Below are 144,179 nucleotides of genomic sequence, written 5' to 3'. Positions count from 1 at the left end.
AAAAATATGGATGGAATTTGACTCTCTATAAGTTAACACTCGAGTTTTTGGGAAACGGGTCGTATACTCGGGTCCTGAAAAGTCGACGCGTTATAGTTGATATCAGAGCATTGTTTGGACAAACCAGGCATTGGGAAATGAACTTATACAAGCCTTAAATGTTTCAAGTTAGGATGTTTGAAATTAGAAATTTGAACTTAGGTGAATTTCCCTTGGGCTTAGAAGAATGATTGTGGATGTAGACACCCGAACTTAGGTTCCCTTAGAGTTTATTAGAACAACTATGTGAACTTATGAGAAATCCCCTTGTAGCTAGGAGAAATTGAGAACATAGAAACTTGTGGTTCTAAGCTCCCTGTAGAATTGGTTGGATAGTCGTAGGACCTAGAAATGAACTTAGGTTCCCTTGAAATTTTCAAGTTAGCCGATCGAACTTAGAAACTATTAGAATAGTCATCTGAACTTATGAAAAGTTCCCTTAAATTTATTTTTTTTGAAAACATAGATACTTCAAAATGTTAGGCTCCCTTGGAAATGATTTGGATAATTGAAGGACTTAGATTCCCTTGAAATTGTTGCAGTAACATTCAAACTTATATGAGATTCCCTTGAGTCAGGGAAGGTGGAGAACCTAGAAATAAACTTAGGGCCCTCATAAATGATCAAGATAGTCATTTGAATTGATGAGGAATCCCTTATAAGTAAGAGATATTGAGAATATAGAGACCCAAAACCTTAGGTCCCTAAGATAATTATTTGGATAACTATAAAACGTAGAAACGATCTTAGATTCCCTTGAAAATATAGACACTCAAGGTTTTAGGTTCCTTAGAGAGTTGTTTGGATAATCTTAGAAATTACGAACTGAACTTAATCCCATGAACATTTTAGGTTTAGTCAGTTGGACTTAGAAACACAAAAAAAACTTTGGACTTAGAAGTTAAATACGTGTACCAAAAACTCATTATAATGTACACGAGGCTACATAAGAATATTCATTGAACTTGACTCTCAATGAGTACCCCTTAGAAACCTATAATTTGAACTTTCCCAGGAATTTCTTAGTTAGAAATAATATCGTTGTAAGGTTCAACAAATGAAATAGACTTAGAATTGTAGGAATTTCCCCTTAACCCCACCCTATTCTATAGTAGATTAAACATAAGCACTCCCTAATCATAAGAAATTGTAATTGGAAATGTAATTTAAATTCTCTAAATACATCTCTTTACTTGGAAATAATATTTCCTACAAATTCTAGCACATGAAATTAATTAGAGATAAAGTCATGGAGTTTTGGGGTAGACTTTCAACCCTAAGTTGCACACATTAGGGTTAGATTCCTAGGGTTAATTTTGAACTAGGCTAAAAACCCTAGGAATCATCAACGGTTACCTCTAGAATTTGATCTGACCGTTGGATCAGTGTGAATAAAAAAATATGACTTAAATTATGAAGTGGGGCCCACCTGAGCTATGGATCTACTTCATCCTAGGCTAGGGACCTAACTTGAAATGCGGAACCTATTGGTCAGGGTGGATCAGACTTGGGAATCCATCAGAATGACGGACTAGTAGGAATCACTCGGTGTAGCTCACTTATAAATTTACAATAATGTAATCCTTCTTATTAAAGCCCTATAGGTGGCTAATCAAGTAAATGAATGGCGTTGATCAAGATGCAAACATAATAAATGACTTAGAAAATTATAATAATAATAATTAAATATGTAATAGTATAAAGTCATGGGATGTATAGTCCTAATAACCTACAAAGTGGGACCCACAACATGATAAAAGAAAACATGCATATGTTGAGTAAAAAAAATAATAATAAAATGATATAAAATAATAAATAGTTTACAATAAAGTAATAATAATGAAAGAATTAATATTAATATTAACATCTAATTGGTAATCTACTATGAAAATCTCAAAAATGACCCATTAGGATCTTTTAACCATTAATGTTCAATCTCGGGATGATCCGACCATTAGATCAACGAAAAGCCACCGTTAGAGCTAGGAATTAACTCGTATAGCCCACTTGGACCTTGGATCTGCTCCATCTTTGGTAAAAGGCTATGACAGGGCCCACCAAATGGAATGGACGGAGTGGATTTATTATAAACATCATGGTGGACCCTACTTAATGGGGTGCGTGTGCATAGCTGGTGCACACCCGCTGTGCACCAGACGTGTCAGGCCGGTTAGCACAGGCTGTCCCGTGTTCCTCCAAAAAAAGGGAGCATTTCTTTCTCTCTCTTGTTTTCGCCAGCCAACGGACGGGCGTCCGTTTGGGACGTCCTTGGCCCACCATGATCACCCAGCTGGGAGATCCAAACCGTCCATCTTGTTGGATGGGAGGTGAAGACCAAAACCACAGCCGTTCCACCTGATGTTACACACGGGTGTGCACAGGAGAACTAACATAAACAATCCCAAAAACATAAAGTTTCCAAAAATGGAAACTGCTCTCACGCCAATAGGGCGATCCGTGTGCTTTCATCTTTCTCCATCCTGACCGTTCATCCTAGGATAATCCTACCCCACGTTTATAGCAAATGCATTAGGGTTTCCATAGAAAAAGAAAAACGGCCGCAAGCTTCTTCTCCCTAACCCATCAATGAAACTCCATTAGAGCTTCAACTTGATGCATCCCCTAGCTCTATCCCATCAAATCAGACCATCAAATGCATTCAGATCTGAGAAAAATGCCCCACACTGAGATCTGCCATTAATGGCTGGTCTTCTTCCTTAAAGAAATCGAACCTAACTACGGTCATTTGTTAATTGTTTTTGGGTACGCCTGGGATGAAAGGAAGGGAGGAGAAGTATGAGAAAGGAATGGAGGAGGAGAAAGAAGAAGAAAGAAAAGGAGATGGGGTGGTGTGGTTGTTGCACCGCACCACAATGACTAGCTCAAACTGAGCCAAGTTGGGACGCACCAGCTCGCTAAGCTGATCTAGCACCAGAAAGTTGCTGGTCGGGTAGAGTCAAGAAGAAGGGAGAAAGGAAGTAGAGAGGAATATAAATGGTAAAGGAAGAAGAGAAGAGGGAGAGTGAGTGCGAGCATGGATTGCACCACGACTCGCTGCTGAGTTAGGAAGTGGCCTCAAAAATGAGTTGGGCCGTGTTGGGCTTGGGTTCAGGTCGGCTGAAGTTTCAGCATGTCAGACCCTCATCCTGGTATCCATTCTATTCCCTTAGGTCCCGTGGTCCTACCAGTCGAATTCAGGTGACACGTGACCTTTATATTTCATTTGCGATGCCCCTTAAGTTCAGTCATATAGACCTGAACTGTTTTGACCGGAGACCTATGTCATTGCAACCGCATCATCGCCACGGTTCCAACTCCGCTTCTCGTGTGTTCATCCGAGTTCTAGATCATGAGATATGGGGCATGCACCATGATGGACCATCTAGTATGATTGTGGGGCCCACCTAGGGTGATGTGCATGTTCCCTAAGGTGACCCACTCTATTGCATGTTTTCCCACTACCTACACCCTACAAGCTACCCTAGCTTACACCATCTACACCTAGCCTACCTAGAGCCTAGCAACTCATGATGAGTTTTCTTCCCAAAACCCATCATTTGCTTCTCTAAACAAGAAAATCCATCATTGCTTTTTTCTTCTCAAAACCTTACATGCAATCATAACTCCTTTACAACAACTTCTCTCTCTCCTTTCTCTTTCATTTTTTCTTCTTTCTTTCCTTGCTAGCTTTGGATGTCCAGCCCATCTTCCCTCCATTTCAGCCCCTTTTCTTCCATATTTCCCCTCCATCTCACCATTACAATCCCATCTTGGCCATAAATTCATGACTCTTGAAGCTTGAGGTACATGGTGATGGCAAAAGCTTGGAGATCCAAGAGGAGGGTGAGCATCTAGGATAGTTTCTTTGGTTTTTCCTTCTTAGATCTTTCTCTTGCTTCATGTGGAGAGTGTAGGACCTAAAAGTGCCCTGGTTTGTCAATTAGCATGTGTGTTAACTCAGCAAGACAAAGGAGCCCCATAGAAAGATTGTTCAAGCGTCTGCCTCAACAGGATGTGTTCCCAAACTCGCCAAAGGTAAACCTTAGCCTCACATCCCATATCCCAAAACACCAGGTATATAAAACTCTTAAAAATGGATAGAACATCTTAGGGTTTTAGGTGAGAAAACTAATTTGTAAAATCAGGAAAATCTTTAAGTTTTCTACCTTTGTCGATTTATCGACATGTGGTTCGATGAAATCGAACCCTGTTATCGATGTCCTTAAATCTATATTGATATTATCGAAAGGAGGACTTCTGATGTCCAGCAACTATAAAGAACTCTGGGCTAAATTATCGATGACTCGATGGACTGGTAGATATCATCAAATTTTGAATCTCGAGTCCATCGAGACGTCTCAATAAAATCGACATCTAGTCAGTTGTGTCCAATATACTGCTAAGATAAATCATGTGATTCTTGATATATTAAAGGGAGCCTCGATATCCTCGGAATTCAAATCTCGATGATATCGATAGCCCTTCGATGATATCAGATAGGGACACTAAACTACACAACAAGTTTTAGGTAAAATACTTTTCGTAATGAGGATCACTCGATAAAATTGATATTCAAATATCGATTATATCGATAAGTGGTTGATGTCATCGAAATAGGACATAAACTGTCCAGCAAGCCTATAGGAAAATTCCTTAATTATCGATGAATCGACACCGTCATCGATACCATTAATATTCAAATTCCGATGATATCGAAGGATCCTCGATCATATCATTTACCAGATTAGTTTCAAAGGCATTAACTCTCTCATTTTCATCTGTCAAGGAATCGAACCTCATTTTAATGAAATCAGAGTTTGAAATCCGATGACATCGAAGCATGTTCGATCTCCTCAACCAGTTGGTAAAAAGGTTCAAAAGCGTTTGACAGTTTTAGTTCATATCATCTAGCGGCCAGTTGATGCTATCGAGAGTATACGCTCGATGATATCGAACTCTGTAAAAAATAAGACTATTTTATATCCGTTGGAACTTTTTGCCTATTTATTGAGGCTTGCCTTTGATTTTTTTGAGAGAAAATAGAGAGTGCTTTTGAGTGTTTAAACCCATATCATATACCCTAAGCCTTTTCTCTCATGGAAGTTCATCCTCTAATCCACCCTCATCATTGATATTCAATAGAGTGGATTCGGGAATGAACTTCCGCATTCAAGGATCCTACAGCTACCATTAAAATGGTAAATCATTAAGCTGGGATACCTTGAATGCATAGACGACTGGAATCACTCTGTCTCCTTTATAGGAAAACATTTAATAGAGTAGGATTCCACTATAACCTTGACCCAACTCGTTGCCTTACATTGGAGCATTATCTGGGTTGTAGTTCAAGGAAGCTGAAGATTCTTCGTCATCAAAGGAGGAGATGTTCATCAACGTGCTTAATGGGGCTCATCTACTTATCTGTAAGTCATTAGATTTTAGAGAACCCTTGTGATCATTCCTTTTGTAGGATTAGGTCTAAGTTGCTTCTCACCCCTTTCAAGTCCTCATAGGAGGCCTTCGACGAGAGTATATATGGGGGTACTCTGTGTTGACCCTTGCTCTGTGGAGAGCATAAACTGTTAGGTCCTTGACCTGTGTGATCTAAAACCTGGGTGCTGTGTTGACCCTTGCTCATGGGAGCATAAACTGGTAGGTTCCTTGTGAGGATCCTTGGCCTGTGTGGCCTAAAAGTTGGGTGTTGTGTGTTGACGCATACTCATGGGAGTATAAATTGGTAGGTTCCTTGTGAGGATCCTTGGCCTGTGTGGCCTAAAAGTTGGGTGCTGTGTGTTGACCCTTGCTCCTGTGTGGGGCATAAACTTGTGTCGTATAGACACATTAGAGTCAGCCTAGTGTAGGTTGTATTGGTTTGAGGTGAACTTGATTTGAAACCTCCGTTAGTGAGATCCGGTACATTCAAGGGTTGAGTTCATCCGCTGGAAGTGGAGTAGACAAGTAGTCGAACCACTATAAAAACAAATGTGTTTGAGATTACTATTTACTTTACTGCTTATGTGATTTCTCTGAATGTTCTCATATCCCATGCATACATGATTATTTGGAACTAAGTAGAATCACATCTCACACATAGTCACATCCATCATAAACTATATTGTGCATCTTGTTTATCTTTTGAATAAGTTTTGTTATTGGATCCTCTAATTGGCTTGAAAGCCATTAGAGTTATTTTGAAGAAATTCTGATACTTGCATATTTATTCAAGATAGGGTTGATAGGTTTAAAATGTTCATAAAATATTAAAAAAGTCCTATTCACCCCCCTCTAGGACATCTTGGCATAATCTTAATTCAACTAAAGCGGTCATTATCGCAATTTCAATTGGTATCAGAGACAGGTTTCTCTTAAAGGCTTCATTGCCTAGAGAGTGATCTTGACTGAAGTTGGTAACATGGCCCAAGGAGAGGGCTCATCGGTAACTAGACCTCCTGTAGTTGATGGATCAAATTATGCATACTGGAAGGCTAGAATGCATGACTTTCTGAGATCTTTGGATCATAATGTTTGGGATATTGTTGAAAGAGGATATGTGCCACTAACCGAATAAATAGTACTTGAAAATGGCACAACTATCACCAAACCGAAATCTAAAGAAATGTGGACAACATTTGATAAAGAAAAACAAACCTCTTAAGCTAAAGCAATGAATGTTATTTACTGTGCTGTGTCCCAAGAAGTCTTCAATCAAATCAGTATGTGTGGAACAACTAAAGAAGCATGGGATTTGTTGGAAACAACCCACGAGAGAACCAACATAGTGAAAAGATCCAAACTACAACTTCTAACATCACAGTTTGAAAGTCTTAGAATGGAAGAGCATGAGACCTTCATGGAGTTTTTCACAAAACTAAATATCATTTGTAACTCCATGGGTGGATTAGGAGAAAAAGTTTTAGTCCCAAAAATCTGTAGGAAAATACTGAGATCATTACCAGAATGATTCAATTCCAAAGTCACAACTATTGAAGAATGTAGAAACATGGATGAGATGAAAGTAGGAGAACTTGTAGGTTCCCTACAAACATTTGAACTACACTTCAAGCAAACTCCTAAACCCAAAAATACTGTCCTAAAAACTTCAAAGAATTCTTTAAATGAGGAAGATGAAAGTGAAAGGGAGATTGTTGGCTCAATGATTAAGAAAATTCTTTCATAAAAATCGTGGCCATCCATTTAAAGGAAGACAGTTGGAGAACAAACATTTTATAGATAAATTTGGTAAAAAGTCCAAAAAACCCCAATGTTATACATGTTGAAAGTTTGGACATCTATCCACTAAATGTCCAAATAGGAAAACCAAAGGAAAGGCAATGACAGCCACATGGGATGTTACTGAAGAGTCAAATTCTGAATGTAGTGACTTAGAGAGTGATGGAGACGGAAAATCTCTAAAAATTCTTATAGTATCTACAACCCCCATCATTCCCATAGAAACTGAGAAAATTGAAGAACCTCGAGCCACTAAATCATTTCCATCTGATGATGAGGAAACCGAGAAAGAAGAAGAAGAAAAGAAACTACAGGATGCTTATAATCAACTTTATATACATAACATCAATATCCTTAAAAGACTTGGGATAAATGAAAATAAAAATAAATTGCTGCAAAAAGATGTAGACAAAACATTGGAAATGAATATGCACTTGATAAATGATTTATAGCAATACCACTCTGAAAATGATAAGTTGGAAAGGATCAATTGGTCTCTAAAATCTGAATCATCAAAACTTACTAAACAGATTGATCTATTGGAAGAATAAATTGATCATCTAAAGAATGAAAATCACACACTTAGGGTTGATGCAGAACAATCCAGGAAGTTAGTTGAACTAAGTTACAAACTCTCCTAGAGTAGTTAAAAATTAGAAAAACTCTTAGGGATGTGAAGACTTGGAAAAGACAAGAGTGGTTTAGGATATGACAAGTTCAAAACAAAATCCAGAACTGTAGCACCAATGAAAAAAATAGCTGCATCAAGAAGCAAAACAAAAACAACTCTTGTCTGTCATTCATGTGGAGATTCTGGCCATTATAAATTTGAATGCATATCTCCTAGGGGGACTCAACTCAATTCTGATCAAAATCATACTAGTAAATACAGACCAACCATAAGAACAATGGAAAATCTCAGGAGTCCACCTAGGAATATGGGTAGAAGTAATACACATCCATCACCACCTAAAATGAAGGAGTTATTAAATCAAATGGTTGAATTAAATCAAAAAACTAATAAATTGGTGAAACATGGAAACATGATTCATTTACCCAACTTGATGAATGAAGCAAAAACTACCATAGTAAGAAATCCTGTCACAAAATAGGTAGTGAAAGAGAAGAATAATTGCCTTGTTGCTCACTCAAATCATATAATAGGCAATGATGCTAAGTGGTACCTAGATAGCGGGTGCTCCAGACATGTCACAGGTGACAAATCTCTCCTCACAAATTTTCAAATCATGATGATGGGATAGTCACCTACGGAGATGGAAGCACTGCTAAGGTAATAGGATGTGGAACCATAAAAGGAATGGAACTGCTCAAAAATGAGAATGCCTTTTGCATAAAAGGATTGGCTCATAATATTTTAAGCATCTCTCAAATATGTGACAACAAACATGTGGTTTCCTTTGACAAACAAAAGTGCAAGATTCTGGATTTATCAGGAAAATCAATTATGGAAGGTCTTCACATTAGTGATCATTGTTACGTCATCAATGGCGTTGGTAAGGTTGATCCATATGCTTAGCAACAATTGAGCTTGAAAAGCATATCTAGGTCATGCATCTAGATCTAAATGGCTGTTGAAATGATGCAATTTTGATAATTCTCATGATATATTTGAGGTCTCTAAACCTCAATTTTTTTGTGTATATAAACATTATGATGTTTATAATTTTGGATGATACAACTTTTGTACAAATTTTGATATGTATACTGAAGCTGACATGAAAATATTTAAAGATATGCATATATGGAAGATTATCGAAGACTGGAGATAACTTCTCCCATCTTTCTTCCTGATAAGTGAATCGTTGAATCGAACGAATAGTCGATATCATTGGCACATAATCAATCCCATCGACGACCTCTCGAGAATCTGAAACATCGGGTTTATTGGTCTGCCCTCGAACTCATCATTGATAACATTGATTAGGGTATCTAGATATCATCGAAACCATGTTCGATGATATCGAAGTTTACCGCTCAATAAAAGATGGGCAAGCGGGAAAAAGGGTTTTCACTTGTCTTCCTTCTCCATCTCATTTTGGCGTTTCGTCTTCTAGAGCATTTTTCCTTCTCTTGGTTAGTTGTCTATATCTAGAATCTGAGTCTCCTTTCATTCAAAGCAGCAATGCCTAAAGACAAGGGTCTGGTTCTACAAAGTACTTCAACTGAGCACAAGAAAGGTAAGGAAAATGCAACTACCCCATCTTCATTTTCAGACATAGAAATCGTGGCAGAACGAGTTATTCATAGTAAGTGTGTTGAACCCTTTGGGATCATCAATCTCTTGGAACTGATTGGGTGGGGCAATATCGTGAATTTTGGAGGAAAATTTTAGTATGATCTTGTACATCAGTTTCTGAACTTAATCTAGAACGTTGAGAGTAATCCCCCACTCATTTCAGTCGCTGTCGTGAATAGGACTGAGCACATCACTCCCGGACTGATAAGTCATTTGGTAGGAGTAGAAGTCACTGGGATACCTGTAACTGAACGAAATATGAACGGTCTTGGAGTATGGGGAGAAGTTACTCAAGTATTATGTAACGGTGCTACAATACCTAGAAATACGAAGAATGTTTTTCATGTTAAGCACCTTAATCCCCTTTATAAAATACTTCACAGCATCTTTAGCACAAATGTCTACCCCTGTGAAGTTTCTAGCAACAAGCTTTCTCCATACATTCTCAATATCCTGTATGATGTTCATTAGGGTGTTCAAGTATGTCTATCCACTCTTCTTCTACAACAGTTAATTCATGTGACTACAGAAGAATACATCACTACTCTTCCGTTCCCGTGTCTTATGTCCAAGCTTTCCCGACAGATTGGGTTGCCTCCTGCAAATGACTCCTCGCACCCTTGTGCCTGGTTCATCTATGAAGACATTTGTAAATTGAATATCATTGACAATGTGTTTTGTGGATGTCCAACCAATTAAACCTCAGGGAAGCGAAATCCTGTGCATAGCCCTGACTTCGTCAATATCATTAAGGCTTTGATAGAACAAGACATTGCGCAGCATCTTCTAGATGGACAATCTCACATGATGAAATGACTTAACAATTGTGAAGCCTGTATTTTAGAAATTAAGCACATGATGATGGCTTTGCAACGTACTACAAAACAAATTTTGGGTTCCCTACCTGAGCACTAAGCACACCCAAGCCTTCATAATCTGTAGTGCTTCCTTCTCTTCATTACATGGCTAGATTATCCATGGAGTGCTTAGGGCATAAATATCTTTTTGGATGGCCTAAGTATGTGTGTGTGTGTGTGTGTGTGATAAATTACTGACTTGGATAAATAAGTATTTTGTGATTGAAACATTTTGGGGCTACTCATCCACTGAAAAAGGAAAATACCTTGTTTTGATGTGCTCATGATTAGGCCTGAATTCTGGTGTGATTGTTTTGAATTGGATGATGAAATACTGTTAAGCTTCGGTAGTTTTTATTCTGGTTATTTTTTTGGCTGGTTGATGATTCATATATATAATTGCTGCCATATCTCTCTGCTATCAATTATGTGCCTAAGTCTGTGGAATACTGGTTTACATTATGGTTGCTTACTTCTACATATTCCTTATCACTTGCGCATTGGTTTTGTGATTTATGTCTATAATGCTATTGTCTGTTAAAATCACAACTCTCCCTAGACCAGGTCTACATAAGTGTTTTCTATAAGAGACATCATTATCTGTCTTACATCTCTCTCTTATTGATTATGCATTTTATTGCGAAATACTATCCTGGTCATTGATTCTCCCATATGCTTCCACTTCAGTTAACATCTATTATTATCTTGCCCTTTGCCAATGACTGACAAAAAGGGGGAGAACAAATCACACCCCAGAGGCAAATTGTGTATATCTGTTTGTCAATAGTGGTACAGGTGTGTGTGTGTGTGTGTGTGTGTGTGAACTCACTAGCTTTGTAAAATTGTGTAAAGTGCATGTACACACAATTTAGGGTGTTGGTCTAGAAGTTGTTCTAGGGTGTTTTGTCACGTAATTGACAAAGGGGGAGATTGAAAGTGCCCTGGTTTGTCAATTAGCGTGTGTGTTGAGTCAGTATGATAAAGAAGCCCCATAAGAAGATTGTTCAAGCGTCTACCTCAATAGGATGTGTGCCCAAACTCACTAAAGGTAAACCTTAGCCTCACATCTCATGTCTCAAAACACCAGGTATATTAAACCCTTAAAAATGGATAGAACATCTTAGGGTTTTAGGTGAGAAAACTAATTTGCAAAATCAGAAAAATCTTTAAGTTTTTTGCCTTTGTCGATTTATCGACATGTGGTTCGATGAAATCGAACCCTATTATCGATGTCCTCGACTCTATATCGATATTATCGAAAGGAGGACTTCTGACGTCTAGCAAATACAAAGAACTCTAGGCTAAATTATCGATGACTTGATGGACTGGTCGATATCATCAAATTTTGAATCTCAAGTCCATTAAGACGTCTCGATAAAATCGACATCCAGTCAGTTGTGTCCAATATATTGCTAAGGTAAATCATGTGATTCTCGATATATCGAAGGGAGCCTCGATATCCTCGGAATTCAAATCTCGATGATATCAATAGCCCTTCGATGATATCGGATTGAGACATTAAACTACCCAACAAGTTTTTAGGTAAAATACTTTTCATATTGAGGATCACTCGATAAAATTAATATTCAAATATCGATCATATCAATAAGTGGTCGATGTCATTGAAATAGGATAAACTATCCATCAAGCTTATAGGAAAATTCCTTGAAATTATCGATGAATCGACACTGACATCGATACCATCGATATTCAAATTTTGATGATAGCAAAGGATCCTCGATCATATCATATACCTGATAAGTTTCAAAGGCATCAGTTCTCTCATTTTCACATGTCGAGGAATCGAACCTCGTTTCGATGAAATCGGAGTTTGAAATTCGATGACATTGAAGCATGTTCGATCTCCTCGACCAGTTGGCAAAAAGGTTCAAAAGCATTTGACAGTTTGAGTTCGTATCATCGAGCGGCCAGTCGATGCTATCGAGAGTATACGCTCGATGATATCGAACCCGGCTTGATGATATCGAACTCTGTCAAAAATATGACTGTTTTATATCCATTGGAACTTTTTGCCTATTTATTGAGAGCTTGCCTTTGGGTTTTTTTTGGAGAAAATAGAGAGTGCTTTTGAGTGTTTAAACCCAGATCATATACCCTAAGCCTTTTCTCTCATAAAAGTTCATCCTCTAATCCACCCTCATCATTGATATTCAATGAGTGGATTGGGGAATGAACTTCCACATTCAAGGATCCTACAGCTATCATTTTAATGGTAAATCATTAAGCTGGGATACCTTGAATGCTTAGATGATTGGAATCACTCTGTCTCCTTTATAGGAAAACATTTAATAGAGTAGGATTTCATCATAACCTTGACCCAACCCGTTGCCTTACATTGGAACATCATCTCAGTTGCGGTTCAAGGAAGATGAAGATTCTTCGTTATAAAAGGAGGATATCTTCATCGACGTGCTTAATGGAACTCATTTACTTATCTGTAAGTCATTAGAGTCCAGAGAACCCTTGTGATCACTCCTTTTATAGGATTGGGTCTAAGGTATTTCTCACCCCTTTTAAGTCCTCATAGGAGGCCTTCGACGGGAGTGTACATGAGGGTGCTTTGTGTTGACCGTTGTTCTGTGGAGAACATAAACTGTTAGGTCCTTGTGTAGGTCCTTGACCTGTGTGTTCTAAAACGTGGGTGCTGTGTGTTGACCCTTGCTCATGGGAGCATAAACTGGTAGGTTCCTTGTGAGGATCCTTGGCCTGAGTGGCTTAAAAGTTGGGTGTTATGTGTTGACCCTTGCTCATGGGAGCATAAACTGGTAGGTTTCTTGTGAGGATCCTTAGCTTGTGTGGCATAAAAGTTGGGTGCTGTGTGTTGACCCTTGCTCCTATGTGGGGCATAAACTTGTGTCGTGTAGACACGTTAGAGTCAGCCTAGTGTAGGTTGTACTGGTTTGAGGTGAACTTGACTTGAAACCTCCGTTAGTGAGATCTGGTACACTCAAGGGTTGAGTGCGTCCGCCGGAAGTGGAGTAGACAAGTAGTCGAACCACTATAAAAACAACTGTGTTTGAGATTGCCATTTACTTTACTGCTTATGTGATTTCTCTGAATATTCTCATATCCCATGCATACATGATTATTTGGAACTAAGTAGAATCACATCTCACACACAGTCACATTCATTATAAACTATATTGTGCATCTTGTTTATCTTTTGAATAAGTTTTGTAATTGGATCCTCTAATTGGCTTAGAAGCCATTAGAGTTATTTTAAAAAAATTCTGATACTTGCATATTTATTCAAGATAGGGTTGATAGGTTTAAAATGTTCATAAAATATTAAAAAAGTCCTATTCACCCCCTTCTAGGACATCTTGGTATATTCCTACTTCAACTAAAGTGGTCATTATTGCAATTTCAAGACCCATTAATCAATGATGAAGGTCATACACAACTCCTTGGGTGTGGCCATTGGCCCACCATTTTTGCATGCATGATGTCTTGATGGATCCATCCTCCATGGACTCCATCTTTATGATTCTCCTCTTGATCTATAGTCTTCGGGTCATCTAGACCTTAGAGCCCTGATGGGGATGGCATCCCCACCCTAGATGTGGTTTTGTAGGGCCCATCTATGCATGGGACCCATGATCATCTTGCATGTACATATTGTTTCCTTATTTGTGGAGGGATCATAGTGGCGAAGCTCTCTCTATGGCCGGATTATGTCCCTTCTCCATCTTTTCTTTCCTTTCCTTGTAGTGGATCTGTTGCATGTGTGACCCACTTAATGTGCCATGCAACCAGGCCCGCAAGTGGCTGGGACGTCCAGGCCCAAGTGGTTGAACGTCCAAGCCTAAACTTGTTGCCCCATGTTGTTGGCTGTTTTGGACAGCCTTTGGGGCTTTATTTTATGGTTGATCTTAGAAAGGGCTTGGGTCTGAGAGTTGTACGACCCATCTGGGTGGACCCCACCTTGAGGAATCGATGATTTATTTCCCTTTTAGTTATCTTTTGGGCTAGTTGCTGGAATTTCTATTATGTTGCTGGAATGTTTGGCATGTAGGCCCTATTTGTGAAAACTTTCTCTCTGATTTCTTAGGCATTTCTTGGAGGTGTGGACCCCACTTGATGTATGTTAAATCCCACCTCAATCCATCCTTGTTTGTGCACCCAAAAGAGTCAGCCTATAGGGGTGGACGGTCCAATTTTCTGGACCATCCAACCATGCTATATGAAGGGAAAACACTTTTATCAACTTGATTTTTTTTTGAGTGGTGGGCCACTTTTGTGGACCCTACCTTGCTATACTTTTAAGGGTAATTATTGGCCACCTATTTTTCCCCTTTTAGGCAGGCCTGGGCCCACTCTGATGGATGTACATTGGTGTGGACAACAACATTTTTATGCAGCAGATTTTTATTCCAACCTTGTTGTCCATGTTTTGATTGCATGATTGCTTGAGTTTATGGCCTCCCATTTGGCCTATTTTGTGGCCCATCATGTAGGGACCCATCTCAGGTGTGTGTGGGCCACCTTTTTCACCCAATTTTGGGGTGTTTTGCAGCTGGACTGGCAGCCCACAGCTGGACGTTCTAACTGGGCCACCCCATTTGGCCCACCTTGATGTAGTATTTTATCCATCTGTTCCTCCATGTGTGTGGCCCACTTGGATGTGGCCCACACCCTAGTGGGACGTCCACAAGTGGGGCCCACCTTGGTGTTTATTAGGGGCAACCGTCCAGGCCCCCATGGGATCGCCCAACCTTGGGACGCCTAGCCTTATTGGGTTGCTGCTAGACTTGCTATCCAGCAGTTGGCCCACTTGATATATTTGTTGTATTCTTTTCCTTTATTTGGTGTGTTATGCCCCAAACTTGGAAACTTGGCTCACAAAATTACCGATCACCGAATCTGGCGCCGATAGCCTTCATAGTACCCCATTCTTGGCTCCCAGCACCCATACACCATGTTCTGATCCTGGGATTCTACAATGAGGATTTCTAACATAATTTTGATTCGTAATGAGCATAACCATAAGCATAACCCATGAACAATAACCACAAGAACCCCATCACAAAATTCACTATGATAAAAAATTTAAGTACAATGCGCATGAAGGGAAATACAAGATAATAATAATAACAGAAACTCCTGAAGCCCGACTACACGCTCCTACAGCGGCGAAGCTATAGCTGCGACCTGGCATTACTTGCTCGCATCAATCATGTAAAAGCTTGTAGAAAGCATAGAGGGTGGTGTAAGTGTATGCGTAATGTGAACGTGCTCAGAGTGCAATGTCAGAGTAATGCAGAATCAAGCCAATGGATACATGAATGCAATCAGCCGTACCAAGGCTATGCGGTGTAAGATATAGATGTTATCAGACATATTAAGACCATGAGATGCGAGATGTAACTCAAGCATGCCAATCCTCATCCAAATCCACATATCAATGCAGCTCATCACTAGAGCATCAAATATCATACAATTCTCATTTTGGATAATTACCGGGGTTTAGTACACTCCAAATGACACTGCCCCTTTCCTAGGCACTCAGTCCAAGTGAGCATTAGAAACTTCATTATTCGCTTGGCCAATAGTCTGCTAATACCTATCTGGTACATCGATAGTGGACCCATTCATGAGCTGGTCAAACTTAGCCTAGCAATGCCCCTTACGCTCAGACAAGTAAGGCCACACCCTTTTCCAACCGCCCACGACACAATGGGAGATGTAACATCCTAGTATTTGGCCCTCGTGCGCTCATGTATCCACTTGGTCTTGATGTTGGAGTTATCTTCTGATACATCAGGTTTAGAGATTTTCACCTAGGGACATCTATGGCATCTCGATGCTAGAAATAGTATTTTTGGTATCCAATCTGGCCACCCATGATGTGTCTGTGGAGGCCACAACCCTGATGTCATTAGGGCGCACAGTAATCACAATCACACAAATGCAAATGTGCATGAGTCACACAATCCAATCATACATCAATCCTGCACATACCGTGTGCTCATGTGGGGTAACTCTACCTATCAGGAAGTCCCATAAACCACCAGCACTACAGCATATGCAATGGCCAATCACATCTCATAACAAACATATAGATGATGCGTATGGGCATGTATCATAATACTATACTGTCACAAACTCATAATTGGCAACGGTAGTCGATATTGGTAATCGGCACCGATAATCGGCATTGATAATCAACCTCGACGTAAGGCGGGTCCATAAATGTATGGCCGAAGATGGACTAATTAAAATCAATGGGGCCCAAGCATTTGGGTTAACCCATGAGAGAATGATGAGGAAGGGCCTAACAAGGCCTAAGCGAAGCTCACAATGTGGGCGTTCAACCATCATTGCCCATCAATGTGGTCATTTAACCAACATTGCTCCCAAGGAATGACGCTCATAGGGTTAATCAGATAGGGGCCCACAGCCTAGCACAAGGGCCTAATATACATCATCATGGGCCTCAATTACATCAAACGGGCCGAATCAACCAAATGGGCTGAATCAAGTGGGCCGATACAGATGGGCCGAATCAAATGGGCCGGTTCAATAGGCCAAATCAAATGGGCCGAATCAAAGGGGTCGATTCAAATGGACCGAATCAATGGGGAATCAAATGGGCCAAGTCGAATGGGCCGATTGAATGGGCCGAGTCGAATGGGCCGATCAAATGGACCGACTCGAATGGGCCGAGTTGAATGAGCCAAGTTGAATGGGCCGAGTTGAATGGGCCAAGTTGAATGGGCCGATTAAATGGGCCGAGTCAAGTGAGTAGTTCATCCATAGTTAGAGATCATTATAGAGCATAAAAAAATGAATCATATCCAAGGATCATCTGGACCATACCACAAATGGCAGTGGTGATAATGATTCCCACAGTTAAAAATTTAGAGGGCCGACTATAGCATTTATTTCCCATCCAGACTGTTCATAAGGTCAAAAGGACCTGAACAAGGGAGGGAAAAACCAATATTATATTGTTCAAAACTTCTGTAACCTAAATGGGGTTTTAATGGTGGGTGTTCAATCCACTGTTTTCTGTAGTGTGGTCCACAAGATGCCAGATCTGTCTTATTTTCAGTCTCAAGCCTTGAGACAAGCTTGCCAGATAAATGGATGGTTTGGCTGGGTCACATACAACAGGGGTGGGGTCCACGTACGTGGCCCACCAGAGATGTGAATCAACTTCATTTTTAGTCTCAAGCCATTGACAAGCTCACCGAATGAATGGACAGTGATGATGGTTCCCATGCGTTCAACAGACGAATGGTCTGGATATCAGACCTGCACCATGATCAGGGCCCACATGACACCATCCAAATGGACATTGCGGATATGAAATATACATCAAGGTAGGGCTCCACACGTGATAGCTGGACCCACTGTCCCTGCCTTTAGACGGTGGGGATACAACCCATACATCACGGTGTATCCACACCCACGTCTAGACCGTTGGATGGTTTGGATCAAAGATATGGACAGAGTGGGTATACAATACATACACCAGGATGGGTCCCACATAGGTGGGCCATCCCACTTCCCTCTCTCTATATAAAATATATTATATTATATAATATTAATAGCTATATATATATATATATTTGCACACTAGTCATCCAGCGTCCTGGACGAATGGCTGGATAAAGGACCAGGGCATCAGGGGCCCACCATCCTTAACGTATGGACGGTGAGGGTAGATCACATGCATCATGGTGGTGCCACGTGGGTGGGCCACCATGATTTCGATCAAGGTAATATTCATGTTTTCCCTCCATCCAGAACCAGTGTCTGGATGGTCTGGATGACCTAAACATCACGTGGGCCCCACATTTTCATCGAGTTGATATTTGAGTTTTCTCTTCAACTGGGCCTTTCCAAACAGATAGGCCAGTGGGCCTGCCACTGGATAGGCCAGCAAGGTGGGCCGATATATGGATGGCATGGATATAATACATACTTCATGGTGGGCCACACACACATACCAAGTGGGTCACACACCTCATCGTCATCGTTACCATATAAGGGAAGAGAGAGAGAAAGAGAGAGAGAGCGAGAGAGAGAAACGATGATGGAGGGACCTCGCCACTATGGGCCCCTCATGATTACAACACATACATCATAATGGGTCCCACCTATAAGTGGGCCCTCAAATGCAAATCGACGGTAGATCACGCACCTATCGACCTCCTTCCTTCTCCTTGGACTTGTATGCTCCGTGCCTTCAATTTTGATGGAGGTTGATGAAGAATGAATGGTTGAGATGGGAGATGAGAGGGTGGAAAAGTGGGCCACACTTGTTTTTGGGAGAGAGAGCTTGGACATTAAAAGCTCTCATGGGAGTTGGGAGATTGCTTAAAGAATGAGAGAGAGAGAGAGAGAGGAATGATGGATTGATATGGGATGGGTGGAATGGGTGTTGTAAGGAAGGGGATGGAGAGGCATGGGTTTGTTTGAAATTTTGGTAAAAGAGGGATGGGTAGGGAGAGAGAGAGTTGACTTGTGGAAAAGAGGGAGTGGGTGTTTGTACTTGGGATAGGGTGAGGTGGCATGAGGTATGGGTGGTGTACTTGATTTGATGTGACGGGTCGTAGGGATTCTCTTAGAATTCACAACGCGTGGCGTTTCTTCGGAATGAACGTGGGCCCACATCTCTTGGCCCGGTTATCGGATCGGTGCGCGAGTTGCAGCTTTAGAACTACGGTGATGGCGTGGTCACTAGGGTACAAGTTTTGAGTCAAGCTGACTTCAGTATGCAGGAGTTGGCTTAGGATCGCGCACAAATGTCGGATATAGGTCGAGGGTTACCGAAATTTGATTAGGAGGATCGCGGAAGCCTACGGAATGGTATGGACTATGATATGGGCCTTACAAGTGGGGCCCACTGTGACATGTTTGGGTCACCAGGGAGCAAGTATTTTATGTAAATTAATTAATTGTTGGACTCCAACAGGCCCAAGATGTGAGTGGGCTGGAATTCCAACAAGGGGCCCAAAGTTGCTGCCCATAGTTGTTTGATTTAGGGCTGTATGGCCCACCAGATTTGAGGGTGTTTTGTACACACTTCTTGCCTTATTCCTAAGGTATTTTTGAGCTTAATTAGTGCCTTTTGAGGCCCACCTTTGGGTGGATTATGAGGGCCATAGTAGGCCAGATTTTTTGGGCCTTCCAGCAGGCCCATAGCATTAGACATACACCCTTGGCCCAATATTTTTGCTAGGCTTATTGTTCCTTGTGTGGGCTTTATGGGCTGATGTTGTGTGTGTAGTTGAGCCCTTGATGCCCCTCTATTGTAACCAGTTTTAGGTTGATGTTATGAGGCTCACTTTGACTCTTATTAGATATGCCTTGGCCATTATTTTGGGCATATGGGCTGCCCATTTGTTATTATGATGCATGGGCTGAGGGCCATTGTCTTTGAGCCTGAATTTTTCCTTTTTAGGCCCATGTGGTTGGAGTTTGTATTGGCCCCATCTTCTATGCCTTTGGGGACTTATGAACATGTGGATGGATGTTGGGCTTTAGGCCTTGTAGCTTATAGTTGGTGGTTAGATGTCATGGGGAAATGGTGGTTGAAAGTCCCCATTTGGACCCCTTTAGGCCCTTTAATATCTAAGGGTAGTTGAATGCCCACCTTAGTCCTTTGCTAGGCCCGTTTCTATATTACTTAGGATGTAGCCTTGTATGCTTAGTCTCGTAGGCTACTCCAGGTAAATGGGCCCCCACTAGAGAGTGTACCTTCTCATTTCACCTCATTGGCACATTTATTCATCTTCATGGCCCACTCCCATACGCATCATATGCATGCTTGGTTAAGGTATGATTGGCCATGGTTGTGCCTTTGTGTAAGACATGTTGGTATCTCCCCGAGGGATGGAGTTTACCCTCTTGAGCACGGTGGATGCTTGGAATTGATGTATGGCTGATTGTGTGATTCATGCATCTAGCATTACATAGCATGTGAATATTCGCCCTTACTTCATCAGGGTCGTAGCCTCCACAAAGATATTATGGATGGTCGTGTGTGGACACTGGAAATGATTCTTGAGCATTTGGGGCGCATAAAATATCCCTGGGTGAAAGTCCCTAAACTTCCATGGTACCGAAGAGACGCCTCAACGCTGAGATAGAGTGGAAAACATGAGCACACGAGGGTCTTATACTGTTAGGTCGCGACTACCACTATTGCGAGGTCGGTTGAGATGGAGTTTGGCCTTACCTGCCTGAGTGAGGGAGCATAGCTAGGCTGAGTTTGACCAGCTCATGAAATGGGTCCACTACCATCAAGCCTCGCTGGTGATTGGCTATCCACAGGTGGGTATTGAGGTCTCCTACGCTCGTTTAACTATGCGGGTCTTGTAGAGCGGTAATCGTCCAGCAGTGTACTTGACCCCGGTGGATTCCTTATGACGGAACTGTACTTAATATGTAGATTGGATATGAGGACTGGCATTACTTCGCATTTGCATTTGTATCGCTGTATAAACCTTATATTACATCACCTTGATATGATGCCCAATACTTAGCCTCGGTATCAAGGTGATGCAATATAAGGCTTATATTGAATCTTACTATAGATCAGGAACTATGTATTGCATCACCTTGATATGATGCCCGGTACCTTAGGTAGTGTATAGAACTTGGATTTAATTGTACAAGTTCCTGATTTATGGTAGGATTCAATTTTAAGGGAACGAGCATTCCCCAGTGATGCTAGTAGGCGATGCGAACTATGAGGTGATGATTTCTTCCCCTTAAGCTTTCCATTTCCCCATTAGGTTAAGTACAGTTTAATTTTAATTTCAGTTGATAATTACTTTGTAATCACATGTGTAAATTGTTGGAATGCTAGATTACATGCTTAATATTTATCCTGCACATCTTCTTATGTTTGTGGATTACTTGTGGATTGTTTCTGGAATTTAAAGTAGTACATCAGTGGAAAACTCTCACTTATAAATGTATACCCATAGTTGGGATGTAACTCGATTGAATGTGATTGTAATGGACCTGTGACTTAGTGGTCATTGAATGGGGGCTTGAATTGAATATTGATGTGGGCCTGCCATCCAGGGGTTGCTGTGTCTAAGTAGTTTTTAGGGATGGTCTTTTATCACATATTTTTGATATTTGCCCTATATAGCTTAGTTTTGATATTTGCCCTATGTGGATTTGTTTTTGTATTTGCCCTATATGGGTTCGATGTTTTATTGTGTGTAACCATGTGATGGTAAGCCCCATATACTGTAATATGATTGGCCACTAGTCAATGGGTTTCCATTAAACATCCTAAGATGGTAGTCTCATGAGCCGGGGATGGTGGTATGAGACCTATGCCCAAGCTGTCGGCCTACACTAGTGACGAGCCCCCGTAGTGACCTTGAACTTATTTAAATTGGCTGATTGTAACTGGACTAATAATGGTTTGGCTAATCATGCATACATGGCACAGACCAGCGTTTATCGCTATCGTACGTGATGTACGTATTCTGTCCGACTGGATGATCATTCCCAGGTCGATGATTGCATGGGTGATGAGCCCACTGTTCGCATGGATGAGCATCCCCGGGGCGATAATTGCATCACGCATCCATGCATCTAATAGGACTTATATCATGTATTATTTTATATGCTTTGTTTTATAACTTTACTTACCTAATGCGGCGGTGTGTAATCTTGAGGGGAATTCACATTGAGTTGGCCACTCATCCATTAAATATATAACCGTACAGGTAGCACAGGTGGCCCGGACAAGATTCATGTTCATATTGATGAGGAGCAAGCTATGGTTGGTAAGGGTGCATGACTATCTTTGTTAAGGGTTGCTACAAGATTTCACAACTCAAGATTGCTGTGAATTTACTTTGTTTCACATGTTATATTATTTTATTTCGTAACTGTAAGAATGAGGACATTGGTTTGTATAAGTCATTACGGGCAGCTTCCTGTATATTTGAATGATAATGAAATTTTCCTTGACTTTGTTTATCCATACTACGCTGGCTGCTAACTCTAAATGAAAGAAAAAAAAATATGGATGGAATTCGGCTCTCTATAAGTTAACACTCGAGTTTTTGGGAAACGGGTCGTATACTTGGGTCCTGAAAAGTCGAAGCATTACAGTTGGTATTAGAGCATAGTTTGGACAAACCAGGCTGTGGGAAATGAACTTAAATAAGCCATAAATGTCTCAAGTTAGGATGTTTGAAATTAGAAATTTGAGCTTAGGTGAATTTCCCTTAGGCTTAGAAGAATGATTGTAGATGTAGAAACCTGAACTTAGGTTCCCTTAGATATTATTAGAACAACTATGTGAACTTATGAGAAATCCCCTTATAGCTAGGTGAAATTGAGAACATAGAAATTTAAGTTTCTAAGCTCCTGTAAAATCGTTTGGATAGTCATAGGACCTAGAAATGAACTTAGGTTCCTTTGAAATTTTTAAGTTAGTCGATCGAACTTAGAAACTATTAGAATAGTCATATGAACTTATGAAAAGTTCCCTTCAAAAATTTTTATTTTTAAGAACATAGATACTTCAAAATGTTAGGCTCCCTTGGAAATTATTTGGATAATTGAAGGACTTAGATTCCCTTGAAATTGTTGCAGTAACATTCAAACTTATATGAGATTCCCTTGAGTCGGGGAAGGTGGAGAACCTAGAAATAAACTTAGGGCCCTCATAAGTGATCAAGATAGTCATTTGAATTGATGAGGAATCCCTTACAAGTAAGAGATATTGAGAATATAGAGACCCAAAACCTTAGGTCCCTTAGATAATTATCTGGATAACTATAAAACTTAGAAACAATCTTAGATTCCCTTGAAAATATAGACACTCAAGGTTTTAGGTTCCTTAGAGAGTTGTTTGGATAATCTTAGAAATTACGAACTGAACTTAAGTCCCTTGAACATTTTAGGTTTAGTCAGTTGGACTTAGAAACAAAAAAAAAAAAAAAAATTTGGACATAGAAGTTAAATACGTGTACCAAATACTCATTATAATGTACAGGAGGCTACATAAGAATATTCATTAAACCTGACTCTCAATGAGTACCCCTTAGAAAAATATAATTTGAACTTTCCCAGGAATTTCTTAGTTAGAAATAAGATCGTTGTAAGGTTCAACAAATGAAACGGACTTAGAATTGTAGGAATTTCCCCTTAACCCCACCCTATTCTACATTAGATTAAACATAAGCACTCCCTAATCATAAGAAATCGTAATTGGAAATGTAATTTAAATTCTCTAAATACATCTCTTTACTTGGAAATAATATTTCCTATAAATTCTAGTACATGAAATTAAATAGAGATAAAGTCATGGAGTTTCGGGGTAGACTTTTAACCCTAAGTTGCACACATTAGGGTTAGATTTGAAATCTTGGGTAAATTTAGTAAATTTCAAATTCGGGCTTCTTGTCGAAATCCTAGCCTTAAAATTTCCAAGAAGTGTGTTAAATAACTAGAGTGCATAGTGAAAGCGTAGTAGGCCACATAGACTCATATGTTATGAAAATAGATGATCACATGGTACTTTCCAGAAGAATAGAACAATTGGGATCACGGACTGATGGAAACATGATTACTCGAAGTGCACGCAATTTGGCTCAAGTTTTAGGTCCTAGAAAATCCAACAATCTCATGGCCCTGATCAAGCAAAGGATCGAGATTTAAAAGAATTATGAATTGATACCAAAATCCTCTGTTCTGTAGGCAGATGATCGATGTATCGAGCCCGAACCTACTACGACCATCTATTCGTGCTATTTGGAACACAAAAAGTGGGAAATTATCTTGTACTTTAGACAACAGGGGACTAGTGTTAGAAGTAAAAGAAAATGAAGAAAAAGATAAGATATTATTAATAGCAGTCGCCTAAGTGAACTTGTAATCTTAGAAAGTGTGATAGGACATTTGATGAAGATAAACATTTAAATAAATCCTTAGCATTGGTTAGTAGAAATTAGATTGCTAGACAAGAAACTTAAGGGTTGTGGTAGATCTGTATATAACTTGTTGGGTTCTCACACTTAGGCACACACATTGGCCGATTTGTTAAAATAGAGGGGAGGAAGTTTAGAAAATTTACCTATAGCTTGTTTAAATCTAAGTTGTGATAGTGCACTTAGACAGATGCGCGATATAGGGTACCCCATTAGGATGGTGTAGACAATTAAAATGTAAGCTATTAAAAATCTCTAGGGCGAAATTTTCTTTAAGGGGGGTAGGTTGTAATAACCCCACTTTTACAGTTAGTCATATACATCTGTACGAACATGCCACCTTTAAGGGAAAATGGTGAATACTTAGGAGCATTATAAATTAGATTGTCATCATTCATATCCATGGTAGAAGTACTAAATTTTGGGGACAAAATTCTCTTTAAGGGGGGTAGATTGTAATGCCCCGTACTTTCCAATACTCGGGGTGTTACTGTGTAATCTAACCTAATTGAATGTTACCCTTGAAAAGGCAGAGCTAAAAGTCCTGGGGAAGGGGGGGGGGTGAATAGGACTATGCCAAATTAAAAATTAAATGCAGAAATAAACAAATGTAAATAAAGATAACACTTAACAATCCCACAAAGTAGAAATAAATAACAACCCCAAATGTAGAAGTATCGAGAGGTTGATACAGATGTTGTTTTAGGGACGACCTTACACCAAAAACCAATGGCTTATGGTAGGACAACCTGATTTTTAGAATGGTCTGTGTATCAAAAACTCAAACCGATATAGAGGAATAAAGAATAAAAATAGTAAAGAAAATAACTAAGCTATTACAGCATTCCCACACTTGCATAAAAGAGATTACAACATTCTCTACAAATGCTTAAATAGAAATTACAACATTCACACAATGCCACAATCAACCATCCACCATAAGACCAGAAATTATAGTGGTTCACTTGTGTGTACACCAACTGTTTAGAAAAACTGCCACACAACTACTCCACTCCCAATATCCTCACACAGTGGATATTGGCGTTCACTATGAAATAGGTTTTTAAAGGTTTACCTAAAACTTTCACAATTGCGTCTTTCAAGTGGGCTTACACAATTCAAAAACCCCACACTCTGAGTTTTTTGGATCACCTCAAACAAACAAAAAAAGGAGATTTTTCCTAGCACAACCTCAAAAACTAAAAATAGATTTAAAGAAATGTAAAATACTTATCTGGATATTATCCTTTGATGCAGCCCAGTAGAACCAATTCGGAGTAGAAGTTCAACATAGATGTTCAATATCCACACTCACTTATGAAAAGGTTCTAAGTTCTAAATAATTTTTAGATTAAATCACTTTGGGCTAGCTAGATTTGATTTTGATTCCAAGAAAGGGGAAAACTTAAATCCCTTCTTCAAATAAGATTGGAATTTAGAATCTCAAAATCAAATGCAAAAAGCTAAATTAAAGAGAATATTAAATGAGCACTAAATAACTTAAGAATATCACAAACTTATCTTTTAGAGCAGTGTCTTGATTTTGCTTGAATGTGTTATTAAACTCTGAAAATCATGCTCTATTTATAAGTACAGAAATTATACACTCGACTGACCCAGAGGTCAGCTCGACTGGTCGAAGGACCAACAAACTTTTGAAATTTTAAGCACGATAAGATAAGGCCATTCCACGACTAGTCGAAAGGCCTACACGACCGGTCAAGTGGCCTTCACAACCGGTCGAGCCCTACTCACAACTGGTCATGTGGAACTAAAAATGGTTGCTAGACTTTGAGTCGAGCCTACTCAACTGGTCAAGCACTGTTCACTCAACCGGTCCAACAAAAATTTAAAAAATTAGTAACAAACCTTAGACAGGTGGAGGAAATTCTTGGATTAGTCGAGCCAATACTAGGACTAGTCGAACATAGGCTAAGACTAGTCGAGAAACAGTCTATAAAACTATATAATGACCTAATTTAAATATGTAATCAATATGACCTAGCATATGGTCAATCTAAGGTCAATCATACCTTATAAGTGATATTTGAACATTGAGTTATCATTCTCTTCGGTTGATATTTGGTCTTGAAGTACATGAAGCTTAACATCTTGACTTACTTTAAATCTTGAACTTGAAGTACTTTGAAGCTTGAACTTGAAGTACTTTTGACTTGTATTTCACCTTGAGCTTTGAGTTCTAAAGTAAAGCACTTTGTCTTGACATAGAAAGCTTGATCTATCACTTGATGTTGTACATGAACTTTGTGTAAGAAACTCTTGTTCTTATACATGTGTTGCTTGAATCTTGAATTAAAATATCTTGAACTTGTACATGAATTGCATGATCTTGAATATGAAGATGAGCTACACAAGATACAGATTCCAAGAGGTTTTAGCACTACAAAATTTGACAATCATAGGAGCTAGAAAACATAGCACTTACAACCCTAAACTAGGCTAAAAACCCTAGGAATCATTAACGGTTACCTCTAGAATTTGATCTGACTGTTGGATCAATGTGAATCAACAAATATGACTTAAATTAAGAAGTGGGGCCCACTTGAGCTATGGATCTACTTCATCCTAGGCTAGGGACCCCACTGGAAATGTGGAACCTATTGGTCAGGGTGGATCAGACTTGGGAATCCATCAGAATGACGGACTAGTAGGAATCACTAATCGATTATGGAATCACTTGGTATAGTTCACTTATAAATTTACAATAATATAATCCTTCTTATCAAAGCCCTATAGGCGGTTGATCAAGTAAATGAATGGCGTTGATCAAGATGCAAACACAATAAACAACTTAGAAAATTATAATAATAATAATTAAATATGTAATAATATAAAGTCATGGGATGTATATTCCTAATAACTTACAAAGTGGGACTCACAACATGATAGAAGAAAACATGCATATGTGGAGTAAAAAGAATAATAAAAAAATGAAATAAAATAATAAATAGTTTATGATAAAGTAATAATAATGAAAGATTTAGTATTAATATTAGTATCTAATTGGTAATCTACTATGAAAATCTTTAAAACGACCCATTAGGATCTTTTAACCGTTGACGTTCAATCTAGGGATGATCCGACGATTAAATCAATAAAAAGCCACTATTAGAGCTAGGAATCAACCGTATGGCCCACCTGGACCTTTGATCTGCCCCATCTTTGGTAAAAGGCTATGACAGGGCCCATTAAGTGGAATAGACAGTGGATTTATCACACATCATGGTGGACCCCACTTAATGGGGTGCGTGTGCACAGCTGGTACACACCCGCTATGCACTAAACGTGTCAGGCCACTCAGCATGGGCTGACCCGTGTTCCTCCAAAAAAAGGTAGAGTTTTTTTCTCTCTCTCTCTCTCTCTCTTGTTTTCACCAGCTGATGGATGAGCATCTGTTTGGGACATCCATGGCCCACTATGATCACCCAACTGGGAGATCCGAACTGTCCATCTTGTTGGGTGGGAGGTGAAGACCAAAACCATAGCCGTTCCACCTGATGTTACACACGGGTGTGCACATGAGAACTGATGCAAATAGTCCCCAAAACATAAAGTTTCTAAAAATGGAAACTGCTCTCACACTAGCAGGACGATCTATATGCTTCCATCTTTCTCCATCCTGAACGTCCATCCTAGGATAATACTAGCTCCACATTCTTAGCAAATGCATTAGGGTTTCCATAGAAAAAGAAAAATGGCCGCAAGCTTCTTCCCCCCAACCCATCAATGAAACTCCATTAGAGCTTCAACTTAAAGCATCCCCTAGCTCTATCCCACTAAATCAGACCGTCCAATGTATTCAGATCTGAGAAAAATGCCTCGCACTGAGATCCGCCATTAATGGCCGGTCTTCTTCCCTGATGAAACCGAACCCAACTGTCATCATTTGCTGGTTGTTTTTGGGTACGCCTGAGATGAAAGGAAGGGAGGAGAAGTATGAGAAAGGAATGGAGGAGAAGAAAGAAGAAGAAAGAAAAGGAGATGGGGTGGTGCAGCTGTTGCACCGCACCACCATGACCAGCTCGAACCGAGCCAAGTTGGGACGCACCAGCTCGCTAAGCTGATCTAGCACCAGTAAGTTGCTGGTCAGGTATAGGCAGGAAGAAGGGAGAAAGGAAATAGAGAGGAATAGGAATGGAAAAGGAAGAAGAGAAGAGGGAGAGTGAGTGTGAGCGTGGACTGCACCACGACTCGCTGTTGAGTCAGGGAGTGGCCCCAAAAATGAGCTGGGCCGAGTTAGGCTTACGTTCAGGTCAGCTGAAGTTCCAGCAGATGGGAGAGAATAGAAGAAGTAGGAGAGAGAGAGAGAGAGAGAGAGAGAGCTTTTGAGTGAGTCGAATCGGGGTTGAGTTGACTCGGTTGAGTCGTTAGTGATGTTGTGGGTCATTTCGGTCTAGCAACCTTGCTGGAGAGGGCAGGGGGAAAGAAAGCAAAAGGAATAGAAGAGAAGAGAAGGTGAAGCCGAGTCAACTCGGTTTCAAACCAAGTTAACAAGGTGAGTAAGCTTTCTCTCCTAAAACAAATGGTTTGATTTAGTATTATCGTTCGTGTTCCTATAAACATTCAATAATTAAAGGTAATTAGCCATTAGCAGGTTATTTATGATAATATTAGTTATTATAATCAAAACGACAACTGTTAGATATTAGATATTAGTGTTTATTTATTATTCCTAAATATTATCATTAATAATAGATCACACTACTTAGTACCATCAAAATGGTCATTACTATCGTAATAATTAATATTATTTACATTGTTAATGTTAATGGAAAATTTGTGATTAACATTTTGATCAATCGTTCATCAATTAGTGCTAGAACCCTATAACCTAAACCTAGAATTGAACTCTAAGATGAAACCTAAAACTAGATTAGTGGATACACTCTAAATCTAAGTAACCTAAACCACAGGTTATGATCCTAACTGTAGATAGTACATAAAAACTTGAACCTAACCTTTCAAGTTGATTCACTCTTTCATCGGGTTGAGTTCTATTGTTGATGGGTTTACTCTCCATGATATTATGATAGGTTCCTTTTACGGCGGTTATTACTATTATGAGTCACTATTAGTATTATTGTGGGTTGCTATTAGATAATGTAATTTAATATTAGCCATTGTAATATTCCTAAAATTAATGACTAATTCATTTTATAAATTTTATTTATTTATTTATTATTCCCTGTGATAATACCATTAATGACCACACAAATTAGAGTTTAAATTTTCATAATCAAAATCCTAAAAATCTAAACCTAGAACTAAACCTTAGTATGATAACCCTAAAATTTACACTAAAACTCTAAGATGAATAAATCAAACCGTGGGCTATGATCTTAAACCCTAGGTAGTGTGTAGAACTTGAATCTAATTGTACAAGTTCCTGATTTATAATATGATTCGATTTTAAGGGAACGCGCATTCCCTGGCAATGCTGGTAGGCGAAGCGAACTATGAGGTGATGATTTCTTCCCCTTGAGCTTTCCATTTCCCCATTTGCTTGAGTGATAGTTTTATTTTAATTTTAGTTGATAATTACTTTGTAATCACGTGTAAATTGTTGGAATGCTAGATTACATGCTTAATATTTATCCTGCATATCTTCTTATGTTTGTGGATTACTTGTGGATTGTTTCTGGAATTTAAACTGGTACATCAGTGGGTAACCCCTACTTATAAATGTACACCCATACTTGGGATGTAACTCAATTGAATGTGATTGTAATGGACCTGCGACTTAGTGGTTATTGAATGGGGGCTTGAATTGAATATTGATGTGGGCCTACCATCCAGGGGTTGCTATGTCTAAGTGATTTTTAAGGATTGTCTTTTATCGCATATTTTTGTTTGCCCTATATGGCGTAGTTTTGATATTCACCCTATATGGCTTTGTTTCTGTATTAGCCCTATATGGGTTCAATGTTTTATTTTGTGTAACCATGTGATGGTAAGCCCCATATACTATAATATGATTGGCCACTAGTCGATAGGTTTCCATTAAACATCCTAAGATGGTAGTCTCATGAGCCGAGGATGGTGGTATGAGACCTATGCTCGAGCTGTCGGCCTACGTTGGTGACGAGCCCCTGTAATGACCTTGAGTTTATTTAAATTGGCTGATTGTAACTGGGCTAATAATGGTTTGGCTAACATGCATGCATGACACAGACCAGCGTTTATCGCTATCGTACGTGATGTATGTATTTTGTCCGACTAGATGATCATTCTCAGGTCGATGATTGTATGGGTGATGAGCCCACTGTCCGCACAGATGAGCATCCCCGGGATGATGATTGCATTCACACATCCATGCATCTAATAAGACCTATATCATGTATTTTTTTATATGCTTTGTTTTATAACTATGCTTACCTAATGCGGTGGTGTGTAATCTTGAGGGGAATTCATAATGAGTTGGACCCTCATCCATCAAATATATAACTGTACAGGTAGCATAGGTGGCCTGGACGAGATTCATGTTCATATTAATGAGGAGCAGGCTATGGTTGGTAAGGGTGCATGACTGTATTTGTTAAGGGTTGCTACAGGATTTCACAACTCAAGATTGTTGTGAATTTACTTTATTTCATATGTAATATTATTTTATTTCGTAAATGCAAGAATGAGGTCATTGGTTTGTATAAGTCATTATGGGCAGCTTCCTATATATTTGAATGATAATGAAATTTTCCTTGTCGTTTGATTGTCCATACTACACTAGCTGCTAACTCTGAATGAAAGAAAAAAATATGGATGGAATTCGGCTCTCTATAAGTTAACACTTGAGTTTTTAGGAAACGGAAATCCAAAAAAGGTATGATAATCGGTTGTGAGATTCAAGGGGGCATGCATTAATGGTCAAACGCCTTTCAGACTTTAGACGAATCGAGGATTGATAGCTGTCACTTAAGCTGTTGTGTGTTCACTCGGGCCAATCTTGCACTGCCACGTGAATGGGCACAACAACCGAGCGTTGCCTCCGAATAAATGTGTTGTCAGGGGGATTTTATAAATACTGTCATCTCCCTTCATTCGTTCGTTCATCAATTTTGTAAAGCCTAAGCTCTGCCGACCTGCATCTAGCCTCCACTTTAGTATGAGAGTTCTCTCCTTCTTCGGTATCTGCCAGTTCAAGGTCCTCATGCTGAAGCTTTTTCCAGTATACTTAGAGTCTATCTCTTACTTTCTTTCCCTCCATTTTTTATGTATTTCTATGGGGATTTCAAGGCTACCACTGTCTCCGGTGCTTTTCATGAGGAGTCAGTGGTTAGTGGGCAGTAGCTCAGATTCTTGGTCTACACCATGTTCGAGGTCCCGGCCCCAGGAACCCACCCTTCTCTTAGGGAAGAACCACCATCAGAGGTGGAGACATGAACAGGGAAGGCCGTCTCGCGACAAGCACGGCCAACCTCCTCATCCTTTAGGGATATTTCCCATACGGCCAACATTTTTATATTTAGGCTGAGGATGACCGAACTACTAGTGCTTAGGTAAGAATATGCAATTCTTAACTCGGTGCGGCTTCAGCTTCCTCGGGCTGGAGAGCTCCCTAGCCAACCTCTCTTAGGGGAGGTTTCCATATGCTCGATATTTTTTCCTTGCGGACTTCGCTTGCCTTTTCATCTCGTGGTGAGAGAAATGCTCACCGGCTTAGGGTCGCCTTAGGGCAGTTGAACCCAAATATGTGGTGAGTTTTCTTTGGTTGATGCATTCTCTGGAAGTAGGTCAGCAACTCCGAGCTTACTGTGGATAAGCTCTTCTTCTTGTACCAGGCCAAGAGCAGCCTTGGATCTCGAGGCTAATATTATTTTTCTTCCTGGCTGGGCAAGGGTGTAACGCCCAAAAAATCGGCACCTGAGTACATAAACTTCGATCCTGGGTTTTTGGGTGTTAACTTAATACAATACACATGTGTCCTCATTCAAATTCATATTCATTTCACACACAAATAATCAAAGTAACACATTTTAATTTAGCGGAACCAAAGCGAGCTAAATAGAGAAAAATCTGAAAATATATGGTTAACACCCAAAAGTTACAATTCCAAAAGTGGTGACCACCCTTGTGAGGATTATATGAACCATAATAATTGTAATAGGAATAGAAGAACTATCAAGTGGGAAGAAGCTAGAAATCTACTGGGCCCAAGCACATCACTGATTGGTCATATTCTTGAGTTATCTGCATATGTTAAATAGGAGGTGTCAAACACCAACATAGTGAAGAAATATCTCCGAGGTTGCTACTTGGGACATTTTAGTGATTAACAGGTTCACAGTAAATACATATTCGTACATGTAATAAACTCAAGTATGTTACCTTTAATACACAGCTACTAAGCAAGTTACACATGTTACCAATCCAACCAAGTGCAAGTAATGATAGCATATCAAACAAATAGTTTCTTAATATAGTTTGTAAGTATATTAATGGTATGATAAAATGATGCATTCTCCTTACATTCCAATATTCCCTCACAAGTGACTTCAATGGCTATTTCACAAATGTCCACGCTTACTCACAAGTGACTCAAATACCAAATTGCAATCTAACCTAAGGTATGCATGATTAGCCTAGTAATTATTAGTACCAGTTCATATAGTAGGTTGGCGAAGCTAGGATACTGCCATTATATCACAAGTCATTATCCGGATCACGTGACTCGTTGTAGCATGCGGTGGCTCCTCGTCAGTGTCCCTTGATCCAAATTAAGGCATCAACACGGTATAGGTCATCACCCAACACCGAGTATGAACAATCAATTCAAATGTGTGGGCTTGTCACTCAAAACTAAATTAATACAAAGGAAAGGGCTCGTCACCTAATTCTATTCATGCCCGATCGTTCGAATGATACTCTAGCATGAAACCACACCTTCCAAACTAAATTAATACAAAGGGAATGGCTTATGGAAATTTTACTTAAAAAATCAAGGGTTTTCGATCAGCCGAACCATGTTGGATTAGCCCAAGATCAGCACAGGTCAAGCTTCTAGCAACAAAAGTCCTTATTTCTCCTAGAACTTTGGTCAGCCTGACCCTGCCGCTGGACAGCCAAACCCAGCTTAGGTCAGCCCGAGGTCAACCCAAGTTAAGTTTACAACAATGTACATTTTTTGATTTTCGGATTCTTAGGACAGCAGAAGTTTGGCTCGGGCCAACCAAAATCAAATCCCATGAAATCTAATAGCCGTTGGAATAATATCGAGGAACTCTGGCCAGCCAAAGGGATTCTTAGCATCCTTCATGCAAAAAACCAAAGCACATGGGCATAAGAAGAAAACAAGGTTGTCAAAAGGGAGCAATTCTTTCACCTGCACATTGGATTCATGTGTATGCTTTGAAACTCTATAGCCTGGCAAGGTTCTAGACATCCTCTATGCAGGGTATCGACATCATCGGAAAGGTAAATTTAAAAGCTTCAAAAGGTCAAGAATACATACTTGTGGTAGTCGATTACTTCACTAAGTGGGTAGAAGCATCATCTTACACTACCATAGTAGCGTCTCAAGTAATCAAGTTTATGAAGAGCAACATTAACAGCTGATATGGAGTCTCACATACCATCATCACCGACAATGGCTCATCCTTTGTCAACAAAAAGATGGACAACTTCCTTGGAAAATTCAAGATTCAGCACCAAGGGCCGACCTCCTACCACCCCCATATGAACGGTGGAGTGGAAGCCGCCAACAAGACACTTATTAGGATACTCGAGAAGATGGTCAAGACATACAAAGAATGGTCTGAGATGCACCCATATGCACTCTGGGCCTATCAGACATCTGTACGGCCTGCTACAAGCGCAACTCCTTTCGAACTTACATATAGAATGGAAACAGTTCTACTAGTGGAAGTAGAAATACCATCTCTTCAAGTACTACTGAAAAGTAAAGTCAAGGAATGGGAATGGCTCAAAGCCAGATATGATCAGTTGCACCTTGCAGACAAGAAGTGCATGCGTGCACTAAGTCATTCCCAAAGCTATTAGAAGAGGATTGCTAGGGCCTACAAGAAGAGAGTCTGAAAGAGAAGTTTCAAGATGGAAGGCATGGTTGTGAAATGCATTGTACCTCCACATCTTCTAGATCCCTGAGGAAAGTTCAAACCCACATGGGAAGGATTACTAATCATTAGAAGAGTTCTTTCGAAAGGCACCCTTCGACTCACCAACCTAGGGGGATGATCTTTCGGAGCCCATCAACACTGATAATGTGTAAGCTTATCTAACCATGTCAAGATTTATAATAGCAAAGCTGAAGTCAACTAACCAAATCTGATCATCCTAAGAATCACTCCCTCCCATTCCCAAATAAGTGCCTCAATAGGAAGGGTTAAAGAACAAAAGAAAAGAGAAAGAAAAAAAGAAGAAGAAACGAGGACGAAATAAGAGCATGTGGTTCAAGATAGCAAAATAGAAAAAGAAATGAAGGGAAAATAAGAGCACATAGTCTAAGAAAGGTTTTTTAAGAAAAGGAAAATAGAGAAAATAGAACAAGAACAAAATTTGACCCAAGAAGTACATCCCTACTCACATTCCCTCAGGATGATCTTAGCTCGAATCAACATCTTTACCATCATGACTCAAGACAAGGAAGGAAGAACTACCAATCGGCCGACAAGGAAGGAAGTCCAATCTCTCCATCACTGTATAAATCAAAGAAAAAGAAAAAAGCATGCCTAAGCAAAATGGGTGAAGTGAAAATCTGAAAGAGCGCTTCGAGTAAAAATAGTGGGCACGTAGGGGACTTGGTGAAAACCTAAAAGTGTGTCAAGGGTAAAAACAACAAAGCTATCAAGGGGACAGGTGTAACACCCTAAAAATCGGGGGTCAAGCAGAACTCAGCTCCTGAGTTCCAACGCATCAGTTACGTAACATAGATAATGATGATTAAATGTTGTCCATATTAGTGTAATAAACATGAATGGGATTACACTAAATCAACATATCATACTCCAGAGACAATTAGATTATGCAAGCGGAAGACTGTGATAAATATATAAAGCATATAAGCGGTTGTAAGTCTCCAGAGTATGAACATGTTACTAGGTTAAATAATTACATGTATAGTTCTAAAATTTATAAAATGAAACAATGTAATGGCATCTAATACGTATCCCTATAACCTCGTCGACGTAACTCTAGGTCTACATAGACCCGCTAGAGAGTTGCATGTAGGAGAACTCCTCATCATCATAAAAGTCAGGCTCCACCTTGTAAGCATTGCCATCACCTGTAGCTACAACAGAGTTTGGTTGGTATTTTAAAACACCATCCCATAGTGGGAGTGAGTAATCAACTTAGTGGAGCTATAAGGCAAAGGTTAACATGTTATCAATTCGGTCAAGCAGTAATGATAAGCAATATAACAATCATATCCTAAGTACTCTTGTTAATGCAAGAATGGTATGCGATAATGATGCATGCCCTCGCCTGCACTACCTCGGCGACATCATCTCACGATTGTGCATGTACCACTCTGGACACGTGCGCTTCCTCACCAAAGCACATGCAATGCGGTGCATGATCGTGTTAGTCAATATTTAATTAGGCTTGTTCATACAACAGATTTGGGAAGCTAAGGTACCTCTCTTTATATCATTTACCTAAACAATGATCCATCTAGGGTCGTCAATCCTAGTTAATCACATACGATAGGCAAGTTATAGGGTAACATCACCCCTGATTGAAAAGCAGTGGATAGGCAAGTTCAGGTTGCTACAGAGAGGCTCATCACCTCAGCGTAGGCCTAGGTTATACTCGAGGTTACTACGGAAAGACTTGTCCCCTTAGCGTAGGCCGAGACCTCGAATATAGTGTCCTATACCACCATATTCGGCTCACGAGTTTGAGTTGCTCAATGGACACTATGGGAAGGCTCGTCACCCCAACGTAGGCTGACAACTCGACCACGGTGTCCCATACCACCATACCCAGCTCACGACTCTTAACGGATCGTGGTACCAAGGTTAAATGAGCTTTTCGCTAGTAAGTGGTATCTTAGATTCAAGCAGTAACGTCTATACATGGTGAACATACATTAGGCTAATCGAGTTACTTGACAAGCTTGAATGGTATGAGCACACGCTAAATTAATCAACATGGAGCACATACGCACCCCTCGTGGCCTAACCACTATCGATAATCACCGTACGACTCGAATTCATCGAACGTATCCATTGTGGCGAAACTAGTTCGGCCACTGATTGTAAGCCATTACCGACTGTCTGGACTACGTATTAGTCCCAATCATACTCAAATATAATAGGCATTCATATGTGATAGTCAAACAGCATTTGACAACCAATTCAAATATAAATCTCATTTGAGCATTTCAACAAACACAGTGTACATATTATCATACATAGGCATTTCACCCATAAAGCACGTAGTAACAAGATAGGTTACATGAAGGAAGCTGTAACCATAGGTATGGTAATCGAGAATCCTATCTCAACACCCTTATTAAATACATTTCAACAAGCAACTTCTAATTCAGACATTTTATCAAACACTTAAACTACACATATCAACATACATGTAATAAATTTGTTATAACATATATTATGACAAATCCTTTCACAAGGGAGTTACCACACATACAATAATCTTGTATTCTTAATCAATAATCATGTTAAGCACAAATCATAATTCCATTTTCATTCAGACATTTCAACAAACACATGGAATGCATTATATTCAACATAGTTCATATATATATGTGTAATACTCAGAGAACATCACATCTAAGTACATGTGACAGCAATTAAGTTAGTCATAAATCATTGACTGACATTGAAAGCCTTGAAAACCATAACCTAAATGTTTATAGTCTGCACCTTTCATCGATACGCCGATTACGAACTCGGTTCGTATACTACGCCTTTGTCTACGGCACAACGACTACCTAAATCATGAAATAGGTTAGTTATTTCACCATTTTCCTTATTCGGATTCTTAAAACAGATTAAGGTTAGGATTTCTTACCCAAAAATGGATTCATATTTGATGGTGTAGTGATATAGGAGAGATGATTCAGCATGTGGAGTGGTGGGAACGAATCCCAGCAACTATCTCTCACTCTCTCTCTTCTCCTCACTCTTTCCTCCTCTTTTCTTTCTTCTCTTCCTAGAGTTTAGGAAATTCGTATGGAATGAGAGAGGGGTGTGTTAAGGCCCTTATATAGGCCTAGAACTGGTGCAAATGGCCCCAGGGCCATGGTATACTTAGGTTATAGCCAAAGGGTGGCTGTTTCGGGCCAACGGGGCTCATTTGGAGATCCATTTCCTGCATACGGTCCGGAGAAAGTTTCTTGACAATGGATCTATGCCAGCTTAAAGTTTCGGTCCAATCGAATTTGTAGATCGACCATGGAGGACCAGTTTCAGTTCAACGGCCACCGTCACTTGATCAGGGCTACAAGTACACTGACATGTGTTAGAAAATTTTCCTGATCTAAGGGTGTAGTTGGGTCAGAATCTGACGGTTTAAAACCTTAAATTTGGCTAGCAAGTGAACAGCTCAATTCACTTAAGTTTAAGTTTATTTTCTAAAGATATTAGCGTTTCTCACACACTTCGCTCCATGCTCAAGTTGTACATTTCTGGATACTATTTGGACCTGATTCCTGAGATAGTTGTTAAGCCCAGTAAGGCGGTCATAATCATATAGTTTCACAATAATCAGACTTTTGACGCGCAATCCAAGTCTAATACGGAGTTTCAGTGTGCTCATGAGAGCAACTGGGTTTTGAGATTTCTCCTAGATTTTTAGGTAATGTAGAGTTAGCGATTTTACTAAGTTTAGGTCTTGTAGTTCACATAGAAAGCAGTTTAAGCTAATCTACTAATCAATTCAGTTTAGTACTTAATTAATTTTCATCTAATTTCTAAAGGATTTGGTCCTTAGTGATTTCTGCCCGAGGTGATACTCGGGTCTTTGTATGGATTTTTTTGAGATGTTACAATCTACTCCCCTTAAAGAAAAATTTCATCCTTGAAATTAGTACATTTTCGTACTCCTCGAGAATCTTAGGGTAGTTCTTATGGACCTCAGCTTCTGTTTCCTAAGTAGCCTCTTCCTCAGTGTGATGTTCCACACTACCTTCACAAGCGAAATAACTTTACTGCGCAACACCTGTTCCTTCCTGTCTACGATACGCGTCAGTCATAGTACATAAGTAGCATCTTCACTCAACTGTACCTGCTCCCATTTGATAATGTGGGAAGGGTCAGGAACGTATTTCTTTAGCATTGATACATGAAATACTCTGTGCATGCCTGCGAGTGGTGTGGGCTAAGCAAGGTGGTATGCTTCCACCCCCACTCGGTCTAGTATTTGGAATGGGCCAATGAATCTCGGCATGAGTTTTCCTTTCTTTCCAAACTGGAGGATTCCTTTCATTGGGGGAACCTTCAGAAACACATGGTCCCCAACCTCAAACTCTAGCGGTCGCCGTCTCGTATCGGCATAACTCTTCTGTCTACTCTATGCTGTCAGAAGTCGACGCCTGATAATGTCGATCTTCTTTGAGGTTACCTGTACTAACTCCGGGCCAATCAAACTCTTCTCGCCAACCTCTACCTAGCAATGCGGTGCTTGACATGGGCGCCTATACAAGGCCTCGTAGGGAGCCATGCTAATACTCAATTGAAAACTGTTGTTATAAGCAAACTCAGCATAGGGAAGACAGTCATCCCAACTATCTTTGAAATCGAGCACACATGCCCACAGCATGTCTTCCAATACCTGATTTACCCATTCCGTCTGCCCGTTAGTATGTGGGTGGAACACGGTATTGAACTTCAGTTTCACACCCATTGCTTCCTGGATGCGAGTCCATAAGATAGACGTGAATTACGTGTCTTGATCCGACACGATCTCGATAGGCACTCTATGTAGACGTACTATCTCCTTGATGTACAACCTGGCTTAATCATCTGCTGAGTTGGAGAGTCTAATCGGGAGGAAATGAGCCAACTTCATCAATCAGTCCACAATCATCCAAATGGAGTCATGTCCCTTCCTCGTCTTTGGTAACCCCGAGATGAAATCCATGAAGATGAAGTCCCATTTCCATTCAGCTATAAGCATGGGCTGAAGTAAACCAGGAGGTCGGCGATGTTGGGCCTTGACCTGCTGGCATGTGAGACAACGGGATACATAGTCTGCAATGTGGGCCTTCATGTTGTCCCACCAGTACGAACGCTTCATATCTTGATGCATCTTCATACTACCCGGGTGCATCGCCATCTTCGAATTGTGAGTAGCTTCGAGAACTTCCCTTCTCAGGTCATGAAGATTTTGGACGCATAGGCAGTTACTATAACATAAACCCCCATCTGTACTAACTCTCTATTCCAAGTCTTCATCGTCACTAACTCGCTTTCTCAACTCTGCCAACCCTTCATCTTCCTTCTGATCCATAATGATTCGGTCATCAATAAGTGGCTGCATACGAATATGTGCGATGCTCTTAAACGGCTCCTCTACCGTGATCTTCTGCTCAAAATCTCACACAAATTCAACCATGTTCCATGCATCTATCATCAGCAGAGCTGCAAATGTTATTTTCTTCTTGCGGCTCAACGCGTCTACCACAAGGTTGGCCTTGCCAGGATGGTAGGAAACCTCAAACTTGAAGTCTTTCAAGGTTTCCATTCATCGTCGCTGCCTCATATTCAAGTCTCTTTGCATGAATATGTACCTGAGGCTCTTGTGGTCACAAAAGAGCTCGAATTCCTCTCCATAGAGGTAATCTCTCCAAAGCTTTAATGCAAAGATGATGACCGCTAACTCTAGGTCATGCGTAGGGTAGTTTTCCTCGTGCTTCCTCAACTGTCACGAGACATAAGAAATCATTGTCCTTCTGCATCAGAACACAATCCAAACCAACACGAGAGGCGTTGGTGTATATTGTATATTTAACCCCCTGCTCTAGCAATACTAGCACGGGTGCGGATGTCAACTTGTCCTTCAGTTCCTGAAGGCTACCTCTGCCTTCTCATTCCACGCAAACTTGAGATCCTTCGAAGTGAGCTAAGACAACGGTCTATCTATCTTGGAAAAGTCTCTAATGAAACGATGATAGTAACCTACCAGACCAAGGAAACTCCTTACTTCAGTAACCAAACCAGGCTGCTCCCAGTCCTGACCTGCGGTCATCTTAACAAGATCCACAGCTATTCCTTACTTAGACACCACATGTCCCAAGACTTGACCTCTTCTTTCTAGAAGTCACACTTCTTGTATCGAGCAAACAACTTGTAAGACCTGTATCCTAGTCCGTATTGTTCCATCAAATTCGCGATCCTTCTTGATGAATTCCAGCAACTTGTGACCTATAATCGACGTTTGCACGCGACCCTAAGACATATCCTGTAGGTTTGAGTTGGCTTAATTCAAGACTTGTACCATTGCGACCGCACCGTCGCCGCGGTTCTGACGCCGCATCTTGCATACTGATCCGATACCCTGGCAGGGAGATGTGGGCCCGCGTTCAGTTTGAGAAAAAATACTGCGTGTTTGCAATGCCAAGAGAATCTCTACAAAATGTCCCATCAATCAATCACTCAAATTAATCAATCAATCACCTCATGTCAAGTACAAGTGCAACTCATGCTTTCTTTCTCCACAAGTCAACCAAGCCCCAAAGTCAACCAATCTCTCACCTCACCCATCACTCACCTCACATCCATCACCCATCACTCTCTCTCCTTACAACCCTCTCTCTCTCTCTCATTTCTCAAAACACCAATTCCAAGTAAAGTGGTGGATGTCCATGGCTTTCCCAAGTGAGAGAAAAGTGTGATGTATGTGGCCCACTTCCTCTTCTAAGATCTTTCATCTTAGCCATTCATTCCTCATCATCGTCCATCAAAGAGAAGCACAAGGAGATCGGCATTCCAATGGACCAAGAAGATCAAATGGTGGTTGATTTATAGGCTAGATTTTCATGTTTTGATGATGGGCCAAGTGAGGCCTACTGATTGATGGTATGGATCTCACTTTGGACTTTAGATGTGGCCGATGGCCCATCTTGATTCTCATGATCATTCCATGATGGGGCCATTCTCCATGGACCCCATTATGATGTTTATTTTTCTTACCTGGATAGGGTCATCTAGACCTTTTATTTCAGTGGAGAAAGGATATCCACCGTTGATTTTGATCGGTGGGCCCATATGTAATGGGACCCACTTAATTTACGTTGTAAATCATGGAAGGGAGGGCCCATAGTGCCGGGGTCTCTCCATCATTCGATCTCTCTCTTTCTCTCTCTCTTTTCCCTTGTTGTTGGCCCCTTGATGTATGCATTTTATCCAAGTCATCCACCTTCGTGGGACCCACTGGATGGACGTGTAGGATCTACACTGTTCAAACCAGGTGGGTCCTTCCTTAGGGAGATGGGAAAACACAAATATCAGATTTATCTAAGTGGGCCACATCCCTATAGGGATGTTGAACGTTTGCAAATGAAGTGTGAATGGACAGTGCCATGTACTCATAGCAAAGCAGTTTGGTTTTTTTTTAAAGACTTTTGGGTGGGCCACTCATACAGGCCCACCTTGACGTATGGAGCTAATCCACACCATCCATCCCATTCCCTAGATATTTTAGTCGTTGAGCCAAAAAATGAGGTTAATCCGACTCTCAGGCTGGCCATGGCATAGAAAATAATGGTTTTCACCATTAAAATTCACTTTGACCTTTCTAAACACCAAAATATATTGAATATTGGGCTTGATGGGTCTGTCTTGGGCCATGAACAGCAACGGTTGGGTTGAATTTTACCAATGTGGGCCCCACATGCAAAAAATCGCGAGAAAACATGTTTTTAAAAAATATATATATTAGCAGGCAGTGCCTGCTGCTGTTGACGCAATAGCAGAACGCTGTTATGTTTTGGCGGACGGATAGTAGGGACCTACGGTCCCAATCGTGGGCCCCACCATGATGTGTGTTTATCATCCACACCATGCATGTGGTAGGCCCCTTAGGGCAGTGGGCCCCATCTAAAAATCAGCCCTATTTGGAGCTCAGGTGGCCCACAAGGCAGGAAATAGTGGGATTGAACGTTTGTCATTACACCCCTTTTGGGTGTCCTAAAAGTTTTGGATCAGCTTGAAATTTGTTTTTCCTTTCCATCCAGGTCTGTGTGACCTTACCAATGGGTTGGATTGCAGATAAACATTATGGTGGGCCCCACGTGGAACCCACAATGATGTATGTGTTTTATTCGCACCGGTGGAACCCACCATGATTTATGTGTTTTATTCACACCGTCTACACCTGGACGGTGGGACCCACTATGTTGCATGTGTTGCATCCAAACCGTCCAACCATTTGGCAAGCTTGTCTTAACAAGCTTGAGACTAAAAATAAGTCATATCTAAAGTTCAAGTGGACCCCACTATTTAAAGTAATGGACACCACTGTTCAAAATTTCTAAGGGCCATAGTAGTTTCCTATTAAGCTGATATTTATTTCCACTTCATCTATCACTATGTTAATTTATGAACAGGTTGGATGGAAACCATATGTTATGGTGGGCCTTAGGAACTTTAATGGTGGAAATCATTATCACCACTTATCTTTGGGTATGGCCCATTTGATATGCACGGGGCCCAATTGGTGTGGCTCATTTGATATACATATGGCCCATACGATGTGGCCCACTTGTCATATTTATGACCCATTGTTGAGGCCCACCTTGATGTGTATGAGGCCGTTGTAGAGGCCCACCTTGATATGAATATAAGGCCCATCATATGAGGTCCATTGTGATGTATTTAAGGCCCATGAGTTATAACCCATCGCAATGTACATAAGGCCCATTGGTGGAGCCCATTGATGCAGCCCACTTGATGAATATAAGGCCCATGTGATGCGGCCCATTTGATGTATCTAAGGCCCATGGGTTGAGGCCCATTGGGATGTACTTAAGGTCCATTGCAATGTGTGATTCCACCATGGTTTGTGTAATGATATTTATGGTGGGCCACGCCTTGGGAGCAATGTTGGTTTGACGTCCACATTATAAGAATAATGTTAGTTAAATGTCCACATTATAACTCTCCCTAGGGCCCATTGATAGGCCCATACTTGTTGTGTGTAAGCCATCTAGGCCCATCTTCATTGTAAGGACAGTTCATCACTTTATAACATGCTTAGTATAACTCCATGATTCATGCCCATACACATCATATGTATGCTTAATATGAGGAATGTTTGATCATAGCATAAGCCATTGGGTTGAGACATTTACGGGACTCCTTATAAGACGGAGTGCCCCACATGATCGCGCGGTACGCGCAGGATTGCTACATGACTGATGGTGTGACTCATGCATTTCGCATTGTGTGTCGTGATCACTGCACGCCCTAGCGACATCAGGGCCGTGGCCTCCACAAGCACATTGTGGATGGTCATATCGGATACCAAAAATATTGGCTCTAACATTATGAGCACTTAGGATGTCCTTGGGTGAAAATCTCAGAACCTTTTTAGTACGAAGAGATTCTCCAATGTCTAGACTGAGTGGATATATGAGCGCCCGAGTGCCAAATACCAGTAGGCTGCATCTCCCACTGTGTCGTGGTAGGTTGGAAGGGGGTGTCGCCTTATCCGCTTGAGTGAGGGGACTATAAGATAAGCTGAGTTTAACCAGCTTGCAAATGAGTCCGCTATCGACGAGCCGAGTAGGTATTGACAGACTACTGGTCAAGCGGATAGTGTGGTCTCTTCCACTTGCTTGGCTGTGCAACTAGGGAGGAGGCATTTAATGTGAAGTGTATTAGACCCTGGTGATATCCAAAGAGGAATTGTATTGATATGTGTACTTGTTGAGGACTGGTATGCTTGCTTTGCATCTCGCATATGACATTTGGCTACATAGGCCTCACATCGCATGGCCTTGGTATGGCCGATAGCATTCATGCCTTACATCATATAGCTTTGGTACAGCTGATAGCATTCATGGACTTACTGTATATTTTCACATTTCTCTATATTGTACACTTGGTGCTTGCCTTGCGCACACACTTATACCACCCTCTAAGCTTTTGTAAGCTTATGCACGACCATTGCGTGCAGGTGGCATTGGACCGCAGCAGCGCTGAGGCAAGAGCGCACATCAGATTATTTTGGAGTTTTTGATCACCCTGTATTTCCCTTTCCGCATTGTACTTAAAGTTTTTGATATAGTGGATATGTGGTGATGTTGTTTTGTGACTTGGTTATGCTTGTGGTTATGCTCCATTTCAAAAAAAAAATCGTACTGAAAATCCTCCTTGTAGGATCCCAGGATCGGAATCTGGCATGTGAGTGCCGAGGTCCGAGAATGGGGCACTACAGAGGCTGTCGATACCGGATTGGCGATCAGAAATTTTGTGAGTCCATTTTTCGAGTTCGGGGCGTGACACAACTAGTTCTTCCTTAGCGTATTAAAGACTGCTCGTAGGTGTTCCTCGTGATCCTTCCAATTCTTGGAGTATATCAGGATGTCATCTATAAATACGATGACGAATCATTACAAATATAGTTGAAACACCCGGTTCATTAGGTCCATGAACACAGCCAATGTGTTTGTGACTCCAAACGACATCACAAGGAACTCGTAGTGCCCAAAGCTGGTTCTGAACGTTGTCTTTTGCATAACTTCATTCATGATGTACAACTGGTGATACCTTGACTGTAAGTCGATCTTCAAAAAATACTGTGACCCTTTCAACTAATCGAACAGATCATCTATCCTGGGCAAAGGATACTTGTTCTTCACTGTCACTTGGTTCAACCTCTGATAATCAATACACAATCGCAGTGATTCATCCTTCTTCTTCACGAACAACACGGGTGCTCCCCAAGGAGATACACTCGGTCAAATAAAGCCTGCATCCAACAGATCATCGATCTGTCTTCTCAGTTTTTCCATCTCACATGGAGGCATGCGATATGTCGCTAGACATATATGTGTCGCGTCTGGCACTAAGTCGATGGTAAAGTCGATCTCGCGCTGAGGAGGTAGTCCAGATATCATCCTGAACACATCCGTGAAATCTTAGACTACAGGTGTGCTCCCAAGTGTCAGACCATTAACATGCTCTAGCAAGGTAGCATAACAACTAACTCGGTAGCACCAATTAACCTGAACTGGAAAAGTAAAGGTCGTGCCTTCAGGTCCCTGGGTTGTCACCACCCTAGTATCGCAATCGATCTCTACCTTCATTCCAGTGAGCCAATCCATACCAAGAATGACGTCATAATAACATAATGGGGCGACCATCAGGTCAACGAATACTGTTCTACTCCCTAAGTCCATTGAGCAATCTCTACAAGTCATGGTGGAGTCTGAGAAGGTCCATGTGGTGGTAAGGAGCCTCACCCTAACCATAGGAGTAGTTACCAACCCTAGTCGCTTGACTGCTGCAGATGATATGATCAAAATAGTGGACCTAGTGTACACTAATAGAAAGACTGGTGTACCTTGGATATGTGCCATGACTTTGAAAGCTAGTGGTGCTGCAATTGCTGACTCAGACGCTTCAGCTGCAAGCGCATGTACTCGCGCCTGTTAAGAACGGTTCGGCCGCGGTGCCATAGGCCGTTAAGGTAGCCTAAATCGAGGTGCAAGTGGTGATGATCATAGAAGTGGAGCTGAGATGGCTCGAGGTAACTGACAATTGATCTTCTGAGGAGGCGCGAAGCTGTTGTCCCTCATCTCAGTGAAGCAGTAGGTGTTAGTGTGGCCCGACCTCTTGCAGTAGGTGCACTACAAGTCTGCTTGCCTCAACTGAGTCGGTGGAGCCGTAAGTCTGGGAGGCGAATATGCCATGGCCTCTTACTGAGGAACGGCCTACTCAAAAAATCTGATCGAGGCCTCAGACCCATGGGAACACGTGAACGGGATAGTCTGTCCCTAATCCTTCTCAGCTCGCAGAGACATGTTCACTAGCTCAACATAGTTGGAAATGCTAGCGCAATACATCTTTGTGCGGATATCAGGCTGCATACCATCTGAGAAATTCTGCATCTTCATCGGCTCGTCTGCTAGTATCAAGGGAGCGTATCTGTCTAGCTTCATGAATCTATTTTCATACTCGGCCACAATCATTCCTCCCTGACGGAGGCGACGGAATTCACCCTCCTCGTTATGGTAGGTGAGGGGAGAAATACTTTCCATGAAAGCAGGTCTCAAAAGCATCCCACGTCCACACATACCCCTCGAGAACGGTATGAAGGATGTTGTCCCACCAGAGACTGGCTTCCTTCTCAAACATATACATGACCAACTCAACCTGCTCTGCCTCAGTACAGTGCACGGCTTCAGCATCTTAGAGATGGGGTTAAGACAATATTTGGCCTCCTTGGGTCTGTGTGTACCCGCAAAAGTGGGAGGTCGGAAGCACTGGAATCACTCGAATAAGATGCTACTATTTAGGTTTCCATCAGGGTACATAGGTGGTACAGTTGGAACCACATTCATGTTCTGGGCAAGGGCCCTAGTGATGGTGGTCCAAATCTGCTGCTGCTACATAAGGAGCATCATCTGCTCTAACCTATCAGAAGGAGAAGCCTGATGCATGTGGGGCGTCGACAAGGATGCACGGTTCTGTTCCGGAACCGGTGGTGCCCTAGGTGTTGGCCCATTTGTGGGGCCAGTGGTTAGTAGAGAAACAAGCATAGTCTCATGATTCGGGCCCAAACTGGGTTCGTGTGGTAATCACTTAAGGGAGGTGACAAATCAATCGATTCGCCAAGTGTAAGACGTGCCATACTCCGAGTGGCCTTAGGTGGCATTCCCTATATACAACATAGGGTGTAACGTGTGTGAGATCCATCATAACAACACTCAATTTCTCAAGCATTCTACACATTTCATAACAAAAGGAGCTGCATGCATTTCATTTAACCAAAATTGTCACAATACATGAGATGTAGTTTTACATGAATCATGATAGAAGATGCATATGAGCTAATCTAAATAAAGTTTTTAAACACTAAAACATACCAACCACTCTACCATACTACTAAGCCTATCAAGGCTATAACATAGAAAGTAAGAAAAATAAGTAAAGAAAGGACCCAATGATGACTACAACATAGGACTAGTCATTCGAATCTAGTGATGGTGGGGGAGTGCCCTTATCCTACATACTGCACAGGAGAGCCTTCAAGGTGCAAGACACCTTCTTAAATCTCTGCTTCATGTAGGCCTAACTATCTTCAAGCTTGGCTCGGGTCTCTCTGACCTCCTGTCTCAGGGTGACTTGGCCCTCCTCAATCTGAGATAAGCAGCGTTCTAAAGCAGCTCGATCATGGTGGCGCTCATGTGTAGCAGGAGGAGAGCCCCCATCAGAGTCTTGGGCCTCCTCTTCTTCCTCTTCCTACTCTCCCTCTTCCTCACTTCCTTCCTCTATTTTATTTTCATCCTCTTCTTCATCACTTTCTTCCTCATCACCACTCCCATCCAGTCGGGCTTGACGTTGTCAAGGGCCAAATCCCATGTTGTTGAGCGTAGCTTCATTAATGTAGTGGATCGGCACAAGCTCTGTGTCAAGTTGGTAGCCAAATTCACGAGCTAGCTTGCATATAAGTCGGCCGAACGGGAGTGAAATGTCAGTCCTAGGAGAGCGTGCAGTCTGAACTATCGATAGTAGGACAAATGTAGGTAGGCACAACATGTCTCCCTACCCAGCTCTGTATAGGAAGTCCCACATCAAATGCGTGCATTCGGAGTGATTGCTCCACCTAGGATACACATTGTGTGTGAATATGTGGTGGAGTAGGCGGAAGTCATGAGTCATCCTGGTCACTGGGCCGCAGTTGCCTCGATTCCAGTGGATCAGGCGGCCGTAAAAAATTCATGTATGGCAATCTCTTTCACTCACACTCCTAAGATTCTTCTCGCTAGCATGAATCTCTCCACGCTTCATCCCCATAATCCGAGCTATCTCACCAACATCAATTGTGGCTTCTAGCCTTCCCATAGGAATAGTGAATTGTAGAGGCTCCAGCGATGAGTCCCGTATGTGGGCGTAGAAAGCTCGGATAGTGCTGTTACACGCACGTGACTTGCCTTCAAATATAAGCCCCCATCCAGCGTCCAATAGGAGGTCCATTGCCGGATATAACCCAAATAGCTTTTCGTCCACATGTGCTTCATAGAGAACTCTATGACCCCGGAACCTACCATGTGCCATGTCCGGCTGTAGGGCCCTTTCGAGCGGAATTTGAGGATTGAGATCCCACTTCATCCTCAACTCTCGTATGGTGCTTGTACTTGCTTCAACGCCCGATTTCTGCTTTCATGGACGGGTACGGCAGCTAGGCCTAGCTTCATTGTGGAAGCCCTCTTCTTTCCCATGAGGGCAAGAAGCATGGAGAGAGAGAAGATAACAGCCACGAGCTTGAAAAGAGCCATGAGAGTGAAACAAGATGGAGGGATAGGATGGATTGGTGGACTTTGAGATTTTTAAGACATAGAGGAGGGTTTGTGTGTTCAAATGGGAGGAAATGAGGGAGATAGGAGATGGGTTTGCAAGGAGTGGTGGGAGGTGGGTATGTAGTGATGAAGAAGAAGATTTGAGGATGGTAGGGAGATTTGAGAGAGAAAAAATCAAATTTTTGAGAGCTTGGAGGGGTTTGGAAACTTGAAAAAGGAAGAATGAAGCAAAAGGGAACCTATAGAGTGGTCCCAAGTGACCGTGCAAGCCCCATATGCGTGTACATCATCGGCCCGACGTAGCCCACCACGACCCGAGCGGCCCGCTGAACCTGGACCACGAGGCCTTGCGGTAGGCGTGATTCCATCATGGTAAGGACAATGGTGTCCCCCCCGAGTGCCAGAAATGTGCAGGTGTGACTTTGGTTCCCCCCGATTTGCGGCGTTTGGGCTCCCGAGTCCATTTGAGATGTTTTCGGCATCCATCTCGCACATATTCACGTGTTCTAGTCATTTAAGTGTGGAATAGGTTGAATTATCATCTAAACCCATCGATTGACGGTCTAAAAAAGAACTGGGATCATCTCTCATGATCACAGATGCATACGAGTCCTGTTTCAATAGTTAGTTTTGCCTATTGGCAAAACTTGGGCTCCTACGTTCGTTTCTACATTTTTATTACTTCCTCCTAAGTTAAAGTACGTCAGTGTGCATTATGTTACCATAACCTAGGTCCAGTTTAATCCAAATCATGATTTGAAACCAACTTGTAACACCCTGAAAATCGGGGGTCGAGCAGAAGCTTAGCTCCCGAGTTCCAACGCATCACTTATGCAACATAGATAATGATGATTAAATGTTGTCTGTATTAGTCAATAAACATGAATGGAATTACAATAAATCAGCATATCATACTCCAGAGACAATTAGATTACCCAAGTGGAAGACTGTGATAAATGTATAAAACATATAAGTGGTTGTAAGTCCCCAGAGTATGAACATGTCACTAGGTTAAATAATTATATGTATGTTCCAAAATTTACAAAATGATACAATGTAATGGCATCTAATCCATACCCTGTAACCCCGTTGACGCAACTCCAGGTCTACATAGACTCGCCATAGAGTTGCATGTAGGAGAACTCCTTCTCGTCATCATAAAAGTCAGGCTCTGCCTCGTAAGCATCGCCATCACCTGTAGCTATAACGGAGTCTAGTTGGTGTTTTAAAACACCGTCACAGAGTGGGAGTGAGTGATCAACTCAGTGGAGCTATAAGGCAAAGGTTAACGTATTATTAATTCAGTCAAGTAGTAATGATAAAATAATACAGCAATCATATCCTAAGTACTCTTGTTAATACAAGAATGGTATGCGATAATGATGCATGCCCTCGCCCGCACTCCCTTAGCGACATCATCTCACGATTGTGCATGCACCACTCCAGACACGTGCGCTTCCTTGCCAAAGCACATGCAATGCGGTGCATGATTGTGTTAGCCAATATTTAATTAGGCTTATTCATACGGCATATTCAGAAAGCTAAGGTACCTCCCTTTATATTATTTACCCAAACAATGATCCATCTAGGGTCATCAATCCTAGTTAATTACATACGATAGGCAAGTTATAGGGCAACATCACCCCTGATTGAAAAGCAGTGGATAAGCAAGTTCAGGTCGCTATCGAAAGTCACGTCGCCTCAGCGTGGGCCTAGTTTAAACTTGAGGTTACTACGGAAAGGCTTGTCACCTTAGCGTAGGCCGACAGCTCAAATATAGTGTCCCATACCATCGTATTAGGCTCACAAGTTTGGGTTACTCAATGGCCACTACGGGGAGGCTCGTCACCCCAGCGTAGGCCGATAGCTCGACCACGGTGTCCCATACCGCTATGCCTGGCTCATGAGTCTTAGCGGATCGTGGTACCAAGGTTAAATGGGCTTTTCGCTGGTAAGTGGTACATTAGATTCAAGTAGTAGCATCCATACATGGTGAACATACATTAGGCCATTCGGGTTACTTGACAAGCTCGACTGGTACAAGCGCACGCTAAATTAATCGACATAGAGCGCATATGCACCCCTTGTGGCCTAACCACTATCAATAATCATTGTATGACTCAGATTCATCGAACGTATTTGTTATGGCGAAATTAGTTCGGCCACTGATCGTAAGCCGTTACCGATTGCTTGGACTACATATTAGTCCCAATCATACTCAAATACAATAGGCATTCATATGTGATAGTCAAACAGCATGTGACAACCAATTCAAATATAAATCTCATTTGAGCATTTTAACAAACACATAGTGTACATATTATCATACATAGGCATTTCACCCATAAAGCATGTAGTAGCGAGATAGGTTTCATGAAGGAAACTGTAACCATAGACACGGTAGTCGAGAATCTTATATCAACTCCCTTATTAAATATATTTCAACAAGCAACTTCTAATTCAGACATTTTATCAAACACTTAGACTACACATATCAGCATACATGTAATAAATTTGTTATAACATATATTATGACAAATCCTTTCACAAGGGAGTTACCACACATACAATAATCATGTATTCTTAATCAATAATCATGTTAAGCATAAATCATAATTTCATTTTCATTTAGACATTTCAACAAACACATGGAATGCATTATATTCAACATAGTTCATATATATGTGTAATACACGAAGAACATCGCATTTAAGTACATGTGACATTAATCAAGTCAGTCATAAATCATTAACTAACATTGAAAGCCTTAAAAACCATAACCTAAAACTTTATAGTGCGCACCTTTCATCAATATGCCGATTACGAACTCGGTTCGTCCACTACGCCTTTGCCTACGGCACAACGGTTACCTAAATCATGAAATAAGTTAGCTATTTCACCATTTTCCTTATTTAGATTCTTAAAATAGATTAAGGTTAGGATTTCTTACCCAAAAATGGATTCGGATTCGATGGTGTAGCGACACGGGAGAGATGATTCAGCACGTGGAGTGGTTGGAATGAATCCCAACAACTATCTCTCTCTCTCTCTCTCTCTCTCTCTCTCCCCCTCTCTCTTCTCCTCACTCTTTCCTTCGCTTTTCTCTCTTCTCTCTCCTAGGGTTTAGGAAATTCGTATGGAATGAGAGAAATGTGTGTTAAGGCCCTTACATAGGCCCAGAACTGGTGCAAATGGCCCCAGAGCCATGGTATGCTTAGGTTATAGCCAAAGGGTGGCTATTTCGGGCCAACGGAGCTCATTTGGAAGTCCATTTCTTACGTATAGTTCGGAGAAAGTTCCCTGACAATGGATCTATGCCAGTTTAAAGTTTCGGTCTAATCGAATTTGTAGATCAACCGTGGAGGACCAGTTTCAGTTCAACGGCCACCATCACTCGATCAGGGCCACAAGTATACTGACATGTGTTGAAAAATTTCCCTGATCCAAGGTTGTAGTTGGGTCAGAATCTGATGGTTTGAAACCTTAAAATTGTCCTGCAACTGAACAGCCCAATTCACTTAAGTTTGAGTTTATTTTCTAAAGATATTAGCGTTTCTCACACACTTCGCTCCATACACAAGTTGTGCGTTTCTGGATACTATTTAGACCTAATCCCTGAGATGGTTGTCAAGCCCAGTAAGGCGGTCATAATCATATATTTTCGTAATAATCGGACTTTTGACGTGCGGTCCAGGTCTGATACGGAGTTTCAGTGTGCTCTCGAGTGCAACTAGGTTTTAATATTTCTCTTAGGTTTTTAGGTAATGTAGAGTTAGCGATTCTACTAAATTTGGGTCTTGCAGTTCGCATAAAAAGAAGTTCAAGCTAATCTACTAATCAATTCAGTTTAGTACTTAATTAATTTTCGTCTAATTTCTAAAGGTTTCGGTCCTTCGTGATTTTTGTCCGAGGTGATACTCGAGTCTTTGTACGAATTTTTTCGAGACGTTACAATCTACCCCCCTTAAAGAAAAATTTCATCCTCGAAATTAGTACCTTTTTGTACTCCTCGAGAATCTGAGGGTAGTTCTTATGGACCTCAGCTTCTGTTTCCCAAGTAGCCTCTTCCTCAGTGTGATGTGTCCACAGTACCTTCACAAACGAAATAACTTTACTGCACAACACATGTTCCTTCCTGTCTAGGATACGTGTCAGTCATAGTACTAGGATACGCGTCAGTCATAGTACATGAGTAGCATCTTCACTCAACTGTACCTGCTCCCATTTGATAATGTGGGAAGGGTCAGGAACGTATTTCTTCAGCATCGATACATGAAATACTTTGTGCATGCCTGCGAGTGGCGTAGGCTAAGCAAGGCGGTACGCTTCAACCCCCACTCGGTCTAGTATTTGGAATGGGCCAATGAATCTCGGCATGAGTTTTCCTTTCTTTCCAAACTGGAGGATTCCTTTCCTTGGGGAAACCTTCAGAAACACATGGTCCCTAACCTCAAACTCTAGCGGTCGCCGTCTCGTATCGGCGTAACTCTTCTGTCTACTCTATGCCGCCAGAAGTTGACGCCTGATAATGTCGATCTTCTCTGAGGTCGCTTGCACTAACTCCAAGCCAATTAAACTCTTCTCGCCAACCTTTGCCCAGTAATGCGGTCTCGACATGGGCGCCCATACAAGGCCTTGTAGGGAGCCATGCCAATACTCGCTTGAAAACTATTGCTATAAACGAACTCAGCATAGGGAAGACAATCATCCCAATTATCTTTGAAATCGAGCGCACATGCCCTCAACATGTCTTCCAATACCTGATTTACCCGTTCCATCTGCCCGTCAGTCTGTGTGTGGAACGCGGTACTGAACTTCAGTTTCACACCTATTGCTTCCTGGATGTGAGTCTAGAAGATAAACATGAATCACATGCTTGATTCGACACGATCTCCATAGGCACTCCATGTAGACGTACTATCTCCTTGATGTACAGCCTAGCCAAATTGTCTACTGACTTCGAGACACTAATCGGGAGGAAATGAGCTGACTTCATCAATCGGTCCACAATCACCCAAATGGAGTCATGTCTCCTCCTCGTATTCGGTAACCCCAAGATGAAATCCATAGAGATGAAGTCCCATTTCCATTTAGCTAGAGTTTGAGGTTGGGGACTGGATCCTTTTCAGAAAGCTTAAAATACCAGCATCGATCGCAACTGTCAACTCATGATCCGATGGACTAGATTCTTTCCAATAAAAACCAACATCAATCGTGACCCGATGGACTAGACCCTTTTCAAAAAACCTAAATACCAACATCAATCGCGACCATCGATTCACGATCCGATAGACTGGATTCTTTTAAAAAAACCAGCATCAATCGCAACCGTCGATTCGTGATCCGATGGATTGGATTCTTTCAATAAAAACAGGCATTAATCGCGAGCATTAGCTCGCAATCTAATGGACATGATCCTATTTCAAAAATACAAAAAACATCTCCCCAGAGAGACAAACCCATGGGACGACAGATCTTATCAATCATAGATCATAATCATGACTACAAACCCACGAAATGACTGACTCGATTGGTCGTAAGTCGAAATATTGACCGTCATCCATGGACAAATATGCATCATTCATAAAAGCTAGAGTTGATCACAACAACCTTCCAGATTAGCCTAAAAACAATCAAGTCTGATTACCATGTGAGACAATAGAACCGATCAGCTATCAGATTCTTAATCTCAACCACTAATCAGACTTGCATCAAATGAACCATCCCCAACAGATCTCAATCCCAATTGCGACAACAAAACAATTTCCATAATCTTTAAAATCCATAATCCCTAGCATGCGTACTACACATTGCATATTTTCAATAAAAATTAGCTTACTTGAAGTCCCATAGGCATCATCGGTGGGGATAACCAATAACTAGACAAATTTCAAAATCATCATGTAATAAAAAAACCCTACGGAGTATCACTCCCTAAAGTGGGGCAACTATTAAAAATACAAAATATTTACATAATGAGGCGCCAAACTTTTGAGGCACTAATAGATCTTCCATATCTTTGGGTGGGAGTTAGTGAAAAATTAAATAAGATCTGATATCTCGCAGTTTCCCTAGAGATTATCGAATCCATATGCATAGTAAAATATGATCGAATTGAACTCCGGTGTCGGCTCCATTGTATCAAATGCCAATGTTCTTAAAATACGATAGGCCAAAACTAGTCAGAAGAAAGAATCCAAACTGTGAAAAAGACAAATGGTAACCTAAGTGTCAAAACCAGAATATTGCATAGAAAGTACTCACCCGCACATCCCTAGGCATGGATGCTTGCAGAATTTGATCGAGTCCAAGTCGGCATAGTGAGTATCCCGTAAGGCTGCAAAATGCGTAGGGCATCTAACCACTTTGATGATTAAATAAAACAAGTACTCTTAGGGTGATTAGGGAAGCAACAAACAATCTAATATTAGATCAGTATCTTCGTAAGGCCGCAGAAAGTGCATGGGCTCTATTGTACCTTTTCGATGTTAGTAGCAATTAGGAGTGAAAGGGTTGTGACTGGTGGCCCACGTAAGGACAGTTATAACATTTTCCTCAAACCCTCGTGATATATGTGAGTTATCTATTTCTAGGAAATCGGTTGATACAGACACAAAGGAAGGCAACAAATCCATATCGTAATTCGTGACTGACTGATAAAGGCGGGGTGTCCACTCACTTTGGAATTTAGTTGCGCACATCTACCAAAGAGGGGCATCTGTAGACACCCCACCTAAGGTGATAAGCTGATAGAATTTCAATGGATGGATGAACAACCATACCCCAATCTTAAACCTTAACCCTAGAAGCCTAAACCCAAGGAAACCTAGTCCTAAACCTTAAACTCACCCCATCCAACCAAGTCAACCCAGTCAACCCATTCAGCCTAACCCTAAACCTTAGGAACCCAAAATCCCTAGAGACTTAAGTCAACTTGGCGAGTTAACTCACCCGATTAACTCACTGAGTCAATTCATTCGGTCAGCCTACCCAAGCCCACAACCTAGTCAACTCACCTATTTAAGCCCAGAACCAAGCTTAGACTCAACCCCAAAACCAAGCCCAATCGGAGAGATGATCGAAACTATGAAGCACCAACCTTCACAGTAGAGCCTCCACACACTTAGAGGATACTGTCTGCAAAAGCAAGGAGTCCAAGTGGGGATCGACGGTGACCAGATTACCGTCGGCCACTTGACACTTCCCCTCTTTCGGGCAACATTCCTCAAGCATGTTAGTTGCTCCTTTTTTGAATCTTAAGTATGCAATTGAGGTGTGTTTACTACAATGCCCATCTCCTTACCCAAAATTACCAATTTACCAACTCATCTAACCCATGAGATGATGCCATGTGGCAATCTTCAATCTTAGCCAGTCAGACACATTTTAACCCAAGGATCACCAGGAATTATCAGAAAACCGGGTTAGGAGACTATAAATAACCCCCTCCCCTTCTCATTTCAAGCATAAGAAAGAAGCATCCACTCCCATTTCAAATCCTTTCTCATTTCAGAAAGAGGGCCTTTGCCACTTAGCCATTCCTCCACCAAAGAGAGTGAGAGAGAGAGAGAGAGCCCATCCCTAATCTAACCTATCCTAGCTAGAGTCCAAGTCTCTTAAGCCATCCAAGCTCAAATATGAGCCACTCAACCTAGCTTTGCCACACCACTGTTCAACGTACCATTCAAACTTCTATTAGTTTCATCAAACAAGTGCATTAGCATCATGCAACATTCATTCCTTTCTCACCCCCCTGCTCCTCATATACATTAGCACCATAGTGCATCTCATTGTTTTCACGCATCTGACTGGTGGGCGTATGCTCTGTGACTTATCGATATAATCAAATCTTGCCCATTAGAAACCTTAGCTAGTTAATCGACGTTTTAACATATACATTGCATTCTATCATTTTTACCATATTTGACTGGCGGGCGTATGCTTTGAGACCTGCTGAAATAATTGTAGTATGTCCACCAGAAACCTTAGTCAGTTGGCCATTGTTTTACCATATGCATCCATACATCATAAAGCATCCTTTGCACCCTGCACTTAATCATTTCAAACATATGCTCTGCAGCTTGCTCATATAGTCAGATCCTGCCCACCAGAAATTCAGATTGATTAAACACCTCTATTATAACACTGCATTACACCTTCTACATCATATTACATTTACAGCATGCGAGAACTACTAGTATTCTTAAGAAAGTATTTAGATCTTATGGCGTAAAGACTGTACATCTGTACAGGCAAAGTGGGTGCCTAACACCTTCCCTCTCTGTAACCATGGCTCCTTACTCGAAATCTCTGGAACGTTAACTCACGAGTCGTCTTAAGGTTAAGGATCTTCTGGTCCTCAATCTAAGGTGTTTATACAGGCTCTAACCAACTGTGGACTTGTAATAATTGGTTAGTGGCGACTCTGGTCAAATATCACATCTTTTACCCCATTACAAAAGCCCCCGAGCGATGAAACTAGTGGAAAGGAGAGAGTAGATCTCCCGTAGCCCTAGGGAATCGCACTCTCCTCCAGCGTCCACAAGGAACCACCTTAGCATGTTTATTTTATCCAACCCATTCATTGGGTATGCTTCACTAGGATGAAGGGACTCCAAAAAAATAGCCTCACCTAGTGTTTACACCCATTTTCGATGCCCTAATGTGGTCCAATGGAAAATTGACACTTGTGACACTACATGTTTGACACACAGAAGACCTACTCACACGTAAAGAGATCTTCGGTTGATTTTCCTTTGGCATTACGCATCTCGTTATTAATGCGATGGCACAAACCCTTACGCGTGCCTTTAGGGGGATAAATCATTGCATACCATAGGTCACGATCAACGTGCCCATTTATGAGGCAACATACTTTGCATGTCTATAAAAAACTTCTCGAGAGAAAGGATCTAATCACAAATCTGGCGATGAGGCCAATCTCTTGTAGTCCTTCCAAAATGAGAGATTGTAAGGCCCGTATCCTAGCCCGTACCATTCCATAAGCTTCCGCGGTCCTCCAGGTCGAATTTCTACAATCCGCGATTTGTTATCGGCATTTGCATGTAACCCTGAGTCGTATCCCGTATTCCAAAATCAGCTCAACCTAAGACTTGTACCTTAGCGACCGTGCCGTCGTCACTGTTCCGATGCCGCGTCTCGCGTGCCAAGGCGATACTTAGGCCAGGAGATGTGGGCCCACGTTTAGTTCGAGAAAATGCCGCACGTTTGTAATCCCAAGAGAATCTCTATAACATGTCCCATCAATCGAGTGCACATTAATCACCTAATGTCAAGTACAACCACCCTTCCCCTAAAGTCAACTCTCTCTCTTACAACCCATACATGTCAAGTATACCCATCACCGATCACTCACTCACCCATCCCTCTCTCATTTCTTCATTTTCAAGCAAACCCCATGAAAATCCAACGTCCAAGGGAGAGGAGAAAGCTAGGTGTGGCCCACCTCCCTACCACCCAATCCCACCATCCAAAGATCATCTCCACCATTGAAATGCATCCCCCGGAGCTCTAGGATACGTTGATGGAAGAAGAAGTCCATGATCAAAGGTGGGTGATCCATCGTTGATTTTCTATTAGAAGGCCCATTTGTGATGGGACCCATTTGTTTGATGTATGTATTGTAATCATGGAGGGCCCATAGTGGCGGGGTCCCTCCATCACCATCCGATCTTCCTCTCTCTCTCTCTGTGTGATGGATTATGGCCCACCTTAATGCATGATATTATCCATGCCATTGATCATCCGGACGGTGGAAATCCCACCATGATGTATGTACTTTGTATCCACACCGTCCGTGGGATATGAACGGTGGGGCCTACCGCATGTGTGGCAGTCCACACCATCCAATGGACTGGCGTGGACCCCACACATGATGAATGTATTCCAGTCTATCCATTTGCCTTTTACCTGGACCGTCCATACACAAACCCCACTTGATAATGCCAGTGCCCAGGCCGTCCAGCTTGCCGGATGTTGGACGTTAGGTTTATATATATATAATATAGTATTTTATGGTGGGCCCCACGTGGGACCCACCTCTATGTATACAGATTGGCTGGAGTACCTTCTCACCAGCTATATAGTTGTTGACGTTAGCGAGTTTCCATGGACCCACCTCGTTGTATATCCACACCATCCATTTGGACGGTGTGCTGTGGACCGCACCATGCTAAGCAACCACACCGTCCATCTGACATGTGTTGGGTGGGTCACCATGATGTGATGGTTTGATCCACACCGTCCAGGCTACTGGATGGTGGGACCCCCACCTTGATGTATGTTTTGGATCCACACCCCACGTGTGGGACCACTATGATATATGTTTCATATCCACGTGGTCCATCTGTGAAGGACCCACATTGGTATATGTATTCTATATCCACACCCTCCATCTGCCAGGATGGTGGGTCCCACTACTGATTGACGTTAGTAAGTTACGTAGGCCATCTGGTGTATGGGTTATATCCCAACCGTCCATCTATTTTGACAGTGGTTGTGGCCCACCTTGATATACGTATTCTATAGCCACACCGCTGTCCGTTTGAATGTATATTCTACATCTGCACCGTCCGTCTGAACGGTACTATGTGGCACACGCCATGCTGTATGTGTTTCAACTGCACCGTTCGTCCATTTTCTAGACGTGGCCCCCACCTTGGTATACGTATTATATTCGCACCATCCATCAGTGTGGACTCCATTGTGATGTATTTGTTTCATCCACACCGTACAGATGATCTAGACGGTGTTAGACATGTTTGGACGGTGTCGTGGGCTCCACCGCGATGTATGTTGTACCCAAACTGCCCGTCTGGTGGGGCCCATTTACTGTGTATGTGGGGCCCACCTGTTATGCATATTTGTCCCATGTGATAGGGCCCACCTGTTTTGTATTTACGGCCCATCCGTTAAGGCCCACCTTGATATAATTGTAGCCCATATATGAGGCCCATTGATGCGGCCCACTTGTGATATATGAGGCCCATTGGTGCGGCCCATTGATGCAGCGCACTATATGAGGCCCATTGGTGCGGCCCACTTGTGATATATGAGGGCCATTAGTGAGGCCCATTGATGCGGCCCACTTAATGTATATGAGGCCCATTGGTGCGACCCAATGATACGTCCCACTTGATTTATATGAGGCCCGTTACGCTATGTATATATGACCCTTGCGCGAGACCATGGGCCCACTACATGTTTGGCCCTATGAAGGCCATTCCTTGGGAGTAATGCTAGTTAAATGTCTACATTGATGGGCAATGATGGTTAAATGTCCACATTGTGACCTTCCCTTAGGCCTTGTTAGGCCCATTCTCATTGAAGTCGATTCTGATTGTCGAAGCCGATTGTTGATGCCGATTCCGATTTCGATTGTTGAGGCCGATTCCGATTTTGATTCCCATTATCGAGGCCAATTCCGATTGTCGAGGCTGATGTTGAGGCGGATTCCGATTGTCGAGGCCGATTCCGATTCCAATTGTCGAGGCCGGTTTCGATTTCGATTGTCGAGCCCGATGGTTGAGGCCAGTTCTGATTCCGATTGTTAAGGCTAATTATCGAGGCCGATTCCGATTGTCGAGGCCGATTCCGATTGTAAAGGCCAATTCTGATTCTGATTGTCGAGGCCGATTCTGATTCCGATTCCAATTGTCGAGGCTGATTCTGATTCCAATTGTCGAGGCCGATTCCGATTTCGATTCCGATTGTCGAGGCTGATTCCAATTCTGATTGTCGAGGTCAGATATCGAGGCCGATTATCGAGGCCCAATGTGATGTATATGTGGCCCATATTTGAGGCCCATTGTGATGTGTATTCAGCCCGTGTTTGAGGCCCAATGTGATGTATATGTAGTCCATATTTGAGGCCCGTTGTGATGCGCATTCAACCCATGTTTAAGGCCCAATGTGATGTATATGAGGCCTATGTGATGAGGCCCATTGTAATGCATTTGAGGGCTAGGCGATGGAGCCCATTGTGATGTATGTTAGGCCCATGTGAAAGGCCCATGTGATGTGTATTAAGCTCTTGAATGAGGCCCATGGTGTTGTATATTTGGCCCTTGTGTGAGGCCATGGGTCCACTATATGTTAGGCTCTATGTGGGCTATTCCTTGAGGGCAATGTTAGTTAAATGTCCACATTAACAGGTTATTGATACCGATTATGAGTAAGTGACAGCATAACATCATGATACATGCCCATACGCATCATCTGTATGTTTGCTATGAGATATGATTGACCATTACATATGCTATAGTACCGGCTGTTTATGGGACTCCCTGATAAGTGGAGTTGCCTCACATGAGTGCATGGTATGCATAGGTTTGATGCATGACTGGATGGTATGACTCATGCATCTCACATTTTATGATATGACCACCGTACGCCCTATCGACATCAGGGCCTGTAACGTCCCAGATTTTTGCCAACTTGGAGTTAGCGTCCTTGAGCAATGAGTCGATCATAACCCTTTATTGACTTCTTAGAACTCAATCATAAAGCTTTAAATCCCCTTTCAACCAATTTCCTTTAAAATCTCACCTTTCACCACCTTATTCTTCAAATTTTTAAGTACTTTCATATTAGACACTAATCCTAAAGTTTAAATGATGAAGAACGATATTTAAACTAAAATTTACTATAAATAGTAAATATATAAATAAAATGAGTTTCTGACCATCAACCTTGTGAAATCTCACAAAATAAATAAGTTTTTTGGATAGATCAACTTCTCCTACCCCAAAATCATATATTGCATGTCGAATAATTCATTCTAATTTGTAAAATACACCTGTCTTAAAGAAACTCAGGTGGTAGGCACCACAGAGGGGTGCGGCACGACCACCCGAGCGGCAGCATGCTACCTAGCTCTCCAGCGGACCGTAGCGCGCCGCCGGTGCACCAAGTTTTGGTGGACCCTCGCTGTAGTTTCCTACAGTTTTTAATCGACTTCAAAAAGTCATATCTCCCTCAATATAACTCCGATTTAGGTAATTCAAAAGCCAGATTGAACATTGATAAGTATAGTTTCATATAAAAATAAGTGAAAAATATAAGAAAATTTTTAATATTATTAAATCTAGGTTGATACGACAACTATCTAAAAATTATTAGTTCGGACAGCTGTTACTTCTAGAATTTTTAGAATTTTTCTATAACAAGAAATCTAGTGAAATTTGGTAGAGATAAACTAGACTTGATGATGAATCATTAGAAAAATAATTAAAATAATATACTAACTAAAAGTACCAAAAATGGGCATAGAACTATCCTAAGACCAAATTATATCGTAATCAGGGTGAAATTTAGTTAAGTACTAAACTAAACAATAGATGGATTTGGCTTGAACCACTTTCTATACAAATGGCAAGACCTAAAAATCATTAATACTATTGACTCAATGTCCCTTGCAAACATGCGACAAATCCCAAAACCCAGTTACTCTCGGGAGCACATTGAAACTCCATATCGGACTTGGACTGCACGTCGAAAGTCCGATTATCGTGAAACTATAGGATTATGTCAGCCTTATTAGACTTGACAAACATCGCGGGAATCCAGCCCAAACAGTATCCAAAACCGCACAACTTGAGCTCTGAGTAGAGTGTGTGAGAAACGCGAATACCTTTAGAAAATGTATTGAAACTTAAGTGAATTGGACCTTTTGCCTGTGGGAAAAATTAAAGACTTCAGACTATTAGATTCTAACCAAACTTCACCCATGGATAAGAAAAATTTTCCTGCTCTTATCCGTATACTTGTGGCTCTGATCGAGTGACAACGACCATTGATCTGATACGGGTCCTCCACGGTCGATCTACAAATCTGATCGTATCGAAATCATAACCTATCCTAGATCCATTATTAGGGAACTTACTCCGTAACATAGACAGGTAAAGGACCTCTAGACGAGCCCCATTTGTCAGAAACAGTCACCCTTTGGTTATAACCTAAGTAAACCATGGCCCCAGGGCCATTGACGTCAGTTCTGTGTCTATTTAAAGGCCTTAAACCACCCCTCTCCCATTCCATACTATTTTCTCCAAACCCTAGGAGAGAGAAGAGAGAGAGAGAGACAGAGAGAGAGAAGGGGAGAAAAGAGGAAGGGAGAAACAGGGAGATCGTTGCTAGGATTCTTTCCCACGACTCCATGCCACTGATTCACCTCCCCAACTCGCTACACAATCATCTTCGGTTATGATTTGGGTAAGAAATCCTAACCCTAATCTTGATTTAGCGATCCAAATAGAGTAATCGATGAAATATCTAACCTTTTCATTGTTTAAGTGCCCAACATTCTGTTTTCGGGAACATAATGTTTGAACCGCATCCGAATCGAGTATTCCGACGAAAGGTGAGAACTATAAACGTTTAAGTTATGTTTTTCAAGGCTTTCAATGTCAGTAATGATTTGTATCTAACTTGATTGCTGCCATATGATGTTAGTTACGGCGTTTTCGATAAATTATATAGGTGTGTGAACTATGTTGAATATAGATGCATTCCATGTGTTTGTTGAAATGCTTGAATGAACGTGAAATCCTAATTTGTGCTTGATATGATTTCTAATGTAAGATCTATGTATATTACAAGCTTTATGACCGATGTTGTGTTATGAATTGCTATGTCACATGTTGTAACTAATTTAGTCTATGTATTTACGGAGGTGTAGTCTAAGTGTTTGATAAAATGTCTGAATGAGAATCTGTCTATGGATTGTATTTATTAAGTGTATTATGATAAGATTCTTGATTTCCTTAATCATATGAATAGCTCTTTCATGGAATCATATTGCCACTACGCGATTTATGGATGAAATTCATATGTATGACAACATGTTCAATGTGTTTGATAAAATGCTCAAATGAGAATTATGTTTGAATTATTTGTTAAATATTGTTATGATTAGCATATGTGACTACTTATTGTATTTGATTATGATTGGGACTATGTCGTATTTAGGCAATCGGTAACAATCCATGTACAGGTGGCTGAATTAGTCTCGCCACATTGGGTAATTTGATGAACCCGAGTCGCACGACGATTGTCGATAGTGGTTAGGCCACATGGGGTGCTTATGCACTCCATGTCGATTACATTAGCATGTGCCCGTACCAATCGAACTTCCCTAATAAACCGATTGGCCTATTGTATGTTCACCATGTTTAGACGCCACTGCTTGAATCTAAGGTACCACTTACCAATGTAAAGACCAGTTTCAACCATGGTACCTCGATCCGCCAAGACTCATGAGCCGGGCATGGTGGTATGGGACACCATGGTCGAGCTGTCGGCATACGCTGGGGTAACGAGCCTCCCCGTAGTGACCAGTGAGCAACCCGAACTTGTGAGCCGAATACGGTGGTATGAGACACTATATTTGAGCTATCGGCCTACACCGGCGTAGCCTAATTGCGGTCCCAGCATGGGTTGGGGTGAGCCGTCTAATCTAGACCCCCTTCGAAAGTAGCGCTCTAGTTGGTAGGGCATTAGTGGAGTGACCTCAAGTATAAACTCATGAACTTGCCTATCCACTACTTTTAACAGAGTGTGACCCCACAACTTGCATATCGTATGCAATTAACTAGGATTGATGACCCTAGATGGATTATTTATTTAGGTAAATGATATAAAGGGAGGTACCTTAGCTTCCTGAATCTGCTGCATGAATAAACCTAATAAATTACTTGGCTAACAAGATCATGCATCGCATTGCATGTGCTTTGGCGAGGAAGCGCACGTTTAGGGAGTTTGTCCTGCGCGATCGTGAGATAAAGCCTCTGAGAGAATGCAGGCGAGGGCATGCATCATTACAGCATACCATTCCTACATTAATAAGAGTACTTAGGAAATGATTGATGTATTGCTTTATCATTACTACTTGACTGAATTGATAACATGCTAACCTTTGCTTTATAGTTCCACTGAATTAGCTGCTCATTCCCACCTGGGATGGTGTTTTAAAACACCACCCAAACTCTTGTTTAAATGTAGGTAACGATGAAGTCTATGCGACGGGGTTAGACTTTGTAGACCTGGAGGAAGAATTCTCCTATGTCCAGCTCTCAGGAAGGTCTATATAGACCTTGTGCTGCTACGATGGGATTTCACTGGGACATTGGATTAGTAGAACATTTACATTTTGATACTTTATATGTTTTGAAACAACACTTGTATATATTCAACTTGGAACAGATTCGTACTCCGGATGGTGGTACACTTTCATGTTATAATATAAGTACTTAAGTCTTTCGCTTGCTTAATTTAATCACATCTGGAGTATGATATGTTAATTTAGTATAATCCCACTCATGTTTAATGCACTAATATGAACAACATTTAAACATCATTATCTATGTTGCATAAGTGATGCATCGGATCTCGGGAGTTGAGCCTTTGCTCGACCCCTAATTTTCGAGGCGTTATAAGATAGTATCAAAGCATGATTTGGATTAAACTGGACATAGGTTATAGGTAACACGACGCACTCTAACGCACCCTGACTTAGGAAGGGGGCGATGAAATTTAGAAACAATCATAGGATCCTAAGTTTCACTGACGGGTGAGATTGACAGCTGAAATGTAACCCGCATGCGTCTAATATCATGTGAAATGATCCCAATTCCTTTTTAGACCATCAATCAATGTGTTTAAGCTACTAAATGGCAAATCCCAAACTTGAGACACACCAAAAGGTGTGAATATGTACGAAATGGGACGAGAAAACACATCTCACGGGCATAGGAGCCAAAACCGCAAAATACGATGGGACCCAGGGGGTCCCCCACATGTTTTCGGCACCCTGGGAGGCAGGTGGCCACTGCCCTAGGGCAGCGCACCGCCCACAGTCTAGGGGACCGAGGCGACACCACCCTAACCGCGGTGCGCCGCCCGAGTCTCCAGCGGGCCGTAGCAGGCCTAGGGTTCCGACGGCCCGTCGCCTCACCCACATGTGTGGGGTCTCGTTTTCGTGTGGGGCCACTCCATTTCTTCCCCTTTGCTTCATTTCTCCTTATTTCAAGCTTCCAAGCCCTCCACACCCCTCCAAAATCCGATTTTCTCTCTCAAATCTCCCTCCCATACACCCCAAGCTTCTTCTTCTTCTACATTTCACTCCCACCTCCACCATTTTTCTCAAACCCATCTTATACAACTCCCCATCTTCCTATTTTCCACCTATTTGAGTATAAAAGTTCTCTTTTATGTCTCATAATCTCCATTTCCTCAAAACCCCTCTCATTCAACTCCCCATCTTTCCTATTCTTACCCATTTGAGCACAAAACCTACATTTTTGTGTCCCATAACCTTCATAACCTCCAAATGTTGGGACATTTAGAGTTTTGGACCTAGAGTTAGTACTCCTAGATTTCAAAAGATCTGACAGTATAGGAAATCCAATAAATTAATAAAGTGAACCTTAGGACCTCCTTAGCTGGTATGGGCATATGTGAAGTGCTCAAGCGCAACTAAATTCAAGTTCGGGCAACTCAATTCCAATCAAACAACTTTTGACCTTAAGCGATAAAATAATTTCTTATATTAGAAATGGTATGAAATCATCTAACGTATGAGCGTAGACTTTAGATTACAACTATTGGATTACCGTTACTCATAAGTTAAGACTAGGCTACTGGTTATACTAAGGAATGTAAAAGACTGAATATGCTAAGATAATTGAAAGATAGACTTAGTTAGTTGGCTTGATTAGGTGGGAGTGAGACCTCATTCCTTTGTTGAATCTCCTTAATACTTATAGGCTTCTTTAATAATTCTTAGGAAAGTTGTTTTGACTTAGAAACTAGACACGCTTAGAGAAAACTTATATATTCCCTGGATTTAACATTAGGTCAAATCAATACACCCCTTAGAATTGCCTTCCCAGAGACTTATTACAATCGGGTATACGGAGTAGAGAAACTATATATAAGAAAGTATTCATAGTTTGAATCAAATTCTTAATCCTGATAGTTACCAATGAACTCAATACTCTGATCAAGCAAAAGATCGGGATTAACTAGGATTAAGAACTAATACGATAAATTTTCTGTCATAGCTAGGCAAAAGGTCTATGTATCCAGCTCAGACCCACTACACAACTTTCCTTCCGTGTTGGCCCGACTACTTACAACCAAAAGTTTATTACTTCGCCTTTAAGAAGTGTTGAGAACATATAGTTAATAGGGATATTCTTTTTGGGCCCAAGAAATGCCTCAAAGGGGCAACAGACAGTTAGGAATTAGGTCTCAAAGTACAGACCATTCTAACATATATATTGTGCATATGAACTTAGGAAGATAGTCTGCCCGTTTACCTATTTTGTCCAAATTCCTTATGTACTAATAATGTATAGATTATTTTACAGTATTAAACTAGACATAATTAAAGAGGATAAGTTGGGACCGTAGTAAAAGTCCTTCTTTAGTAGAATTAGGCATCTTGCCACAAACTCACACCCGTCCTTGGAATCAACCACAACACCCATCATTTTTAACTCCTTTCTATGACCATAGGTACCAATGCCATAGTAGGCATCATCGATGAAAGGAAGACCAATGCATTAAGAGATCGTTTCCCATTTCATGTCAAGGATAGTTCCTAAATTACACATTGTTCTGACAAACGGGTTAGGACATAGATTCTTGAGCCTTGATAGTAGAAATAATTTTAAGTGGGGTAGAACATTTTGAGCCTAATCTAGTTAAGTCAGTTTATACATCCATTTGATCAAAGTAGCGCAGCGGAAGCGTGGTGGGCCCCTGCCCCACTGGCCCAGGATAGAAGGAAATTGATCCAGGTTGTACGTAAGGATAGGTCACTAAATAGGATCTGAATCTTCCTTAGAATGTCAATAATGAAGTCATCGAAGGAAAAAAATTAGGGTTCAAGTGTTAAGCCAATTCATATTAAGGAATAGGCCTAACAATGGGTACGAGCTGAATTACAATAACCGAGGTCAGTGTATCTACAAATGTGCTCGTTGAATATGAACCCAATAGAAGCATTTGCCAATTTCAGGGCGAAATTTTTTTAAGGGAGGTAGACTAAAATGAGCCAGACTAGCATAGATAATATATACCCTACCATGCATATAAACTTGAAATTAATAAAATTAGGTAAATAAAATAATAAAATCTTTTCCTTTACCCTTAGACAATTTTGGGGACGAAATTATTTTTTAAGGGGGGTAGATTGTAACGTCCCGAATTTTTGTTAACTTGGAGTTAAATATCCTTGGGCAATGGGTTGATCATAACCCACTTATTGACTTCTCAGAACTCAATCCTAAAGCCTCAAATGCCCTTTCCACCCATTTCCTTCAAAATCTCACCTTTCACCACCTTATTCTTCAAATTTTTCTAAGTATTTTTATTTTAGACACCAATCCTAAAGTTTAAATGATGAAGAATAATACTTAAACTAAAATTTACTATAAATAGTAAATATATAAATAAAATATTTTTTTGACTATCAACCTTGTCGAATCTCACAAAATAAATAGGTTTTTCTGGATAGATCAACTTCTCCTAACCCAAAATCATATATTGCATGTCAAATAACTCATTCCGGTTTATAAAATACACATGTTTCAAAAAAATCAGGTGGCAGGCACCACAGAGGGGCTCGGCGCCACCGCTCGAGTAGCGGCACGCCGCCTGGCTCTCCAGCAGACGGTAGCGCCACCACCCTGACTGCGGCCCGCCGCCGGTGCACCAAGTTTTGGTGGACCCTCGCTACAATTTTCTGCATTTTTCGACTGATTTCAAAAAGTCATATCTCCCTCAATATGACTCTGATTTAGGTGATTCAAAAGCCAGATTTAAGCATGGTAAGTATAGCTTCATATAAAAATAAGTAAAAATATAATAAAAATTTTAATATAGTTGAATCTAGGTTGATGTACAACTGTCTAGAAATTATTAGTTCGGACAGCTGCTACTTCTAGAATTTTTAAAATTTTTCTACAACAAGAAATCTAGTGAAATTTGGTAGAGATAAAGTATACTTGATGATGAACTACTAGAAAAATAATTGAAATAATATACTGATTAAAAGTGCCAAAAAGGGACATAGAACTACCCTATGACTTTATTCTATCGTAATTAGGGTGGAATTTAGTTAGGTACTAAACTAAACAATCGATGAATTTGGCTTGAACCACTTTCTATACAAATGGTATGACCTAAAAATTATTAATACTATTATCTCAATGTCCCTTGCAAATGTAGGACAAATCCCAAAACCCAGTTGCTCTCGAGAGCACATTGAAACTCCGTATCGGACCTAGACCGCACGTCGAAAATCCGATTATCACAAAACTATAGGATTATGTTAGTCTTATTGGACTTGACAAATATCACAGGAATCGAGCCCAAATAGTGTCCAGAACTGCACAACTTGAGCTCTAAGTAGAGTGTGTGAGAAACGCGAATACCTTTAGAAAATGTATTGAAACTTAAGTGAATTGGACCTTTCACTTGCGGGCAAAATTGAAGACTTCGGACCGTCAGATTCTGACCAAAATTAACCCATGGATCAGAGAAATTTCCTTGCTCTTATCCGTATACTTGTGGCCCTAATCGAGTGACAATGACTGTTGATTTGATACGGGTCCTCCACGGTCGATCCACTAATCCGATCATACCGAAATCATAACCTATCCTAGATCCATTTTCAGGGAACTTAATCCATGACATAAATAGGTAATGGACCTCCAGACGAGCCCCATTCATTAGAAACAGTCGCCCTTTGGTTATAACCTAAGTATACCATGGCCGAGGGGCCATTGACGTTAGTTCTTGGCCTATTTAAAGGCCTTAAACCACCCTCTCCCATTCCATACGATTTTCTCCAAACCCTAGGAGAGAGAGAGAGAGAGAGAGAGAGAGAGAGAAGGAGAGAAAAGAGAAAGGAAGGAAGGGAGAAATAGGGAGATCGTTACTGGGATTCTTTCTCATGACTCCATGCCATGGATTCACCTCCCCATCTCACTACACAATCATCTTCGGTTATGATTTGGGTAAGAAATCCTAACCCTAATCTTGATTTAGATAAAGTAATTAATGAAATAACTAACCTATTTCATTGTTTAAGTGCCCGACATTCTGTTTTTGGGAACGTAGTGTTTGAACTGTGTGCGAATTGAGTATTCTGACAAAAGGTGTGGACTATAAATGTTTAGGTTATGGTTTTCAAGGCTTTCAATGTCAGCAATGATTTATGTCTGACTTGATTGCTGCCATATGATGTTAGTTACAACATTTTCGATAAATAATATATGTGTGTGAACTATGTTAAATATAGATGCATTCCATGTGTTTGTTGAAATGCTTGAATGAATGTGAAATCTTGATTTGTGCTTGATATGATTTCTAATGTAAGATCTATGTATGTTACATACTTTATGACCGATGTTGTGTTATGAATTGCTATGTCACATGTTGTAACTAATTTAGTCTATGTATTTACGGAGGTGTAGTCTAAGTGTTTAATAAAATGTCTGAATGAGAATCTGTCTATGGATTGTATTTATTAAGTGTATTACAATAAGATTCTTGATTTCCTTAATCGTATGAATAGCTCTTTCATGGAATCATATCGCCACTACGCGATTTATGGATGAAATGCATATATATGACAACATGTTCAATGTGTTTGATAAAATGCTCAAACGAGAATTATGTTTGAATTGTTTGTTAAATGCTGTTATGATTAACATATGTGACTACTTATTGTATTTAAGTATGATTGGAACTATGCTGTAGTTCAGGTAATCGGTAACAATCCATGTACAGGTGGCTGAATTAGTCTCGCCACATTGGGTAATTCGATGAATCCGGGTCGCACGATGATTGTCATCAGTGGTTAGGCCACACGGGGTGCTTATGCACTCCATGTCGATTACATTAGCATGTGCCCGTACCAATCGAACTTCCCTAATAAACCGATTGACCTATTGTATGTTCACCATGTATGGACGCCACTGCTTGAATCTAAGGTACCACTTACCAATGTAAAGACTGGTTTTAACCATGGTACCTTGATCCGCCAAAACTCATGAGCTGGGCATAGTGGTATAAGACACCATGGTCGAGCTGTCGGCCTATGCTGGGGTGACTAGCCTCCCCGTAGTGACTAGTGAGCAACCCAAACTCGTGAGCCAAATACGGTGGTATGGGATACTGTATTCAATATTTTGGCCTACACCATCATAGCCTGGTTGCGGTCCCAACGTGTGTTGGGGTGAGCCGTCTAATCTGGACCCCCTTCGAAAATAACGCTCTAGTTAGTAGGGTGTTAGTGGACTGACCTCGAGTATAAACTCATGAACTTGCCTATCCACTACTTTTAACCAGGAGTGATGACCCCACAACTTGCCTATCCACTACTTTTAACCGGGAGTGATGACCCCACAACTTGCCTATCGTATGCAATTAACTAGGATTGACGACCCTAGATGGATCATTTATTTGAGTAAATGCTATAAAGGGAGGTACCTTAGCTTTTCGAATCTGCTATATGAATAAGCCTAATAAATTACTTGGCTAACACGACCATGGACAATATTGCATGTGCTTTGGTGAGGAAGCGCACGTTTAGGGAGTTTTCCATGCGCGATCGTGAGATGAAGTTGCTGAAGGTGTGCAGGCGAGGGCATGCATCATTACAACATACCATTCCTGCATTAATAAGAGTACTTATGAAATGATTGCTATATTGCTTTATCATTACTGCTTGACTGAATTGATAACATGTTAACCTTTACTTTATAGTTCCACTAAATTAACTACTCATTCCCACCTAGGACGGTGTTTTAAAACACCACCCAGACTCTTGTTTAGATGCATGTGATGATAAAGTCTATGTGACGGGGTTGGACTTTGTAGACCTGGAGGAAGAATTCTCCTACGTCCAGTTCTCAAACGGGTTTATGTAAACCTCGTGCTGCTATGATGAGATTTCACTGGGACACTGGATTAGTGGAACATTTACATTTTGATGCTTTAAACGTTTTGAAACAACACTTGTATATATTCAGCCTGGAATAGATTCGTACTCTGGATGGTGATACATTTTCATGTTATAATAAAAGTACTTAAGTCTTCCGCTTGCTTAATTTAATCACATCTGGAGTATGATATGTTAATTTAGTATAATCTTACTCATGTTTAATGCATTAATATGCAAAACATTTAAACATTATTACCTATGTTACATAAGTGATGCATCGGATCTCGGGAGTTGAGCCTTTGCTTAACCCTCGATTTTCGGGCCATTACAAGGCCATAGCCTCCACAGGTATATTGTGGATGGCCAGATGGGACACTGAATATCTGTTCTACATGGGGTATTATAGGTATCCCTGGGTGAAAGTCCCAGAACCCTCTTGGTTCCAGAGGTTGCTCCAACGTCTAGACCGAGTGCAGGCATGAGCGCATAAGGGCCGTATACTATTAGGCCGCGTCTCCCACTGTGTCGTGGTCGGTTGGAAGGAGGTACGGCCTTACCTACCTGAGAGGAGGGGATAATGCTAAGCTGAGTCTGACCAGCTCGAGGAATGAGTTCGCTATCGACAAGTTGGGCCCGATATTGGCAGGCGGATAGTGAGGTCTCATCCACTCACCTTGTTGTGCGCGATGGGGTGACAATCTAGTTTAGAGTGTAATAGACCCCAGTGATTCCCCAGAGAGGAACCTACTGATATGTGGACTTAATGAGCAGGAATTGCATACTCATTCATTCATTCATTCACTATCCACTCGGGCTGTGGTGCGCAACTATTTGTTTCGTGTACCTTCGCATGACCAGGATTTCGGTTGGGCGCGCGACTAACCTGAGATCATGAGTTTACCACATTGAGTCTGACTATCCAAATTTAGGTATGGGACTGGTTTGGATAGAAGTCCCTTGTGATGGACCCCGTAGCCTGCGATTCTATGTACTATCATCCTGACCTCACACTCCAGCTTGGTCATTTCATTCGCATCGCATATTGCATCCGCAGGCATATGTCATTTTGGGTTGTTAAGTTTTTCTATACTTATATGGCCTAAACGGACTTAACAGGATTTACATATTGCATTGTACCCTCGGCATCTGATATTTAGTTCTCTATGACTCCTCATTTGCATAGCTGATCTGTATTGCATACTCTGATATTGTACGACTCATGGACTTGTCAGTATTTTCGCTTACTCTATTATCGTATAATTCATGATCTTGCCAATATTTCCGACATTGTATGATTATGGCATTGCATTGAATACTTGGCACTTATCTTGTGCACACACTTACACCACCCTCTAAGCTTTCTATAAGCTTATGCATGATAGATGCGTGCAGGTGATGTTAGGTTGCAACAACATTGAGCTTGGAGGGTGCAACGGTCTTCTGGGGCTTTGATTTTCAATATATGTATTTTCCTTTCAACATTGTATTCAAATGTTTATATTAGTGGATATATGATGATAATGTTGTTTTTGTAATTTGGGTAAACTTGTGGTTATGCTTATTACGAGTTAAATGTATATTGAAAAATCTTCCTTGTAGGATCCCAGGATCGGAATCTGGCATATGGATGCTGGGAGCTAAAAATGGGGTACTACAGATGCTGCCGGTACCGGATTCGGCAATTGAAAATTTTATGAGCCCGGTTTTCAAGTTTAGGGCATGATAAAGATTGTTTATAGAGACATTCACAAAATTAGCAACGCTCGAGAAGGTTCTGAACATCATAAAATTAGACTTATGTCCAGCGAATCCGGATTTGACTAGAGTCCTTTTTTCTAATCCAAGTCACCGGTTCCGGAGCAATCGATAAGATTTCCATATTTAGAACTACGACATGAGTGACAAGGATCTAAAAGCAACAAGGAAGCCCAACGAGGAGTTTCACTGCCTCGACAATCTATAAAAAGAGCACATGAAGAAGAGCTCGAGGCCCCATACCAAACACATTTATCTACTCTTTTATTTATCTTTCCTTAGTTTAGCTTAACATAAGTAGCTATTGCATAGAAGCTCCCGCTATAGTACCTAAGGAGTAGAAGTAAATATCCTCAACCTTAAGTTGTAGGATCATTTTCAATTGATTTTCGATTAAGTTAATCATACCAACCCAATCACATCTTGCTAAGCACCCACCTTGATCACCTGTTCTGATAGACAAATCAGGTATCTATGATCTTTTGTTTTGCTTTCGTTTATTTATCTGGTTAATTAATACTTTATCGATTGTAATACTCCGTACATTTTAAACATTAACAAAGTTAGCATTGTTTAACCTTATTTTGTTCATTTGTACATTCTTATTCATTTGAAAGGCATGCAAACTTAAAGACTGGTAAAAAAATAAAATAAAATATATATCATTAAGGCTATAGACTCACGTCTATTATCACAAGGTAAAAAGAACTCATTTGAAAGGGCTAACCCCTACCCTTTCACAAATCGCTTGAATAGAGTGCAAACCGATGGTTGAGAGGATAACTGGATCCTGGTCCGGTCTCCAATTTGCCCATCTTGATTATAGGGATACTAGTGATTCAATCAAAACCTCTGAATGAAGTAGACTCGGACACACCCGCACATCTTACTCTCACATGAACAACTAATCCAAGCCCTTATTTACACACGTGTGACATAGTTTCATTGAATTGATAGCAACACCCAAAACTCAAGTGGGCCACATTTCATGAACTTGGAGGTTTTTAGGCATGATTTTACGTTATTGTCCATTGCATAGCCTACCAGAGTTTTAGATTGGTATTATCTTTTAGATACACGATGAACGTGAGGATCACCAGATGGACCAAGTCGATTTTACACACATAACAAGGTGGGCCCACAAAGCTCGGTGTTGTACACACTGGGTACAACAGGTGTCGCAAAGGATTCAGTCAAGGCATGCAAACTCCAAAGTATCCTTGGTCTTTTATTCATGGTTCAGTGATACAAACCATTGGTTAATTGGGCCCCACGTTTGATAGACCATGCTAAATTCTACTTGTTTTTCCAATCAATTAGACGGCTAAGAAGAGAAACATAGAGACAATCCCGCATTCAGCTAAGGCCCAACATTGGTTGCTAGCTGGAATGATTGAATCTTCCAATGTAGGAGTTTTTTTTTTAGTCGATCCATAGTAGGTTTAAAACTCATCCAAATTGAGTTGACTCAGTTCCACTCGAGAAAGAGAATTAAGGTAATTAAAACTCCCATCAACGGTTTGCCAACATTTCCAATGCTAGAGGCCGTGATTATTATTATTATTATTATTATTATTTTAATGTAGGCATATCCTTGTTCAGATGGTTTGTCCATCATTCCAATGTGGCTGCATTTTCGTTCACAGGGAGAAGAAAACGTGCGAGCCCGACAGGCATGGACACAGAAAATGAGATAACAAAGATGATCCAACCGTTGCATTTTTAATACTGCTTTCTTCATTAGTTGGATTCCCATGCCACCGAAAATGCAGCAATATGTACCTTTCAGGCTTTTCATTTTCCAGTTAGTAAAAGCAGGCATGTGGTGGTTAGGTGGTGCACGCCATTGGTCTGTTGGGCTGCATTATACGTGGACAATGACTAAAGGATATCTTAGATTGGAAGATCCTCTACACCAAGCCATTGCTGCACTTCTCTTCTTAACCGTGTATTTGTAGGTTGTGATTTGAAAAGAAAGCCGTGTATATATATATATATATATATATATATATATATATATATATGAGAACTTAGGGGCAACAGATGAACGGTTAGGATCACGGAACCATGGCTCCACTTGCGCAACCCAATAATCAATTACAGTACATATCACCCTCTTTAGGTGTGGTCGGCTCAAGCGAGCCCCACCTTGATGTTGAAGTGAAATCTACTTAAATTATCAGGTGTGTCACTCCATTCTAGTTGAAGGGTTTAAAAATCAGCTCGTATATGAGTTAGTTAGGCCATACAAAGGGAAAGAGTTGGGAGAGGGATGCCCATCCTTAATTTTTATGTGACTCACTTAGATATTTATGGGAAAGCCACTCCAACCATTAGTGGCGACATCCTAAATTAGGTCTAGAGCTAAAAACAATCAGGTTGAAATGTGGCTCAAGAAGACCATACCAAAGGAAACAGTTGGAGGAGAGAGCTCTATTCTTGATTATTTGTTTATTTATTTAAGGAAACAATTCATATGGTAAGCATCCTCCTTCACCACTGTTTTCACCCGTGTGGCTCATTTGAATCACAGATAGGGCTGAATTTTTGCCTTAGGCCTGACGTGGGCTGACGCATCTAATGTATGGAGTGGATTTCACAGACAGGTCACAATGAAGACCACTTGTGCGGGTCACCGCACACATCATGATGGCCTGTGTGTATATACTAGTTGTCTAAAAACCAAAATGAAAATAGAGGATTAATTAATGTTAATAAATATGAGGGAAGGAAAAGGGATTGGCTTAGGTGGACTCCATTATGGTGTTTATTTGAAATCCATCCAACCGCTATGTGTGTCAACCAATGTTAGGCTCATGACAAAAAATCAGCCCCATCTGTGATTAAGGTGGACCACACAATTAGAAGTATTGTATAGGGCAAAGCTCATCCTCTAAATTGTTTTCCTTGGATTGGCCTACATGAATTACTAATGGCCTGATTTTTTGGTCCGGGGACTGAGTTTTAGTGTGGCATCTAATGGTTAGAGCGAATTCAATATAATAATCATGGTGGACTGGTTGAAAACAAGGGTGGATGTCACTCTGCTAACTATTTTTATTGTTGTAGCCCACCTTCTTTTTACACACACTCACACCCCACACACACACCCACACACTCACACCACGGTGGGATTTCACCACAATGGGTACTCAAACCCATGATCTAATGTTATGTCACACCTAACCTACAAGTCAACTTGATTTTATTATTATTATTATTATTATTTGGATCTAAACCTACCATGGGATTATACATCTAATGGTTGGAACGGCTCTCATATACACATCACAATTAGCCCCTTCACAAATCAAGGGTCCGTAAGGAAACCAGTTTAGAAAGAGACATCCACCTTGATTTTTACAAGGCCCTTCATGATGATTATATTGAATCCACTCTAACCATTAGATGTCACACTGAAATATAGGCCTGAGGCCAAAAAATTAAACCTATTAGTGATTCAAGTGGGCCACACTAAGGGAAATAATTTGGAGGGCACGCTTTGCCTTGTACTCTATTCTAATCAAGTGGTACACCTGAACCATGGATGGGGTTGATTTTTTTAGCCCTAGGCATGATACAGGGTGGCACACCTGATGGGCGGAGTGGATCACTACCAAAAAAACAGGGCAAAGCCGACGGCCCTATGAACCTTTTCTTGATAGATTTTCGTCGTTGGTAATGTCGACGGATTTTAGCCGTAGCCAAAACCCAACAATCCGTCGGCGAATTAGCCTTTTTAATGGTGGACGTCCAATCAATAGTGTTTTCTCAATGTGTGGTCCACCCAAGATTTATTTCAGGCTCATTTTTAAGGATAGTTCACAAAATGATATCGCGAAATGGATGGATAGCGTGAATGAAACAAATTGATCATGGTGGGGCCTATAGAACCATACCAGGTCCAAAGCTCAAATTCACATTTTCATTCTAATTTTTTTCATTGTGAGTTTTGTATTTGATGTAAAATAATGGTGACTTGTTCATAACCATAGTGGCCAAGATATAGAGTTATCCAGACCATCCAAATAATCGATCTAGTTGTATGTAATAAATATTTATACAATTTATTATGTAACACTATCTTAACCATCCAGAAAATGGTCCCATGCATGTACAACCATTAATAGAGTTTGTGTTATAAATAATGGAAAACTCACCAGATACGGATTTCAAAATATTATCCTATATAAAAGAGGAAAATCCATTGAGCGCCCATTCCTCTTTTCCCTCTTTCATCGAGCGTCATCTTCCATCGATGCACAATCTTCCATTGAGCGTCATCTTCCATCGAGCGTCATCTTCAAATAGGTGAGATTTTTTTTTTCTCCACACCACTTTTTGTTATGTTTAGATCTCCGCTTACTGTTAAATCAATAGCTAGTCCACCATTGAAACAATCGGGGCCCGCTCGTGTGTGGGGTGCCACCAATGAAATTAACCCAAATTATCCCAATAGCGTGGACCAGCCTGGTTATGATTGGACCGAGTGTGGGGTGTCACCAATGAAATTAACCCAGATTATCCCAATAGCGTGGACCAGTCTGGTTATGATCGGACCGGGTGTGGACCGTCAAGCCAAATAACCTGCTTGTACTTGACAACAGCTTGTGCGGGCCATGTAGCGGCCTAGGTAGGACAAAAAAATCTAAAAATTAGAGAAACTGCAGATCTCACTAGGCTTGTGGTCCATTGCAGACCACAGACTCATTAGGTGCCTAGAAATTAATTATCCATGCAGTCCCAGCGGCACTTGCCAAACACAACTCACCCGGCCTTAACCCAAGGGCTAAAATTAAAATCTGGCACTTGTAAATAAAACTGAGATATCAGGCTTTGCTGCCATCGGATCTCTTCTACATTTACAGTGAGGGCCTAATGTATTTTCCTATGTCTGTCCACAAAGTTTGGAACCTGATCGTGTGACGGTGACCGTTGATCGCAAATCGGCCCTGTACGGAAAAACCTCATATCTGTTTGCCTTTAAACTTTGCACGGCCCTTCATTGGGCCATGGAGCACATATCTTATAAATTTCATAGCCAGGGGGCCATCAGAACCGTCCCAACGGTCAGAATGGACCCCATAGTGCCACTTAAAGATAGGAACCATGCAACAAAACCTCGTGTCCGTTCATCCCCAAATTTTGCATAGCTCCTCATCGGGTCATTAGGCATCTACACACCTAATTTGGCAGCCATAGGGGTGATAGAGCTACCCCAAAGCCAAAAAAGGGGTCCTAGAGGGTCATTGTAGGAAGAATGATAGAACTTAGGGCCATTTGGCCAAAACCTAGGAAATAAAACCCTCTTTCACTATCTTTCTCACTCACTTCCACAAAAACAACAAAGGAGAGGAGAGAGTGAAGAAAGAAGAGAAAAACAAAGGAGAGGAAGGAAGAGTGGGCCTTAATTGAAGGTGGAGCCCAAGAGAAGTTAATCCTTACAACTCCTTCCTTCTTCCTCAAGAGATCCCACACCCACCATTCCAATCTTGAATTCCAACCAATTGTAGAGGTAAGAACTCATCTTCTTGAAATCCTTTGTGTTGAGCTAGATGTTGCATGTAATCCTAATATGCAAAGTTCCTTTGACTCAGGGTCTCTACGAATACCCGCAAGTTGGCAATCCTAGGTCGTTTCTCAAGATCCCAATGATCCATAGGTGCAGACTATTATTCTTAGGTGGCCTAGAACCAATTTTAGTATGAATCTAATGATTATGTTTGATTGGGTGATGTATTCGGATAATCTAGAGAAAACCTAAGCAAGACCGTACATCTTAGATCCTCCCAATTAACATGGAATGATTTTGGAATGTTGTTGTTCCTCAACATGATTGGGCATGAATTTGGTGATTGCATGTTCATTTCTTATTTGATTCTTGCACAATGTTTCCTTATAGCATGTATGATGAATTTGGTGATTGCATGTTCATTTATTATTTGGTTCTTGTACAATATTTCCGTATAACATGTATGATACATTAACCCTTGTGAAATTTGTGCCATGAGTTATATGTAATTCTTGGCTTCCTCACTATCCCACACCACACACATACACATTATTTCAAAAATTTACTAATAGTTGCATTCATAGAGAAATCTAATTATATATGTTCGATGTGTGAGTGCATGACATCTCTTATGTTAGATGATAAATTCTGTTTCGTTGAAGTGCTAATGAACACCCTCAAATCCCTAGATTGGTCAGGAAACTGAGGTGAGAGAAGGTGGCCACATTGGTAAGATTGCCTTGAGGTTAAGTCGACAGATTAGGGCAAGTACGGATGGGCGACAGTAGTCAAACTACATAGGTCATTTGTACCCGATGTCGTCCGTCTTGTACACGCCTGGACTCGTAAGGTCTAGTCCATGTACTGACCAATCATGTTTATTAACTATGTTTACCCAAACCTGTATGGAACCCAGAACACTCTTCAACCATTGGAGCCCATTGACAACCATTTGAAACTGATCCAGTGAATCGAGAGCCGGGCATGGTAGAATGGGACATTGTGTCTGAGCCGTCGGCTTACACTAGGGTGACGAGCCTCCCCATAGTGACCGTGAGCGATCCCACATTTCAGCACTCCCCATGTGCTTGAAGTTGGGGATGGGAAAACCCGATGGGATCAAGGATCGCAGGATCTTGGCCTTACACATTGAGGGGCCTTGGCCTCGTAACCAGTTTAGGGCATTGATATCGCGAGGTGTACTGGTGTCCCCAATCTACTATTTAAATGGACTTAATTAAAAACCCGGCTAAAATGATCATGACAGCATCGCACTAGTTAGGTTGGCAACTCGGCAGTTGAGGTCGCAATGAGGGTGGTTGGTCATACGTGATCGTTAGATGGAGTCGAGCGAGGGAGTGTTGTTGTGAGAGCATGCATCATATCATAATACATGCACATGCATTAATAAGATTAGTTAGGATTTTATGAATGTATTGCCTTTCATTAAATTCATAATATAATTGATGTTTGCGTAACTTAAGACTAATAGCACCCACTGAGTTGATCACTCACTCCCACTCTGGGACGAAACACCAACCAAACTCTTCAGTCGTTGCAGGTGACGTTGAGTTCGAGGAGCCACGCGGTGCTGGCATTGATGAGGAGGATGAGCTGTCCTACTTCCAGTTGATGAGCGGTTCACCATAGATATCATGGGTGGATTTGGATCACTGAGTAGGGGACTCAGCACATCATTCTTTTTGGACATATTATTTTTGTAATTTTATTGGGCAACGCCTTATGCGACCCATAGTTATGTTTTTAAACTTGTATACCTTTAGTCTTTTCCATTTTAGTAGACTCATGATGATTGTGATTCATGTTTCAAGTAATCCATATTGCACATTAAACCTAATTAAATGCTAAACAGTAACAGTGGCTGTAAGTAATACCCAGGAACTTGGGAGTTGAGTGTATACACGACCCTCAATTTTCAAGGTATTACAAGTTGGTATCAGAGCAATGGTTTGAAATTAATTGGGCCGTGGGTCATGAACTCACTAATGCATCCACTGACTCGAGAGGAAACGCAACAGAGACTTAGAATGATAGGAACCATCCTAGAATCGGAACCGACAATCTTAGATAGACAGTAAGACTTCCCAGGAATTTGGATTGGGTAGTGAGAGGGAGTAGTGACGCTAGAGAATGGGTCCGAGAGTCTTACAAGACATCAGCCAATAGACTGAAACGAGCCGAAGACTGAACAATTTGACTGTCAAAACCATTGTCCTAGACCAAATGAGTGAATACTGGGCCAAATTTGATAGTTTTGAACCATTTGGAGGTAAGGACTTAGGGGTGAATGAGAATTTACCAGAAATAGGGGAAGCATAGATAAATGGGATTTTAATTTCTAAATAAGAGGAATCTCATAAAATAATTGGGACCATTGCGTAGATCAGCTCCTCCTACCCCAAAATCATATATGGCACCTCCCGGGGGGCTTTACCCACACTCGAGAATGCCGAAAGGCATGCGGTCCTCCCGATCGGCGTGGCTCCCACCGAATCCGTGTGGCCCCCACCCAGATTGGCAGCGACCTGTATGGCCCCTGTCGTGGCCCCCGCCATCACCCACATCGCCCCCACCACTCATCCGTGTGGCACCCGCCGTCTGCTCGCGTGGCCCCCACCCCTTTGTCTAGTGGACCGTGTGGCCCCCGCCGGACCACCCGCTGTCGCCCCTTTTTAAAACCAAAAATTGGTGTGGGGCCCATTTGCCTTGTACACTTAAGACCCTCTCACCTCACCTCTCACTCTCTCACTTCACTACACCCTCCAAACCCTTTCACCTATCCTCTACCTCTCTCAATCTCAAACCAAATCACAAACCCACTCAAAATCTACCCAAATCATAACCACAAAACCTCAAAACCTTTTCTCAAATCCCATTTCCTCAACTCATTCTCTAACCCATCTCACCCAACATCTCCTCAAATCCATTTGAAACTCACATCCTATTTCCTTTCCCTTCAACAAATCACATTCCCTCAAAACCCATTCCTTCAAAGCCCCTCCTCTTCCTTCCTTTCTTCTATTTATCTCACTCTCTCCTAAAACCCATTTTTCAAATCCCCACATTCCACAACCCATTTTCAAACCATTTTCAAAACCCCATTTCAAATCCATATACAAACCCTTTCTAAACTCCATTCACAAAATCCATTCTTAAAACCTAACACCAAACCCCATCCTAAGGACCCATTTCCCAAGTTCATTCTCAAACCCTTCTCAAAAGAAAAAAAATCTCCTTCTTCACCATCCCGGTGATTCTTTCCCTCATGGGGAAGAAAAGACCAACTGCCTAGGAGGTGGGGCCGAGCCAAGAAAGACGAAGCAAGAAGGCGGCTGATCCGAAAGGGAAACCAAGCTCGGAAGTCTGATCCAAGAGAAGGAACGATTCCCAAAGGGAGCTTATGACGTGAGCCGACGAGGCGCCCGTCGAAGATTTGGGAAACTTCAGTGTGCGCTAGGTCACCTTTGAGGCCTGCATGGAGGAACATTTACTAGGTAATAACTCTCCACTCAACTGACTTATGGAGAAGGATTGGGGTCCTATGTTTTATGGGGGTGAGCAGGCTAATAAGGGATAGGCTAAGGCGTTCTACACTCAAATTAGAAACCCTCAATTCGTGCCCCTGAGATTTGATATTATAGTACATGGCAAGAACATCCACTTGGGGGTTGAGGATTTTTCTGAGATACTGGGAGTGCCATTGGGGGAGGTGCAAATTGATGAAAAGAATTTAGAATCGGGTTAAGCCCGTGATGAATGGACTCGCTTTTTATGCAATCGAGCTGCCCAATGGACGCGGGATGTCGGCCTGTACGCGACAGTCCTGGCACCTGAATTTTGAGTACTTCACTGCATTGCTACCTACAATATATACCCAAGGTTGAAGAATTGCACTAAGTGCACCTGCTATATGGTGGAGTTCTTGTATTAAGTGGGTCATGGAGTGGATGTGTGCGCCCCCAGTATAGTACTCCACCAGATTGTGAAGGCCGCAAAGGCGATTCGGAAGGACGTAGTCCTTCTCTATGGCCACCTACTCTGCTCTCTGGCCTAACAGTATGGGATAGGCGGATCAAACGGGAACCCCGTACTAACAGAAGTCCTGGGTGATAAGATGTTGAACCTTATGGGATTGGGACCAAAACAACAATAGGCTCGCATTGAGGAGTTTGGGGATGCCGACGAAGGAGAAGAGGAAGGTGACGAAAGCGATGAGGAAGAGGAAGAAATTGAAAATGCCGAAGGGACTGAGGAAGCTGAGGAAGCCGAAGGAACTGGCGGTGGATCTCTTGCCGCTCTAGACGTATGTGAGTGCTTGGATGCCCTCGACGCTAGAATGACTAAGATGAAAGAAACCCAAGCAAGGCACCATGCAGCACAAGAGAAATGGAACAAGAAGATATATCGAGCCATAAAGACCTTGATTTACTACAGCAAAGGGGAGGAAGCACCCCCGTCCTCTTCCGACTCAGAAGAATAGTAGCTTAACTTTACTGATATTTAGTAGTTTGTTTAAGTCAGTTTGGACTACTTCCATGTATTGAAGGTTAGATAGAACTTTTGCTTTGATTAGGCTATATTTCCTTTATGTTTGAAGTATCTAGTGACACATGTAACCCATGCTGTAGGATGTACTGGCCATACCAATGGCATTTTGAAATTGATGTGAGTGTATGGATTAGCTTGGAATTTTCTTATCGCCATGTGAATGCTTGTATGTATAGTTGACTATGCTGGCGAATGGAATATATATATATATATATATATATATATATATATAAGTCTTGTATATTTACACATGACCTTGGTATGGGCAATGTTCTAGTACTTAACCTCTTAAGGGACATCTTTCTAGGAAATGCCTCCACGGGGAGAAAGTCAATATGTCCGCCTACCTCACGGCGGCCTAGTTGAGAGGGACCAAGTCCCCGACGATCAACCAGGCCCTCAAGGGGCGACCGGTTCCCACAACACGGGTAATACTACCCAGGAAGCGGTCCCGGATGCGCCGCCAACACAAGCCACTACATCTGCACCTCTCACAACACCAGCTATGGACCAAATGAGTCAAATTTACTACTTATGCAACAACAGCAACAGATGTTAGCCACTATGATGGGAACCATGACCCACAACATGGGGGTGTAACAACCGAAACCACCCGGCATGGCTGCGCCTACAACCAACACAAGCAACCTATTTGAGTGGTTTCAAAGGTTCAGGCCGCTCATATTCGCTAGCACCCACCGCCCAGAGGAAGCGGAATACTGGCTCAATCAAGTCACCAAGTTGCTTCGGCCTCTCCACTGTTCAAAAGCGAAGATTGTTGAACTCATCTCTTACCTCTTCGAGAAGGAGGCAGATTTATGGTGGGAAAGCGTCCTTAGGACCATCCCAGAAAATCATGTGTGGACGTGAGAAGCATTTGAGGCCTGCTTCAATCAGAAGTACCTCCCACCGACATACTGACACTAGAGGGAGAATGAATTCTTACGCCTACAACAAGGAGGGATGTCGGTGGTGCAATACGAGAATCGCTTCACTGAATTTTCATGCTACGCTTCCCAAATTGTTACAGAAGAGGCAACTAAGATGCGGCGATTCACTAAGGGCCTTAGGAGCTGCATTCGCTCGAAGATGTGTTGTGCAAACATCTGAACTTATGTCAAACTGATAGAGATGTCAATACAGGCGGAACAAGACGAGGAGCGAGTCGCACAGACCCCTTCATAGCTAGGCCCGCGAGGTAGGACAGAAGGACCATCCTTATCCTTTGTCGGGAAGAGGTCGCGCCCAAATTCTCCTCCTAGGCTAGCAGTTACTCTAACTCCTTCCGCACGGCCTAACCGCGTATGTGAATACTGCAAGAGGGTTGGCCATTTAGAGCCCTTCTGTTTCTCATGGATGAGGGACCACGGCTTCATGCCCCCCTCAACGTATCAATAAGCCCCCATAGCAAGCCATGCAGATTCCTCCGCTGAGGGTGATAGGACCGGACTAGTAATTTCGTCACCCTCCTGCACCTCAAGTTAGGCCGCCACAACGGCCTATGCAGTGACCAAACTTTCCACAGTAGGCACGAGTACATGCATTAGCGGCCGAGGGCCAAGATGCAGTCACCCCCACTCCTATAGCCTTTGAGGAGACAACCCATATACAAGGTACTCCCATATTCCTTTTGGTGGACACTGGATCCACTACATCTCTCATATCACATGCAAAGGTCAAGCATCTCGGGTTACGCCCTACCCCCTTCATAGGGGTAAAGATCATTGCCGCCACTGGTACTTAATCAATAGCAACAAAGATATGTCGTGATTGCCCCATAGACTTGGGATGCAAGGTGGTGTTCTTGGACTTAATAGTGACGAAGATCATCCATTATGACGTCATCCTGGGCATGGATTAGTTGACTGTGATGAAGGCAGAAATCAATTGTGACACTTTATCAGTGAAGATATATGAGGGTGAAGGCGCCTCTTACACCTTCCCGGTCCAGGTCAGCCACGATCGTAGAATTTTGTGTTATGTGTCATTGGATGAGGATTATGATGAACCCTCGATAACATGCACCCCCATGGTCTAGGATTTTTGGGACATGTTTAAGGACATTCCTAGACTTCCTCCTCGATGTGAGATAGACTTCACAATCGATCTAACTTCAGGTGCCACACCCATTTCCTTAACAACTTACCGCATGCCCTCATGTGAGATGGAAGAGCTAAGGACTCAAATTGACAACTTGTTGAAATCAAGCTTTATCTGACCCAGCATCTTGTCTTGGGGAGCTCCGGTCCTATTTGTAAAGAAGAAGGATGGCTCATTGTGATTGTGCATAGATTACAGTAGATTGAACCAAGTACCAGTTTGGAATAAATACCCGTTGCCCAGAATTAACGACTTGTTCAACCAGCTAAGGGGTACTCAGTACTTCTCAAAGATCGATCTACAATCAAGGTACCATCAACTGCGAGTCAGGGATGAGGATATACAGAAAACAGCCTTTAGAACCTGTTTTGGCCATTATGAGTTCCTAGTTATGCCATTTAAACTCACCAATGCTCCAGCAGTATTCATGGATCTCATGAATAGAGTGTTCAGGCCGTTCTTATACAGATTCGTCATCGTATTCATCGATGACATACTTGTGTATTCAAGGAGTCATGAAGAGCATGAAGAACATTTTATGAGTAGTCTTTGAAACTCTTAAGAAAAATTGTCTATTTGCGCAATTTAGGAAATGCAACTTTTGGAAGGAAGAAGTCAATTTTTTGGGACATGTGGTGTCTAAGGAAGGCATATCTGTTGATCTAGCCAAGGTGGCGGCCGTATAAGATTGGAAGCAACCAAAATCAATTACGAAAGTGAGGAGTTTCCTCGGTCTCGCAGGCTACTACCAAAGGTTCATTAAGGATTTTTTAAAGATAGCCCGACCACTATCCCAGCTTACACAGAAGGATCTCAAGTTTTCTTGGAATGAGAAGGTGGAAGCGGCCTTCCAGGAGTTAAAAGATAACCTGATGTCAGCACCTGTACTCGTATTACCTGAGCAAAGGGTCAAGTACACCATTTATACTGATGTGTCTCGTGTGAGCTTGGGTTGCGTACTCATGCAAAAGGATAGGGCAATTACTTATACGTCCCGACAGCTAAGGAAACATGAGGAGAACTACCCTACCCATGACCTTGAACTAGTGGCGGTAATATTTACTTTGAAGATATAGAGACACTATCTCTATGGTGAAGAGTTTGAGCTCTTCTGTGATCACAAGAGTCTCAAATACATCTTCACTTAGAAGGATCTGAACATGAGACAGCATCGCTGGATGAAAATGTTAAAGGACTTCAAGTTTGAAGTCTCATACCATCCTGGCAAGGCCAATCTAGTGGTGGACGCTTTGAACCGCAACAGAACACTTGATTTTGCGGCCCCGTTGATAGTGAGAGAATGGGACATAGTGGAATTTCTACGGGACTTCGACATGAAGTTGACCGTGGAGGAACCGTATGAGGTCATAGCCCACGTTCATGTCTAACTGCTAATTATCAGTAAAATCATCGATGCACAGGAAGGCGATGAAGTGTTGAAAAAGATGAAGAAAAGAGCGGGGAATTATGTGGAATCCAAGTGGAGAGTCGGTAATGATGGGGGATTACGGTACTGAGGTCGCCTATGTGTCCCAAATATTCAGGGACTATGAGAAGAAGTTCTAAATGCCGCTCACAACTCTAAATCGGTGATGCACCCTGGTAGTACTAAGATGTACCGAGATCTGAAACGAAACTATTAGTGGGACAATATGAAAAAGGAAATAGCGGAGTATGTGTCCCGATGCCTCACTTGTCAACAGGTCAAGGCCGAGCACCGCCGACCTCGGGCCTTTTGCAACCAATGCCCTTAGCAAAATGGAATTGGGATTTCACATCCATGGATTTCATTTCCGGCTTGCCCAAGACTAGAAAGGGGCATGACCCAATATAGGTGATCGTGGACCGGTTAACTAAATCAGCCCATTTCCTGCTAATAAAGACTTCTAGCTCTGCTGATGATTTATCAAAGTTGTATATCAAGGAGATAGTATGACTTCATGGGTCCTGTTAGAGATTGTGTCGGACCGAGACACTCGATTCACATCGATTTTCTAGACACGTATCCAAGAAGCTATGTGAATGAAGCTGAAATTTAGCACTGCCTTCCACCCACAGACTGATAAGCAAACCGATTGGGTGAATCAGATATTGGAAGATATGTTGCGGGCTTGTGTACTGGACTTTTAGGAGAGTTAGAACGACTGCCTCCCGTACGACAAGTTCTCCTATAATAATAGCTTCTAGGCTAGCATCGACATGTCGGCTTATGAGGCTTTGTATGGGCGTCCATGTCGAGCTCTACATTATTGGGAAGAAATTGGCAAGAAAAGCTTACTGGGACTGGATTTGGTGCAAATTACGACTGAGAATATTGAAATTATCCGGCGCCACCTCTTGACAGCCCAAAGCAGACAAAAGAGTTATGCCGACACTAGACGATGGGACTTGAAATTTGAAGCTAGGGACCACGTATTTCTTAAAATCTCGCCAATGAAGGGTGTTGTACACTTCAGCAAGAAGGGAAAGCTCATGACATGATTCATTGGGCCTTTCTAGATTTTAGACTGCGTAGGTGTCGTTGCTTATCGCTTGGCCCTACCCACGCTACTCGCCGGAGTGCACAACGTCTTTCATGTCTCAATGTTAAAGAAGTACGTACCCGACCCTTCGCACATCATCAAGTGGGAACATGTGGAGCTCAAGGAAAATGCCACATACATCCTCTGACTCACTCGTATACTAGATAGGAAGGAGCAAGTCCTGCGCAACAAAGTCATCCCATTGGTCAAAGTGTTATAGACCCACCACGATGAAGAAGAGGCCACTTGGGAGACAGAAGCAGAAGTCTGCAAGCATTACCCAAGCCTACTTTAGCAATACGAACATGTACAAATTTGAGGATGAAATTTATTTATAAGGGAGGGTAGATTGTAACATCCTTTCAAACCAGAATAGTGTCCTAGAGCATCCACGTAGGATCTATCGTAGGATCGTTCACTTAAACCGCTTGTGTGTGGGGTACCACCAATGAAATTAACCTAGATTATCTTAATAGGGTGGACCAGTCTGGTTATGATCGGACCAGGTGTGGACCGTCAAGCTAGATAACCTGCTTATACTTGATAACAGCTTGTGCGGGCCGTGCAGCAGCCTAGGAAGGTCAGAAAAATCTAAAAAATGGAGAAACCGCAGATCTCACAGGGCTTGTGGTCCATCATGGACCACAAATTCAGTTGGCACCTAGAAATTAATTATCTACGCCATCCCAGCAGCACTTGTCAAACGTAACTCACCCAACCTTAACCCAAGGGCTAGAATTGAAATCTAACACTTGTAAATAAAACTGAGATATCAGGCTTTATAGTTGTCAAATCTCTTTTACATTTACAGTGAGGGCCTAAAGTATTTTTCTACGCCCGTCCACAATGTCTGGAACCTAATCGTGTGACGGTGACCACTGATCGCAAATCGGCCCCGTATGCTAAAACCCTACATCTGTTTGCCTTCAAACTTTGCACGACCCTTCATCGGCTATAGAGCACCTATCCTATAAATTTCATAGGCAGGGGCCATCAGAACCACCCCAACGGTCAGAATGGACCCCACAGGGCCACTTAAAGATAGGAACCGTGCAATAAAATCCCACGCCCGCTTATCCCCAAATTTTGCACAGCTCCTTACCGGGCCATTTGGCACCTACACACCCAATTTGGCAGCCAGAGGGGTGATAGGGCTACCCCAAAGCCAAAAAGGGGTCCTAGAGGGTCATTGTAGGAAGAATGATAGAACTTAAGGCCACTTGGCTAAAACCTAAGAAATAAAACCCTCTTTGACTATCTCTCTCACTCACTTCCACAAAAACAATAAAGGAGAGGAGAGAATGAAGAAAAAAGAGAGAGAAAGGAGAGGAAGGAAGAGTGGGCCATAGTTGAAGGTGGGGCCCAAGAGAAGTCGATCCTTGCAACTCCTTCCTTCTTCCTCAAGAGATCCCACACCCATCACTCCAATCTCGAATTTCAACCGATTGGAGAGGTAAGCACCCATCTTCTTGAGATCCTTTGTGTTAAGCTAGATATTGCATGTAATCTTAACATGCAAAGTTCCTTTGACTCAGGGTCTCTACGAATACCCGCAAGTTGGCAATCCTAGGTCGTTTCTCAAGATCCCAATGATCCATAGGTGCAGACTATTATTCTTAGGTGGCTTAGCACTAATTTTAGTATGAATCTAATGATTATGTTTGATTGGGTGATGTATTCGGATAATCTAGAGAAAACCTAGGCAAGACCGTACATCTTAGATCCTCCCAATTAACATGGAATGATTTTGGAATGTTGTTGTTCCTCAACATGATTGGGCATGAATTTGGTGATTGCATGTTCATTTCTTATTTGATTCTTGCACAATGTTTTCTTATAGCATGTATGATGAATTTAGTGATTGCATGTTCATTTATTATTTGTTTCTTGTATAATGTTTCCGTATAGCATGTATGATACATTAACCCTTGTGAAATTTGTGCCATGAGTTATATGTAATTCTTGGCCTCCTCACTATCCCACACCACACACACACATTATTTCGAAAGATTGCTAATAGTTGCATTTATAGAGAAATCTAATTGTATATATTTGATGTGTGAGTGCATGACATCTCTTATGTTAAATGATAAATTTTCTTTCATTGAAGTGCTGATGAACACCCTCAAATCCCTAGATTGGTCAGGAAACTGAAGTGAGAGAAGGTGGCCCCATTGGTAGGATTGCCTTGAGGTTAGGCCGGTGGATTGAGGCGAGTACGGATGGGCAACAGTAGTTGGACTATATAGGTTGTTTGTACCCGATGTCGTTTATCTTGTACATGCCTAGACTCGTAAGGTCTAGTCCACGTACTGACCATTCATGTTTATTAACCATGTTTACCCACACCTGTATGGAACCTTGAACACCCTTCAACCATTGGAGCCGATTGACAATCATTTGAAACTGATCTACTAACTCAAGAGTCGGGCATGGTGGAATGGGACACCGTGTTCGAGCTATCAGCCTACGCTGAGGTGACGAGCCTCCCTGTAGTAACTGCGAGAGATCCCACATCTCAGCACTCCCCATGTGCTTGAAGTCGGGGATGGAAAAACCCGATGGGATAAAGGATCATGGTGTCTTGGCCTCACACGTTGAGGGGTCTTGGCCTCGTAACCAGTTTTGGGCATTAATATTGCGAGGTGTACTAGTTTCCCCACTCTGTTGTTTGAATGGACTTAAGTAAAAACCCGGCTATCACAATCATGACCGCATCGCACTAGTTAGGTTGGCGACTCGGCAGTTGAGGTCGCAATGAGGGTGGTTGGTCATATGCGATCATTAAATGGAGTTGCTCGAGGGAGTGTTGTTGCAAGGGCATGCATCATATCATAATATATACATATGCTTTAACAAGATTAGTTAGGATTTTATGAATGTATTGCCTTTCATTAAATTCATAATATAATTGATGATTGTGTAACTCAAGACTAATAACACCCACTGAGTTAATCACTCACTCCCACTCTGAGACGGTGTTTTAAAACACCAACCAGACTCTTCAGTAGTTGCAGGTGACGCTGAGTTCGAGGAGCCGAGCGGCGCTGGCATTGATGAGGAGGATGAGTTGTCCTACTTCCAGTTGATGGGCGGTTCACCGTAGATATGAAGGGAAATTTTGGATCGCTGAGTAGGGGACTGAACACATCATTCTTTTTAGACATATTATTTTTGTAATTTTGTTGGGCAATGCCTTATGCAACCTATAGTTGTATTTTTAGACTTGTATACCTTTAGTCTTTTCCATTTCAGTAGACTCGTGGTGATTGTGATTCATGTTTCAAGTAATTCCATATTCCGCATTAAACCTAATTAAATGCTAAATAGTAACAGTGGCTGTAAGTGATACCCGGGAACTTGGGAGTCGAGTGTATACACGACCCCCAATTTTTAGGGGGTTACATATTCAAGTCACAACTTTGAGAAACTTGTCCCTACATTCGAGAAGCTAATTGGTTAATATTTAAGATTCTTTTAATAGCTTTTTGCATTTGCTTTTGTGATCTCAATTCAATTCTATTTCTTTTGAAAAGGAAATATTGATTTTACCCTTTTTGAGATCAAATTCAAATCAAGCTATCCCAAGTTGATTTAATCTAAAAATCATTTGGACCTAAGAACCCTTTCATATGTGAGATTAGACATTGAACATCTACATCGAATTGGTTCTACCGGGCTTCATTAGAAGAAGAATCTTCAGATAAGTACATTTCAATTCTCTATTTTTGGTTTGTAAGATTACCAGAAAATCTTTCATTTTTGGTTTTGACTGAGATAGCCAGAAAATCTCGGTGAGTAGGGTTTTTAATTATGGTAGCCTTTTTGAAAACACAATTATGAAGGTTTTGGGTGAACCTTGGAAAACCTATTTCATAGTGAAAGTCAATATCCCGTGGGTGAGGATATTAGGAGTGGAGTAGTTGTGTGGCTGTTTTCTAACAGTTGGTATACACACAAGCGAACCATTATAATTAATGGAGTTGTGGTGAATGTTTATTATTGTGCATTTGTGGTGAATAATTGTAATTTATTTTCTGCACATGTGGTGAATGTTGTAATAATAGTAGATATTTATTTCTCTTTTATTCTTTAATCCTCTGTATTAGTTTGGGACTTTGATACACAGACCGTTCTCAAAATCAGGTTGTCCTACCATAAGCCATTAGTTTTTGGTGTAAGGTTGTTCTTAGAACAACATTTGTATCAACTTCTCAATACTTGTGCATTTGAGGTTGCTATTTATTTCTGCGATTTGGGATTGATAAGTGTTATCTTGTTCTAATTCTTTCTTAATTCTGCATTTAAATTTTTATTTGACATACTCCTATTCACCCCCCTCCCCCCCTCTAGGACTCTTAGCTCGGCCTTTTCAAGTGGAATTAGAGACTAATAGCTTAATTATTTGGATTAATTTCCTAAGCTAACCGATCTGAACTTATATCATGTCAAATTTTGATAGCCTTTCAATTACATGGCCACCACCATTTAATGGCTCCAATTATGCCTATTGGAAAGCCAAGATGAGAATTTTCTTGAGATCTATCAATGAAAATGTGTGGCAATCCATAGTAACTAGGTGGAACCCACCTATCATTGAAGTTCTAGGCATTGATTGTATTAAAACTCTTAAGGTTGCACCTTATAATACTTGGACCACTCTTCAGAAAAATGAGGGCAGTGCCAATGCCAAGGCTTTAAATGCAATTACTTGTGCACTATCACCAGATGAATTCAAAAGGATTATATCTTGTGATACTACAAAACAAGCCTGGGATATCTTAGAAATGACACATGAGGGTACGACTACTGTCAAGAAATCTAAATTGCAAATCCTCACCACTAGGTTTGAGGAAATACGTATGGAAGAAAGTGAAACATTCATGGACTTCTATACTAAGTTAAATGACATAGTCAACTCAATGTGGGGTCTTGAAGATAACATCCCAAAAAAGTAAAGTCTGTGCAAAGTTACTGCACTCATTACTTGAAAGGTTCAATTTAGAAGACACTGTTCAGGAACTTCGTGATACGGATAACATGTAGATTGAAGAACTTTTTGGTTCTTTACAAACATACGAGTTAAATTTTAAGGCTCACAAAGGTAAATCCATAACCCTAAAATCTTCTAAAGGTATTTCTCATAATTCTAATAATTCTGATTGTGAAAACTGAGAGGATGATTTGACACTTTTAGCCAAGAAGTTTTATAAAAATTTTAAAAGCAAAAAGAGAGTTAATTTTCAAAAACCCTCTAAGAAGAAAAAGGGTAGATCTAAAACTTGGAAATCACTTAAATACAGCCAATGCTTCAACTGCCATGAATATGGGCATCTAGCAAACAAATGTCCTAAGAAGGACAAGTCTAAAAAGAAAGGTATGTTGACTACTTGGGATGAATCTTCCTGCTCTAAAGTCTCTTTTAAGTCAGAAGATTCTGAAACCGAGTTAGTTAATGATGTTAAAGCCCTAATGACTCTAGCTAAGTTCACTTCCTCAGATAATGATGATTCAACCAGTAAAGAAAATCTGAGTAGTTACCATGAAAATAAAGAAGACCTTCAATATGTTTATGATGCCCTATATAGGGAAAGTTGTAAAATAGCTGTAAAGTTAAAACTTCAAAAAGAAAAGTTTTCAAAATTAAAAGAGAATTTTGATGATCTAGTCTTAGAAAAATCACACTTTTTAGATTGCTTTGAACAAACTAAGTGCAACTTAGATTTCAAAACATCCTAAGTTGAAAACTTAAAATCTGAAAATGAAAAGTTAAAACTAGAAGTCTCTTCATTTTCGAGTTTGAAGGACACATGGAGGTATGCCCAAGGTGATCCTAAATTAGAAAAAATTTTGTTCGGATCCAGAAAATGTGGCGATCAATCTGGATTAGGCTATGATAAAAGTATTCTTCCCAAATATAAGAATACTCCACTTAAATTTGTTAAAGGGGAGTCTTCTAACTCAAAAGGGAAAAGTCTGAATCAAAATAATTCTAAAAATACTAAAACTTTTCAGACTTTAAAGCCTAAAAGCAACCATATCAACTATAAAAATCAGAATCGTTATCCTTTAAGTGAGAAAATTATTAACTTGCTTAAGGAGCTCTTAAAATCTAACTCAGTGGGTAGGACTTGTAACAACTGGAAACATAAGAAGACCAACTGTGCTCCTAAACCCAAAAATGTAATGAAATGGGCCCCTAAGGTTACTTGTTTGGTTGCTCACACTGCTTTCAAGGCTTCAAGTCAATCAAAGTGGTACCTAGACAGTGGATGCTCTAGACATATGATAGGTGACAAAGATTTGTTCACCAATCTCAAAGATATGGCTGATGGTTCAATCACTTTTGGTGATGGTAGCAACTGCAGAATTGTTGGTCAAGGTACGATTCAACTCTTTAACCTCCCTCTATTTATGACTGGTTTATATCTTGAAGGTTTAAAACATAATTTATTAAGCATCTCTCAAATATGCAATAATAATCATAGTGTAAAATTTACCAAGGATGTGAAATTTTAAATAAGAATGGTTCTGTAATATTAACTGGTCGCAGAACTTCTGAGAACTGCTACATACTTAGTGATTCAAGCTCATCTAAGCTATTGTGTTACATGGTCCAAACTGATGAGACCGAATTATGACATAAGCGCCTAGGACATGTACACTATCGCAACTTGTATAGATTGAGCAAATATGAATTGGTAAGAGGTCTACCCAAAGTAAAGAAAGTGGATAAAATATGTAGCGAGTGCCAGCTTGGTAAACAAACCAAGAGTGCTCACAAAAAGATGAACTCCAATGCCACATCTAAACCACTCGAACTTCTCCACATGAATCTCATTAGACCAACTAGAACGGAGAGTCGAGGTGGCAAGAAGTATATTCTGGTCATTGTAGATGACTTTACCAGGTATACTTGGGTAGTCTTCTTAAGAGAGAAATCAGAAACTCTCGACAAAGTAAAAAAGGGTACTTAAACTTATCCAAACTGAAAAAGAATCACAAGTCACTAAGATCCATAGTGATCATGGTTCTGAGTTTAAAAATATGAGTTTTGAGAAATTTTGCAGTGACTAGGGAATATCACATGAATATTCTGTGCCCAAAACACCACAACAAAATGGTGTAGTGAAAGGAAGAATAGAGTGCTTCAAGAAATGGCAAATGTAATGCTAAATAGTATGAAGCTTCGTAAAAATCTTTAGGCTGAAGCCGTAAATACTGCTTGTTATATAATTAACCACGTTTATACTAGAAGATCAAATAGTAAAATGGCTTATGAAATGTGGTTTGATAAGAAGCCTACTGTCAAATACTTTTGAGTTTTCGGCAGTAAGTGCTACATCTTGTGTGATCGAGAAAATCTGGATAAATTTGACACCAAAAGTGATGAAGAGATATTTTTAGGATATGCTCTAAATAGTCAAGCATATCGGGTTTTTAACGAGAAGACTGGTGTAATTCAAGAGTTCATTAATGTGGTTATAGATGATCGCTTGAATACATATCTCAAGTTCAGAAAATGATGAAGTCTTTTTATTTGATAAACCAAACCCTTCATCTAGTCAAAATAACACTGAACTACGAACAGTTAAAGACCATCCATCTAATCAAATCCTTGGAAACCCTCTCACTGGTGTGCGCACTGATAAATAATTAGAAGATATGTGCAACTACGTGTGCTTTACATCTCAAATAGAACCGGCTAACGTAAAAGAAGCCCTTACTGATGAAAATCAGATTGTAGCAATGCAAGAAGAGCTCAATCAGTTTGTTCGAAATGATGTATGGCATTTGGTTCCTAGACCTAATGATAAACATATAATTGGAACCAAGTGAATCTTTAAAAATAAGTCTGATGAATTAGGTAACATTATAAGACATAAGGAGAGACTGGTTGTACAAGGGTACACTCAGATAGAAGGTATCAATTATGATGAAACCTTTGCCCCAGTAGCTCGTCTTGAATCTATCAGACTGTTCATATCCATTGCTTGTTACAAAAATTTTAAAATCTATCAAATGGATGTCAAGAGTGCTTTCTTGAATGGTGATCTTCATGAGGAGGTATATGTAGAACAACCTAAAGGTTTTGAAGACCCTAAACATTCTAACCATGTTTATCATCTGAAAAAAGCACTCTATGGTTTAAAACAATCTCCCAGGGCATGGTACAAAAAGTTGACTAAATTTTTACTAAGTCATAACTTTGTAATGGGGAGTGTTGTTAAGACACTGTTTGTACAAGAAGACAACGATCTCCTTCTAATAGTGTAGATATATGTTGATGACATTATCTATGGATCTACTTGGGCTAACATGTCTGTTAAGTTTGCAGAATTAATGAAGTTCAAGTTTGAAATGAGCATGGTTGGAGAATTAAACTATTTTCTAGGTCTGCAAGTAAAGCAGCTTACTGATGGGATATTTATCACTCAAACCAAGTATACTCTAAACTTGGTGAAAAAATTTAGATTTAAGAGTGATAAGAACTTCGATACTCCTATGAGTACGACACTGATTCAACAGGTAAAAGTGTAGATCCTAAGTTGTATCGCAGTATGATAGGTAGTTTATTATATTTAACTGCGAGTCGACCTATATTGCATTCAGCATAGGTATTTGTGTTATATATCAATTAGACCCTAAAGAGTTACATCTGATTGTTGTTAAGCGCATTTTACGATATATCGCTAGTTCTGCTAATCTTGGTCTCTGATATCCACATGATACTAGTGTGTAATTAGCTGGTTATACGGATGCTGATTGGACTGGTAACATTGATGATTATAAATCAACCAACGGTGGTTGTTTCTATGTCAGGAACTATTTGGTTTCTTGGCTAAGTAAGAAACAAAGTTCAGTATTGCTCTCCACAACTGAGGCTGAATATATTGTTGCTAGTAATACATGCACTCAGCTTGTGTGGATGAAGAGAATGTTAAGCGATTATGGAATTGCGCAAGATTCTATAGTTTTATATTGTGACAATTCAAGCGTAATTAATATTTCTAAAAATCTAATTCAGCATTCACGAACTAAGCATATTGACATTAGATATCATTATATTCGTGAATTGGTGGAAGACAAGATAATTTCATTGAAATATATTCAGACCGAGAATCAACTTGCAGACATATTCACAAAATCGCTTGACAAAAACAGGTTTGCAAAATTACAATTTGATCTTAGTATGTGCAATATGAACTGATGATTTGTGCCACTTTATCTCATAATGTATATATTTATTATTTTAAAATTTTTTAAAATTCAAATAGATACAAAATTGTAAATTTTCAGTGTGCACGACCAGTCGAGTACACACTCAACCAGTCATGGCTCGACCAGTCGAGTATGTACACGACCAATCGTGGAACTCGAATTTTACCTTTTATTTGGGAAAAAAACACCTTTTTCTTCACTTGGTTCTTCTTCTCCAATAAGCCCTACCACGACTGGTCGAACTCATCTTCGATTCCTCTTCGGTTAGTGCTTCATTTTTAATTTCTTTGCAGATTTGAGTTCTTTACACTTCCATTTCCTTGTTTGTGCTGTTTATTTCAAGGTTTATGGTTGTTTGGTAGGTTTTCTAGCCAAAAATCTGATTTACTTGAAACCCTTCCTTCCTCTTTTGCAATCATTTTATTCCTTGATTTTCTTGTAGCAATGAAGAGTAGAAATAAAAAAAAAGGATTTCGTGGTCCCTCTTCTTCTCGTTCTACTCCTATCACAATGCGCCATCTTCGGTCACCCAAAGAAGATCCCAAGTATGTGCGGGATATTCACTTACGTAACGTGATAGTTGAATGGACAGTTAACATTGATCATTTGGCACCATTTGGTATTATTCCACCCTTCAATCTATAAGATGGGATAATATTTTACATTGGGGCAGTCCTGCATACCGTTCCACTGTGTAGGCCATGTATGTTTGCATTAGTGACTTTTCTACTGAGAATCTAATGTTTACAATTACAACTAGAGAAGGTCCAATTGATGTGGACTATCACCTAATTTCTGGATTGATGGATCTTCCAATTAATGATGATGGTATTCCCATTCATACACTTATAGCAAAACCATTTGAATCTGAGAAAAGAATGCTCACTAGAGTTATATGCAACATGAATGTTGAATGGAGTTCTGGGAATGCGCTCGCTTCCAAGTTTATGTTACCCAGATATAGGGTTCTCCATCGAATTTTCATTTCAAATGTCTACCCTCGATCTGGTAATAAAATCGAGCTTACTACTTTCATGTCTTGTATTCATCATTCGATTGTTGCTAGTATTTCCGTTTGTCTTCCATCCCTTACCTTTTAATTCATTATTCAGTTCCGTCTCCATTCAGGTCATAGCGATATACGTTTTGCTTATCTTATGAATGTTCTAGCCACACATTGTCTTGTGGCTATGCCTATTGGAGAAGCTTTGATTAACCTTCTACCATTCAACAACTCGAACATAAATAAGATGAATTTGAGGTTAGCTCCAGGCCAAGTTGATGTAGGTGCTAGAGGAACAGCTGAAGCAATTGAAGAGGAGGATGCTTTGCCTCAGATGATGTCAATATGGATGACATATTTAATGAGATTGAGTCAAACTCTACGGCTAATCCTAATTATAGGCCTTCTGACTTTTATGCACATTTGCGATCTCTTGAGGAGAAGGTAGAGGGTATGCATGTGTCCCAAGAAACACAATTTAAATACATGTGCAAATATCTTAGGCACATTAACAAAGGACTACATCAAATAGATCCTTCCATACCTGCTCCTTCCTCTGGTTCAGATTAGTTTTAAAATTTTGATTTGTAATAACTTTCATACTTGGATTTCTTTTGACTCTATATGATTAGACATGTTTAATGGTTATCTTGACAATGTTTATGTTGTCTTGAACTTACTTCTTGCTCTTATTACTCAATGCTCTAATTCTACTCTTTTACTTCCATCATTTATATGCTCTTTCCTTTGTCATATTTTGACAAAAAAAGGGGAGAATTTGTGTTGGTATGCCTATTTAACGATATTGGATTCTATGGAGTGGAAAATGTGGAGAGAAGTGGTTATTTTTTTTAAATCTGTATTTGTTCACATACAGGTACTGCAAGCAATTTCTTCTCTTCTCTTAGATTCTATGGAGTAATATATTAAGGGGGAGTATTGATTTTTCCTACTGACCAGTTTTCTACTGGTGCATGATTCTCTATTACATGCATGATTCTTTATTGATCTAACTGGTGCATGATTCTTTGGTCTTGTTTTGTCACAAATTTCACAAAGGGGGAGATTATAAATGCTATCTTATCTAGCTCCTAGGTTTGTCAAATATTGTAATGTCAAAACCTCTTGGAATCTATATCTTGTTTAGTGGTTATTGTAAGATCAACTTCATGTCATCCTTGTCAATCTTGTCTACATTCAAGTACAAGATCAAGAAGTTCAAGTACAACATCAAGAAGTTCACTTTCAAGAACAAGAAGTTCAAGTACTAGATCAAGTCTTCAAGCTTCAACTACTTCAAGAGAATGATATGTGATGAATCAATCTCACAAGTAAGGTTTGTTTGACCCTAGATTAACCTTAGAATAGATCATACAATTTGCACTTATATCATAAGTCATTTCATAATTTTATAGGTCATTTTTCGACCAGTCCTAGTTATGGTTCGACTAGTCTAGACAGTGGCTCGACTAGTCCAAGAATTTTCTCGACCATTCCAAGGTTTGTTGTGAATTTTTAGAAATTTCTGTTGGATCCTCGACCAGTCCTGGAGACTGCTCGACCAATCGAGTGAACAATACTCCACTGGTCGAGCAGGGTAGACTCAAAGTCTAGCAACATTTTTAGGTCTCACTCGACCAGTCGAGCAGGGCTCTACCAGTTTAGTAACGATCTTATCTTATCGCGCTAGAAATTTTGAAATGTTATTGGTCCTTCGACCAGTTGAGCTGACCACTAGGCTAGTTGAGTGAACAGTATTTTTGCTTATAAATTGAGGACGATTTTCAGAGTTATTCAATTCATTCAAAGCTATTCAAGTCATAACTCTGAGAAACTTGTCTCCACATTCGAGATGCTAATTGATTAGTATTTAAGATTCTTTTAATAGCTTTTTTGCATTTGATTTTGTGATCTCGATTTGTAACGTCTCGAAAAAATCTGTATAAACACCCGAGTACCACCTCAGGCAGAAATCACTAAGGACCGAATTCTTTAGAATTTAGGCGAAGTTTAATTAAGTACTAAACTGATTTAAACTAGAGAATTAGCTCGAACCACTTTCTATACGAACTGCAAGACCCAAAACTATTGGAATAGCTAGTTCAACATTACCTAAAAACCCAGGAGCAATCTCAAAACTGAGTTGCTTGCGGGAGCACATTGAAACTCCGTATCGGACCTGGACCGCACGTCGAAAGTCCGATTACCATGGAACTATAAGGTTATGACCACTATACTGGGCTTGACAAGCATCGTGGGAATCGAATCCAAATAGTATCTAGAAACATACAACTTGAGCCAGAAGCGAAGTGTGTGAGAAATGCGAATATCTTTAGAAAATGAACTCAAACTTAAGTGAATTGGGCCGTTCGCTTGTAAGCTAAATTTAAGATTTCAGACCGTCAGATTTTGACCCAACTACACCCTTGGATCAGGGAAATTTCCTTACACATACCGGTACAATTGTGGCCCTGATCGAGTGGCGATGACCGTTGAACTAAAACAGGTCCTCCATGGTCGATCCACAAATCTGATCAGACCAAAATCTTAACCTGGTGTAGATCTATTGTCAAGGAACTTTCTCTAGACTGTATGCGAGAAATGGACCTCCAGATGAGCTTTGTTAGCCTGAAACAGCCACCCTTTGGCTATACCCTAAGTATACCATGGCCATAGGGCCATTGACATAAGTTTTGGGCCAATATAATGCCCTTAACCCACCCCTCTCTCATTCCATATGATTTTCTCTAACCCTAGGAGAGAGAAGAGAGAAAAGAGGAGGAACGAGTGAGGAGAAGAGAGTGAGATAGGGAGATCGTTGATAGGATCCTTTCCCACGACTCCACATGTCGAATCGCCACCCCACCATCGCTACACCGTCGATTCTGACTTTGATTTGGGTAAGAAATCCTAACCCTGATATCATTTTAGAAATCCAAATAGAGGAAATGATGAAATAGCTAACCTATTTCAATGTTTAGGTAGCCGTTGTGCTGTAAACAAAGACATGGTGTACGAACCAAGTTCATAACGAGCGTACCGATGAAAGGTGTGGAGTATAAATGTTTAAATTATGGTTTTTAAGGCTTTCAATATCAGCAACAATTTATGTCTAACTTGATTCCTGCCATATGATCTTAGTTATGACATTTTCGATGTATCATATGTGTAAACTAAGTTGTATACTAAAATGCATTCCATGTGTTTATTGAAATATTTGAATGAATAGGAAATTATGATTTATGCTAGCCATGATTATTAATCTAGAATTCATATTTGTTGTATGTATGACAACTCCTTTGAGAAAGGATTTACCATAATATATGTTATAACAAACTTATTATATGTGTGTTGAAATGTGTAGCCTAAGTGTTTGACAAAATGTCTGAATGAGAAATTGTTTATTGAAATGTATTTAATGAGGGTGTTGAGTTGGGATTCTCAATTACCTTATTTGTAGTTACAGTTTTCTTTATGTAACCTATCTTGCTAATACGCGATTTATGGATGGAATGCCTATGTATGATAACATGTGTAATATGGTTGTTAAATGTTATTTTGACTATCACATATGAATGCCTATTATATTTGAGTATGATTGGAACTAATACGTAGTCCAGGCAATTGGTAACCATTTTTGGTCAAGTGGCCGAACTAGTTTCGCCACAACGGATACATTCGATGAATTCGAGTCATAAGGTGATTATCGGTAGTGGTTAGGCCACGAGGAGTGCGTATGTGCTCCATGTCAATTAATTTAGCGTGCGCTCGTACCAATTGAACTCGTTAAGTAACCCGATTGGCCCAATGTGTGTTTACCATGTATAAATGGTACTGCTTGAATCTAAGGTACCACTTACCAATAAAAAGCCTGTTTCAACCATAGTACCACGATCCGCTAAGACTCATGAGCTGGGCATGGTGGTATGGGACACCGTGATCGAGCTGTCGGCCTACGCGGGGGTGAAGAGCCTCCCCATAGTGACCAGTGAGCAACCCAAACTTGTGAGTCAAATATGGTTGTATGGGACACTGTATTCAAGCTGTCAGCCTACGATTAGGTGACAAGTCTCTCTTAATGACCTCAAGTATAAAACAGGCCAACATCGGCATAGCCTGGCTGCGGTCCCATCATGGGTTGAGGCGTACCGTCTGATCCGGAGCCCCTTCGAAAATAGTGCTCTAGTTGGTAGGACGTTGGTGGAGTGACCTCGAGTATAATCAATTGAACTTACCTATCCGTTGCTTTCATCAGGGGTGATGCCCTACAACTTACTTATCATATGTGACTCACTAGGATTGACGACCCAAGATGAATCCTTGTTTGGGTAAGTGGTATAAAGGGAGGTACCTTAGCTTCCTGAATCTGCTGTATGAATAAATCTAATTAAGTATTGGCTAACACGACCGTGCACTACATTGTATGTGCTTTGGCAAAGAAGCGCACGTTTAGGGAGTTTGCCATGTGCAATCGTGAGATGATGTCACTGAGGGAGTGCAGGTGAGGGCATGCATCATTACAACATATCATTCCTGCATTAACAAGAGTACTTAGGATATGATTGTTGTACTGCTTTATCATTACTGCTTGACTAAATTGATAACATGTTAACACTTACCTTATAGTACCACTGAGTTGATCACTCACTCCCACTCTGGGACGGTGTTTTAAAACACCAACCAAACTCTGTTGTTGATGCAAGTGGCGACAATGTCTACACTGCTGATTGGGATTTCATAGACAAGGAGGAAGAATTCTCCTACGTTCAGCTATCAGGCGGGTCTATGTAGACCATGTACTGATCGATGGGATTACAAGGATTATATGATTTAGTCAGACTTTCATATTTTTCCATTTTGTGTATTTTGGAACAAAACATGTATTTATTCAGCCCAGAACACACTCATACTCTAGAGGTTGTGAAACACGTATATACTTTATATATTTATCACAGTCTTCCACTTGCCTAATATTCTCTCTCTAGAGTATGATATACTGATTTAATGTAATCCCATTCATATTTAATGCACTTATATGGACAACATTTAATCATCATTATCTATGTTGCATAAGTGATACGACGGATCTCGGGAGTTGAGCTTCTACTCGACCCTCTATTTTCGGGACGTTACAAGTTGGTATCAGAGCATGATTTGGATTAAACTGGGCCTAGGTTATAGTAACACGATGCACACTGACGTACTTTGACTTAAGAGAGGGTGATGAAATGTAGAAACAGTCGTAGGATCCCAAGTTTCACCAACAGGTGAAAAGTGACCGTTACATATAACCCGTACGTGACCAAGACCATGTAAAATGATCTTAATTCCTCCTTAGGCCATCAAACGATGGGTTTAGACTATTACCAGACAAATCCCCAACTCAAAACACCCCAAAAGGCGTGAATATGTACAAATTGGGGCGTGAAAACATACTTTACGGCCATAGGGATCCAAATCACAAAATAAGGGGGGAACCAGAGTGGCCCTCGCACATTTCTGGCACCAGGGGGGTAGACCACCGCCCCTAGGGTGGAGCCATCACCCTAGGGCCAATGGACCGTGGCCCCATCGCACCAACCGCGATGTATCGCGGTCGGGTCTAGCAGGTCGGGGTGGGCTCGGGTGTCTGGCGGTCCACCATCGCTCCCACACACATGTGGGGCCCGATTTCATGTGGGACCACCCTATTTGGGTTCCCTTTACTGCCCCCCCTTTGCTCATTTCACCCCTCCCTTAGCTTTCAAACCCCTCCAAACTTGCAATTTCTCTTTCAAATCTCTCCTCCATACATCACAAACTTCATCTTCTTCCTTTTCTTGCACCCACCTCCACCATTCTCTCAAATCCATCTTCTACTACCTTCAGTCCCCTTTATTTCTTCTCATTTGAGTACACAAACCCACCTTTGTGTCTCACAAACTTCAAAATCCTCCAACCCATCTTATCCTTCAATCTTGCTCACTCTCATGGCTCTTTTGAGCTAGTGGCTACCATCTTTTTCCTTTCCACACTCCTTTCCCTTATGGGAAAGAAGAGGGCACCCGTGGATGAAGCCGGGCCTACCCGCCCTACCCACCCAAGGAAGTAAAAAGGTGACGAGACTAGCACTGGCATTGAGTGGGAGCGAAGGACAAAGTGGGATCTCAATCCCCAAATTCCTCTCGAAAGAGCTCTGCTGGTGGGAATTGGACATGGTAGGTTTCAAGTCCATAGAGTTATCTTTGAAGCACATATGGATGAAAGACTATTGGGCTTTATCCGGTAATGGACCTCCTGTTGGACACCGGGTGGGGTCCCATATTTGAGGGCAAGTCACGTGGGTGTGAGATCACTATCTAAACCTTCTACGCCCACATATGAGATCCACTGCTAGAGCCTCTACAGTTCACTATTCCCGTGGGAAGGTGGGAAGCCATTGTCGATGTTGGTGTGATATCCTGAATCATGGGGATTCCACGTAGAGAGTTACATGCTAGCGAGAAGAATCTCAAGAGTATGCAAGAAAGAGATCGTCACAGGCAATTTCTTTACGGCCGACTGGTTCACTAGAAGCGAGGCAATTGCCTCCCAACGACCGAGATGACTCATGACTTCTACCTACTCCACCACATATTCACATACAATGTGTATTCTAGGTGGAGCAACTGCGCCGAATGCACACGTTTGATGGTAGACTTTCTATACAGAGCTGGGTAGGGAGACAAGCTGTGTCTGCCTATGTACGTACTACTACTGATAGTCTAGACCGCATGCGCCATTAGGATAGATATTTCACTCCCATTTGGCTGACTCATATGTAAGCTTGCTTGTGAATTCAGCTACAAACTTAACATGGATGAGCTTGCCCTGATCCACTTCATCAATGACACCTCACTCTACAACATGGGCATTGGGCCACGACATGGTCAAGCCCGACTTGACGAGTATGGTGACGAGATAGAGGAAGAGGAAGGAAGCAGTGAAGAGGAGGAGGAAGAAGAATTTGAAGAAGGAAGTGTGGGAGAAGGAAGTGATGAAGGGGGAAGTGATGATGAGGAAGAGCAGGAAGAAGAAGAAGAGGAGGCCCAAGACTCTAATGGGGGCCCTTCTCCTGCTACACATGAGCACCACCATGATCGGGCTGCTTTAGAAGCCCGCTTAACTCAGATTGAGGAGAGTCAAGTCGCCCTAAGACAGGAGGTCAAAGAGACCTAGGCCGAAGTGAAGTAAAAGCTTGACGAGAGTCGGGCTTACATGAAATAAAGATTTAAGAAGGTGTCTCGCACCTTGAAGGCTCTCCTATGCTGTATGCAGGATAAGGGTGCTCCTCCACCATCACCAGATTCGAATGACTAGTCATATGTTGTAGTCATCTTTTAGTTTGCTTTGTTGCCAATTTTCTTTTGTACTAGCCTTAGTAAGCTTGGTTGGTTGTTAGTGTGTTTAGCAAACTTGTGTTAGAATAGCTCACATGCATCTTCTGTCATGATCCATGTAAGACTACATCTGATGTATTATTACAATTTTTGCTAAATTAAAAGCATGAAGCTTCTTTTGATTTGAAATGTGAATGATGTTTGGATGCGTGTGCGTTCTTATGTTAAATCTTACACCGGTTGCACCCTATTTTTTATATAAAGAATGCCACCTGAGGCCACTCGGAGCACTACATGTCTCGTACTTGGTGGATTGTTTGACGGGGCACCATCCCTAAGCGATAGCCACACGGACACTACTTTGGGCCCTGATAGTGATACTATGCTAGATTCTCTACTGGCCACTGGCCCCACAAATGGGCAACACCTAGTGCACCACCAGTTCTAGAATAAAACCGTGCATCCATCTCGATGCCACGCATGCCTCAGGCGGCTTCTCCTCCTGATAGGTTGGAGCAGATAATGCTCCTTATGCAATAGCAATAGCAGATTTGGACCACCATTACAGGGGCTCTTGCCCAAAACATGAACGTGGCCCCGCCTGCACCACCTGTGCACCCTGCTAGAAACATGAATGCTAGCAGTTTATTTGAGTGATTTCAGTGCTTCCGACCTCCCACTTTTGCGGGTACTCACAGACCGGAGGAGGCTAAATAATGGCTTGACCACATCTCGAAGATGCTGAAGCTGCTGGACTGCATTGAGGCAAAGCAGGTTGAGCTGGTTACGTACATGTTCGAGAAGGAGGCTAGTCTGTGGTGGGACAGCATCCTACGGACGGTTGCTGCTGGGTATATATAGACGTGGGAAGCTTTTGAGACCTGCTTCCTGGGAAATACTTCCCCCTCACTTACTATAATGAAAAGGAGGGAGAGTTTCTTCACCTCCGATAGGGAGGGATGACCGTTGTTGAGTATGAGAACAGGTTCACGGAGCTGGCCAGATATGCTCCTTTGATACTAGCAGACGAGCCGATGCGAATGCAATGATTTTCTAAGGGTCTGCAACCTGAAATATGTATGAAGATATGCTGCGCTAGCATTCCCAACTATGCTGAGCTAGTGAACATGTCCCTATGAGTCAAGCAGAATGGGGATAGACTGTCCCGTACACGTGTACCCATGGGTCCGAGGCCTCGACCTGATTTGCCGAGCAGATCGTTCCTCAGCAAGAGGCCATGTGCAGATTCGCCTCTCAGACTTATGGATCCACCGACCTAGTTGAGGCGATTAGATTTGTGGTGCACCTACTATAAGAGGTTGGGCCATACAGACACTTATTGTTTTACCAAGATGAGGGACAACGGCTTCGAGCCTCCTCAGAAGATCAACCGTCAGATGCCACAACCTATCTCAGCTCCACCTCTACGATCAACACCGCCTGCACAGCCATCTCACCAGCCACCTGCACCTCGATTTAGGTTGCCTCAATGACCTATAGTAGCGTAGTCAAATCATCCTCAACAAGCTCGAGTGCAGTCACTGAAAACTGAGGCTTTCGAGACGGCAACCGCATCACCATTGGCTTTCGAAGTCACAACACATATCCAAGGTATACCAGTTTTCCTATTGGTGGACACCGGGTCCATTATTTCAATAATATCATGCGCAGCAGTCAAGTGACTAGCATTGGAAACTACTCCTATGGTAGGGATGAGACTCCTTACCACTACAGGGACTTTCTTAGACACTACCAAGATTTGTAAGGGTTGCTCGATAGACTTAGGAAGCAGAACAGTACTCGTTGACCTGATCATCTCCCCGTTGTGTCATTACGATGTCATCCTCGGTATGGATTGGCTCACCGAATTGAAGGCAGAGATCGATTGAGATACTAGAGTGGTGACAGCCCGTAAACCCGAGGGCACGACCTTTACTTTCCCAGGTTAGGTCAGTTGGTACTACCGCATTAGTTGTTATGCTACCTTGATAGAGAATGTTGATGGCCTGACACTTGGGAACACGCCTGTAGTTTGAGATTTTACGGACGTGTTCAGGACGATACTTGGATTGCCTCCTCGGTGCGAGATCGACTTTACTATAGACCTTATGCCTAGTGCAACACCCATTTTGCTACTGATGTATCGCATGCCTCCATGTGAAATGGAGGAATTGAAGAGACAGATCGACAGTATGTTGGAATCAGGCTTCATAAGACTGAGTATATCTCCTTGGGGAGCACATCTGTTGTTTTTGAAGAAGAAGAATGAATCACTGCGATTGTGTATTGATTATCGCAGGTTGAACCAAGTGACAGTGAAGAACAAGTATCCTCCACTCAGGATTGATGATCTATTCGACCAGTTGAAAGGGGCACAATATTTTTTAAAGATCGACTTACAGTCAGGGTATCACCAGTTGCGTGTCAGGGATGAGGACATGCAGAAAACAACGTTCAGAATTAGCTTTGGGCACTATGAGTTCCTTGTGATGTCGTTTGGACTCACAAACACACCAGCCGTGTTCATAGACCTGATGAACCGGGTGTTTCGGCCATATCTGTACTAATTCGTCATGGTATTTATAGATGACATCCTGATATACTCTAAGAGTCGAAAAGATCATGAGGAACACCTATGATCAGTCTTTGATACTCTCAGGAAGAACCGGTTATTTACTCAGTATAAGAAATGCGACTTCTAGAAAGAAGAAGTCAAGTTCCTGGGACATGTGGTGTCCAAGGAAGGAATAGTTGTGGACCTTGCTAAGGTGACAGCAGTTCAGGACTGGGAGCAACCCGGTTCAGTTACTTAAGTGAGGAGTTTCTTCGGCCTGATAGGTTACTATCGTTGATTCATTAGGGACTTTTCCAAGATAGCCAGACCATTATCTCAGCTCACTCAGAAAGATCTTAAGTTTGCTTCGAATGAGAAGCAGCCTTTCAGGAACTGTAGGACAAGTTGACGTATGCACCCATGCTAGTATTACCAGAGCAAGGGGTCAGATATACCATATACACCGACACTTCTCGTGTTGGTTTGGGTTGTGTACTTATGCAGAAAGACAGAATGATTGCCTATGCATCACGACAGTCGGGGAAACACGAGGAGAATTACCCTATGCATGACCTGGAGTTGGCGGCCATCATCTTTGCATTAAAGCTTTAGAGACATTACCTCTATGGAGAGGAGTTCGAGCTCTTTTGCGACCACAAGAGCCTCAGGTACATATTTATGCAAAGAAACCTGAATATGAGGTAACGACGATGGATGGAAACCTTGAAAGACTTCAAGTTTGAGGTCTCCTACCATCCTAGCAAGGCCAACCTTGTGGCAGAGATGTTGAGCCATAAGAAGATGATAGCATTTGCAGCTCTGCTGATGATAAAGGAATGGAATATGGTAGAATTTGTGCGAGACTTCGAGCAGAGGCTTACAGTAAAGGAGCCATTTCAAAGCATCGTATATATTCGTGTGCAGCCACTTATCGATGACCGAATCATTATTGCTCAGAGAGAAGATGAATGGTTGATAAAGATAACAGAGCAAGCAATTGACAATGAAGAGTCCGAATGGAGAGTTCGTTCAGATGGGGTTTACGTTATCGTGGCCGCCAATGCATCCCAAATCTTCATGACTTGAGAAAGGAAGTTCTAAAAGCCGCTCACAATTCGAGATGGCAATGCATCCTGGCAGTACGAAGATGTACCGAGACATGAAGCGTTCGTACTGGTGGGACAACAGGAAGGCCCATATAGCAGATTGTGTGTCCCGTTGTCTTACTTGTCAGCAGGTCAAGGCTGAACATCGCCGACCTCCTAGTTTACTTCAGCCCATACCTATAGCTGAATGAAAATGGGATTTCATCTCTATGGATTTCATTTCAGGGTTGCCGAAGATGAGGAAGGGGCATGACTCCATTTGGGTGATTGTGGATTGATTGATGAAATCGGCTCATTTTCTCCCAATTAAAGTTTCAAACTAAGAAGATGATTTGGCCAGGCTATACATCAAGGAGATAGTACGTCTACATGGAGTGTCTATGGAGATTGTGTCAGATCGAGACACGTGATTCATGTTCATCTTCTGGATTCGTATCTAGGAAGAGATGGGGGTGAAACTGAAGTGCAGTACCACGTTCCACCCACAGACTGACGGGCAGACGGAACGGGTAAATCAGGTGTTAGAAGACATGTTGCAGGCATGTGTGCTTGATTTCAAAGATAGTTGGGATGACTGTCTTCCCTATGCAGAGTTCTCTTATAACAACAGCTTTCAAGCGAGCATTGGCATGGCTCCTTATGAGGCATTGTATGGGCGTCCTGTCGAGCATCGCATTGTTGGGCAAAAGTTGGCGAGAGAAGCCTAATTGGCCCAGATTCAGTACAGGTGACCTCTGAGAAGATTGACATTATCAGGCGTCGACTTCTTACGGCACAGAGCAGATAGAAGAGTTACGCCGATACGAGGCGGCGACAGCTAAAGTTTAAGGTTAGGGACCATGTATTCCTTAAGGTTTCCCCCATGAAGGGAGTCCTTTGATTTAGCAAGAAGGGGAAACTCATGCCATAATTTATTGGTCCATTCCATATCCTAGATCGAGTGGGTGTGGTGGCATACCATCTCACTTTGCCCACACCACACTCAGGCGTGTATAACGTATTTCATGTATTAATGCTGAAGAAATACATTCCTAATCCTTCCCACATTATCAAATGGGAGCAAGTATAGTTGAGTGAAGATGCTACTTATGTACTGCGACCAACGCGCATCCTAGATAGGAAGGAGTAGGTGTTACATAGTAAAGTTATCCCGCTTGTGAAAGTACTATGGATGCATCACACTAAGGAAGAGGCTACTTAGAAAACAGAAGCCGAGGTCCATAAGAACTACCCTCAGATTCTCAAGGAGCACGAAAATGTATTAATTTCGATGATGAAATTTTTCTTTAAGGGGAGTAGATTGTAACGTCTCCAAAAAATCCGTACAAAGACCCAAGTACCACCTTAGGTAGAAATCACTAAGGACCGAATTCTTTAGAATTTAGGCGAAGTTTAATTAAGTTCTAAACTAATTTAAATTAGAGAATTAGATTGAACCACTTTCTATATGAACTGTAAGATCCAAAACCATTGGAATCAATAGTTCAACATTACCTAAAATCCTAGGAGCAATCTCAAAACCTAGTTGCTCACGGGAGCACATTGAAACTCCATATCAGACCTGGACTGCGTGTCAAAAGTCTGATTACCATGGAACTATAAGGTTATGACCGTCATACTAGGCTTGACAAGCATCGCGTGAATCAAATCCAAATAGTATCCAGAAATGCACAACTTGAACCTGGAGCGAAGTGTGTGAGAAACACAAATATCTTTAGAAAATGAACTCAAACTTAAGTGAATTAGATTGTTCGCTTGTAGGCCAAATTTAAGGTTTTAGACAGTCAGATTTTGATCCAATTACAACCTTGGATCAGGGAAATTTCCCTGCACATACCGGTACACTTATGGCCCTGATCGAGTGGCGATGACCGTTGAACTGAAACAGGTCCTCCATGGTCGATTCACAAATCCGATCGGACCAAAATCTTAACCTGGTGTAGAACTATTGTCAGGAAACTTTCTCCAAATGCATGCGAGAAATGGACCTCCAGATGAACTCCATTGGCCCGAAATAGCCACCCTTTGGCTATACCCTAAGTATACCATGGCCATGGGGCCATTGACATCAGTTCTGAGCCTATATAATACCCTTAACCCACCCCTCTCTCATTCCATACGATTTTCTCTAACCCTAGGAGAGAGAAGAGAGAAAAGAGGAGGAAAGAGTGTGGAGAAGAGAGTGAGATAGGGAGATCGTTGCTGGGATCCTTTCCCACAACTCCACACGCTGAATCGCCACCCCACCGTCGCTACACCATTGATTCTGACTTCGATTTGGGTAAGAAATCCTAACCCTAATATCGTTTTAGAAATCCAAATAGAGTTAACGATGAAATAGCTAACCTATTTCAATGTTTAAGTAGTCGTTGTGCCGTAGACAAAGAAGTGGTGTACAAACCGAGTTCGTAACGAGCGTACTGACGAAAGGTACAAACTATAAACGTTTAGGTTATGGTTTTCAAGGCTTTTAATGTCTGCAATGACTTGTGTCTAACTTGATTGCTGCTATATGATCTTAGTTACGACATTTTCGATATATCATGTATGTGTAAACTAAGTTGTATACTAAAATGCATTCCATGTGTTTGTTAAAATGTTTGAATGAATAGGAAATCATGATTTATGCTAGCCATGACTATTAATATAGAATTCATGTTTGTTGTACATATGACAACTCCTTTGAGAAAGGATTTACCATAATATATGTTATAAAAAACTTATTATATGTATGTTGAAATGTGTAGCCTAAGTGTTTGACAAAATGTCTGAATGAGAAATTGTTTATTGAAATGTATTTAATGAGGGTGTTAAGTTGGGATTCTCAATTACCTTATCTGTAGTTATAGTTTTCTTCATGTAACCTATCTTGCTAATTCGTGATTTATGGATGGAATGCCTATGTATGATAACATGTGCAATATGGTTGTTAAATGCTGTTTTGACTATCAAATATGAATGCTTATTATATTTGAGTATGATTAGAACTAATACGTAGTCCAGGCAATTGGTAATCATTTCCCGTTAAGTGGCCAAACTAGTTTCGCCACAACTGATACGTTTGAGGAATCCGAGTCATACTGTGATTATCAGTAGTAGTTAGGCCACAAAGAGTGAGTATGCGCTCTATGTCGATTAATTTAGTGTGCGCTTGTACCAATCAAACTCGTCAAGTAACCCGATTGGCCCAATATGTGTTTACCATGTATGGACGCTACTGCTTGAATCTAAGGTACCACTTACCAATGAAAAACCCATTTCAACCATGGTACTATGATCCCCTAAGACTCATGATCTGGGCATAGTGGTATGGGACACCATGGTCGAGCTGTCGGCCTATGCTGGGGTGACGAGCCTCCCCGTAGTGACCAGTGAGCAACCCAAACTTGTCAGCCGAATACGGCGGTATGGGACATTGTATTCGAGCTATCAGCCTACGATTAGGTGACGAGCCTCTCGTAGTGACCTTGAGTATAAAACAGGCCTACACTGGTGCAGCCTGGCTACGCTCCCAGTGTGGGTTGGGGCATACCGTCTGATCCGGAGCCCCTTCAAAAATAGCGCTCCATTTGGTAGGGCGTTGGTGAAGTGACCACAAGTATAATCAATTGAACTTACCTATCCACTGCTTTCATCAGGGGTGATGCCCTACAACTTACCTATCGTATGTGATTAACTAGGATTGATGACCTAAGATGGATCCTTGTTTGGGCAAGTGATATAAAGGGAGGTACCTTAGCTTCCCGAATCTGTTGTATGAATAAATCTAATTAAGTATTGGCTAACATGACCATGCACTGCATTGTATGTGTTTTGGTGAAGAAGCGCACGTTTAGGGAGTTTGTCATGTGTGATCGTGAGATAATGTCACTGAGGGAGTGCAGGGGAGGGCATGTATCATTACAGCATATCTTTCCTGCATTAACAAGAGTACTTAGTATATGATTGTTGTATTACTTTATCATTACTACTTGACTAAATTGATAGCATGTTAACCTTTACCTTTAGTACCATTGATTTGATCACTCACTCCCACTCTGGGATGATGTTTTAAAACACCAACCAGACTCTGTTGTAGGATGCAGGTGGCGACGATGTCTATGCTGCTGATTGGGATTTCCTAGATGAGGAGGAAGAATTCTCCTATGTTCAGCTATCAGGCGGATCTATGTAGACCATGTACTGATCGACGAGATTATAGGGATTATATGATTTAGTCGAAATTTCATATTTTGCCATTTTGTGTATTTTGGAACAAAACATGTATTTATTCAGCCTAGTAACACACTCATACTCTGGAGGTATATACTTTACATATCTATCACAGTCTTCCGCTTGCCTAATATTCTCTCTCTGGAGTATGATATGCTGATTTAGTGTAATCTCATTCATGTTTAATGCACTAATACGGACAACATTTAATCATCATTATCTATGCTGCATAAGTGATGTGACGGATCTCAGGAGTTGAGCTTCCGCTCGACCCTCGATTTTTGAGGCGTTACACAATTCAATTCTATTTCTTTTGAAAAGGGAATATTGATTTTACCCTTTTTGAGATCAAAATCAAACCAAGCTAGCCCAGGTTGATTTAATCTAAAAATCATTTAGACCTAAGATCCCTTTCATATGTGAGATTGGACATCGAACATCTACATCGAATTGGTTTTACTGGGCTTCATTAGAAGAAGAATCTTCGGATAATTACATTTTAATTCTTTATATTTGGTTTGTAAGATTACCAGAAAATCTTTCATTTTTGGTTTTGATTGAGATAGCCAGAAAATCTCAATGAGTAGGGTTTTTAATTGTGGTAGCCTTTTTGAAAACACAATTGTGAAGGTTTTGGTGAACCTTGGAAAACCTATTTCATAGTGAAAGCCAATATCCCGTGGGTGAGGATATTAGGAGTGGAGTAGTTGTGTGGCTGTTTTCTAACAGTTAGTGTACACACAAGCGAACCACTATAATTGCAGGAGTTATGGTGAATGATTGTAATTTATTTTCTGCACATGTGGTGAATGTTGTAATAGCAGTAGATATTTATTTCTGTTTTATTCTTTATTCCTCTATATTAGTTTGGGACATTGATACACAGACCGTTCTAGAAATCAAGTTGTCCTACCATAAGCCATTAGTTTTTGGTGTAAGGTTGTCCTTAGAACAACATCTGTATCAAACTCTCAATACTTGTGCATTTGAGGTTGCTATTTATTTCTGCTATTTGGGATTGATAAGTTTATCTTGTTCTAGTTCTTTCTTAATTCTGCATTTGAATTTTTATTTGGCATAGTCCTATTCACCCCCCCCCCCCCCCAGGACTCTTAGCTCGACCTTTTCAGGGTGGTCCAAACCCAACCAATTTAGATGTTGGGTTGGAGCAATTAAATCAAGACGACCATAAAAAATAATAAATAAATAAAAGTTTTTTCTTATAAAAGCAAGTGCATTTTTTTAGTGTCAGTTCAACGAGTGAAGGATTAGGTGGGGTTTGCAGAAGGATTAAGTGTTCATAGATGTCTTATATCTGTAAATTTAACAGTTTGTCAATGACATGTTCGATGCTATCGAGCAGGCTTCGATGCCATTAGAAATATCCAGAATAAATCAAATTGGTTGCTAAACACTTTAGGTGCCCTCTTTGATGCCATCGAAAACCCGGTTTATGTCATCGTTAATATCCAGAATTTTCATGTTTGGTCACTCGAACATTTTGGTATTATTTTGATTCCATCGATGTGGGTTCGATGCCATCGATGGTTTAGTTAATGCCATCGAAGTCCCATCGAAGGTATCATCTAGCATATCATAAAGTTCCACAAATTTGCGAATTTGTGGGATTTGTTTTCAATTTTGATTCGGATTCTCCTAAATGATATATATAGGAGTATAATTAGGATTGGGAAGTATCTTAAGCTTTATAATTCATTCTTAGAGTTTCAATGGGTTTGAAAGGGAGATTCGAGGCTTGTGCGAATCAGGTACTCTCTATGTCTTGTAATTTCTGCTTTCATAGTGTTTACTGTCTCGTTGTGCCATGGTCATTTTTCACAAGGATTTTTTCATGTTAAAATAGTTGTTTTTGCATTGTGCTTACTTGGTGCGATTGGATTACTTCACTTAATTCATCTCTCTGTGCTTCCGCCGTCCCCCAACAAGTGGTATCAAAGATAACGTTGGGGTGCATGCTTGAATCTTTAAGTGAGTAATAATGGTTGTCAAGCTTAAGTTCGATGTTGAAAAGTACTCCGAAAAAAATAATTTTGAATTATGGAATGTTAAAATGATTGGCCTATTAGTTCAACAAGGATTGGATGAGGTCCTTGAGAAGTGACCTGAAACTATGGAAGATGATGAATGGAAGAAATTAGATAATAAAGCGAAAACCTCCATCCAATTATGTCTAACGGATGAGGTTCTCTATAATGTCATGAAGGAGAACATTGCAGTGAGTTTGTGGGCAAAGTTAAAGGACATCTATACAAAGAAGTCCCTTGAAAATCACCTACACTTAAAGTTGCAGTTGTTCAACTTCAAGATAATAGAGGGAGGAGATGTTGAGACCCGCGTAAGCAATTTTAATAAGATGATCTGCAAATTGCTACATATGGAGGAAGCGATTAAGGATGAAGATCATGCATGTATCCTGTTAAATTCACTTTCGAATTTATATGAGTCTTTTAAAGATACGTTGTGCACCAATAACTTGTTCCTTAATGTTGATACCGTTATCTCAGTCCTTCAGGGAAAGGCGATGAGAAAGAAAAATGGTAGCATGGGGGCCTCCAGTGATGCATTGTTTACATGGGGTCGGAACTCTGAGCAGAACACAGGATCTTCTCGATCAAAATCCAAATCCAAAGGCAAGGGCAAGGAAAAGTTAAAGTGCAGGAATTGTGGGATGTCAGGGTATATGAAGAAGGATTGTGTACAAATCCTAAAGCGAATATAGAGAACTTAGAGGCTTCTTCCAGGGAAGCCAACACTGCCACATCTGATGAAGGTTCAAATGGAAGTGATGTGTTGTCAATGTTTATGATAGGACACTTATACGATGATCATAGGAATGAGTGGATTTTGGACACTGGGGATTCATATCTCATGACTCCTCATCGGAGTTGGTTTATCAGTTACAGAGAGTGTGATGGTGGCTGGGTATTTATGGGTAATGATAATGCATGTAATGTTGTGGGTATTGGATCAGTGTGCATAAAAATGTTTAATGGGATGGAGTGTACCTTAACTGAGGTGAGGCATGTTCCCGACATAAAGAAAATTTTAATATCGATTAGTGCACTCAAAGAAATTGGGTGCAGATTCACCGGTTTTAATGGTGTCCTTAAAGTTTTAAAAGGAGCACTCGTGGTCATGAAAGCACAGAGGAGTAGGAACCTTTATAGGTTGATCGGTTGCACTTCAACAGGTAGAGTTGCAATAGTTGTAGCGGATTCAACGTTCGCACGTATGTGGCATGCATGTCTGGGCCACATGAGCGAGTGGGGCGTGAAGGTACTTTCTGATCGATGTTTTATTCCAATATTTAAAATTATTAATTTTAATATATGTGAGCATTATATATATGTTAAACATTCAAGGTTATCTTTTAAGTATGGTAAACATCTATGTAAGGGTATTCTAGATTATGTGTATTCTAATATATGGGGGTCGTCGCTCGTGGTTTCTATTGGAGGGTCATTATGATTCGTCACATTCATTAACGACTACTCCAAGAAAGTGTAGATTTATTTCATGAAAAATAAATCTGATGCTTTCACAAATTTCAAACAATGGAAGGCCATGGTGGAAAAGTAGTCAGGGCAAAAGTTAAAAGTATTAAGGATAGATAATGATGGTGAATTTACTTCAACTAAATTTAATCAATTATGTAAGGATGAAGGGATCATAAGGCACAACATATTGCGTCACACACCCGAGCAAAACGATAGGCTGAGTGGATGAATCAGAGTCTCTTGGAGAGGGCCTAATGCATGATTAGTAATGCTGGGTTAGGTAAGGAATTATGGACTGAGGCCATTAATACAACTTGTTACTTGGTGAATCGGTCCCCTTCTATGACTATTGAATGTAAAATTCCAGAGGAAGTATGGAGTGGTCAGAAGGTAGATTACTTAGGATTACTTATATTTAGTTGTGAAGCTTACTCTCATGTATCATTAGTTGAGAGAGATAAGCTAGACCAAAGTGGTTGTGTGAATGGCTACAAGCTGTATAACCCAATCACACAAAAAATCATCATTAGCAGGGATGTTAGATTCAACGAAGGCTCCCTATTCCGCAAGAATGATCAGGAGGAGCAAAAGGAATCGGAAAGGTTGGCCGTGGACGTTCAAGTTGACGCAGGTGATACTTAGGATGAGACAGATGCATGGACAGAGGTACAAGAGCAGGTGGAGTAGACATCTGTGAAAAGGAATCCACTATGGGATCGTAGGTTACTGGCGAGATATAGGGATGATTCTAATATCGCATATGCCTTCATTACAAATGAGGGAGATCCATCTACTCTTCAAGAGGCTCTTGATGAGCCTGATATAGAAAAGTGAAGGGCAACAATGGACGATGAGATGGACTCTCTATACAAGAATTGTAAGGCCCGTATCCTAGTCCGTACCATTCCATAGACTCTCGCGATCCTCCCTTTCGAATTCTGGCAAATCATAACCTATAATCAGCGTTTGCACGTGACCCTAAGTCACATCCCATATATCTGAGTTGACTTAACTTGAGACTTTTACCATTGTAACAGTACCATCACCGCGGTTCCAACGCCACGTATTGCTCGTCGACGCGATATGTAACACCCCAAACCTGAAAATCGAACTCACAGGAATCCTGATCACTGAATCCAGTGCCAACAGCCTCCATAGTATCCCATTCTCGGCTCCTAGTGCCCATATGCCAGGTTCCGATCTTGAGATCCTACAAGGAGGATTTTTCAACGTATATTTATCTCGTAAGAAGTATAACCACAAGTTTACCCAAATCACAAAAGCAACATCATCATCACATATCTGCTAATATAAACTTTGAATACAATGCCGAAAGGAAATACATACGTCAAAATAAAATCAAAGCTCTAGAAGACAGCTGCACGCTCCAACCTCAACCCGCTGTGATCATTGCCACCTGCACGCATCTATCATGCAAAAGCTTATATAAAGCTTAGAGGATGGTGAAAGTGTGTGCGCAAGATAAGTGTCAAGCACACAAATACAATGTCATAATCATAAATGTCAGAAATACTAGGGAGATCATGAATCATAAGATCTCAAAGTAAGTAGAAATATTGACAAGCCCATGAGTTTAACAATATCAGAGTACGCAACACAGATCAGTTGTGCAAATGAGGAATCATAAAGAGCTAAATATCAGATGCCGAGGATGTAATGCAATATACAATTTCTGATGAGTTCACGAATACCGTCAGCCGTATCTAGACTATATAAATACAGAAATACAATAACCTAAAATACTATATGCCACATATGTAATGCAATATGCGGTGCGAATGGAATGACCATGCTAGAGTGTGAAGTCGGGATGACAGTACGTAGTATCGCAGGCTATGGGTCCATCACAAGAGATTTTTATCCAAACCAGTCCCATAACTAATATGGATAGTTAGACTCAATGTGGTAAACTCTTGATCTTATGTTAGTCGCGTGCCCTAATCAAAATCCTGGCCATTGCGAAGTTACACGTAACAAACAGTTGTGCACCACCAGCTCGAGTGGATAGTGAATGAATGAATGAATGAGTATGCAACTCCTGCTCCACAAATCAGTATTGTACATCTCTGGGATCATCACCGGGGTCTAGTACACTCTACTTGCAATCGCCGCCCACTGACGTGCAACCATGCAAGTGGAAGAGACCTCACTATCTGCCTGGCCAGTAGTCAGCCAATATCTACCTGGCATGTTGATAGTGGACCCATTCACGAGTTGGTCAAATTCAGCCTAGTTATGCCCCTTACCCTTAGGCGGGTAAGGCCACACTCCCTCCCAACTGACCACGACACAGTGGGAGACGCGGCCTCCTAGTATTCAGCACTCGGGCACTCATGTATCCACTCAGTCTTGACGTTGGGGCGTCCTCTGGTACCAAAAGGGTTTAAGAATTTTCACCTAGGGCCATTTATGGCGGCCTGATGCTAGAATAAACTTTTGGTGTCCCATTTGGCCACCCACGATATGCCTGTGGAGGCTACAGCCCTTCTGTCGCTAGAGCGTACAGTAATCACAACACATAATGCAAGATGCATGAGTCATACAATCCATTCATGTATCAATCTTACGCATACCATGTGCTCATGTGAGACAACCTCCGCCTATCAGGGAGTCTCATAACAACCTGCTCAATGACATATGCAATGGTCAACCACATCTCATAACAAACATACAGATGATGCGTATGGGCATATTCATGATGTCATGCTGTCACATACACATAATCGATATAAATTTTCAGCATCGACAATCAGAATCGGCCTTGATAATCGAAATCGGCCTCGACAATCAGAATTGGCCTCAATAATCGGCCTCTACAATTGGAATCGATATCAACAATTGGAATCAGCATTGATAATTGGAATTGGCCTCGACGATCAGAATCAGAATTGGCCTCAATAATCGGAATTGGCCTCGATAATCAAAATCGACGTCAATAATTAGCCTCGACAATCAGAATCAGCCTTGACATTAGAAATTGAAATCGGCCTCAAAAATTGGCCTCGACAATCGAATCAGAATCGACCTCAACAATTGGCCTCGACAATCGAAATCGGAATCGGCCTCAACAATTGAAAGCGGAATCAGCCTTGATAATCAGCTCATAATGTAGACATTTAACCATCATTGCCCATCGATGTGGACATTTAACCAACATCGCCCCCAAGGGGCAGCCCACATAGAGCCAAACATATTGTGGGCCCAAGGCCTTATACAAAGGCCTAATATACATCACGATGGGTCGCATCACATGGACCTAATACACGTCACAATGGGCCGCATCACATGGGCCTCGAATACATCACAATGGGCCACAACCATGGGCCTCTCATACATCACATCGGGCCTTGCCATCTGGGCTGAAAATACATCACAATGAACCACAACCCATGGGCTTCAAATACATAATAGGTGGGCCCTACACATGGGCCTAATATACATTACAGGTGGGCCCTACACATGGGCCTCATACACATCAAGTGGGCTATGTTAATGGGCCGCACTAATGGGCCTCATATACATAAAGTGGGCCTCATATAGGTCACATTGGGCCTCATACTGGGCTGCATCATATGACCTTGTTGATTGCATATCTGGGCCTGGCCGTTGAGGCCCAGGCCTTAAAATGATCTGAAACTGGTGGACGGTGTGGATACAACACCTACATCATGGTGTGGTCCATAGATGGCGTAGATAATCCTATAGACAATGAGGGTAAAACCCATACATTAGGGCTCACGTCCTCAGATGGATGGTGCGGCTACAATACATACATCCTAGGTGGACCCCATGCCTATCTGAAAGAAGGACGGCTAGGATATACATCACATGCATTAATGGTGGGCTACAGAACTTGCTGACGTCAACTGCAGCAGCAATAAAAACTGCTGGCCGTCTAGCAGATGAATGGCCCAGATATAAAATACATACATTAAGATGGGCCCCACCTACTGCCAGGTGGGCGGTTGAATAAACACATACTTCATGATCGGGCCCAAGGAATCTTTGATGTCCAAACAGATGGACGGTAGGGATATAATACATACCCATGATCAGACCCACATCTTACTGACGTCCATACAATGGACAGTTGGATATAGTACATACATTATGTGGGACCCACAGAACTTGTTGATGTCAATCTAGCAGCTAACTACTGGTGGATGGACGGTCTTGATAAAACACATATATCATGTGGGCCCCACACCACGTGTGAGAGTGGACGGTCTGGATCACCACCGTCCAGCCAATCTGTTCCACATCAGGTGGGTCCCACGTAGGGCCCACCATAATACCTTTCAGCCTTATGTTAAAATAATATAATATATTATAGCATAAAATAATATATTATATTATAAATATATATTATAATATATTAAAATGCATACGTGAGGCTCAAACGTCCAGCATCCAGTCTGAATGGACGATCTGGATGTTGGAATGCATACATCAATATGGGCCCATCTCCACACATGTTGTACATGTGGAGTGGGACCCACAACCTGCCATCAAACGGTGTGGGACCAAAAATTATCAAGGTGGGTCCACACACCGACAGACGGAGTGGATTAAAACCCGTACATCTTGGTGGTCCCCCGTCCCTGGACGACATGGATTGAAATTGTGCATTAAGGTGGGCTGTGAATGGACAGTTTGGATGAAGCCCACGTAATTTACTGGCATCAATACAGTAGGTACACCTGCCAAACTGCTTTCTATAGCAGTAGGTCTCACATGTTGGGTACAGTACATCTTTAAGGTGGGCCCCATGTATTGATCAAGCTGATATTTGCGTTTTCACTCCATATAAGGACGCTGGAAGTCAAGCGAATGGGTGAACGGCCTGGATGAGAGACGTACGCCAGGTGAGGTCCACGTGGGTGGACAACATGGATAAAATATATTCATCAAGGTGGGACGCAAAATATGGAAGAGAGAGATAGAGAGATAGAGAGAGAAACGTGAGTAGCAGAGGGACCCCGCCACTATGGGTACCTCTTTAAACAATGCATACATCAAGATCGGTCCCACCATATGTGGGCCCTCTAATCATCAAAATCACACAAAAATCACCCACCTTTGATCTCCTCTTCATTCTTCCGCCAATGCGATCTAGAGCTCCAAGGTTTGCGATTCAACGGTCGAGATCGGCTTTGAAGGGTTGGATTGAGTGGTAGGGAGTGGGCCACACAAAGCTTCTCTTATGGAGGGCTTGGACGTCCACCTCCCATGGTTGCTTGGGAGAATGAGTTTGAAATGAGAGAGAGAGAGAGAGCATGGGATGTAAGAGAGAGAGAGGGATGGGTGATGGGGAGAGTAGACTTTTGGGGATGTGTAGTTGTACTTGGGGATGGGTGTGAGTGATGGGAGTGATGTGTACTTGATTGATGTGATTGATGGGATTGATGTGATGTTCCCTTGGGTTTTGTAACTGCACAGCATTTTTCCTTGAACTGGGCCCACATCTCCTGGTCCGAGTGTCGCCTCGGCGTGCGAGACACGGCGTCGGAACCACGACAACAGCGCAGTCGGTAGGGTACAAGTTTTGAGTCGAGCTGAATCTGATATATGGGACATGATTTAGGATTGGTGCAAATGCTAATAACAGATTGTGGGTCGCCAAAATTCAATCCGGAGGACAATGGAGGCCTATGGAATGGTAAGGGTTAGGATATGGGTTTTACACGAAACCCAGGCCAGGAGTTGTGGAATCGTGGATATTTCGAGGAAAACACAATGCGTTGCGAATCTCGAGAGAATCTCTACCCAAACATCACATCAATTAATCAATACTAGTCAAGTACACATCCCATCACACCCATCCCTCTCTCACTTAAAAGTCAACACAACCCATGCCTCTCATGTCACTCTCTTACATAACCCATACCACCCATCACTCCATCCCATCTCCCTTACAACAACATATCATCTCTTTCTCTTTCTCAATCCATTTCCCTAGTAACTTAAGGGAGAAAACGTCCAAGCTCTTCCCAAAGAGAGTCAAGTGTGTGGCCCACTTCCCATCCCAAGATCTCATCATCCAACCCTTTAACCTTCATCATCCTCCATCAAAGAGGAAGCTTAGGAGCTTTGAAGATCAAGGAGCCAAGAAGAAGTGAAATCAGTGGGTGTTCATAGCATTAGATCTTGATTTTTGATTTAGGGCCCACATGATTTGGGACCCATCTTGATGTATGCATTGCATCATAGAAGGGAGCTCATAGTGGCGGAGCTCCCTCCATCATCCCTCGTCTCTCTCTCTCTCTATTTCTTGTTTGTGGCTCACCATGATGCAAGTACTTCATCTACGTTGTCCATTCAGTGGGCCACCATGCTGACCACTAGCCCGCAGCCACTTGCTGCCCGGGTTGTGGCCTATGGACCGGCCGGTCACATAGGCCCAAATGAAGTGAAATTATAAAGATCGGCTTGGTTGAGAGCTGGATGGGCCATCTACATGGACCCTAGCATGATTTATGTATTATATTCAGGCCGTCCAGATCCTGGATGGTGGGACCCACTGTGATGTATGGTTTTGGTCCACACCATCCAGATCTTGGGACCACCATGATATGTGTTTTATCTAGGCCATCTAACAAGCCTAGACGTGAGGAAAATACAAATAGCAGCTTGATCCAACTGTAGCAACCCATCCACGTGGCACCACAATGAACGTGTTGCATCCACCGTCCAGTGTAGGGATGGTGGGCCCCATAAGTTATGCAGCTGTTGTATTGACGTCAGCAGTCTGTGGGTCTGATCATGAGGTATGTGTTACAACCATATCGTCCGTCCATTTTTCCTGATGTTGGGACCCACTCCACACATGCTACACATGTGGAGATGGGACCCACATTAATATATGTATGCTATATTCATGTCATCCATTTGCTAAGGACGATGGGTCCCTTGATGCATGTATTCTACATATGCACCGTCCATCTACCAGGGAAGGTGGGACCCCTCCTTTGATATATATGTTTTACATCCAAGCTGTGCACACGTGGGGCCCACCTTGATGGCACATGTGTGTCCACCACGATGTATGTGTTGAGTATCATCACCGTCTAGTCCCTGCATGATGGGAACTCCCCTCTTGTATGTATTATATCCAGCCGTCCATCTACACCGTCCAACATGCTGGACGGTGAGACCCACCTTAATGCATGTATTCCCACCACGTTGTCCTCCATTTTCTAAACGTGGGACCACCCCACACATACTGCACGTGTGGGGGTGGGGCCCAGCTTGTGGTACGTGTTGTGCATGTACCGTCCAGTCCCTGGACGGTGCAGCCTGTCAGACTCTTAACATGGTATCTGTTCTATTCCGTTAGGTCTCGTGGTCCTTCTGGTTGAATTCCAGTGACCCACGACCTATAGGTTACATTTGTGATGATCCTTAAGTTTTGTCCTGTAAACCCGACCCGATTCGACCTGAAATTTATGCCCATGCGACCGCATCATCGCCTCGGTTCCAACGCCGCATCTCGTGCGTCAATCCAAGTTGTAGATCAAAAGTTGTAGGCCGCGCTTCATATGGACCCTTAATTGTGTTTGTGGGACCCACCTAGCATGTGCACACCCCCCTAGGAGCATGACATCATCTACTCCATAATAACCTATAGCCTAGCCTAGACCCATAGCTTACACAGCCTACCTAGCTATCAAGAGATTTCTCTTCTCAAAGCAATAATCACACTCTCTCTCTCCCATGTGCTATCATTGTTTCTCTTCTCAAAACTCATCGTGAACTTACATCTCATCATTACTTGCTAGCTGCAACTCTCCATACCCCTCTCTTCTCCCTCATTCTTCACTCCCCCTCTTTGCTAGAGAGCCTTGGACGTCCACCATTTCCAAAAAATTTTCAGCCCTTCTCTCTCTCATTTCCCCTCCATCTAACCCCTAAAACACCATCTCAATCGTTGATCCATAGTCCTTGGAGCTAGAGGAGCTTGGTGGTAGGAGAAAGTAGGAGATCTCTCGAGGTGGGTGCTCATTTAGAGTAGTTTTTCAGATTTTCCTTTCAGATCTTCTTATTTTCTTGGGAGCTTGTGAGGCCCATCAATTGATGGTGGAGATCCCCCATGTCTCCATGGGTGTAGCCAACGGCCCACCTTGTGTATGCATGTTCCATTGATGGGGGCCATTCTCCATGGACCCCATCATGGTAAATTGTCTTTGATCCATGGCCTATTGGGTCATCTAGACCCTAGATCCTTGGTGGTGATGGCATCCACACATTAGATTTTGATTTTCTAGTTCCATGCATGTGTAGATCTAGCTTGTATCTTGATACAGTGAATGATGTGTGGTTGTGATTATGGAGAGGGCCTCAATAGTGGCGAAGCCCCCTCTCCATTGGCTGGATCTTCTTCCTCCTTTCTTTATTATTGTCTTCTGATATGTGTGGCCCACTTAGTGACCCTGGGACATCCAAACTGTCTAGCAAGGTGGGACGCCCCTCGCTGTCCATTTTTGGGACATTGGGTGTCCTACTTACTGTCCCAAAGTGACATGCAATGAGTTTTAAGGTGGGATCTTGGTTGTAAGTTTGTGGGGCCCACTTACGTAAGCCATATCATTATTTTCATGGAGTATTTCCTTTTGTCCAATAAGATATGGACAGATATATTCAACTATATGTTGCTGTCCAAGAATTTCTGGACTGTTTACTGGACTATTGTTGATTTATCTTTGGCATGGAGATTGGACCTATTGTAGGCTTGTTTTACCCTTATTAAAGGGTGATTCTTGGAGGTGTAAACCCCACCTTAATGTATATTGAAGTCCACCTCCAACCGTCCCTGATTTGGACGCCAAAAGAGTGGGCCAAGACGGTGGACGATCCAATTCTCTGGACCATCTAGCCACCTTGCATGTTGGGGAAACATAAACATCAGCTTGGTTTTTGAGATGGTGGGCCACTTTTGTGGACCCCACCTTATTGTACACTTGTAAAGGTATGTTGGCCACCCATTTTTCCCAATTTTGGCAGGCCTGGGCCCACTCCAATGGGGTGTACAAGCTAGGGACAACAGTATTACCAGCAGTATATTTTGATTTCCAACATTGTTGTCCAAAAATTTAAATTATGTTTGTATGTGTTTATGGCCTCCCCCTTTGACCATCTTGTGGCCCATCTTGTTGGGACCATCCTCTATTGCATTTGTGCCACCTGATCTGGCAATTTTTTTAGGGATTTTTGGAGCTGGGACAATAACCCATTTGTTAGACGTCCAGCTGGACTAGCGTTCAATAATGGGTTGGCTGTCCTCCTCCTTGTGGCCCGCCTTAATTGTAACACCCTGGATTTCGAGGGTAAAGCAAAGTTCAACTCTCGAGATCCAACGCATCACTTATGCAACATAGATAATGATGTTTAAATATTGTCCATATTAGTGCATTAAACATGAGAGGGATTATACCAAATCAGCATATCATACTCCAAAGTTAATATAGTTAAGCAAGCGGAAGACTGAGATAAATATATAAAGTATTTATGTGTTTCACAACCTTTAGAGTATGAGTATATTACCAGGCTAAATATATACATGTTCTGTCTCAAAATATAGAAAATGTTAAAATGTAAATGTCCAAATAATCCATATAACCCTATGATCCCGTCGAATCAGTACAAGGTCTACATTGACCCGCCTGATAGCTGAACATAGGAGAATTTTTCCTCCTCGTCCATGAAGTCCAGCTCAGCTGCATAGACTCCGTCATCACCTGCATCTAAACCAAAGTCTGGTTGGTATTTTAAAACACTATCCCAGAGTGGGAGTGAGTGATCAACTCAGTGGTACTATAAGGCAAAGGTTAAAATGCTATCAATTCAATGAAGCAGTAATGATTAACCAATACAACAAGCATTTCCTAACTATTATTAATGCAGAGGTGATATGCAGTAATGACGCATGCCCTCACACAAAGCTCCCTCAAGCGACTTCGTCAACCATTCACGCATGGCAAACTCCCTAAACATGCACTTCCTCGCCAAAGCACATGTAATGCGGTGCATGGTCATGTTAGCCAAGTACTTAATTAGGCTTATTCATACAGCAGATTTAGGAAGCTAAGGTACCTCCCTTTATATCATTTACCCAAACTGAAGGATCCATCTAGGGTCGTCAATCCTAGTTAACCACATACGATAGGCAAGTTGTAGGGCATCACCCCTAATGAAAAGCAGTGGATAGGTAAATTCAAGAGTTTATACTCGCGGTCACTACAGGGAGGCTCGTCACCTCAGCATAGGCCGACAACTCGAATACGATGTCCCATACTACCATATTCGGCTCACGAGTTTGAGTTGCTCACTGGTCACTACAGGGAGTCTCGTTACCCCAGCGTAGGTCGACAGCTCGACCACGGTGTCCCATACCACCATGTCCGGCTCATGAGTCTTAGTGGATCATGGTACCATGGTTGAAGTGGGCTTTTACATTGGTAAGTGGTACCTTAGATTCAAGCAGTGATATCCATACATGGTAAACACACAATAAGCCAATCGGTTTGTTTGGCAAGTTCGATTGGTACGAATACATGCAGACTTGATCGACATAGAGTGCATAAGCACCCCTTGTGGCCTAACCACTGTCGACAATCGCCGAGCGACTCGGATTCATCGAGTTACCTAATGTGGCGAGACTAATTCAGCCACCCAGACTAGAAGTGTTACCGATTGCCTGCACTACGTTGTAGTCCCAACCTTACTCAGATGTAATATATAAATACATGTGATAATCATATTAGCATTTAACAAACATTCCAAATAGATCTCTCGTATGGGCATTTCATCAAACACATTGACCATGTTACCAAGCACTTGCATTTTATCCATAAATCGCGTAACAACAAATATGATTACTTGAAGAAAACTATACATATGATTAAGGAAATTGAGAATCTTATCGTAATACACTTAATAAATACAAATAATCAATAATTTCTCATTCAGATATTTTATCAAACACTTAGGCTACACATTCTAAATACATAGACTAGATTAGTTACGACATGATCCATAGCAATTTATTACATAAAGAGGTCGTGATACATATGTTAAGCATGAATCCTGAATTTGTAATCATGACAAGCACAATCATAATTTCATATTCATTCAAACATTTCAACAAACACATGGAATGCATCTTATTCTCAACATATATAGTTCACACATATAATTTATTGAAAACGTGGTAACTAACATCATATGGCAGCAATTAAGTCAGACATAAATCATTGCTAACATTGAAAGCCTTGAAAACCATAACCTAAACGTTTATAGTCTGCACCTTTCGTCAGATTACTCGATTCGGACGCGGTTCGAATCCTACGTTCCCAAAAATGGAATAACAGGTACCTAAATCATGAAATCTGTTAGCTAGGTCGACAAACGACTATTCTAAACCTTAACTACGGCGTTAAGGTTTGGATTCCTTACCCAAATTGTAGTTGAAACAAGTCGTGTAGCGCAATAGAGAGGTGAATCAGTGTGTGGAGTTGTGGAAAAGAATCCCAGCAAAGATCTCCAGGAATCTCTCTTCCGTCCTTCCTATTTTCTCTCCTTTTCTTTCTCTTTCTCTCTCTCTCTCTCTCTCTCCCCTAGGGTTTGGAGTAAATTCGTATGAGAGGGGTGGAGTGGTTTAAGGTCTTTAAATAGGCCCAGAACTGGTGTTAATGGCCCCAGGGCCATGGCATACTTAAGTTATAACCAAAGGGTGTCTGTTTTTGACAAACAGGGCCCTTAGGAAGGTCTATTACTCACCTACATCATAAGGCAAGTTCCCTGACCATGAATCTAAGCCAGGTTATGATTTCGACACGATTAGATAGGCCGATCGACAGTGAAGGACCTATATCAGATCAATGGTCATTGTCACTCGATCAGGGCCACAAGTATATAGATATGTGTAGGGAAATTTCCCTGATCCATGGGTGAAGTTCGGTCAGAAACTGATGATCCAAAATCTTCAATTTTACCTGCAAGTGAAAGGCCCAATTTACTTAAGTTCAATAACGTTGTCCATATTTGTGCATTAAACATGAGTAGGATTATACTAAATCAGCATATCATACTTCAGAATTAATGTAAATAAGCAAGTGGAAGACTGAACTAAATGTATAAAGCATATACGTGTTTCATAACCTCCAAAGTATGAACGTGTTATCGGGCTGAATATATATATACATAATTTGTTTTAAAATATATAACATGACAACATGTGAATGTTCCACTAATTCGATATCCCTGTAATCCCGACGATGCAACTCTAGGTCTACACAGACCTGCCTAAGAGCTGAACGTAGGAGAACACCTCCTCGTCAAAGAAGTTTGGCTCCATCACGTAAGCCTCATTGCAACCTGCATCTAAATAAGAGTCTAGTTGGTGTTTTAAAACAACATCCCAGAGTGGGAGTGAGTGATCAACTCAATAGTACTATAAGGCAAAGGTTAACATGCTATCAATTCAATCAAGCAGTAATGATAAAGCACTACAGCAATCACTTTCTAATTACTCTTGTTAATGCAGGAATGATATATAGTAAAGATGCATGCCCTCGCCTGCACTCCCTCAGCGACTTCATCTATCGATCGTGCATGACAAACTCCCTAAAAGTATGCTTCCTTGCCAAAGCACATGTAATGTGGTGTATGGTCGTCTTAGCCAAGTAATTTATTAAGCTTATTCATACAACAGATTTGGAAAGCTAAAGTACCTCCTTTTTATCATTTACCCATGCATGGATCCAACTAGGGTCGTCAATCCTAATTAATCACATATAATAGGCAAGTTGTAGGGCATCACCCCTGATAGAAGTAGTGGATAGGTAAGTTTACGAGTTTACACTCGAGCTCACTACGGAGAGGCTCGTCACCTCAGCGTAGGCCTAATTTATACTCGAGGTCACTACGGGAGGCTCATCACCTGAGCGTAGGCCCTACAGCTCGATTACGGTGTCCCATACACCACCATATTCGGCTCTCGAGTTTGGTTTGCTCACTGGTCACTACGATGAGGCTCTTCACCCAAGCGTAGGCCGACAGCTCGACCACGGTGTCCCATACACCACCATGACCAGCTCAAGAGTCTTAGCAGATCTTGGTACCATGGTTAAACAGGCTTTACATCGGTAAGCGGTACCTTAGATTCAAGCAGTAGTGTCCATACATGGTAAACACACAATATGTCAATCGGGTTATTTGACAAGTTCGATTGGTATGAGCGCATGCTGAATAAATCGACATGAAGTGCATACGCACTCCACGTGGCCTAGCCACTGTTAATAATCCCCGTACAGCTCGAATTCATCGAACGTATCCAATGTGGCGTAACTAGTTCGGCCACTTAATTAGGCACTGTTACCAATTGCCTGGAGTGCGTAGTAGTCTCAATCATACTCAAATGCAAGAGGTAATCACATATGTTAATCATATTAGCATTTAACGAATAATTCAAGCATAATTCCCATTTGAGCATTTTATCAAACATATTGGACAAGTTATTATCCATATGCATTTCATCCAAAAATCACATAGCAGCAATTTACATTATATGAAGGAAACTACAAATATGGATAAGATAGTTGAGACTCCCATCTCAACACCCTTGTCGGAAGCAATTTATCAAACAATTTCTCATTTAGACATTTTATCAAACACTTATACTACATAATACTATATACATAAACTAAATTAGTTATAACATATATTATGACAAGTCCTTTCATAAAGGAGTTGTCATACTCACAACAAACATGTATTTTAGATTAATAGTCATGGCAAGCATAAATCGTAATTTCACCTTCATTTAAACATTTCAACAAACACATGAAATGTATTTTATATTTACATAGTTCACACACATGTATACTCTATCAAATACATCGTAACTAAGATCATATGGCAGCAATCAAGTCAGACATAAATCATTGCTGACATTGAAAGCCTTAAAAACCATAACTTAAATGTTTATAGTCTGCACCTTTCATCAGTTAACTCATTTCGAACTTGGTTCGAATCCTGCGTCCCTGTCTATAGAACAATGGTACCTAAACATCGAAATAGGTTAGCTATTTTGTCAATTCCTCTATTTTGATTCCTAAAACGAGATTAGGGTTAGGATTTCTTGCCTAAAATTAAAGTTAGAATCGATGGTGTAGCGATGGTGGGGTGGCAATTCGATACGTGGTGTAATGGGAGTGAATCCCAGTAACAATCTCCCGAACTCTTACTCTATTCCTCACTCTTTTCTCATCTTTTCTCTCTTCTCTCTCCTAGGGTTAGAGAAATTCGTATGAAATGAGAGAAGGGTGATTTAAGGGCATTATATAGGCTCAGAAGTGATGTAAATGGCCCCAGGGCCATGGTATACTTATGTTATAGCCAAAGGGCGACTATTTCTGACGAATGGGGCTCATCTGGAGGTCCATTAACTGTCTATGTCACGGAGTAAGTTCCCTGACAATGGATCTAGGCTAGGTTATGATTTTGGTACGATTGGATTAGTGGATCGACCGTGGAAGACCCATATCAGATCAACGGTCGTTGTCACTCAATCAGGGCCACAAGTATACCAATAGGTGTCAAGAAATTTCACTAATCCATGGTTATAGTTGGGTCAGAAACTGTCAGTCTGAAGTCTTCAATTTCATCCGCAAGCGAATGGTCCAATTCACTTAAGTTTGAGTTCATTTTTTAAAGATATTCATGTTTCTCACACACTTCGTTCAGGGCTCAAGTTGTGCGTTTCTGGATACTATTTGAGCTCGATTCCCGCAATGGTTGTCAAGCCCAATAAGGAGGTCATAAACATATAGTTTCACGGTAATCGGACTTTCGACGCACGGTCCAAGTCCGATACGGAGTTTCAATGTGCTCCCAAGAGCAACTGGGTTTTAAGATTTCTCCTAGGTTTTTAAGTAATGTTGAGTTAGCAATTTTAATGGTTTTGAGTCTTACAGTTTGTATAGATAGTGGTTTAAGCAAGTCCACCGATTAATTTAGTTTAGTACTTAATTAATTTTTGTATAATTTCCACAGTATACGGTCTTTAGGGATTTCTGCTTGAGGTGGTACTCTGATGTTCGTACAGATTTTTCTGAGATGTTACAATCTACCACCCTTAAAGAAAATTTTCATCCTCAAAATTAGTACCTTTTCATACTCCTCAAGGATCTAAGGGTAGTTCTTGTAGACTATGGCTTCCGTTTCCCAGGTCACCACTTCCTTAGTGTGGTGAGTCCACAATACTTTCACAAGAGGGACAACTTTGTTGCGCAGCACCTGTTCCTTCCTATCCAGGATACGTGTTGGTCGCAGTACATAGGTAGTATCTTCACTTAGTTGCACCTGCTCCCACTTGATAATTTGAGTAGGATCAGTAATGTATTTCTTCAGCATCAATACATGAAATACGTTGTACACGTCGGTGAGTAGTGTAGGCAAGGCAAGACGGTATGCTACCACACCCACTCGATCTAGAATATAGAATGGGCCTATGAACCTCGACGTAAGCTTCCCTTTCTTGCCAAATTGAAGGACTCTTTTCATGGGGGAAATCTTAAGAAACACATGGTCCCCAACCTCGAATTCCAACTGATGCCGTCGTGTATCGACATAACTCTTTTATCTGCTTTGTGCTTCAAGGAATTGGCGTTTAATAATATTAATCGTCTCTGAGGTCTCATGAACCAAATCTGGGCCAATCAAGCTCTTCTTGACAACTTTTGCCTAATAATGGGGTGCTCGACATGGGCACCCATACAATGCTTCGTAGGGAGTCATGCCAATGCTCGTTTGGAAGCTGTTGTTATAAGTGAACTCAGCATAGGGAAGACAATCATCCCAACTGTCCTTGAAATCAAGCACACATGCCCGCAACATGTCTTCTAATATCTGGTTTACCCGTTCCGTCCGCCCATCTGTCTGTGGGTGGAATGCGGTACTGAACTTCAATTTCACTCCCATTTCTTCCCAGATTTGAGTCCAGAAAATGGATGTGAATCGCGTGTCTCGATCTGACACAATCTCCATAGGAACTCCATGCAAACGTATGATCTCTTTGATGTACAGCTTGGCTAATTCATCTGCTGAGTTCATCTGCTGAGTTTGAAACTTTAATCGGGAGGAAATGAGCCAATTTCTTCAATCGGTCTACAATCACCGAAATGGAGTCGTGCCCCTTCCTTGTCTTCGGTAACCTGATAATGAAATCCATAAATATGGAATCTCATTTCCATTCAACTATGGGCATGGGTTGAAGCAAACCAGGAGGTTTGCGATGCTCGGCCTTGACCTACTGGCATGTGAGACAACGGGATACAAAATCTACTATCTGGGCCTTTATGTTGTCCCACCAGTATGAACGCTTCAAATCCCAATACATCTTTGTATTACCGGGATGTATTGCCAATCTTGAATTGTGTGCAGCTTCTAGAACCTCTCTCCTCAAGTCATGGAGATTCGGGACGCATAGGCGGCCGCGATATCTCAAACCTCCATCTAAGCCAACCCTCCATTCGGAGTCTTCACTGTAACATGCTCACCTTCTCATCTTCACCTCTAGGTCATCTTCTTTCTGTGCCGCAATGATTCAGTCATCAATAAGCAGTTGTACATGGATGTGTACGATGCTCTTGAACGGCTCCTCTATTGTAAGCCTCTGTTCAAAGTCCCACATAAACTCTACCATATTCCATTCTTCTTTCATCAGCGGAGCTGCAAATTCTATTGTCTTCTTGCAACTCAACACATCAGCCACAGGGTTAGCCTTACCGGGATGGTAGGAAACCTCAAACTTGAAGTCTTTCAAGGTTTCCATCCATCACCGCTGCCTCATTTTCAGGTCCCTCTGCGTGAATATGTACTTAAGGTACTTGTGGTCGCGAAAGAGCTCAAACTCCTCTCTATAGAGGTATGTCTCTAGAGCTTTAATGCGAAAATGACCGCCGCCAATTCCAAGTCATGGGTGGGGTAGTTTTCCTCATGTTTCCTCAACTATGGCGAGGTATAGGCCATCACCCTATCCTTCTGCATAAGCACATATCCTAAACCAACACAAGAGGCATCGATGTAGTTAGTGTACTTGACCCCCTGCTCTGGCAATACTAGCACGGGTGCGGATGTCAGCTTGTCCTTTAATTCCTGAAAGGCTGCTTCTGCTTTCTCGTTCCAGGAGAACTTAAGATTTTTTCGAGTGAGTTGTGATAACAGTCTGGCTATCTTAGAAAGGTCTTTAATGAAATGGCGATAGTAGCCAGCAAGTCCGAAGAAACTCCTCACTTCTATAACCGAACCGGGCTGCTCCCAGTCCGAAACCACGGTCACCTTGGCAAGGTCTATGGCAATGCCTTCCTTAGACACCACATGTCCCAGGAACTTAACTTCTTCCTTCCAGAAGTCGCATTTTTGGTATTGAGTAAACAACTGATTCTTCCTGAGAGTATCGAAGACTGCTCACAGGTGCTCCTTGTGATCCTTTCGGCTCTTGAAGTATATCAAAATGTCATCTATAATTACAAGGACAAACTGGTACAGATATGGCCGAAACACCCGGTTTATGAGGTCCATGAACATTACCGGTGCGTTCGTAAGTCCGAACCATGTCACGAGAAATTCATAGTGCACAAAACTGGTCCTGAATGATATTTTCTGACGTCTTCATCCCTGATGCGCAACTGATGATACCCTGACTGCAGGTCAATCTTTGAGAAATACTGTGCCCCTTTCAACTGGTCGAACAGATCATCTATCCTGGGCAAGGGATACTTGTTCTTTACTGTCACTTGGTTCAATCTACGATAATCAATACACAATCGCACCGACCCGTCTTTCTTCTTTACAAATAATACTGGTGCTCTCCAAGGGGATACACTAGGCCGTATAAAACCTGCATCCAACAGATCATTGATCTGTCTCCTCAATTCCTTCATTTCACATGGAGGCATGCGATGCATCGGTAGAGAAATGGGTGTCGCAACAGGCACAAGGTCGATAATAAAGTTGATCTAGCGTCGAGGAGGTAGTCCAGGTATCATACTAAACACGTCTGTGAAATCTTGGACTACAGGCGTGTCCCCAAGTGTTGGACCATCAACATTCTCCAATAAGGAAGCGTAACAACTAATGCGATAAGGCGAAACTGACCTGCACTGAGAAAGTTAAGGTCATTCCCTCAAGTGCATGTGTTGTCACCAATCTGGTATCACAATCGATCTCTGCCTTCATTTTGATGAGCCAATCCATGCCAAGGATGACGTCGTAATGATGCAACAGAGTGATAATCAGGTCAATGTGCACTGTTCTGCTCCCTAAGTCTATCGGACAACCTTTACAAAACTTAGTAGCGTTGGAGAAAGTCCCGTTGCGGTAAGGACTCTCACCCTAATCATAGGGGTACTGTTCAACCCCAAACGCTTGACTATAGAGCATGATACTATCGAGATGGTGGACACGGTGTCCACAAATAGAAATACAGGTGTACCTTGAATGTGACCAGTGACTTCAAAGGCCAAAGGCACTACAGTTGCCATCTCAGATGCACCAGCTGCTAGTGCATGTACACGTGCCTATTGAGGACAATTCAGTTGCACTGCCATAGGTGGTTGAGGTGGCCTATTTTGAGGTACAGGTGGTCAGTAAAATGGTTGTGCTGGCCGTGCCGATCGGAGTGGTGGAGCCTTGCGGTTGCTAACGACTGATCTTCAGAGGCAGCGTAAAACCATTGTCTCTAATCTTAGTAAAACAATATGTATCTGAATGGCCCATCCTCTTACAGTATGTGCATCACATATCTGATCGCCTCTGCTGTTTCGATGGAGCCATAAGCCCAGGAGGCGAATCTGCACGTGGTCTCTTGCCGAGGAATGGTCGATTCGACAAATCAGGTCGAGGCCTCTGGCCCATTGGTAAATGGGTGCGAGACAGTCTGTCTCCATATTGCTTAGCTCGCAAGGACATGTTCACTAGCTCAGCATAGTTGGAGATGCTAGCACAACACATCTTCGTGCGGATATCGGGCTGCACACCATCTAAGAAATGCCGCATCTTCATCGGTTCATTTACTAGGATCAAAGGAGCATATCTACCTAGCTCTGTAAATTTTTTCTCATATTCTGATAAGGTCATCCCTCCTTGTCGGAGGCGAAGAAACTCACCCTCCTTTCATTATGGTAAGTGAGGGGGAAGTACTTCTCATGGAAGTGAGTCTCAAATGCCTCCCATGTTCACACGTGTCCTAAAGGAACTATTTGTAGGACGTTGTCCTACTATAGACTAGCCTCCTTCTCGAACATATATGTGACCATCTCAACCTGCTCAGCCTCAGTGCAGTGCAGCGGCTTCAACATCTTAGAGATGCGATCTAGCCAGTATTCGGCTTCCTCGGGCCTGTGAGTGCCTGCAAAGGTGGGAGGTCGGAAGCGCTAGAAGCGTTCAAACAGACCGCTGGTATTCATGTTTCTAATAAGCAGCACAGGTGGTGCAGGCGGGATCATATTCATGTTCTGAACAATGGCCCGTATAATAGTGGACAAAAACTGTTGCTGCTGCTACATCAAAAATAGCATCTACTCCAACCTATCAGGAGGAGAAGCCAACTGTGGTATGTGTGGCATCGATGAAGACACACGATTCTGTTCTGTAACCGATGGTGCAAAAGGTGTTGGCCCATTTGTGGGGCTAGTGGCCGGCTGAGGATCCGGCATAGTCTCAAAATTCAAGCCCAAACTGGGGTCCATCTGGCTATCGTTCAGGGGAGGTGCCCCATCAATCAATCCACCAAGTGCAAGACGTGTCATGTTCTAAGTGGTTTTCAGAGGCATTCCCTATATACAACATCGAGTGCAACATGTGTGAAATTCATAACAAAGTTACTCAATTTGCCAAAAATTCAACACATTCCATAACAAAAGAAGCTTCATGCATTTCATTTAGCCAAAATTGTCACAATACATGAGATGTAGTCTTACATGGATCATGACAGAAGATGCATGTGAGCTAATCTAACAAAAGCTTTAAACACTAAGCAAATCAACACACAACTACGCCTACCAAGGCTATTACAAGGGAAAACAAGAAATAAGGAAAATCCAAAGATGACTACAACATATGACTAGTCTTCCAACTATGGTGAAGGTGGAGGAGCACCCTTACCCTGCATAGAGCACAGGAGGGCCTTCAGAGTGCGAGACATCCTCTTAAATTTCTGCTTCATATAAGCCTGATTCTCTTCAAGCTTTTGCTTCAATTCGGCCTGGGTCTTCTTGAACTCTTGTCTCAGGGCGGCCTGGCACCCTTCAATCTGAATCATGCGAGCTTCTAAGGCAGCTCGATCACGGTGGTGCTCATGTGTAGTAGTAGGAGGTCCCCCATCAGAGTCTTGGGCCTCTTCTTCTTCCTCACTTCCTCTATTTTGTTTGCTTCATCTTCTTCACTACTTCCTTCCTCCTCACTATCCTCTTCTATCTCATCCCCACTCTCATCGAGTCGGGCTTGACGTTGTCGAGGGTCAATTCCCATGTTGTTAAGCGTAATGTCATTAATGAAGTGGATCGACGCAAGCTCATCCATGCTAAGTCTCTAGTTGAAATTATGAGCAATCTTGCATATAAGTCAGCCGAATGGGAGTGAAGTATCTCCCCTAATAGAGCGTGCGGTCTGGATTATCTATAACGGGGCAAACGTAGGTAACACAGGAAGTCCACCATCAAACGAGTGCATTCGGTACGATTGCTCCACCTATGATACACAGTACGTGAATATGTGGTGGAGTAAGTGGAAGTCTGCCATCATCTTGGTCAATGGGAGGTAATTGCCTCATTTCCAGTGAACCAGTGGGCCACAAAGAAACCACGTGCAGCATCTCTTTCTCACACACTAGTGAGATGAGATTCACTAGCATGTACCTCGCCACGTTCAATTCCCATAATTCGGGCCATCACACCTTCATCGATTATAGCTTCCCGCCTTCCCACAGGAATAGTGAACTGTAGAGGCTCCAGTAGTGGATCCTGTATGTGGGCGTAGAAGGCTCGGACAGTGCTTTCATACGCATAAGACTTGCCTTTAAATATAGGACCCCACCGGATTCCAACAGGAGGTCCATCACTGGATACAGCCCAAATAGCCTTTTGTCAATATGTGCTTCAAACACAACTTTACAGCCACGAAACTTACCAAGTCCGATGCCCGACGGTAGATATCTTTCAAGCGAAATTTGGGGATCGAGATCCCTCTTCGTCCTTCGCTCTCGCTCGACGCTAGCGCTAGCCTCGGCGCTTGTCTACTTCCTTAAATGGGTAGGATAGCTAAGCACGGCTTCATCCGCGAACGCCCTCTTCTTTCCCATGAGGGAAAGGAGTGCGAAGATTGAGAAAATAGTGGTAACTATCTCAAAAAGAGCCATAGGAGTGAAGCACTTGAAGGGTGTGATGGGTTTGTAGGTTTTGGAGATTATGAGACACAAAAGAGAGCCTTTGTGCTCAAATAGGTGGAAAATAGGAAGATGGAGAGTTATATAAGATGGGTTTAAGGAAAATGGTGGAGGTGGGAGTGAAATGTCGAAGAAGAAGAGGCTTGGTGTGTATGGGAGGAAGATTTAAGAGAGAAATCAGATTTTTGGAGGGGTTTGGAGAGCTTAGAAGCTTGGAATGGGGAGAAATGAAGAAAAAAGGAAAGAAATAGGGTGGCCCCACATGAGCGGGTGAGGGCGGGGGGCTACCGGACCCGTGGGCCGGCCACGGCCCACTAGAGGTGGGTGGGGTGCACTGCAGTCGAGGCTGTGCCGCCAAGGTCCGCTGGACTGTGGGAGGTGCCGCCGCCCTGAGGCGGTGGCCACCCCCCTCTCGGGGTGCCAAAAATATGCGAGGAACCCCCTGGGTCCTACAGTATTTTGCGGTTTGGGCTACTATGCCCGTGATATGTGTTTTCTCAGCTCACTTCGCACATATTCATGCCTTTTAGCGTGTTTCAAGTTTGGGATTCACCAACTAATAGCTTAAACCCATCGTTTAACAACCTAGGAAGGAATTGAGATCATTTTACATGGTCACGGTTGCGTACGGGCTATATTCAATGGTCACTCTCGCCCGTTGGTGAAACATGGGATCCTACGACCGTTTTTACATTTTATTACCCCCTCCTAAGTCAAAGTACATCCTTGTGCATCGTGTTACCATAACCCAGGTCTAAATTAATCCAAATCATACTCTGATAACAACTTTTAATGCCCCAAAAATTAGGGGTCGAGCAAAGCTCAACTCCCGAGTTCCAACGCATCACTTATGCAACATAGATAATGATGTTTAAATGTTGTCCATATTAGTGCATTAAACATGAGTGGGATTACACTAAATCAGCATATCATACTCTAAAGTTAATGTAAATAAGAAAGCAAAAGACTGAACTAATTGTATAAAGTATATACGTGTTTCATAACCTCCAGAGTATGAACGTGTTACCGGGGTGAATATATATACATAAATTGTTTCAAAATATACAACATGACAAAATGTGAATGTTCCACTAATCTGATATTCCTATAATCTCGACGACGTAACTCTAGGTCTACACAGACCCGCCTGAGAGCTGAACGTAGGAGAACTCCTCGTCAAAGAAGTCTGGCTCCATCACGTAATCTCATCGCAACCTACATCTAAATCAGGGTCTGGTTGGTGTTTTAAAACACCATCCCAGAGTGGGAGTGAGTGATTAACTCAATGGTGCTATAAGGCAAAGGTTAATATGTTATCAAGCAATACAGCAATCACTTCCTAATTACTCTTGTTAATTTAGGAATGATATGTAGTAATGATGCATGCCCTTGCCTGCACTCCCTCAGCGACTTCATCTAACGATCGCACATGAAAAACTCCCTAAAAGTGTGCTTCCTCACCAAAGCACATGCAATGCGGTGCATGGTCATGTTAGCTAAGTAATTTATTAGGCTTATTCATACAGCAGATTCAGGAAGCTAAGGTACCTCCCTTTTTATCATTTTCCCAAGCAAGGATCCATCTAGGGTCGTCAATCCTAATTAATCACATACGATAGGCAAGTTGTAAGGCAACACCCCTGATGGAAGCAATGGATAGGTAAGTTCATGAATTTACACTCGAAGTCACTACAGAGAGGCTCGTCACCTCAGTGTAGGCCTAATTTATACTCAAGGTCACTACAGGAGGCTCGTCACCTAAACGTAGGTCGACAGCTCGAATCCGGTGTCCCATACACCACCATATTCGGCTCATGAGTTTTGGTTACTCACTGGTCACTACGGGGAGACTTGTCACCCCAGCGTATGCCGACAGCTCAACCACAGTGTCCCATACACCACTATGTCTGGCTCAAGAGTTTTAGCGGATCTCAATACCATGGTTAAATGGGCTTTACATCGGTAAGTTGTACCTTAGATTCAAGCAATGGTGTCCATACATAGTAAACACACAATAGGTCAATTAGGTTATTTGACAAGTTCGATTGGTACGAACACATGCTAAATAAATCGACATGGAGTGCATATGCACTCCACGTGGCCTAACCACTGTCAACAATCACCGTACGGCACGGATTCATCGAACGTATCTAATGTGGCGTAACTAGTTCAGGGACTTAATCGGGCACCGTTACCAATTGCCTGGACTGCGTAGTAGTCCCAATCATACTCAAATGCAAGATGTAATCACATATGTTAATCATATCAGCATTTAACAAACAATTCAAGCACAATTCCTATTTGAGCATTTTATCAAACACATTGGACAAGTTATTATGCATATGCATTTCATCCATAAATCACATAGCAAAAATTTACCTTATATGAAGGAAACAATAAATATGGATAAGGTAGTTAAGACTCCTATCTCAACACCCTTGTCGGAAGCAATTTATCAAACAATTTCTCATTCATACATTTTATCAAACACTTAGAATACATAATACTATATACATAAACTAAATTAGTTATAGCATATATTATGGCAAATCCTTTCATAAAGGAGTTGTCATACTCATAACAAACATGTATTTTAGATTAATAGTCATGGCAAGCATAAATCATAATTTCACCTTCATTCAAACATTTCAACAAATACATGAAATGTATTTTTATATTCATATAATTCACACACATGTATAGTTTATCGAATATATTGTAACTAATATCATATGGCAGCAATCAAGTCAGACATAAATCATTGCTGACATTGAAATCCTTGAAAACCATAACCTAAATATTTATAGTCCGCACCTTTCGTCGGTTAACTCATTTCGAACTCGGTTCGAATCCTGTGTCCCAGTATACAGAACAACAGTACCTAAACATCGAAATAGGTTAGCTAGCTCATCGATTCCTCTATTTGGATTCCTAAAACAAGGTTAGGGTTAGAATTTTTTACTTAAATTGAAGTTAGAAACGATGGTGCAGCAATGGTGGGGTGGCAATTCGGTATGTGGTGTAGTGGGAGTGAATCCCAGTAACAATCTCCCGAACTCCTACTCTACTCCTCACTCTTTTCTCCTCTTTTCTCTCTTCTCTCTCCTAAGGTTAGAGAAATTCGTATGGAATGAGAGAGGAGTGATTTAAGGGCATTATATAGGCTCAGAAGTGATGTAAATGGCCCCAGGGCCATGGTATACTTAGGTTATAGCGAAAAGGCTACTATTTCTGACGAATTGCGCTCATCTGGAGGTCCATTACCTGTCTATGTCACGGAGTAAGTTCCCTGATAATGGATCTAGGCCAGATTATGATTTTGGTACGATCGGATCAGTGGATCGACCGTGGAGGACCCGAATCAGATCAACGGTCGTTGTCACTCGATCAGGGCCACAAGTATACCAATAGGTGCAGGAAAATTTTCCTAATCCATGGGTGTAGTTGAGTCAAAAACTGACGGTCTGAATTCTTCAATTTTGCTCACAAGCGAATGGTCCAATTTACTTAAGTTTGAGTTCATTTTCTAAAGATAGTCGCGTTTCTCACACACTTTGCTCAGGGCTCAAGTTGTGTGTTTCTGGATACTATTTGAGCTTGATTCCCACGATGATTGTCAAGCCTAATGAAGCGGTCATAACCTTGTAGTTTTGTAGTAATTGAACTTTTAAAGCGTGGTCCAGGTCCGATACAGAGTTTCAATGTGCTCCCAAGAGCAACTAGGTTTTGAGATTTCTCCTAGGTTTTTAAGTAATGTTGAGCTAGCGATTTTAATGGTTTTGGGTCTTGTAGTTCATATAGATAGTGGTTCAAGTAAGTCCACCAATTAATTTAGTTTAGTACTTAATTAATTTTCATCTAATTTTCACTATATTCGGTCTTTAGGGATTTTTGCCTGAGGTGGTACTTGGGTCTTTGTACGGATTTTTTTGAGACAATACAGCTGTACTTGAGGCTTTTGGGATCATAAAAGAGATCGAACTCTTCTCCATAGAGGTAATGTCTCCAGAGCTTTAATGCGAAAATGACCGCTGTTAATTTCAGATCGTGCATGAGGTAGTTTTCCTCATATTTCCTCAACTGTCGCGAGGTATAAGCGATCACCCTATCCTTCTGCCTAAATACGCATCCCAAATCGACTTGAGATGCATCGGTGTATATAGTATATTTGACCCCTTACTTTAGCAATACTAGCATGGGTGCGGATGTCAGCTTGTCCTTTAATTCTTAAAAAGTTACTTCTGCTTTCTCGTTCCAGGCAAACTTAAGATCTTTTCGAGTGAGTTGTGATAATGATCTGGCTATCTTGGAAAAATCTTTAATGAAGCAGCGATAGTAGCCAGCAAGTCTAAGGAAACTCCTCACTTCTGTTACTGAACCAGGCTGTTTCCAGTCCTGTACCATGGCCACCTTAGCAAAGTCCATGGCAATTCCTTCCTTGGACACCATGTGTCCCAGAAACTTGACTTCCTCTTTCCAAAAGTTACATTTTCAGTATTGTGCAAACAACTGATTCTTCCTGAGAGTATCGAAGACTGCTTGCAGGTGTTCTTTGTGATCTTTCCGACGCTTGGAGTATATCAAAATGTCATCTATAAACACGATGATGAATCGGTACAGATACAGCCGAAACACCCGGTTCATGAGGTCCATGAATAGGGCCTGTGCATTTGTAAGTCCAAATGACATCATAAGGAATTCATATTGCCTAAAACTGGTTCTTAATGTTATTCTCTGCACGTCTTCATCCCTAATGCGCAACTGATGATACCCGGACTGCAAGTCGATCTTAGAGAAATATTGTGCCCCTTTCAACTGGTCAAACAGGTCATCTATCCTGGGCAAAGGATACTTGTTCTTAACCGTGACATGATTTAGCCTGCGATAATCAATACACAACCGCAGTGATCCGTCTTTCTTCTTTACAAACAATACAGGTGCTCCCCAAGGAGTTACGCTAAGCCGTATAAAACCTGATTCCAACAGATCATCTATCTGTCTCTTTAATTCCTCCATTACACACAAAGGCATGCAGTATGTTGGTTGGGAAATGGGCGTCACACCAGGCACAAGGTCGATAGTAAAGTCGATATCGCACCGAGGAGGTAGTCCAGGTATCGTTCTGAACACGTCCATGAAATCTTGGACTACAGGCATGTCCCCAAGTGTCAGATCATTAACATTTTCCAATAAGGAAGCGTGACAGCTTATGCGGTAGGGCCAACTGACCTGAACTGGGAAAGTAAAGGTCGTGCCCTCAGGTCCATGGGCTGTCACCAATCTGGTATCACAGTCGATCTCTGCCTTCATTTCGGTGAGCCAATCCATGTCGAGGATGATGTCGTAATGATATAGCGGGGTGACGATCAAGTCAATGCACATCGTTCTGCTCCTTAAGTCTATCAAGCAGTTTGTTTATAGAACTCCCTGAGTAATGGAGTTGCCCCACATGAGCACGCTGTATGTACAGGACTGATGCATGGCTGATTGGTATGCTTCATGCATCTCGCATTTACATGGTATA

This window comes from Magnolia sinica, chromosome 19, assembly GCF_029962835.1.
Source record: "Magnolia sinica isolate HGM2019 chromosome 19, MsV1, whole genome shotgun sequence".
Classification (NCBI taxonomy): domain Eukaryota; kingdom Viridiplantae; phylum Streptophyta; class Magnoliopsida; order Magnoliales; family Magnoliaceae; genus Magnolia; species Magnolia sinica.
This window is presented reverse-complemented; position numbering follows the sequence as displayed.